The 114808-nt window shown below is 36.6% G+C and overlaps 1 protein-coding gene and 1 long non-coding RNA gene across 2 annotated transcripts; both read right to left on the bottom strand.

Moving 5' to 3' along the window:
* Positions 1–490: 490 nt before the first annotated feature.
* LOC131276554 (uncharacterized) lies at positions 491–4022 on the bottom strand. Its single transcript, XR_009184010.1, has 3 exons — positions 3897–4022; positions 2063–2113; positions 491–653 (listed from the first exon to the last, which is right to left on the bottom strand). It is a non-coding gene; the product is annotated as an uncharacterized lncRNA (long non-coding RNA).
* A 2-nt stretch (positions 4023–4024) lies between these two features.
* Positions 4025–113567, bottom strand: LOC131276532 (A disintegrin and metallopeptidase domain 3-like; the record flags this gene model as incomplete). Its single annotated transcript, XM_058289817.2, has 19 exons — positions 113479–113567; positions 112989–113071; positions 101344–101399; positions 85732–85810; positions 76152–76228; positions 75540–75717; positions 68414–68479; positions 62496–62567; positions 62085–62251; positions 60525–60606; positions 59755–59891; positions 54887–55073; positions 37652–37750; positions 35262–35457; positions 33207–33297; positions 32775–32964; positions 12594–12671; positions 9128–9242; positions 4025–4068 (listed from the first exon to the last, which is right to left on the bottom strand). Coding segments are annotated over exons 1-19 (2055 nt in total), but the record flags the coding sequence as incomplete, so codon positions are not given.
* Positions 113568–114808: the final 1241 nt, after the last annotated feature.

Raw genomic sequence — 114808 nt, 5'->3', positions numbered from 1 at the left:
ATCTTACTCACATAACCTCAGCTGCACTGCAAAGTGAGCAGCAAGCTCAGGCTCCCCGAAGGGCAAGGGTAGATTCCAGAGGTCAGCATATATGGGACCAAAGATGCATCACTTGGACCCAGAACAGGTATTTTCGACCAGGAATTCTGTTTGAGCAGATCTTCTAAGACAGGATAGAGGATGGTGACGATTTGGTGTCTCTTGAGCTGTACATAAGTGCAGATACATTTTCCACTCAATATCCCAAAGCCTGGAAAGGGCGGGTAGGACAGGGGGATCTTGAACTTGTCGAGAGGTGTGGCTGTTGGTTTCCTCTCTTCAGATGAAGAAATTAGCACGGCCGTGGGCATCTGAGGGCAGGCAGCAGCAGAAAACTATGGAACGTTTTCAGTTGGGATGTAACAGCTTCCAGGGTTAAGAAGAGGTAAAGCTGCTTATTTCTAACTAATAGAACATGGCAGGTAGAGGAATCAAAAAACAGAAGCTTGCATACTTTCGCTCATTGCATTTATTTTGGTTTGTGATATTGAAAACTTTAAGCCATAAAAAAAGAGAAAAGTTGTTTTTGTTATTCACAGATCAGGTCAGTTAAATGATGATTTTCTTGGTTATATCCTTTCTCCAACCTATGGCTTTTTGACGTTGCTTAGTTACTGTAGTAAAAGAAATACAAAAAAATAGAAAGGGTAATTTCAATGTTTACTAAAAGCTGCTGCAGGTATAGCAATTCAACAGTATAACTAAGATAACTAAGACACTGACTGCTTTTACAGTCTACGCCTGTACCCCTTGAATCTGTAAACCTGTTTACTTTTCCTTTTATCCTTTTTTTATTTCATAAAAGATCAGGAATAATTTGCGATAACCTTGTTAAAAGGAAATATTTTAAATTTGTGTTTCTACATGTTTCATTTACATAATCTCTGAATATTACGTAGGTAAAGGAAGATCACCAGGAAGGAAACAGAGATGAAATGAACAGTAAGAAATGATGAAAAAGGCAAACATGGTTACATTATCTATGGAGAAAATAGACTTCCAAAATCTACTATCATTTCCAACAGGTGTTCCACATATACTCCCAATAACATGTTCAAAACCAAACTCAATCTTCTCTCCCTTCAACCTCATCACCCCAACACCTAACCAGCTCTTACCCCATTATTCTAAATGCCATTGTCAAAAGGTGCCATGATCCCAGCAGCGATAGTGCCAGGGTTGCATAGTTTCTAAGAGTTTATATTCTGGAATCTGATTGCTCTAAATTAAACTCCAAATCTAATTCTATAAACATGGAAATTATTTCAATTCCCCATGCCTGTTTCCTTATTTCAAAAATAAGGATAACAATATCCATGGACGATTAATGAGTAAGAAATGTAACTGTGGGGAGACAATCTGCATAAGTCTACCAATTAGAACCTGGCACACAGTAAGTAGTTAGGAAACATCATAAGATTTTGAAATAATTACTAAAACAAAAGAAGTAGAAATTTGAAATTATTAGTGAAAGTATCAGTTAAATGAGGGGGACAGAATACATGACTGTTTATGAATATTTTAAAGAAAATACATAAAAGTTTTTAATAATTTCTTATTATTACAATAATGTTGATTAATAAATCTCTGGCTAATATTAACATTAAACATTACAAAATTAATATAAAATCATTAGCATGAATTTATCATATCTGAGTTATCATATGAAATTAACAAACAGAAGTCAGGATAATGACACAAAGGAATAACATCTTTCTCATACTGAGATATTGTTAAAAATAAAAACCAATTTGGGGCTCGAGCAGTTAAGCACCTGCTTCCCTCATGGGAGGTCCCAGGTTCAGTTCCCGCTACCTCCTAAAAACAAAACAAACAACAAGCAAACAAACGAAAAAAAATAACTCAGGCCAGTCGATGTGGCTCAGTGGTTGAGAGCCAACTTCTGCACACGAGGTCAGGGTTCAATCCCTGGCCCCAGTACCTCAAAAAAAAAAAAAAAAAAAAAAAACCATCACCAATTTGATGAATTATATAATTTTGTCAACAGATTCCTTCAATTCACCTTTAGTTGTATGACATGTTGGTATAGCTTTGGCTGTCCTCTGATATAGATCTGTATAAAAGAGATAGCATTGATTTAAGGATAGGAAACATTGTAATAATGAGAATAAACAAGAAAAAAAAAAGCCACAGTTGCGCTAACTATTCAATTAATAAGGTACCAGTATCCACTTTACTTTCCATAGCTCACTCAGAAATCAGATATTCTGTTTCATAATGTTGTTCTAAATTTTAAAGAGCTTAAGCAAATTTTTGGATTTTAGATGAAAAATCCATCCATTATTTTCCTCTATCTTATCTATATGAAGATGGAATCATATCTTAATATCTGACAGCTGAGAGCTGATAATGGTAAAGAAGATAATTTGAATGCAAATCTTCAAATTCCTGGAATTTTATTTCTATAATTATATATCTCTCAAATATCTATGTAAATAAGTAATGATTTGGATTATAATTTTACATGTATTCTTCCTTAATTAGGCATTTACATCCTTCAGCTACATTTAGTTAGTTTGTGGTACTTATACAGTCTCCATTTTCCCATTAGAATTGCTCTTAGACACACTTTGTGAAGAGGAGGGTCCTGGTGCCCACCTTATACTACATGGCTTCAGCCCCTTGGCCACAGATCATATGAGGCTTGAACATGTGATTCAGGAGTTTTAACTCCAGAGCACTGGCTAGATTCAGGTGCATTTGCACAGCTATTTTCTGTTGTCTCTTGAGAATACGAACTAAGAGGCTTGGACTGTGGAGACATTATTGGTATTTTATTCAGAAATAAACGCAGAATAGTAATGAGGTAAGTATGCTTGGCTGTGGGCAAGCAGAAGAAATCATTGTCTGAAGAGAATGGACATAGACAAGAAGAGATGATGAGAATCACAAAGCTTATAAAGTTTGAAAGGAATGACCACAGATCCTGACCATCTGATTCATCATGGTGAACCCTTTTGTTCTTCAGCTCTATTTCAGAAATAAATGGGCAATATCAATTAACTTTAAAGTGAGGAGTATTTTCTGTGTTTTCCTCTTCATTTTTTTTTTTAAAGATTTATTTATTTAATTCCCCCCACCCCCCGGTTTTCTGTTCTCTGTGTCTATTTTGCTGGATCTTGTTTCTTTGTCCGCTTCTGTTGTCGTCAGCGGCACAGGAAGTGTGGGCGGCGCCATTCCTGGGCAGGCTGCACTTTCTTTCGCTGGGCGGCTCTCCTTACGGGCGCACTCCTTGCGCGTGGGGCTCCCCTACGCGGGGACACCCCTGCGTGGCAGGGCGCTCCTTGCCCGCATCAGCACTGCGCGTGGGCCAGCTCCACACGGGTCAAGGAGGCCCGGGGTTTGAACCGCGGACCTCCCATGTGGTAGACGGACGCCCTAACCACTGGGCCAAGTCCACCGCCCCTCTTCATTCTTTGACATCTTCTATTTTCTGACCTTCTACAGATTCGATTCACGAATTTTGTTTATGTCTATTTGTCTATTCACGAATTCATTTACTTAACACAACTGAATGTTAATGCAAGGAAAATGTGGGTTTAGGGGATTTAGAGAGAATATCCTAAAACAATTTAGTCAATGTCAATATGGAATTCTTTGTGAAAGGCACTAAGGATTTAACTGAGCAGCTTTGCTTGCTCTCGGGCTTATAGGAACATGAAGGGTAAATTGCCTGAAATCTGAAATAAATTAGTATATATTGAGACATTGAGACTTACTATTTCTAAACATCAATCCAATCCATGCAAGACTCTGGAGTTGTAATATTCCAAATAACCTTTGGATTTTTCTTTTACTGCATTTTAATACTAAGAATTAAAAATAATGTGACTTACCCTTCACTTACTGTTCCTATTCTGTTCCATAATCCCTTCACTTTATTCCATTTTAGAGCAATAATCCCAGTTAAAATGAGGAAAGGTAGAAAAATGTAGAAACTGATCAAAAGGCCATTGTTTTGAGCAGCATGTCGTCGTCTTGGTCTTACAGGCAAATACAAACCATTTTCTACAAAACATTGAGTATCTTTTAACTTTTTCAAAAATGATACTCAAAGCTTACTAGTAATGTGTATTTTAAAGTTTGTAATTTAAATAATATAATCATGGAATGAATAAAGTTGAATTTAAAAGTGTTTTCCAATTTTCTGTGGCTATACCCCAAAGTTAATTTTGCATTTTATGTCAATTCAAAACACTTATACATATATAACATAGACATAATTCTATTTGTAATATTTATATATAAACTATATATTTCATATTTATTTATGTGATATATTCTGGTCTGTCTACCACATTCCATTCTAAGAACTGTTACTTACAACACATTTTTATTATCTGGTAATGGATTCTTCAGTTTTAAACATAGAGCAAAAAATAAATCTTTTTTTAAAAAGGTTTATTTCATGAAAATTTATTGACATATTTGGTAGCTAATATGATACTGTTCTAATTTTCATTATATTAATATAGTATATTGATTATATTAATTAGAAATACAGATTCCTGTGGGTATTATATGGATTTATACAACTATTAAGAGCTAGAGAGAAAACAAAAATCTGGGAATTTTTGTCCAAATTAAACAGAGGAAAAATATCAGATACTTGAAATAAAAAATTAATAAATTAAGCTATCAGAATTGAAATCAAAATAATCATTTTTATATTAAATCAATTTAATGCCCTCATAAAGATGAGGAATCTGTAACTTTAAAAAACACACACATGCACACATGCTCACCCCATTCTACCTACGGACAATTTTCCTGATCTTAGCACAGAGAATTGCAGATCTAGGCAAAGTGCGGCATTCCCGCTGATTTGAGGAGCTAGAAATCAGGGTTGGGGGTAGCTGAAATGGCTGGAATCCAGAGGGTGGAGCTTTAGTGCAAAAACAACTTCACAGGTTAGTGGCCCCAGAGGTGCAATACTGAAGAAGAAGAAAGCTGAGGACTGGGACTATCCAACATCAAGCTACAATAATCAGGACTGTGTGTTATTGGTAAAATAATAGATATCATTATATCATGGGCCATAAAAAAGTTGCAAGTAATTCAGAACAGCAATTACGGAGAGTATGCTCTCTAAACAAAACAAATTATAAACTACGAATCAATCACAAAAGTACAATAAGAAAAATTTCCCAATATATCCAAATTATGATATTTGTTTTTAAATAGCTAGAGGATCAAGGAAAGAAATCACTCTAGCAGTTAGAAAAATAAGTAGTAAATTACAATTAAAATTCTAGTGTTCGATAAGTGTTTAAGAAGTATTTAAAGTTCAAAATATTTTAAATAAAATTGTTTAACTTCAGTGTTCTTAGTTTCTAAAATAAAAATTAGAAAAAGGAGGGCAAGTTAATCAGAGTAGTGAAGAAAATAATAAGAGATGAAAGAAGAAATTCTTGTAATAGTAAATAGATAACAGAGAAATGAAATAAGCAATAGAAAAAAGTTACCTGTAACAAAACTTGACTCTCTTAAAAGATGTGTTAAATTCATAAATTCATATTAACACACACACACTCATAGAGACAAATGCACCATTTGGGGTAGATGTGGAGAAAGAACAAAAGAAAGGAAAAAAAATACCGATATTAAGAATTAAACAAGGGTAATCACTACCAACCCAACAAATAGCAAGAAGACATAATTTTAAAAAATTTTTAAAGAGAATTTGAATAGTATTATATCTTTCAAGAAATTAGCTCTACTTTTAAAACTTTGTTGCAAAGAAAACTGTAGGTCCATACCAGTTTTACTGATGAATTCTACCATTTTTTAAGGGAGAATTAATACAAAATGTTTCAGATAATAGAGGAAGAGAACTCATTCCCCAAACTGTTTTATGAAACCAGCATTTCCTGTCTCCCAAATATGACAAGGACATTTCAAGGGAAAATTTTACAGATAAATATGTTCTTTGGGTATATTATAAAAAACAGAATATCATAAATTAAATTCAGAGATTTACCAAAGGCATCATATAACCATACCGGATATGGGTCCTACCAGAAATTCAGTGTTGTTTAAACATTCATAAGGCAGTTACTGTAATTCACTACTTTAGCAGGATAAAGAGAAAAAATCATACAGTCATCTCCACAGATGGAAAAAAGAATTTATTACAACATCGGTTTAATAAAAAAGTCCCTCAGAAAATTATGAATAGCATAAAAACCTTCAATCTGATAAAGTTGATCTACAAAAGCAATATGTAATGTCATAATTAATAGTGAAATACTGAACAAGTCACCCTCAATTCTGGGATAAGGCAAACATCCATTTTTACCATTTGTGTTCAACATTTTACAGGAAGTCTAGCTATTGCAATGAGACCAGAAAACAAACAGTAAAGCTAGATAGAAAAATTAGGAAGTGAAACTGTATTTATTTACAAATGACAGGACTGTATCTATAGAGAATCCAAAGTATTAAAACTAATATTTTAATTTACCAAAGCTGCATGACATAAAATTAAATTCATACTAATAAAAATATGGAAAATAAACAAAATATAGTAGCATTAGAAATCTTCAGATATCTAGGAATAAATACAATGGAACTTTTCCTATTCTGCTTTATTGTTACCTAAAAATCATTGCTTGATGAAATTAAAGAACACAAATAAATGTAGGGATATACCATATTCAAAATAGACAATATTTTTAGGAAGTCACTGCTCTCAAATTAATGGATAAATTAAATAGGAGCCCAATAAATTTACTTCTATATAAACAACTGCAAAAGTTTCAAATGCCTCCACAGGTGAATTCTACTAAACCAAAGGAATATGTAACACCACTCTTATACTGCACAGTATTCCAGAGTTCAGGACACAAGCATAACTTTGAGAACAAAACCCAACAAGGATGTTCCAAGAAATTAAAGATCCACATCAATCTTTATATCCACACACGGAAAGGAAAAAGCATTAAAACCAAATGTGATTTGTTCTGGGATTGCAAGGGTACTTTATTAATATTCAAATATTCAGAATATTAGTGAATGCTTGTTACATTATTACATTATGATATTCAAAAATCAATATATTAGTCAAATAAATGGTAAAAGTCACCATTTTGATGGAGGTAGAAAAATTTTATTATAGTCAACATCCACTTACCATTAAAATAAAACTCCTACCAAAGCGAAAAATACAGCAGACATGATATTTAATGATGACTGAAAACTATCTTCCTGAAAACATTTGGGAAATTGACAAAAGTGGCAATAATTGTATCAGTTTTGCAGTATAATACCTGTGTGTGACCTGCAAACTTTTAAGTTATGAGCATTGCTAGATATTCAAATTAAGTATAGTTTGTGACAGTAGAGATTTCTGAGCTAAAACTGATGTTTCTGAACTAAAACAGTATATCTGAATCAGCCTTATATCATTTGCAAGTTGAAGGATGCAATGTAGTCAAGTGAGTCTAGATTTATTCTAAAAATAAACATTAACCTATACTGAACATAGTTTTCCAGATTCAAACTCCCTGACTGTTCCTAATTATCATGATCTAGAAGGTTTAGCCCTTTCATTTCCCATAATTGTGTCTGCTGAATTAACTTTATGCCAGTAATATGAGTTTTATCAAACTTAATTCATCCAATTGCCAGAACCTAGTATTCAATTATTTTTTCACACTTAAATTTTTCTGGCATCAACTACTTCTAAAAAACCCAAAACTTGCAAGAGCAAGGCAACGCATTACACCAATCTTCCAGAAATATATTTTGTACTTAACCTTCACCTTTTTAGCTGCTTTCCTCTGTGCTATTGAATTGACTTGTTAATATATCTGGTTACTTTGATACACAATTGCTTACTAGGCACATTAGCAAATAAAATCGATATCTCCACGCATTGATTGATCATGCAATTCTAATTTTTTAAAAAGGCGTTTAGTAAATACAAATACATTATATTTATTCATGAATTTTTATGGAATTTTCATGGTAGATTTGTTTCTTGTTTCCCTCGTACTGATATGTTTTTCTTTAAAGATGCAACTCAAATATGGACTATCACAATGTGTAATATACGTGGAATAAATGTACTATATAATAAATATAATACACATAAATATAATAAAACTATCACCTTTTCTATAATTTAACCAAAATGAGTTAGAAATTTCTACTTCATAAATAGAAATGTTCTGGATACCAAGGTTAAAAATAAGGGAAGTCCATTTAAAATGTTTACTCCTAGCTTAGAATTAAAAGCATACAACAATTTTTTATTGTCAAAAAATATTTTATTGATCTAGAGATGCACTGTCAGTAGCCACTAGTCACATGTGGCACTTTAAGTCTAAATGCATTAATTAAAATAAAATAGGAACAGAGAGAGTCTACAACTGCAAGCATGATAGTCCCATCCATCTGCCCCATGGGATCTAAGCCCCCTCTCAATTGGAGGTAAACTGGGCATCATCATTCCAGAATCCTCAGGATTGGGGAATGAATAATGGACTAGAGTAGACTTACTGGTATTCTACTATAGACTTACTGTCATTCTTGCAAGGGGAGAACTTTTATCAGTGATGTGGAGGCAGTGGCCACAGGAGGTTCTGAGGGGAGGGAGAGGGAAAAACAGGTGTATTACGGGGGCATTTTCTGGACATTGAAATTGTCCTGAATGACCTTGCAATGGATACAGGCCATTATATGTCTTGCCTTAACCTACAGAATTGTGTGGAAGAGAGTGTAAACTATAATGTAATCTATAATCCACGCTTAGTGGCAATGCTTCAATATGTGTTCATTGATTAAAACACATGCACCACACTTAATGAAGGATGTTGATGTGGGAAAGTGTGGGAGGGGTAGGGAGTGCAGCATATGGGAATCCCCTACACTTTTTATGTAACATTTATGTAATCTAAAAAAATTTGTAATGCATTAATAAAAAAATAATAAAATAAATTTGAAAATTCAGTTCTTACTAGAACTACCCACATGTTATATGCTCAATAGCCACATGAGGCTTGTGGTTACCAAAGTACTATGAAGAAAGAAGGCTCTATTGGAACACACTGATCTAGACACTAACCTGATAATATCCAAAATCCATCATCTATACTTCCTCCTGGTGATGATGGTGTTGACTCACAAGCTGGAGGAGCATATCCAACATCACAATGACAATGATTGAAATTATTGCAAACCTAAAATAAGAATGAAATAAGAAGTAAAGCCATTTGCTATACAACATAACAAGTGCGTTATTTGTGATTTTTAAGCAAAATGAATTCTTAAAATGAATGTTATTTGGTATTTTATGTCATTATTATTTTAATTTAGAAAATGATTTTTAAAATACCAAATAATAAAAAATGTCCAAGCAATATCTTTCAAACATAATAGAAATTGCCATTTCCTGCCTTTCATTCTTGCATTTTTAAATAAACAACATTCTTGAAAATTGAAATGCCTTATACTAGAAAGTTATAGAAATTGTGAAATTATAAAATAGTGGGATTTGTAAAATTTTTATGAATTAAGTTAGATTAAAAAACAGGTGATAGAACAAACTTTCACAAAAAATGAAAAAAAAGGTGGTGCTCACTTAATCAGATACCAATATTTAGATACTAGTCTAGAAATATGTATAAATGTGATATGATAGTTGAATAGAAAGAAGGACCAGTATCAGAAAAGACAATCCAGAATTTTGGCCCCTTATATAAAATTGTCAAATGAATTAAAGGTAAAATAAAAGAAGATCATACAATATTTGTCTTTATGCATCTGGCTTATTTCACTCAATACAATATTGGTAGCACAGCTTTGGGAACAGAATTAACAGCTCTGATATATTAAAAGGGGAATTGTTAGGTTTATACCTGGTAATAGAATTTTGAAATATAAAATAAATTTTTTAAAATCTATGGATTTTAATGGTAAGTTAAACCATGGACTATAGTTAATAGAAAAATTTTATAAATGTCCTTTCATCAGTTGTAGCAAATGTACCTCACCACTGTCAGGGTTTAATAATAGAGCGATATATGGGAATCTGTATTTTATGCATAATTGCTCTGTAAACCTACAACTTTCTAATAAAAAAATAGAAAAATTAAAAAAGAAAGAAATGCTAAAAGGACATATAAGTGATGTGAGGTGAATTTTTAATATGTGACCTCTAGACAGCCTGCATTTTTTTCTTAATTACTGTATAAAATATGAAGGATCAATACTGCAGAAGAAGCTAACAATAAAGTTAAAGCCAAATGTATGTTTCGAAAAACTTAAAATATTTACAAAATTTCTACAACAAGCAGGTAACTTCGCAATGGATGAACAGGAGTTGTCCTGGATGGTGCTTCACGGTCAATTACGGGATATTGTAGATCCCCCCAGAGCCCACTGGATGGAACGTGGGAGAGTGTGGGCTATGATGTGGACCATTGACTATGGGGTGCAGTGATGCTCAGCGATGTACTTACCAGGTGCAATGGATGTGTCATGATGATGGGAGAGAGTGTTGCTGTGGGGGGAGTGGGGGTTGGGGGTGGTGGGGTTGAATGGGACCTCATATTTTTTGAATGTAATATTTTAAAAAATAATAATCATAAAATAAAATAAAGTAAAATAAAAGAAATGCAAGTAGACAATATAACCACAATACATAAGAACTATTTCATTATTTATCAAATAAATATAAATTTTAAATGGATTAGATTGTGGGAAGATGGCATCCAATTAGGCAGGCAAGGTTCAGCTCCCTTGCAAAAAAAAAAAAAAAAGGAGAATGAGCCAAAAGTTGTCCAAGGGACCTGCTTTGGGGGTCAGCAGACCAGGACAGTGCTACACAACTCCCAGGAGGGTGAGGGACAGAGAGAGGAAGAATTTGAAACAACAAACTGTGAATTACTGAAAACTCCCAGGAGCCCACTGAGAGGGGAACAGATGTCTTCCTCCCTGTCAGCTGTTACAGAGGAAAAGGGAGGTGGAGTCAGGAGGGTTTCCTCAGTGAATTCAGCCAGTGGATTCAGCTTTGAATCTCGGCTTTGGCCAGACCAAAACAAAGAAAATGGAGAGAGAGATAACTCCATGGAAAGTGCTCCAATGAGCACCATCTCCTGAGCAGTTTGGAAATTGAGTGGAGAAAATCTGCCCTTCTACTCTGCTCTTCTATTTGAACCCATAATTAGTACTAGAGTTGGTAGGTGTACATCCAAGAGATTTAATCTTTGGGCTGTCCATATGCCAGCTGGGTCTTGAATCGCAATGGAGTTGCAGTTCATTGGTCTCACCCAGGACAACTAACAAGGAGGTAATGATGGACAACTACCATACCAAGGAACTGAAAGAGTCTACAACAGCAAGCAAGGGAGTCCCATCCATCAGCCCTAATGGATCAAAGCCCCCTCTCAATTAGAGGTGAAGAGGACATCACCATCCCAGTATTCTCAGGACTGGGGAATGAACTATGGACTAAAATAGACTTACTGGTATTCTACTATAGACTTGTGATTCTAGCAATGGAAGTAATTAAATCATTGATGTGGAGGCTGTGGCCACTGGAGTTTCCGAAGGCAGGGAGAGGGAAAAATAGTTGTAATATGGGGCATTTTTAGGACTTGGGAATTGTCCTGAATGACATTGCTATGACAGATACAGGCCATTATGTGTCTTGCCATAACCTACAGAATTGGGTGGGAGAGAGTGTAAACTACAACGTAAATTTTAATCCATGCTTAGTGGCAATGCTCCAAAATGTGTTCATCAATTGTAATGAACGTACCATTCTAATGAAGGATGCTGTTACTGTGGAAAACTGTGGGAGGTGTAGGAAGCAGGGCATATGAGAATCCCCTATATTTTTTATGTAATATTTATGTAACCTAAGTATCTTTAAAAAAATAGGTGTAATATGGTAGAATTTTAGGGACATTGAAATTGTCCTGAATGACATTGCAGTGACAGATACAGGCCATTATATATCTTGTCATAACCTACAAAAATGTGTGGGAGAGAGTTTAAACTATAATGGAAACTACAATCCACAATTAGTGGCAATGTTCCAATATGTGTTCTTCAATTGTAACAAATGTACCACACTAATGAAGGACGTTGTTAATGTGGGAAAGTTTGGGAGGGGGAGGGAAGGGGGCATATGGGAATAATCCCCTACACTTTTTATGTAACATTTATGTAATCTAAGTATCTTTTAAATAAATAAATAAATAAAATGAAAATTTTGTTAGACATTTAAAGAATGGTAAAACAGGAAATATAAGGGGGAAAAAAACCTGCCCTTGGGTCTCTCTGTTCTCTGTGTTCTGAGAGAAATATGAATATGGATAAAATTGCATAATTAGAAATATAAACTTATGGGTTCTATAAAAATCTGGTTATACAAAATTTATGTACATATATATAAATACTGGAATCAGATTACCTTAGGTAACTGCTATTTTCCAAAAGAAACAGTCCCATCAAATAATTCTGAACCTCATTTTTATCCTGGAAAATGTTACTTACATTCAAAAGCATAGTTAATGGTTACATACCCCATGTCCACTGCAGTTTGCCGATGGGGAGCAATCTATACGCTGTGGTCTGTTTATACATCTTCCATTTAAACAATACTAAAATGATAAAACAACAACAAAACCAAGTCTGAATCTGGTACAAAACTAATATGCACAAGATAAATACATAGAACATAAACCCGGATTTCAAGAGGTCTACTAATACTAATATAAATGAATTTGAGGTTAATATGAAAATGGTATAGGTTTTTACTTTATAAAATATAAAATTTTGAGAATAATATACTGTTTTTCCCTGAGGGAGTAAAAGTATGTGTTTATTGCTACTAATTGGAATGAGAATGAAACAAGCCAACATGCGCTGACCATTTGTAATGAGCTAGGAGCTGTTTTAATGTATTGTGCTTCTCTAATATATATTTATATTGACCCTTTGGGGGAGTTATTTGTATCTTCATTTTATATTTGATGAAAATTAAAACTACACCACTAGCTGCTGAAGAGCAACTTTTCAATGCAAGAACTACTTTAGTCACAGAATACAATGGTCAATACTAAATACTAATGTTCCCGCTATATTTGTGGGGGTTTTTTTTGTCTTTATATATTTTTTAATATTACATTCAAAAAATATGATGTCCCCATATACCCCCCACCCCCTTCACCCCACTACTCCCCCCATAGCAACATTCTCCATCATCATCACGAGACATTCATTGCATTTGGTGAATACATCTCTGAGCATCGCTGCACATCATGGTCAATGGTCCACATCATAGCCCACACTATCCCACGTTCCATCCAGTGGGCCATGGGAGGACCTATAATGTCCAGTAACCGTCCATGCAGCACCACCCAGGACAACTCCAAGTCCCGCAAACACCCCCACATCTCATCTCTTCCTCCCACTCCCTATCCCCAGCAGCCACCATGGCCACTTTCTCCACACTAATGCGACATTTTCTTCAATTACTAATCACAATAGTTCATGAATAGAATATCAGTAAGTCCACTCTAATCCATATTCTATGCCTCCTTCCTGTGGACCTTGGATTGGTTGTGCCCATTCCACATCTATGTCAAGAGGAGGCTTAGATTCCACATGGATGCTGGATGCAATCCTCCTGCTTTCAGTTGTAGGCACCCTTCGCTCCATGTTGTGGTGGTTGACCTTCTTCAACTACATGTTAGCTGATTGGGGTAAGTCCAATAAACCAGAGTGTAGGAGCTGAAGTCTGTTGAGGCTCAGAACCTGGCTATCATATGGTCAGTCCAGAGATTCATTTCCCCTGGGTATATATTAAACCCCAGCATCAAGTACAATTCTGGTAAAGTAACAGGAAAGGCTTGTGAAAAGAGATCACATCTGAGTCCAGCTCCATCACACAGAAACACCAACTCCAAAGAAGGGCCAACTGACATGGCACTGAACTCCATCTGCCATGACAATAAAACCTGTGGATCTCTATAGCCCTCAGAAGAACCAATACCTTGGGTTTTATCTACTTTATCTGTCTCTGGGACTCTGCTCAGGTGTGCATAAGGGCAACCCATTTGATAACCTCCCAGCTCTTTTTTAGAGACTTACAGCCATATAAACTCATTTGTCCTTTCCATTTCCCCCCTTGGTTTAGGTCAAAAAGCATTTTTAAATCCTGTTATTATATGTAGACAGAGATATTCTGCTGGTCCAAGTTGAACCTTTTATTCAAGGTCATTTTCTAGTTACATCATCCCTCGGCACTAGGGAGGATCATCCCATGGAGTCATGTCCCACGCTGGGGGGAAGGCAACGAATTGAAATGCTGAGTTTGGCTTTGAAACTGGCCACATTTGAGCAACACAAAGGCTCTCAGGAGGTAACTCTTAGGCACATTGCTGCTCTAGGCCTTGTTCTTATTTCAGGTGCACAGACTCACAAGCATAGTCATTAGTATCAGGGGCTCATTGTTGGACCTTCATTCTTTTTTGGTCTTTGCCATTGCACTTGGGGGATTGTTGCTGTTCCTTTAGGGACTGTGATAGAGCTCCCCAGGCTAGGGTCTCAGCACTCCCTCAGTTGTTGTTTTTAATTGTTTCCACTATGAAAATATCCAAACATTTTTGTGTACCCTGGATATATGCCCTGGAGAACTCCCTGCCAACCATGTGTCCCCTGTCAATAACATCCCACACCAGTATTCCTCCGCTGCCATTGTTGAATCTCTCTGTGATCCAAAACTTCCTGAAAAGTGAAGCCCAATATATTGCCAGGTTCCTTTAATAGTAAAATGGAATATAGTGATGAACTTAAAGGTTAGATATAGAAAACATATTAATTTGGAAAAATTCTACATCCTATCTTTTTCTTTTCTTTTTTCTAATTATTAAGCTTATCTTCACAAGAGTTTTAGATCACAGTAACTCATATATACAATATACAGTACTCCCACATATCCAACATAAAACCTTTTCCCTTCCACAGCAATAATCTTTTAACATATTCATACCATATTTACTGAAACTGATGTACAGATATTGAGACAATTGCTTTCAAACAAGGTAACATTTGTGTTTACATTGTGGTTTATATTTTAGACTATACAATTTTCTAAATTTTTAGTTATCTTATGTTTTACATTATGATTTACATTTTAGCCTATCAGCCCCTATATATTTTTGGTGTAATCTTACATGCCTTATATCCATCCTTGGGTACTCTTTTGAAACACTTCTATTACCCACGCAGTTACATTGGTTCCATCTATTCAATACCTATTTCCCCCTCCCCTTAGGGCCCACAGTGGCAGTCAATATTCATTTCTTGAAGAGCCATGTTCAGAGATACTTGCAACAGTGTTGAGGGCTTGACATTCTCAACTGCCCTAATGCCCTGGGAGCCACCATTTCTCTTGAGAGATACAGTTACCTCTATTTGATGGCATCAGTCCTCCCCAGGATGTGGGTATACCTTCACTCTCATTATATGGGTCTCTACCCAATGATATAACCCACTATGGCAAAATGAGCATTCACATATTCCCTAGGAGTCTGCCCTGCATCAGATTATCCCCTTTAAGTATCTTAAACAGGTAACTTTCCTTATTATATTTTTGAAAAGGTTTTCTCAGCATAATACTCTCAACGAACACCTGACAATCTCCTATGTTCATATGTTGCCCCACTCTCCCCCCAATTTCTTGGGCACTATTACCCATCCTCCCATCCCTAGCCCCCCTCAAGCCCACAAAGCCCCACCCAAAGGTAACCCTATGCCCCCATTTTATCCCTTCCTTACACATACTTACCTCCAGCTTATCATAGATTTCACCTATGTAGATGTCAGCTTACATCCTTCCTGTACCCCTCGATTTCCTTTAAGCCTATCATCCAGTCTCTAGCTCTCTGAGGCAGTTTGGTTTACTTATTTCGTATCATTGAGGTCATGTAGTATTTGTCCTTCAATGCCTGGCTTGCTTCACTCAACATAAGGTTCTCAAGATTCATCCATGTTATCACGTGTGTTTGTAGTGTATTTGTTCTTAAAGCCAAGTAGTATTCCATTGTATGTATATACCACATTTTATTTATCCATTCATCTGTTGATGGGCATTTGGGTTGATTCCAACTTTTGGCGATAGTGAACAATGTTGCTATGAACATTGATGTGCATATATCGGTTTGTGTCCTTGTTTTCAGTTCTGCTGGGTATATACCCAGCAGTGGAATTGCTGGGTCATATGGCACATCTATGGTTAGTTTCTTGAGAAACCGCCAAACTGTCCTCCAGAATGGTTGGATCCTTCTGCATTCCCACCAGCAGTGGATGAGTGGTCCCATTCCTCCACATCCTCTTCAGCACTTGGTAGTCTTCTGTTTTTTTCATAGCTGCCAATCTTATGGGAGTAAGATGGTATCTCATTGTAGTTTTGATTTGCATTTCCCTGATAGCTAGAGTTTGGAACATTTTTTTCATGTGCTTATTAGCCATTTGTATTTCTTCTTTGGAGAAGTGTCTGTTTAAACCTTTTTCCCATTTTTTAAATGGGTTGTTTATCTTTTTATTTTCCAGGTATAGGAGTTCTTTATATATGCAAATTGTAAGTCTCCTATCCAATATATGTTTACCAAATATTTTCTCCCATTGTGTAGGCTCAATTTTCACTTTCTTGACAAACTCCTTTAAGGTGCAGAAGGCTTTAATTTTGAGGAGGTCCCATTTATCTATTTGTTCTTTTGCTGCTCGTGCTTTTGGTGTGAAGTTCATGAAGCCATTTCCTATTACAAGGTCTTGTATATGCTTCCCTACACTGCTTTCCAAAGTCTGTATGGTCTTGGCTCTTATATTTACGTCTTTGATCCATCTTGAGTTGATTTTTGTATAAGGTGTGAGGTGGTAATCCTCTTTCATTCTTTTACATATGGATATCCAGTTCTCCAGGCACCATTTGTTGAATAGGCCATTCTCTCCCAGTTGAGAGGGTTGGGTGGCTTTATCTAATATTATATGGCTATATATGAGGATCTATATCAGAACTCTCAATTCAGTTCCATTGGTCTGTGTGTCTCTCCTTATGCCAATACCATGCTGTTTTCACTACTGTAGCTTTTTAGTATGTTTTGAAGTCAGGTAGTGTGATTCTTCCAACTTCATTTTTCTTTTTCAATATGTCTTCGGCTATTCGGGGCCTCTTCCCTTTCCAAATACATTTCATAGTTAGTTTTTCTAGTTCCTTAAAGAATGCTGTGTTGATTTTTATTGGGATTGCATTGAATGTCTGCATCAGTTTTGGTAGGATAGACATCTTAATAATATTTAGTCTTCCTATCCATGAACAGGGAATATTCTCCCATTTATTTAGGTCTTCTCTGATTTCCTTGAACAAACTTGTGTAGTTCTCCGTGTATAAGTTTTTTACATCTTTACATCCTAGGTATTTGATTTTTTAATTTACTATTGTAAATGGTATTTGTTTCTTGATTGCCTCCTGAGCTTGCTCATTATAGGTGTACAGAAATGCGATGGATTTTTGCGCATTGATCTTACAACCTGCGACTTTACTAAACTCATTTATGAGTTCTAGATGCTTTGTTGTAGACCTCTCAGGGTTTTCTATGTATAGGATCATGTCATCTACAAATAATGAGATTTTTACTTCTTCTTTTCCAATTTGAATGCCTTTTATATCTGGTTCTTGCTTCAGTGCTTGAGCAAGTACTTCTAAGACAATGTTAAATAGAAGGGGAGAGAGTGGGCATCCTTGTCTTGTTGCTGAATTTAGAGGGAAGGATTTTAGAGTTCACCATTGTAAACGATGTTGGCTGTGGGCTTTTCATATATACTCTTTATCATGTTCAAAAAATTTCCTTGTATTCCAATCTTTTAGAGTGTTTTTATCAAGAAAGTGTGCTGTATTTTGTCAAATGCTTTTTCTGCATCTATAGATATAAGCATGTGAATTTTTTCCTTCAACCTGTTTATATGGTGTATTACATTGATTGATTTTCTTATGTTGAACCATCCTTGCATACCCAGAATGAATCCCACTTTGTTGTGGTGTATAATTCTTATAATGTGTTGTGGAATACGGTTAGCACGTATTTTGTTGAGGACTTTTGCATGTAGGTTCATTAGCGAAATTGGTCTGTAATTTTCCTTTCTTGTGGTGTCTTTGTTTGGCTTTGGTACTAGGGTAATGTTGGCATCATAGAATAAGTTTGGTAATATTCCTTCTGTTTCGATTTTTTGGAAGAGTTTCAGCAGGATTGGTGTTAGTTCTTTCCGGAATGTTTTGTAGAATTCACCTGTGAAGCCGTCTGGCCCTGGGCTCTTCTTAGTCGGGAGGTTTTTAATGACTGATTCTATCTCTTTACTTGTGATTGGTTTGTTGAGATCATTAATTTCTTCTTTTGTGAATATAGGCTGCTTATGTGTTTCTAGGAATTTGTCCATTTCCTCTGAATTGTCATTTTTGTTGGAATATAGTTTTTCAAAGTATCCTCTTATGATAGTCTTATTTTCTGTGGGGTCAGTGGTGATATCTCCTTTCTCATTTCTTATTTTGTATATTTGCATCTTCTCTCTCCTTTTTCTTTGCTAGTCTCGCTAAGGGTTTGTCAATTTTATTGATCATCTCATAGAAGCAGCTCTTGGTCTTGTTTATCTTTTCAAGTGCTTTCTTATTTTCTATTTCATTTAGTTCTGCTCTTATCTTTGTTACTTCTTTCTTTCTTCTTCCTGTGGGGTTACTTTGTTGTTTTTTTACTAATTCCTCCAAATGAGCAGTTATTTCTTCAATTTTTGCTCTTTCTTCTTTTTTGATGTATGAATTTATGGCTATAAATTTCCTTCTCAGTACTGCTTTTGCTGCATCCCATAAGTTTTGGTATGTTGTGTTATCATTTTCATTAGTTTCAAGGTAGTTTTTAATTTCTTTTGATATTTCCTCTTTGACCCACTGTTTTTCTAAGAGTGTGCTGTTTAATTTCCATATCTTAGTGTGAAATCTGGGTCTCTGGCCCTTGCAGACTTCCAGCTTCACTCCACTGTGGTCAGAGATATTATTTTGTATGATTCCAATCTTTCTGAATTCATTGAGCCTTTCTTTGTGGCCTATCATATGGCCTATCTTGGAGAATGGTCCATGTGCACTTGAGAAAAATGTATATCCTGCTGTATTCGGGTGTAATGACCTATATATGTCTATTAGATCCAGCTCCTCTAATATACTGTTCCAATATTTTGTTTCTTTAGTGATTCTCTTTTGAGATGTTCGTCCAAAGTTGATAGTGGTGTATTAAAATCTCCCACTATAATTGTGGAGGCATCTATTCTTTAACTTAGTTTTTCCAGTGTTTGCCTCACATATTTGGAGGCACCCTTGTTAGGAGCATAAATATTTATGATTGTTTGTTCTTCTTGAGAGATTGTCGCTTTCACTAATATGTAGTATCCTTCTTTGTCTCTCACGATTGTTTTGTATTTAAAGTCTATTTTGTCTAATATTAATGTAACTACTCCTGCCTTTTTTTGGTTATTGTTCGCTTGTAAGATTGTTTTCCAACCATTCACTTTCATCCTCCATGAATCCCTGTGTCTAAGATGTGTTTCTTGTAGACAGCATATAGATGGGTCATATTTCCTTATCCAATGTTCCAGTCTGAATCTTTTGATAGGTGAGTTTAATCCATTGGCATTCAGTGTTATTACTTTCAAGGAATTATTTATGTTAGCCATATTTTGATTGGACTTGTGTTTGTCATATTTTGTTTGTTTTTTTCCTTCTCTTTTTGTCTTTTTTGTTGCTCTTACACTCTCCTCCAACTCTGCCTCTCCTGTTTTTTCCTTTCATCCTGCAGAACTCCCTTTAGTATTTCTTGAAGGGGAGGTTTCTTGTTGGCATACTCTTTCAATTTCTGTTTATCTGTGAATATTTTGAACTCTCCATCATTTTTGAATGCTAGTTTAGCTGGGTAGAGTATTCTTGGTTGGAATTTTTTTCTTTTAGTACCTTGACTATATCATACCACTGCCTTCTTGCCTCCATGGTTTCAGATGAGAAATCAGCACTTAATCTTATGGAGCCTCCCTTGTATGTGATGGTTTTCTTTTCTCTTGCTGCTTTTAGAATTTTCTCTTTGTCTTGAGCATTGGATAATTTGACAAACATATGTCTTGGGATGGGTCTGTTGGGGTTTATGATGTTTGGGGTGCATTGTGCTTCCTGGACATGTACATCCATCTCTCTCAGTAGATTTGGGAAGTTTTCAGCCATTATTTCCTGCAACACCCCTTCTGTCACCTTTCCCTGCTCTTCTCCTTCTGGGATGCCTATAATACATATGTTTGTGCATTTTGCATTGTCATTGAGGTCCCTATGTCCTAGCTGGATTTTTTCTATCTTTTTATTGATCAGTTCTATTATCTGTTTGAGTTCAGATGTACTGTCTTACACGTCACTAATTCTCTCCTCTGCCTCTTCTAATCTGCTGCTATTTGCTGAGAGTGTATTTTTGATTTCTTGAACTGTGGTGTTCATTCCCATCATATCTGTTATCTGTTTGCGTATGTCTGCAATTTCCTCTCCAAGCCTTTTCTTCATTTGTTAAACTCTCCCTTTACTTCATTAAGTTGGTCTCTAATACATGTTTTGAGATCTTTAATTACGTGTTCGATGTTCTGCTCCCCTTCCTGGTTTTTAGTTTGTTCATTGGATTCAGCCATGTTTTCCTGATTATTGGTTTAGTTTGTAGTTTTTTGTTGCTGTCTGGTCATCATTTTATCTTGACAGGTTTCCTTAGCTTCTTTGTCTAGTCTTGGGGATTAATTAGTTGTTGTCCTTGCATAAGTGTTGTGTCTTCTCTCTGTCACTTTGCTCCTCTTACTCTAATTTCTTGTTGCTGGCTAAGTTCACTTTGAAGGAAAATATTAGGGCCTGGGAAAGGAAATTGTGTAAGAAAAGAAAATGTGTAAATTAGTATTGGTAATAAATGTTAACAGAGCAACAATGTGAGATCTGGGAGAATGGATATTAGACTCATGTAAGTTGTGTAGAGTTATAGCAGTAAGTAGAGTACCTATAATGAGATAGTCAACTGAATATGGGGAGGGAATATAGTATGAATTAAAAAGCCAATGTTTTCATGAGAGAGGGAAGAGAAAAGAAAGACAATAATATCAAGAGTGGATAAAAGACAGAAAACAGAACAAAGGTATTAGAAATTAAAAGTTAGACAATTTGGGGGCCAAAGAAAGGGCAGTGGAATGTAAAAGAGACAGTAGATGATGGAGGATAGCAAGATGTGGGGGAAAGGGAATAGTGTAGGTGGCCAAAATCAATTCACACAGAAACGAGGAAATGGAGGATGAAGAAACACAGCAAATGTGAGGTGCTCCCTGCAGCACCTATTGTATAAATAAAATAAAATAAAATAAGAAGAAAAAGAGAGAAAAGAAAAAAAAGAGAAGGAAAAAAGGGGGATGGGCAAAGAAAAGGGGGAGAAACAAGCAAGAAAAAGAAAAGAAGAGAAAAAAAAACCTAAATAAATGAAAAAGGACCTCGGGGGATACAATGAGAGAAAAAACCAGGAGATAATGCAATGTTAGCAACCAAGACAAAAAAAAAAAAAAGGAAAAAGAGAAAAAGAAAACAAAAACCACAAATGCCAAGGGCTAGCACAATCAAGGACCTCAGATGGACTTCAGGGTGTGGTGGATTCAGGGATGGAAAGTCTGTGATACTGCAGACTCAAGAGGTGTGAGACTCTGGAGTGTGGGCCACCAGGGTTTAGGGGACACAGACCTGGGAACCACGCATTCAGTTAACAGGGAGACTGGGAGCAGCACAGCACAACACAGCCTTCAGGGATGCCTGCTGTTGGGCGCCAGCCCTAGTGCGAGGTATCACGCCCACAAACTCTGACCTCTGTGTCAGAAACCCAAAATTCCACCTCTCAGAAGAGTCTCTTCTGTCACTGTCTCACCAAATCGACTTCAGGACACTTCCCGCCCTGCAAGCCCCTGAAACAGCCTGCTGGGTGCGCCACTGCGCTACAAACAATTCAGGGACCACTGCAGATGGGCCGCCAGCCCTAGGGGGAGGGGCTGTAGCCAGAATCTCTGACCTCTGTGTCAGAAACCCAAAATTCCACGTCTCACAAGAATCTCCTCCATCACTGTCTCACCAAATCGACTTCCAAACACCTTCCACCCTGCAAGCCCCCAAATAGCCCACTCAGGGCTTGGGAACTCCCCAGCGCAGCGAAGCCTCCAGGAATCACCACCGCTGGGCTGCCAGCCCCAGGGGGAAGTGTCCTGCGTGCAGCCACGATCTGTGTGAAAGAGACCCAAAATTCTACCTTTTACAAGAATCTTCTCTGTCACCATCCCACTAAATTGACGCCCAGACACCTCCTGCCCTGCAAACACCCAAAACTGTCCGGTCCAGCAGGATTCCAACCCTACTCAGCCACTTCTTTGCAGGAGAAATTATAAGGTGCACTCACTCAGACGCCATCTTGCCCCACCTCCCTTTTGTGGGGTTTTGTTCCCACTTCAATGACAAGATCTCTTATCTTTCACACTCTAATGTTTCCTTGAGCAAGTTAATATCTTCATGCCTCAGTTTATCTACCTGCAAATTTGGGATAGTCATTTTGTATACATATAATATTATATATATAATTTATATAATAGCAATGACTGGCATAGAGTAGTTGCTCATTAAATACAAGCTCATTTTATTATATATTTATTTACTTCATCTTATATATAATGTACACTCCATTTCTCATACTAAATGTTCCTCTATCCAAATTTTTAATTTGAGTGTCTTTGGGGACAGCCACTAAGATGACCTGCTGGCTGTTCTAATGTTACTTGATGCGATTTACAATATATGATGAATTGCTTAAAAGTTATTGCTGTCTATCACCACAGAGAAATAAAGAGAGGACAAATAGTTTGTTTATTAACTGAAAGTACTCTGAAGAAGTCAGCAAGAATTACTGTTGGACTTGCCAGCATTACTTTCTACAAAACTTTTATTCTGCTGTCCCATAAACTTTGTCATCAAGGTAATAAATAATAAGTTAGCCTTATTTCACTGAGTTGGTTTTTAGGGAAAAGTAAGCCAGGAAAAGTTGAGACACATGGTTCTGATGCAATTCCTTGAAGTAAACAGTTCAATGTGCAGCTGCTTCCTCTATAATGGGTAGGAAAAGCAGGGAGCCCCTCTAAAAGTACTTCATCCTGGTCAATGGTTAGAATGGTATCTTGAGAATGAACTAACACATGTGACTTTGCTGTCAGAGCAAGAGAACATGAATAGTGTCCAAGAAGCAGTCTTATTAGGGAGTTCCAAAAAAGTCCCTACTATCACAAAAAAACATATTTCATAAGGGAGAATGTCTGGATTATCTGAGCATATTTTCTTATTCATTTGATGATTAGCTTACCTATTTCTGAACAATTTCAAGACCCCAAAATAATCCTTTTTCATTTTTGAAATAAATGTATGAAGATGCGCTCTTTTCCCCAAGCCCACACGTGTGGATGAGGATCAGTGTGATAAACCATTCCCTTTCCTAAGTCTTATAAATTGTAAATTCAAAGAAGCTTTGTATCACAACCAATAAGGCAACTTGAAGTTTTGGAATAATGTTTATATGCATGTATATATTATTCATTTACTATATTACAATACTCAGTTTATGAGTCTGTAATTTAGAATTTTTATTGCAATTAGTAAGGGGGAGATACACATACCTTTCTTTATGTTAATAAGTAAGAAATAAAATCTCTCTATATATGCACGCAGTATACATGCATATGTGTGTGTATAATGATATAGGTAAAGATACATGTAGACGTAGATATTTATTAAATTTATTTTCTACAAATGACCAACATTTTGTGAAGCTAAGGTAATGAAGTCTGTTTCCCAAACTCTCTAGAAACTGAAAATATAAATTAAAACAAAGTACATCTTTGATGAATTTTTTTGATGAATTTTTTAAATATTCACGAGTTTCTAATCAAATTGAGAATCCCAAAACACAAAATTGCCCCTCCTTCCTAACTAATTACTCTAATTATTTAGAGTATTTAGAAAGAGGCAGCTAGAAAATGAAAAATACAAGAACTTTCTCAGATTTCAAAATAAAATGCAAGCCTGTTGATGGATAAAATGGAGTGAGGAAGCAACCACATATAGCACCATGGCAAAGGAGAGAGACTGACAATGCTCCAAAGCACCACAGGCTCAGGGTCATGGCGAAAAACAGAAAAAACTGTAGGGGAAGGACCTGTGGTTAAAATCTGCAGTTAACAGTGGAAGTCTGTCCACAAAACAATTGACAAAACTAGTCAACTCTCAACATCCACTACCACTCACCTCCTGCTTTCTCTCAATTACAAGAGGGAACCACCACGACACTTTTATCCCAAAGGAGAACATTTAGAAGAGTATTTTGTTGCTTAAAGATACCAACTTACTGTCCTACAAAATTTGGGCTTCTAACATAGTGCCTGTGTTCTAGAATAAGCATCCAGTTATACAATTGCAAGTACTGTGGCCTAAAAGCCAGCTTTCAAATGAAGACAAATCATCTTCACATAAATCCTCTTCACATAAAGAAAGCTCCAAAAAAGACCTTTCATTTAAAATGGTGGCAGAGCAAACATTCATGATAAGCTAAATCTCCTCCTGTAACAGCCAGATAGAGCCAAATAAATTACCCAGATCAAGCATTAAAGGAATCAAAGATCTTTGAATAAAATGAATATAAGAACTGAAACTCCAGGTGCAGAGAGACTTTCCAGAGTGAGATGATGATAACAGGCCTTTTATTTTATTTTTATTTTTTTCTTGAGAGGGTCTGTGGCCAGCTGGGCACGGGCTAATGATCAGACCTGTCCAGGCAAAGAATCGCTGCTTGGAAAAGAGCAATGAGTAAAGCTTTTGGTGGTCATACAGTATTCTGAGGTATAGGAGGAGGCTAGTTAACAAGCATGGAATTTGTCTTGTGTGTCATATGTATGTTTAGTTCCCATTTGGTTTTATTTCTGTTGCTGTCATTCTACTTTTCCTATAGGGGAAGGTGTTATTTCTCTCTCACTGCTTTAAGATATATATTTTTAAAGATTTATTTATTTCTCTCCCCTTCCCCCCACCCACAGTTGTCTGTTCTCTGTGTCCATTTGCTGCGGGTTTTTATTTGTCCACTTCTGTTGCTGTCAGCGGCACGGGAATCTGTTTCTTTTTGTTGCGTCATCTTATTGTGTCAGCTCTCCATGTGTGCGCCACCATTCCTGGGCAGGCTGAACTTTCTTTCACGCTGGGCGGCTCTCCTTATGGGACACACTCCTTGCGCGTGGGGCTCCCCTACACGGGGGCACCCCTGCATGGCAGGGCACTCTTTGCGTGCATCAGCACTGCACGTGGGCCAGCTCCACACGGGTCAAGGAGGCCCGGGGTTTGAACTGCGGACCTCCCATGTGGTGGACAGACACCCTAATCACTGGGCCAAGTCTGCTTCCCATACTTTTAAGATATTTTTGTCTTTACATTTCATAAGTTTGATTAGGAGACCTCCTGCTGTGGATTTCATTATGTTTATCCTTTATGGGGTTCACTCAACTTTTTGAATCTGTAGAGTTATGTTTCTTGCCCAATTTAGAATATTTTCATGCATTTCAAATATTTTCCCACCCTTGCACTCTTTCCCCTCTCCTGCCCAGGATGACAGTATTACAAAATGGTATTTCTTTTGCTGTGTCCCACATACCTGTTTCTCAGTCTGTTTTCTCTCTGTGGTTCAGACTGAGTAATTGCTGTTGTTGCACCTTCAGGTTCACTGAGATTTTGTCCTGTAACCTCCATTCTGCTGTTGAGCCCACCACTAAGTTGTATATTTGGATTATTGTGTTTTCAATTCTAAAATTTCCTTGTGGTTCTTCCTTACGTCTTCCATTTCTGTGGTCAAAATTTCCCATTGGTTCCATCGTTTCAAGCATGCTCATACTTGCTTGCTGAAACATTTTAATGATGATGGCTTTAAAATCTCTGTAGGATAATTCAACGTTGAGGTCACCCTGGTGGCAGTGTTTGTTGAAAGTCTTTTCACAATCAAGTCCAACTTTTCTGGGCTCTGGGCATGAAAAGCAACTTTTGATTGAAAAGTAGACACTTGGGGCATTATGTTATGAAATTCTGGATCTTGTTCAATTGTTTTAGGAGCCCTCCTTTCATAGTGCTTTGGGGGAAATTGGGGATGCAATCTCATTGGCAGTATGTTTGGAAGGAAAGGCTCCATTAATCAATGAGTTGGGATGGGAGGTGGTCCTAGTTCTGCTGGGGAAGGGGGAGGGCAGGCTCTCCTCTCAGCCTCTAGCCATACCACCCTCACTGGGAAGGGCAGGGTTACCTCATTACTGCTGCCCTGTGGCCTTCCTTGACTCCACATGCATTTCACCTCCTGCGCAGCTGGACGTCCGGGTTCTCCACATATTCTCCAATTAGATTAAGGAGAAGCATAGCTCATTACCACCCAGAGGGTCTAGAAACCCTGGCTCCCCACTAGGATTCTCTGATAGCACCCCGCAGGAGCAGGGATGTTAGGACACATTATTAGAACTGGGAAAAGGTGGAAATCTAGACTCCTCACTTGGCCTTTGGCCTCTGTAATGGGAGTGGGGGTGGGGCTGTATTTTCCCTGTCTTGTTTGACTTAAGAGCAGTCATTGTTTAAAAGTATTTTGTCTGGCTAGGCTGCCCCTTTAGCTCAAGAGGGCAGGGCTTCCCTTCAGGACTTTATTCAGCCGGTGCCAAGTGGCATTTCTGAATACTGGCTGCTCCAGATTCCAATTCTGGGAGAGATGAAGCAAAAAGGAAACTGAGGTAACTCACCACTGTGTTGTTCCTTGTATTCTGAGTCCGTAGCTGTTCCACCTTCTTCCCTCCACTTTTCGGTCTTCTTGTGTCTGGTGTACATAAAGTGTCCAAGTTTTTAACTGTACTTAGGGGAACAGGGAAAGAGACTTCCAATCCATCTTTGTAGAATTTGAAGCATCGATTCAGTGATTTTTTTATTTTTATTATTTTTTATTTTTTACACTTCTTTATTAAACTTAATAGATCACAAAGAATGCGACATTAAAAAATATTTCAAAAAACATAAAAAGCATGAGGTTCCCATATAACCCACTCCCCACCCTCCCACCCCATCATTTTTGTAAATTGTATTTTTTTAAGATATATGCATCACCAAAAAAACTGTGTACACCCCACATCCCCACCCTACTCCTCCCACACCAATAACCTCCCCCATCATTGTGGTACACGCATCGCACTCAGTGAACACATTTTGGAGCACTGCTGCACCACATGGATAATAGTTTACCTTGTAGCTCACACTCTCCACCAGTACATTCAGTGCGTTAAGGAAGGATATACAAAGCCCAGTATCTGACCCTGCTATATCACTCAGGATAACCCAAAGTCCCAAAAATGCCCCCACATCACATCTCTTCTTCCCTCTCCCTGCCCTCAGCAACTACTGTGGCTCCACCTCAATGCTACAATTTCTTCCATTACTAAGCACAATAGTTTTATAGTAGAATACCAGTAAGTCCACTCTAATCCATATCCTATTCCTCCATTCCGTGGACCCTGGGATGGTGATGTCCTCTCCACCTCTAGATCAAGAGGGGGCTTAGATTCCACATAAATGATGGATACAATTCCTCTGCTTACAGTTGTAGGCACTCTTGATTCCCTGGTGCAGTGGTTGACCATCTTTACCTCCCTGTTAGCTGACCTGGGTTTGTCCAATGAGCCAGAGGGTAGGAGTTGCAACTCTGCTGAGGCTCAGGTTCCGGCTGGCACATGGGCAGTCCAGGGATTCAAGTCCCCTGAGTATGCACCATCCCTTGCACCAACCATAGTTCAGTCAAAGTGACAGAAGAGGCATGTGTAGAAAAGTCACCTCTGAGTCCAGCTCCATCACACTCAGGAGCACAAATTCCAAAGCAAGCCCTCTGACATGGCACAGAACTCCAAATCCATCTGTCATTACCATATACCCTGCGGATCTCCATTGCCTTCAGGAGAACCAGCACCTAGGGTTTTATCTACTTTGGCTCCCTCTGGGGTCCTGCTGAGTTGCACATAAGCACGACCCCTCTGATGACCTCCCAACTCTTTTTGGAAGACTCTTAGCCATATCAACTCATTTGTCTTTGCCATTTCCCCCTTTTATTCAAAATCAAGCCCTCAGCATTGCTGCAGTTTCTATAAATCCAGTCCCTCAAGTAGTGAAGATTGATTGTCACTGTGGGTCCTGAGGTGAGGGGGCGAGAGGTACAGAATAGAAGGAAGCAGGGCAACTGGGGGGCAATGGAAGTGCTCCACAAGATCATGCAATGGTGGATATAGGACATGTTAACTTACACCGAAAGCATATAAAAGTCTATAAGCTAAAATGTAAATCATAATGTAAAACATAAGGAAACAAAAAATTTAGAAATTTGTACAGTCTAAAGTATAAACCATAATGCAAGCCAAAATGAAACCATGCTTGATAGCTATGTTTCAAAATCTGTACATCAGCTACAGCAAATATACCATGGACATGTGAAAAGATCATTGCTGGGGAAAGGGGAAAAGGATTTGATGTTGAATATTTGGGAGTCCCCTATATTGTGCATGTGAATTACTATGATCTAAAAGTTTTTTGAAGATAAAACTAAAAATTAGAAAGAAAAAAAAAAGAAAGGATGTAGATACTGAGGAAGAAATGAAAGAAAGTACCCTGCCACTGTACATACAGGACAACACCTATTACAGTGATGAAAAGCAAAACGTTAGAAACAAAGCTTTATAATATTTTTCATTTTATTAATACACCAATTTCTTTTTACTTTATTTTAGTATTTCTAAATTATTATGTATTCTATTTCTAAACTTTAAACCCATCACTATATTTCAATTTCCTATTTATTGAATTTGGCAATATATTAGGCTTCATTGTTGAAGAATTTTGGATCACAGAGAGGTTCAAATATGGCAGGGGAGGAACTCTGGTGTGGGATGTTATTGATGGGGGGCATGTGAGTTGGGGGGGTCTCCAAAGCATGAATATAGGGGACATAAAAATGTTCTGATACATGTTGGGTATTTTTATAGTAGTTACAGTTACAAATGTCAACTGAGGGAGTGCTGAGTTCCTAACCACGGGAGCTCTGTCATATTCCCCAATGGAACAACAATAATTCCCCGAAGTGCAACAGCAAAGACCAAGAAGGAAGATGGTCCAATTACGAGCCCTTATACTGATGACTATGCTTATGAGCGTATGTGCCTGAAATATGAACTAGGTCTAGAGCTGCAGGGTGCCTAAGAGTTACCTTCTGAGAGCCTCCATGTTGCTCAAATGTCACCACTCTCTAAGTCAAACACAGCATGTAAATGCATTACCTTCCCCCCAGTGTGGGACATATCTCTTGGGGATGAGCCTTCCTGGTGCCGAGGGATTACTACCAATCACTAACTCATGATGCAACTAGAAAGAGACCTTGAATTAAAGGGTCAACTCAGACCAGCAGAATATTTCAGCCTACATGTTGGATCAAGTATTCAGTGATTTTTAATCAATATTTAGTCGATATTTTAGGCAATATTTTCCTATATAGTTAAGACATACTGTGTCTTATTTAAGAATTCTTTAAGTGTACCTAATGACAAACCTAAATTTTCTTGATAAGGTTTATTAAAACAGTTTGATCTGCAATCCCTTTGAAATGCTTTCTATTTTATTCTCTAAGCCAGTTTAGCTCCCTTTATACCAGCATTGCATTGTCTTAATTACTATAAATTCATAATAAGTCTTGGTAGTTATGTGCATTTCCAGCTGCCATCTTTTTTCTTTAAGACTACCTTGACTAATTTTGTATTTTTGACCCTTTGCATTTTCATATAAATTTTAAATCAATTTCCACTACTACCCCTGGTAGAATTTTGTTTTCAATGCCATTGTACTCACCAATTAATTTGAGGAACATTGGATCTTAAAACATTGAATATGAGTGTGGATTATTGCTCTATTTATATAGGACTTCTTTGATTACTTATTAATGCATTGTAATTTTCAGTGTAGAAGTTTTGAATATATTTTAGAATCTTCCTATGTTTTAGATGCTTTTGGCTATTATTGATACCACAAACTCTTTATGCTACAGCTTCTTCTTAAAAGCTTTATTTTTTAACCATTGTAAAGTTATAATAATTAAGACGCATTATAAAAGCTCAGGGTTGGCCAGTAAGACAACCTAAGCTGAAAAGACAATCTGTGGTTCAGTACAAATCCTCACACGCCTGTGTCAGTGTGATTCAGACAGTGGAAATGCCATGTCCGCTTCATCACCCTACTCTCTTTAAAGCTCTTGCTCTGATTTGTTTCACAAACCATATGTTTTAGTCTGCTACAGCTGTCAAAAACAATTTTAACAATGGGAATGTGTTAACTTACAAGAACACAGCTATGAGGCGGTGAAAATGTTACAAATCAAGGCATCAAAATGATGTCTTCTTCTTGAAGACTGGCTGACAGCAATTCTGCACTTCTCTGTCACATGTCAAGGCACATGGTAGCGTCTGCAGGGTTTTGTTGCTTCCAGCCTCTTGCTTCCATGGTCTTCTCTTTCTTTGTCTGAATATCATTCTCTTTTCAGAGGATTAAGACCCACCCTGAATTGGATGGGTCACGTCTGAAGTTAAGATCCTACTCACCAAAAGATCCTACTTACAATGTGTCCACACCCACAGGAATGGGTTAACCTTAAAGTTACTTAACAGCATGCTTTTCTGGGGTCCATACAGCTTAAAACCATTACACTATAAGACTGCAGATATACTTCTGTGGCACCAAAATTATTTGCAAATATCACTTTAGAAAGAAATATACCATTCCATTTTGGATAGACAAAATTTATTTGACCAAACAATGGAAATTTAATGTCACCTTTCTTCTCTCTTATAACTCATAAGGATTCTACACCACTGTCTATTTCCTAATGTTTAAAAATTTTCTTATTGTTATATTAAAAATGGGTTAAAGCAGGAAGCGGACTTAGCCCAATGGATAGGGCGTCCGCCTACCACATGGGAGGTCCACGGTTCAAACCCAGGGCCTCCTTGACCCGTGTGCAGCTGGCCCATGCACAGTGCTGATGCGCACAAGGAGTGCTGTGCCACACAAAGGTGTCCCCCGCGTAGGGGAACCCCATGCGCAAGGAGTGCGCCCCCTAAGGAGAGCCGCCCAGCGCGAAAGAAAGTGCAGCCTGCCCAAGAATGGTACCGCACACACGGAGAGCTGACAAAACAAGATGACACAACAAAAAGAAATGCAGATTCCTGGTGCCACTGATAAGGATAGAAGCAGTCACAGAAGAATACAGTGAATGGACACAGAGAGCAGACAACTGGGGGAGAGGGGAGAGAAATAAATTTTTTTTTAAATCTTTATAAAAAATGGGTTAAAGGTTATAATATTTATGATGTACTCCTTATACATTTCTGAATTACTCTCTGGGAAGAATGTGCTAATCTATACTTGTCCTAAGATGATAATAAGATACCCCTCTCACTATAAAATATTAACACAATGTTCAAAGCCTATTTGAAAAGACAAAAGCAATAACTGGGTATGTTTTTAGTTTCCTAGGCTCCTCTAGCAAATACCATGAAATGAATTGGCTTAAACAATAAGAATTTATTAGCTTACGCTTGTGAGGCCAGGAAAATGTCCAAATCAAGGCATCATTATGGCAATGCCATTGATCCTTGGCTCCTCTGTCACATGACAAAGCGCACAGAAGCTTCTCTTCCAGGTTTTCTTGATTTCAGCTTCTTGCTTTTGTGGCCTTTTTCTCTTTGTCTGAATTTCATTCTTTTATAAAGAACTCAGGTAATAGGATTAAGACCCATCCTGAAGTAGCCTCATCAAAAGGTCCTACTTACAACAGCTCCACACTAATAGGAATCAATTTAATTTAAGAACTTATTTTTCTGGAGTTCACACAGCTTTAAGCCACCACAGATACTCACTTATTTTTATTTATTCATTACAAGTTATGCAGTCATACGCTCTGTTTCATGAGATTTTTTTTGCATCAGCATATATATATACATACATATACATACATACATATGTATTCATACAATTCATGTGTGTAGACATATAAATCCATTTTAATGCATTTTCTAATATATAATGAAATTCATTTTTTAATTAATGTCTGCATTTAGTCTGTCATATTTATAGCAAACATTTTTTCAGTTTGTTTCAGATGGTCTTTGACAGGATGACATTTTACTTTATAATATAGTTAGTAAAAGTGTTTTCCCAAGTAATTGAGCTATTATTTTTATATTAGAATATCCTTTCCCATTCTGAGATGTTTACTATTCACTTTACATTTTCCTGTCCTTATTTTACATTTCTGGAAAGATTACAACTCTAAATAAATCATTATTGTTATTAATCTATGTGATAACAGTGTATGTTATTTTCAAGTATTCAACTACTGTAGCTTAATTTAGGCACTAGGTTAAAATATGCATAGACATTTTTCATAATTTCAAACAGAGATAAAAGATTAAAGAAAAATAGCTGATGCTTTAATTAATAAAAACATAGTGTATTAAGGAAGGTTTTTATTTACCTTCTCTGACTCACATTGTGTGCCATTGTCCACAAAGGTAGGATCGCTAGCTTTATTATTTAGATCACGTGTGCTATCTAAAGACACACAGACTTGGCCTCCATAATAAGTATATTGAATATCATAGAGAGTTCGTTTTATTATTTCTGCTTTTGACCAATGACAAACTAGTTTTCCACACATGGAGTGCCTGGCAATATGAAGGAGAAAAAAATTACCCATTTGTTATTTGTTATTATTTCAACGTGAATAATAATTCAAAAGGTGAAGATAAATAATGATGACAAAGATATTCAGAACATATAACATCCTATGAAACAGAATATATAAATTCATCCATATCCATTGGTTCATCTCTCATTTGTATTAAGTGACTACTGGTAGTAAACAAACACATGCATTTGGAAAACATATAATTTTGTAAATACATACTCAAGATAGCAACGGTCCCAGTAACAGCTTCCAAAGCGATCCGTGAGAACATTCACTTCTTCATAACATAGAAAACTAGCACCCTTGGCAACTGAAAGAAAAAACAAGTTTGAATTACACATATTAAACAAAATAATTAAAATTAAAAGTGTTAAATTAATATAAAGACACCTAGGTAAGAGAAGTGGGGCAAGGGTCATCCACTGTAAATTTGTGGTATCACTTAAGCTATACAAAGAGAAGAAACATTTACTACAACCTGCCCACATAAGAAGAAGAAACTCGTGGGGCATCTGGTTGACCAAGATGGTGGCATCTTTAGGAGGCTGCAGGGTTCCATTCTACCATAGAATATTTGAACATACAGCAAAAACCAGCGAAGCAAGCTTCCTCAAAACTCCAGAAAATAGTTAACAGGTTGCAGTAACTGAACAAGTACCAAATCAAGAAAATGAAACTTAAAATAGGTAGGAGGTGCTTGTGGCACACTTGTTGGCCCCTTCCCCAAACCCTCTCCCTGCATGGTTTGGAGCTGGCCTACACACCCATTGTGGTTCCCTGATTCTGTCCCAGAGGGAACAGAGTAAACCTATGGGCATACCGAGGAGCCTGTGTGTCAGTGTCAATCTATAATATCAGGAGGCAGCACGAAGTACCGACTCAGAATACTTCCTTCTGGCTCACACTCCCAGAACTGGTCTGGCAGGCAGAAGCAGCTCGCTGACATCTAAAGCAGTGTAAGAAACAATCCAACAGAAGAGATCTAAGAAAAAGGGTTGCTGACTTTATGACATTTAATAGAGCACCCTGGAGTGGGGAAAAGCCCATATCATATGGAATAGAAGAGGCTTTCAGGTTCCTATATATAGGGGAATTCCTAAGGCAAGGCGTGCAAACCTAGGGCAAATCATAGGCTCAGGAAAGACAGAAAGGACTCAGCACTTTTGCTTCAAAAATAGAATTACCATGTGATCCAGTGATCACATTTCCAGGCGTATACCCCAAAGTATTAACAACAAGGACTCAAACAGATTTTTACACACTGATGCTCACAGCAGCTTATGCGTGATTGCCAAAAGATGGAAGGAACCACGTGTCCAACAACAGATGAATAAACAAAATATGGCATATACATACAATGAAATATTATTTGACTGTAGAAAGGAATGAAGCTCTGAAATGTGCTAGAACATGGATGAACTGTGGAGACATCACATTGAGGGAAATAAGAAGATGCAAAAGGGTAAATATTGTATGGTCTCACTTATGTGAAATAATTAGAATATACAAATTCATAGAGTCAGAAAATAGAATACAGGCTATTAGGGGCCAGGATGGGGATAGGGAATGTGGAGTTAATGCTCATTTACAACGGAGTTTCTGTTTGGTGTGATGGGAAAATCTGGTAATGGATAGGGTGAGAGAAGCACAATGTGAATGAAGTTAATGCTACTGAATTGTATATTTGAAAATGGTTGAAATGATAAATTTTAGGTTGCTTATAGTCTTTTAACAGTGTAAAATTCTTTTAAACCTATAGGACTGTACAACACAAACTGTAAACTCTCATGTAAACAATGGACTACAACTTATAATTATAGTGATATTGTTTCATCAATTTCAACAAATGTACTAAATTAATATGAAGTATTAATAACAGGGAAACCTATGAGTGTGAATGTGGTATATAGGAACTCTCTATGCATAATTTTCCCTTAACCCTACTTCTCTAACTAAAAAAAGAGTAGGCAAATTTGTTTTCATACTGCAGAAATAACTGAATAATGACATACTTTTTTGTACTCTTTATCTACTATGCTTTTATTTACTCTTTCTGCCAATGTCTGGAAATTTGACTAATAGCCCCTAATTTTAGCCCTTTAATTGATAAGTCCATTTTAACACTCAGTTTAAAGTTGTTTTTAGTAATGATTGCAATTTAATCTTGTTTCCAAATTTAGATTGACAAAAATAATGCCTTTTATTGTGTCCATAGTGTGGCTCACTAACTTTCTATATTTGAAAGTGAACTCCCAAATAGTACATGATTCTTACATCTTCCAAAAAGCCTTGCACACTGTGTATCTGTATTTCGGCATCTTCCACCATAGCAATAAGCAGTATTATTACGGCATGGTTCTAAATCAGCAGATAATGTATCAGGAACACATATTTCAGATATTCCATTACAGTATTCTGTAAAATCACACAGATCTCTTCTTTTCCTACATACTTTTCCTCTTTCAGATATCTGAGAGAGCAGGAAAAATGCAAATATATATATATATATGTAAAAGGGCAATTCAAAATGTAACAGCATTTCAATAAGAATATTATATCAATAAATATTTCTTTCATCACTATTACATGTTTCAATAAAGTTAAATTATGGATTTACTTAAAATTCTAGTGAAAGTGCTCTTAGTTAAAATGTTATGGTCATCTGAGTACAGCTCTAGGAGATCTAACTTGACAGGGTCAGTAAAGGTTCCCTCCTCTTCCAAGTATAAGATGGACATTGGGAAAGAGAGTCCCTTTGCTCTTCTGAAATACCATACACTAAGGAAATATAAGCCAGGAGCTGTATTTAGCTTTCAATGCCCCATAAGGAAAAAGCTGGTTTGGGAATAAAGTCTACACAGAAGAAAGGAGATCCAACAGATACATAGAGCAGAATCCCTATGTTACTGTTTGAAACAAAGTTTCACCTAGGCATGCCTCTAGATCCACCCTTTAGATTTCACAGAATAGTTTTCTTTGAGCTTCTTAGGTCTTTGTTTTCTTTGCTTGTTCATTCATCATCAAGATACAACTGACCAGTATATAACTGGTCATGTGTGATACCAATTAAAACTTGTTTTAATTTAAAAATAGGATAATCTTGAGCACTGGTTAGAAACATGATAATTACTATTATGTGTTAGCAAAACAGCTCAACTATTATCTTTCACATCTTAGCTCTTGGACTTGACTCTATCTAAGCCAAAAATTTATTAGAAAAATATCAGATTATATCTCAAATTTTTAAGCAAGCTTAGCTGGTAATGGACCTATTTCAATGTAGAGAAGGAAGAAAATTTACTGAAAGAAGCCTGTTACACTTATGGCCAATAATGGAAGACAGCAGAGTGTCAGATCTCTGTGAGCCTTGAAGGTAGTGGGAGCCAAACTCCATGCCATTCCTAAAAATAAAATTAATATTATCTAAGGCAACACACTGACTTTTCATCCCTGAAGCTCTCCCCTGCAACTTGTACCATGAAATTTCATTCTACCAAATGTAACGATTATCTCCATTTTAAAGAACTATCCCTTGCGATGTAGTTAGAGATCTATGGACTGTTTAGAAAAGCCCTATTGCATCAGCCCAATGACTGGGTGAAAAAGACCCAAATGAGAGCTATGGAGAAGGGAAAAGCAATATGGCCTATTGCTAAGGAATAGAAACCCTAGGATGTTGCTGCTACACTAGTGTCCCTTCCAAATAAATGACCATTTCTTTTGCTTACTAACCTATAAAGTGAAAAATAATATGCATAGAACAAAGTAGAAAAATGTTAGGAGTGGTTTTTATCAACAGAGAAAAAATGAACCTGGTAATTAACATTCTCTAATCAGCTTTTTTGTTTGTCTTAAATCTCCGAAAGTGCCTCACAGAAGGTGGGATGCTGAACTAAAACAATCCACAGAAGACAAATCCCATCCAATTCTCCTCTCAGATATGGCTATTGAGGAAAATCCAATGGAAGAACTACCCAAGGGAAATGAGGACGCAATCCATTTCCATTTTCAGTCAAAGCTGTATTTCAGTATTTGTTACTTGCCTCATATTGCTGACTTCTACAGTTTCATTTTTCCCCATTTTTAAATTGCAAATCTGTATTATTGTTGTATTGTTTACCCCAGCAATGAAAGTCAAGTTTGTTTTGTGTAGTTTGTTACCATTTTTGTTATGTTGTTTGATCATGAAGAGTTGCCTTTGGGCATGACCAAGAATAATTCATAGCACCCAAATAATCTTGTACTGTGAACTGAATGGTACTTGGATAGAGAATGAAACTAGATAGTCTAAAGCAAAGCTAAGAAACAGACTAAAAGAAACCTAAGGACATCCTCTGAATTCTGGAACCCGCTGTCTAGGAAACTGGTGTCTGTCTTTTACCATAACAAGAAACTAGTGAACTTGAAAACAAAAGACTACAATAGAAATATCTTCATCGTCTAACCCTGTGTAGAATAACATATATCTTCCAAATATCATGCTCTGCAAAATATTTAAGAACATGGAGTAAACAGTCATACAATTATGAAGTAGACAAAAATTAAAAATGCTCACCCCAAAGTATATAAAGTAAAATATTTGAAAGATATGTAAAAAAGTAAATAAAATGCATAAGGACACCAAAATCCATAAAAGAATACACTGTCACATTTTAAAAGCTTACCAAACAAGAATTTGGCTCACAGCATGGTCCAGAGCCACATTCTGCAGATCCAATCAGACGACACTCTTTAGCATTACAGCATTTTTTATATCGACAATTCTAAAAGCAAACACAATCAAGGTAATTATAGGTATATTCGGTCACAAAATATTTTACTTAATCTCAAAATATACTAAAGGGTATTTCTAAGTTAATTAAATTACTTCATGATTCTTTCATTTCTGTATTTTTTAAAACCACTGATTTAAACTTTGTATTTTCTTTATGGGAAAAAGGATGCTAAAGAAATTGCTCATAATTCCAGGCTCAAAATATCACACTATCATTCAATCATCCTTTCGTGCATAAGTATAGGTAATGCAAAATTTTAGATGTTCCTTTTTTCATTGATTATATCATAAGCATTGCCATATTATCAAGTGTTCTCAAAATATCATTTGGGGAAATATATAATCACTCATAGAAATAACAATATAAGGATTTCTAAAGTATAATCATGTTTTATTATTGTTTATAATATGTCAAAAAGGCTATTTTGGTCATTTTTATTTGCTCAGCTCCCTGATTTTCTAGAAGTAGAAATATTAGGCCATAGAGTATAAAACTTTTAAGTGCTTTTTAAATATGCCCTAAAAGTTAAACAGAGTTAAATTTTCACTGCATGAGTGACTGCCTCACAAGGCTGAGTTTTATATTTAAAAATTGGGAAAAAAGATAGGCAAAAATACCAGTGGTTTTTTTTTTTTTCTGTTTCAATTTTATTATTTTATTAATTATGTACTGAAACTCTTACATATCTGAAAAGTCTAGTTTATTTCTAGGCCCATATTTCTGTTGGGACATTCTTTTCCTTATGTTTTCCTCTTATATGTAGGCACTGCTATTACATTTACAGTATTAGCCTCTAGGCAGTAATATTTGTTATCAGTACTTTTCCCAATTTCTCATGACAACTTAGGTAGTTATTGAAAAGTTTTGATATTAAGAATGAGATCTACTTATCTTTTATTCGTAGTTTCTATTTTTGAGTTAATAGAAAAAACCTTTCATGTAAACATGTAGCTGTATTGTGTTTAAAATTTTCATGTTATTAATATTTTTACATTTATTTTTATTTGATTTGTTTTAAGTAAGATTTGCCTGAGAGGCTCTAACAATGTATCTTTTGGGAAGTGGATGTGGCTCAAGCAATTGGTCTCCTGTCTACCTTGTAGTAGGTCCAAGGTTCAATTCCTGGGGCCTCCTGGTGAAAGCAAACCAGCCCAAATGATGAGCTAGCCCAAGAGGAGATCTGGGCCACATGAACTGCTGGCCTGCACAGAGTGCTGGCCAGCGCAGGAGTGCTGGCCCACACAGGAGTGCTGGCCCACCCAGACTGCTGGCACACATGGAGAACTGGTACAGCAAGATGACGCAACAAAGAGACACACAGAGGAGAGACAATAGGAGACACAGCAGACCAGGGAGCTGAAGTGGTGCAAGAGATTGAGCCCCTCTCTCCCACTCTGGAAGGTCCCAGAATCAGTTCCCGATGCTGCCCAAAGAGAAGACAAGCAGACATAGAAGAACGCAGAACCCATGGATACAGAGAGCAGATGGTAAGCACAAAACAACGAGGGTGGGGAGGGAGAAATAAATAAATAAATCTTAAAAATAAAATGTATCTTTCCCCAGAAAGAGTAGCAAAATTTATCAGTTGCACTTATGAAATAATGATATTTTTTTTGTTTGTGATATCTGACTATCATGTAAAATTATATATAAAATTTGGTATAATATCTTTGATTACATATTATCTGCAAAGATTAAAGTATCACAAACTTTATTATAACATGCTTTGATATTGACATGAGATTTTATTCATTGTTTTCCATTTTCATGTTTCATTATGAAGAAGAGTGCATTAGGCTTCAAAATACAAATATTTCAAGGAAATACTTATATCAAATCATCAAGAGTATTTAGTTAAATGGAAGACTGAGCATATACTTAATATTAATATTGGATAACAGAATTTTATCCAAAAAGATTTTATCCAACAGAAATTCATGCATGACACAAAAGGGAAAATTCAAAAAAAATAGATTCCAAAAGAAAGACTATGGTGGAGATCAAGTTTTGACAGTGTTCAATGTATGATGGAGATCTAAACTTAAAGTTGGGCTTAGAAAAGTCAGTTTTGATGGCATGTAATTTGAGAATGGAATCCCACCATGAGAATAGAAGTAAGAACCTTGTAAAATGGTAAAAGTGATTCATCATTGAGAAATGGGAGGAATCAAAGGAATTCTTTTGCTCATAGATGTCTTAAACTTTATTCAAATATCTCCAGAATTTAATATCTTACAAATTTTCTCTATTTGGGGATGTAATGGTATATTTTAATGAAATACTGAAATGTTTCCCTATTTCTAGAAAATATTAAAAAGCATACTTTTCATACATTCATTGAGATTCCTTCTTGATTTAGACATTTTGCAGATATTTTCCAAAATATTATTCAGTCATTTAAAGTAAGATTAATTAAACTGGCTTCATAGAATTAGTCGGTAACTTTCATGTTTAATTCTATTTCTATTTGCTTGAAGAGAAAACTGCAAGTTGAGATGGAAAACATATGTAGAGAGAGAGAGAGAAAGACGGTGGTGGAGTAAGGAGCTCCTAGAGTCAGCTCCTGCTACAGGACAGTTAGCAAACACCCAGAGCTCTGTAGAGCTAGCTGAAGCACTTGTTTGGGGGCTCCAGGAGACCAGAAGAGCATCCTGCAACATCTTTGAAGGAGTGAAAGGAGGAGACTGTCCATCTGCAAAGAAGACACATAAGTAGAGACTCCACGCCCCAGAGGCTGCTACCCATCCTCCACTGGAGGCACACACCACCTTCGGAGCTATTCCGCGGCTGGAATTGAAAGCTCCACTTCCCAGAAACGGGGGAGGAAGAGACTGTTGGGCACCAATTTCAGCTACTGATGAGTAAATTCAGCCGTCTACAGTGTAATCCTGAGAACAGCTAAAGTTTGAGCCTGTCCAAGTCAGAATGAGGCTGGGAGCCACCATCTTAACTCCTCGCCTGGCACAAGGGGAAGTAGGGTGAACTGAGAATGCCAGCATCGGTGGGGACCAGCTTCTTTCCATCCATATCATATTGCAGCTCTAGCCTAGGCCCCAGTGCCACCTCCAGCAGGGACCTGCGCCAGCCTCTCCGGGAAGTTACTGGCCAAGCCGTGAAGGCTGGTGATTATCTTACTATGGTGGCAGGAGCCATCCCAGGAGCTATTCTGTGGCTGGAATTGGAAGCTCCATTTCCCAGAAACAGGGAGAAGGAGATGGTTGGTTGCCCATTTCAGCTACTGATTGGTAGACTTGGCTGGCTAAGAGATAACCCTGGGAACAGCTGGGGTATGAACCAGCCCAAGTCAGAAAGAGGCCAGTAGCTGCCATTTTTACTCTGCCCACAGCCTGAGGGGAAGCCAGGCTGATTGAAACTCTCAGTGTGGCAGGAAACAGTTTCTTTCATACAGATCAACCTGCAGCCCTAGCCTAGGCTTCAGCCCTGCTTCTAGCAGGGAGGAGGCTGAGGAGTCCTGCACCAACCTATCCAGATAACTGCAGGTAACTTTGGCTGCCATAGACTGAAAATCAGAAGTCTACCAGGGCAACGGCAGTCAACTTGGACCTGCACTGCATAGATTGCTGCCCACACCTGCAGCTCCATCCCTGCCTCAGGCAGGGGAGAAAGGGATGTGAAGCTTCATCAGTCTCTCTGGGAAACTACAATCTAGGCCTGTGCTTGGATTAGTCCACACAGCTGTGACTCTGTCCCTACTCCTGGCAAAGGAAAAAGTTGGGAGAAGCTTCTTTGGTCCCTGGCACAATGAGGGCAGCTTGAGCCTCCACAGATTACAGCACCAACTACATGCTTGGCTTCTACTGCACAACCAGCAAGGAAGAAAGGGCAGGAAGCCCTAAATTAAAGAGAAAAACTGAACCCAGAAAAAATATTCTAGTAAGCCAGATGCCAAGACACCAACAAAAAATTACAATCCCCACCAAGAAACAGCAAGTCATGGCCCAGTTAAAGGACCAAGATAATCCTCCAGATGACATAAAGGAGTTGAGACAACTAATCATAGATGTTCAAACAAATCTCCTTAATAAATTCAGTGAGATGGCTGAAGAGATTAAGATATTGGATGAGATTAAGACATTGGATGAGCACAAAGAAGAATTTGAAAGCATACATAGAAAAATAGCAGGGCTTATGGGAATGAAAGGTGCAATAAATGAAATTTTAAAAATTGGTATCATATAATAGCATATTTGAGGAAGCAGAAGAAAGGATTGCTGAGCTTGAAGAAATGGCCTCTGAGAGTGAACATACAAAAGAAGAAATGAAGAAAAGAATGGAAAAAATTGAACAAGGTCTCAGGGAACAAAAGACAGCAAAAGGCATGCAAACATACATGTCATGGGTGTCCCAGAAGAAGAGCTTTCTGGGGGAGAAGGAATATTTGAAAAAATAATGGTAGAAAATTTCCCAACCCTATTGAGGGACATAGATACCCTGTCCAAGAAGCACAACGGACTTCCATCTGAAAAAATCCAAATAGACCAACTCCAAGACACATACTCATCTGAATGTCAAAGACCAAAGACAAAGAGAGAATTCTGAGAGCAGCAAGAAAAAAGCAATGCATAACATATAAAGGATATCCAATAAGATCAAGTGCTGATTTCTCACCAGAAACCATGGAGGCAAGAAGACAGTGGTCTGATATATTTAAGATACTACAAGAGTAAAACTTCCAGCCAAGAATCTTTTTTTTAAAAGATTTATGTTATTTATTTCTCTCCCCTTCCTCGACCCCATCCCAGCTGTCTGTTCTCTGTGTCCATTCACTGCACGTTCTTCCATTTATCCGCTTCTGTTATTGTCACCGGCACGGGAATTTGTGTTTCTTTTTGTTGCGTCATCCCCCTGTGTGAGCTCTCCGTGTGTGCGGCGCCATTCCTGGGCAGGCTGCACTTTCTTTCACACTGGGCAGCTCTCCTTCCAGGGTGCACTCCTTGCACGTGGGGCCCCCCTATGTGAGGGACACCCCTGCATGGCAGGGCACTCCTTGCGCATATCAGCACTGCGCATGGGCCAGCTCCACACGGGTCAAGGAAGCCCGCGGTTTGAATCACAGAACTCCCATGTGGCAGACGGAAGCCCTAACCACTGGGCCAAGTCTGCTTGCCTCCAGCCAAGAATCTTATATCCAGCAAGACTGTCTTTCAAAAGTGAGGGTGAAATTAGAATTTTCACAGAGAAACAGAAACTGAGAGAACTTCTAAGCAAGAGACCAGATTTTCAGGAAATACTAAATGGTGTGCTAGAGACTGGAAAGAAAAGACAGGAGAGAGGGGCCTGGAAGAGAGTCTAGAAATGAAGATTATATCAATAAAAGTAATTAAAAGTATCAGAAGAGTGGTGAAAATAAAATATGACAGATAAAACTCAAATAGTCAGGAATAAACTTAACCAATGTTGTAAAGCACTTATATTCAGAAAACTGCAACTCAAGGTTAAAACAAATCGAAAAAGCCCTAAATAACTGGAAGAACATTCCATGCTCATGGATTAGAAAACTAAATATCATTAAGATGTCCATTCTACTCAAATTTATATACAGATTGAATGCAATCCTGATAAAAATTCCACTAGCCTTAAAGAAAAAATTGAAAACACGATCATTAAATTTATTTGGAAGTATAAGGTGTCCTTAATATCCAGAAACATCATAAAAATGAAAAGGGAACCCTCATCTCCAGACTTTAAATCATAATACCTACCTATAGTGGTAAAAACAACATGGTACTGGCCTAAAGACAGACACAATAGACCAATGGAACCAAATTTATGATTCAGAAACAGACCCTCACTGGTACGGTCACGTGAGCTCGGGCAGAACAATCCATTCAACAAATGATGCTGAAAGAATTGGACATCCATAGCTGGGAGAAGGAAAGAGGACGCCTATCTCACATCTTATCCAAAAATTAACTCAAAATGGATCAAAAAACTAAAAATAAAAGCAAGAACCACGAAACTTGTAGAAGAAATTATTGGAAAAGTATCTTCAAGACCTGGTGGTAGGTGGTAGATTCTTAAAGGAGATAAGAGGAAGACTGAGTGGACTACTGGTGTTTAATGTATGTAGAAGTTTTAATTAGCTTTACTAGTAAAAGTGTGGAAATGTATAGAGTAGATGGCAACACACAGTGAGTAACAGCTAGTTTGTAAATGGGGATTTGAATGAACATGGTAGTCTAGTTATATAAATACCAATTAACAGAATGCTAGAGAATTATCTAGGAACTGTATAGCACAGTAAACCAAGAGGTGGGTGAGAATTGTGGTTGATGGTACAGATGCAAGAGTGTCCTTTGTTAGCTAGAGCAAATGTGTATCACTACTGCAGGGTGTTGGGAATGTGGAGAAGCATGGGAAAAATACAGCTGGAGTGACCTATGGACTGTGTTAGTAGTAATAATATAATATTCTTGCATCTATGCAAAAGATATATTGGGTTGATACTGAGGCAGTATGGAAAATGTGAGCCAAATGTACACTATGGACATGGCAACAATCAGATGATATTATTTTATCTCTAGCAAAACACACCACATTGGGTGTTGTTTGGGAATTCTGCACATGTGCATGATTGTTTTATAAGTTTACAACTTCTGTCATAAAAAATATATTTAAAAAATAATAATAGGGTGGGTTGGGGGGAAAATATACCAAATGTAAGATAAGGACTATGATTAGTAGTAAGATTTTGACAATATTCTTTAATAATTTGTAACAAACGTCTCACAACAATGCAAGGTGTTGGTGGAGGGTTGATGTATGGGACCCCTGTATGATGTTATGCATGTTTGCTTTGTAGGTTCACAACTTCTACTATACACTTGTTTATGTATGTTCATATATAAATGCTATAAAGATAATAATAATAGGATTGGTTCAGGGAAAAATACTTTGCTTAGTAGTAATATTTTGACAATGCTCTTTAATCATTAGTTAAAAAGGTTTAACAACAATGCAAGTTATTGGTGGTAGAGTGACTTATGAGAGTCCTGTATGATGTTATATATGTTTGTTTTGTAAGTTCACAACTATTATTATACACTTATTGTTTACATATGTTTATGTATGAGTGATATACTTCAATAAATTAAAAAACAAAACAAAAAAATTGAAAGTAATTACTGTAAGGAATGTTATATGGTATGGTATAATCCTTTTTATATCCCATACAAATCATCATTCAATAAACGTTTCTTTAGGGAAAAAATATATGTACTTTATAATAACATTAAAAAACAGAATGCCAGAATGCTTAGGATTAAACTTAAATAATTAAGGTAGCCCAAATAAATGGAGCAATTTCCGAAGTGCATGGGTTGGAAATGTCAGTTGTTTAGATATTCATCTATAGGTGCCAAACAATTCCAATCAATCTCAGCAAAGTTTTAAATGGAAATGCAAAAACTTAAATTGCACCATATATCCTGATACAAAATAAAAAGTAGGAAGACTTATATTCTTATACTTGATCTCTTTGTAAGGAGAGCTGGAATTAGTGTGGGATAGAATATCTGGATCAATGGAACACAAGAGATAAAGATATATGATCCAATGATTTTCAATAAAGGTACCAATGGAATTCAATGGGAAAAGGATAGTTTTCTCAAAAAATGGGGCTAGAAGAATTGGATATCCAGTTCTTACTTGAAGAGAAACACAGAAATTGACATGAAATGGATCACAGATATACTCATAAAATCTAAAAGTATTTATCTTCTAGCAGAACACATAAGAAAAATTCTTCACAATCTTGGGAAAGACATAAGAAGCACAACATGTGAAAGAAAATAATGGATAAACTGGACTTGACCCAATTAAAAACTTACGCTCTTCAAAAGACAACATTAAGAAAATAAAGGAGACATTGAATGTCCAATAAGCACATGAAAACATGCTTACAATAATCTGTCACTAGGTAAATCAAATTAAAACTTCAATGAGATACTGGTACATACTCAAATAACTAAAATAAAAAATACTGACAATATCAAACGTTGGGAAGTATAAGGAACAGGCAGCTCTCTCAAATAGATGGCTGAAACATAAAATGATATCATCATATAGAAAACAGCCTGGAAAATTCTTACGAATTATCAGTAAAATTAACATATGGCCAAACAATTAAACTCCTAAGTATTTATCTAAGAGAAGTGGTAACATATGCCCACACAAAGATCTATACATGAATGTTCCTTGACTACATTTTTCCTAATAGTCCAAATCAGAAACACCCAAATGTTCTTTAATATATGTGTGAAGTCCTTCCAGTGTTCGAAGTATCACTGCACCCAGCACAACCACTAAAAGCTTTTCTGATTTCTCTTTGGTAGAGATTCTCATCCTACACTAAACTTGATCCTCTGTCCAAACTCAGTTTCTAAAACATCCCTTTGAGAAAAGATTGGTTGGTACAGTTCAATTCACATAAAAATAGTTTGATCTTTTCTGGAATTTTAATGTATTATTTGGTGCTTCTACAGCTCTCTGCTTTGTATTCATTTCTATGAAAGGAGGTATTTATCTCTGCAGTAACGTTTTTGTTGTTGTACTTGTGTCATCTTGTCGTGTCAGCTCTCCGTGTGTGTGGAGCCCTTCTTGGGCAGGCTGCACTTTCTTTCGCGCTGGGTGGCTCTCCTTATGGGGCGCACTCCTTGCGCGTGGGGCTCCGCTACGCGGGAACACCCCTGCATGGCAGGGCGCTCCTTGCGCGCATCAGCACTGAGCATGGGCCAGCTCCACACGGGTCAAGGAGGCCCAGGGTTTGAACCGTGGACCTCCCATGTGGTAGGAGGACGTCCTATCCATTGGGCCAAGTCTGCTTCCCTCTGCAGTAACTTTTATAAAGCATTTTTATTGAGATATATCACATGCCACACAATCTATCCAAAGTGTACAATTAATGGTTCTTAGTAAAATTGCAGTATTGTGCATTCATCACCACAAAAAAATTTTAGAACAGTTTCATTCTCCAAAAAGAAAAACTCCACACCCCATAGCCATCACCTCACAGTTCTGCTATCCTTCCCCAACCCTACATAACAACTAATCTAATTCCATCTTTATAAGATGATTTATATTTACGTTTTATATAAACAGAATCATACACTATGTAGTACTTTGCCTCTGGTTTCTTTTACTTAGCATCATGTGGGGTTTTCCCCCCTGATATTAACACCTTGTAACATTAACATACATTTGTTCAGTCACAAAGAAAAAGTCTTACGTATGCAATATTACCCATATTTATATTTCACATGAGGTTTTACTATGCTATACAGCATAGCAACTGAGATTTAGTAACTATATAGTAACAGATAACTTATGGGTGCATCATTTTGATGATGGGGTAGAATTTCCATTTATTGAAATACATAGATTGTAGATATACAATTTAATGAGTTTGACAAATATATACAAGATATATAATAATTCCTATCAACCCAGAAATTTCCTACATTTCTCCTCCAACTGAATCGAATAATTATGTAACCTTCTGATTTCTATCACAACAAATATTTCCCACTATTGAACATCACATCAATGAATCATAGATTATGGTTTCTTTTTTATACAAATCAGTTTTATGGATATATAGTAATAAACATACAATTCACCCAAAGTGTACAATCAATATACACTTTGTACAATCAAAGTGTATAATCACATAGTTGTGTGTCCATCACTTCAATCATTATTAGAGAATTTTAATTATTTCAATAATCATAATAAACAAAAATCAGACAAAAAATTTCCTCGCTTCTCAATCTCTCTATGCTTCCCCCACTGTACATAGCTGTGTTGTTTCTAGCTACTCTACCCAAAGTGCATAATCAATGGATTTTAGTAAAATCACATTGTTGTACATTCATCATCTCAAAATTTTAGAACAGTTTCATTACTCCAAAAAAGAAAATTCTACACAACTTAGCATTCCTCCCTCAGATCTACATAACCACTAATATACTTTCATATTTATAAATTGATTTACATTTACACTTTATATAAATGGAATCATACAATATGTAGTACCCTGTCTGGCCTCCTTTACTTGGAAAAATGTGGGGTTTTTCGTCTAATATTAACATTTTCTACTATTAACTTGCATTTGTCCAGCTTCAAAGAAAAATGGTCTTATATATGCAATTCTACCCATATTCAAATTTCACGTAATATATTTATATTTCACATAATAGATTTAGCTCATAGCAGGGCAATCATAGAGTATTTTGTCGTTTTGTGTCTGGTTTGCTTCACTCAAGATATTGTCCTCCAGGTTCATCCATGTTGTCATATGTTTCACGACTTCATTTCTTCTTACTGCTGCACAATATTCCATCATTTGTGTACACCACAATTCGTATATCCATTCATCACTGAACGGACACCTGGGTTGTTCCCAACTTTTGGCTATCATGAATAACATTACATGAACATGGGTGTGCAGATGTCTATTTGTATCACTGGCTCAGTTCCCCTGGGTATGTACCTAGCAATGCAATTGCTAGGATTCATGGAAAGTCTATATTCAGCTTCTTTTGGAACTGCCTAACAGTCCTCCACAGTGGTTGTACCATTCTACATTCCCACCAACAGTGAATAAGCATTCCTATCTGTCCACATCCTCTCCAACATTTACAGTTTTCAGACTTTGTTATCAGCCAGTCCAATAGTTGTGAAATGATATCTAATTGTAGTTTTCATTGGCATTAGGGATATCCCTAATCTCTAGTGATACTGAACATTCTTTTTGTGTTTCTTCACCATTTGTATTTCTTCTTTGGACAGTTGTCTTTTCAAGTCTTTTGCCCATTTTTTTTATTATACCCCCCCCTTGTGGCTTTTTGTGTGCTGTGTGCTCCCTGTGTCCATTCGCTGTGCATTCTTCTGTGTCTGTATTTATTTTTATTTCCCCTTCCCCTTTGTGGCTTGCTTGCTGTCTGCTCTCTTGTGTCCATTTGCTGCATGCTCTTCTGTGTTTTTGTGTGTCTCCCTATTTTGTTGTTGCTGTTGCGTCACCTTGTTGAGTCAGCTCTCCACGGTGCTCTGTGGCGTCTGTGGGCCAGGCAGCGCTCGGTGACTAGCACCAGGCAGTGCTCGACAGCCTTCACAAGGACGCCCCGGGACACAAACCCAGGACCTTTCATATGGTAGATGGGAATCCAACTGATTGAGCCACAGCCACTTCCCTGCCCATTTATTAATCGGATACTTTGTCTTTTGTTGAGTCGTATGATCTCTTTATATATCATGGATGTTAAACCCTTATCAGATATGTGATTGCCTAATAGTTTCTCCCATTGAGTCGGCTACATTTTCACCCTTCTGACAGAGTCCTTTGAGGTGTAGAAGTGTTGAATTTTGAAGAGGTCCCATTTATCTGTTTTTTTCTTTTGTTGCTCATGCTTTGGGTATAAGTTTTAAGGAACTACTGCCTATCACAAGATCTTGAATATGTTTTCCTACGTATTCTTCTAGGAGTTTTATGGATGTTTTATATTTAAATCCTTGATGCATTTTGAGTTAGTTTTCGCATAAGGTGTGAGATAGTGGTCTTCTTTCTTTCTTTTGGATATGGCTATCCAGTTCTCCCAGGACCATTTGCTGAATAGACTGTTCTGGCCCACCTGGGTGGGCTTAACAGCCTTGTCAAAAATCCCTTCACTGTAGATGTGAGAGTCAATTTCCAAGTTCTCAGTTCGGTTCCATTGGTCAATCTGTCTGTCCCTTATGCCAGTACCATGCTGTTTTTACCACTGTAGCTAAGTAATATGCTTTAAAGTCAGGAAGTCAGAGTTCTCCAACTTTGTTCTTTTTTAAGACATGTTTTTTGCTATTTGGGGCCTCTTACTCTTCCAAATAAATTTGATTATTTGCTTTGCAGTTTCTGCCAAAAAAGCTATGTGATTATTATTGGGATTGCATTGGATCTGTAAATAAGTTTGGGTAGAATTGACATCTTAACAAAACTTAGCCTTCCAATCCATGAACACAGAATGTCCTTCCATTTATTTAAGTATTCTTCATTTTTTTAGAAATATTTTGTAGTTTTCTGAATGCAGGTCTTTTATGTCCTTGGTTAAGTTTATTCCTAAATATTTGATTGTTTTAGTTGCTATTATAAATGGAATTTTTTTTCTGATTTCCTCCTCAGATTGCACATCAGTAGTATATAGAAACACTATTGATTTTTGCATATTAACCTTGAATGCTACTACTTTGCTGAACTAGTCTATTAAGTCGAGTGGCTTTGTTGTGGATTTTTCAGGATTTTCTAAATATAGGGTCATGTCATCAGTGAATAGTGAAAGGTTTACTTCTTCCTTTCCTATTTGGGTGCCTTTTATTTCTTTGTCTTGCCTAATTGCTCTAGTCAGAACTTTTAGTATAATATTGAATAAAAATGGTGACAATGAGCATCCTTGTCTTGTTCCTGATCTCAGTTAGAAAGCTTTCTGTCATTCACCATCAAGTACAAACCTAGGTGTAGGGTTTTCATATATGCACTTTACCATATTGAGAAAGTTTGCTTCTATTTCTATCTTTTGAATATTTTTCTCAAGAAAGGGTGCTGTATTTTATCAGATGCCTTTTCTGCATCAATTGAGAGAATCATGTGATTTTTCTTCTTCAATTTATCAATGTGGTTTGTTACGCTAATTGATTTTCTTGTATTGAAACACCCTTACATACCTGGGATAAAACCTACTTGATCATCACGTATAATTCTTTTAATGTGCTCTGGATTCGGTTTGCAAGTATTTTCTTGGGGATTTTTGCATCTATATTCATTAGAGATATTGGTCTGTATTTTTTGTGTGTGTAGTATTTCTATCTGGTTTTGGTATTAGGGTGATGTTGGCTTCATAATAGTAGTATTCTTTTATGTTCAATTTTTTTGGAAGAGATTGAGCAAGATTGGTATATAAGGTGGCTGCAAAAGAGATTCTCTCCAGGGCTGGAGAACAGAAGGGAAGCAGCTGTCATTCCATAACACAAGCAATTTTGTTGATCTGCTAATTGATGTCACTGGAGTGAAGATTCCTCCTGAATCTTATTTCAGTTTCTTTGACTTCTGGTCAAAGGGTGTGTATGTGTTCAGTTATATGGCAAATGGTCCTATCAAGGTCAGGGGCAACAAGAATGGAAAAGGGTTTCAGTCCATCCTTGTGTGGTGCTGACTCGATGTTCATGGGGTTCCAGCCTGCTTGTGATCTTCCCTTCCTGACTGCTAGCTTGTGGACGTCAAAGAAATAATGACAAAAAGCATTCCAAACTTAGCAAAAGACATGAATCTGCATATCCAAGGAGCCCAGAGAACACCAAATATGACAAACATGAAGAAAAATAGAACCCATCATTTATTGAATGCAAAGAAAAAGATGCAATGTGTTACATATAAGGGAGTCCCAATTACCTGGACCGATGATTTCTCATCAGAACCCATGGAGTTAAGAAGGTGGTAGATGAAAATACTCATAGTTTGAGAGAAAACAACTTCCAAACAAGAATTTTATACCCAATGAGATGTTTTTCTCTAAACTGAGGGAGATATTAAGAAGAAGAAACAAAGTTTGAGGGAGTACATCAACACCATAACTGCCCTACAAGCAATGCTAAAGGGAGTTCTTCAGACTAAAAAGAAAGGACACTAGACAGTGTTCAAAGTAGCCTAAAGGAAAAACGACCAGTGCTAAAGGTAATCATTTCAGTAATTATGAATGCCACTATTGTAGTGTATTAGTAAGTATGTATCTCCACTGAATACTTGCTACAGGTGCTAAAAATGCAAATGCATAAAAAGTAATAATAAAGCTATAGTTTTGGACATATGATATACAAAGATATAAGTGGTAAAATGTATTTTTTAAGAAGAGGGGTATAGAAACAATATATGTGTATGTTACTGAAGTTAAATTATTATCAAACCAAATATGATTTTTATATAGATTTAGGATTTTAAATTTTAACCCCATGGTAACCACAGAGAAAAAAGATTTAATGGGAAGTGGACTAGGCCCAGTGGTTAGGGTGTCCGTCTACCACATGGGAGGTCCATGGTTCAAACCCCTGGCCTCCCTGACCCATGTGGAGCAGGCCCACGCGCAGTGCTGATGCACGCAAGGAGTGTTGTGCCATGCCGCGGTGTCCCCGTGTAAGGGAGCCCCATGCGCAAGGAGTGCGCCCCATAAGGAGAGCCACCCAGTGCGAAAGTTCAGCCTGCCCAGGAATGGCACCACACACACAGAGAGTTGACACAACAAAATGACACAATGAAAAGAAACACAGATTCCTGTGCCGCTGACAACAACAGAAGCGACAAAAAGAACACGCAGCAAATAGACCCAAAGAACAGACAAGGGGGAGGGGGAGGGTGGAGAGAGAAATAAATAAATAAATCTTTAAAAAAAAGATTTAAAAACATAATCAGAGAAAACAGAAAAGGCATTCAATATGGTACAACACATAAATAAAATAATCTAAATATAAAAGTACACATTAAGGGAAGAACTGAGGGGCAAAAAAGGCATAAGACATAGAAAGTCTAAATAGCAAAAAGGCAGAACAAAGGTCCACACAATCAGTAAAGAATTTAAATGTAAATGGATTAAACTCTCCAATCACAAGTTCAGAGATGGGCAGAATGGATAAAAAAGCATAGCCTGAATATATGCTGTCTGCAAGAAACTCACCTTAAATTCAAAGAAATAAGGAGATTGAAAATGAAAGGATAGGAAAAAAATACATGTAAGTAGTAAACAAGAAAGCAGAGAAAGTTACACTAATGTCAGATATGTCATAAACTGTAACAAATGGGACAACTGAACAAGAAGGCATAACAATTATACCTATATATGCACTGAACAGCTGTGCCTCAAAACATATAAAGCAGATACTGACAGGTCTATGTTAATAACCAAAGATTTTAATACACCACTTTCAAAATGAATAGAACATCTAGTCAGAATATAATAAGGAAATAGAAGACTCGAATGATACTCTAAACCAACTAATCTAAAACACATATATAGAATGCTTCACCCAACAACAAGAAACAACACACATTCTTCCCAAGGGTAAATGGATCATCCTCCATGATGGACCATATGTCAGATCACAAATTAGTCTCAATAAATTCAAAAACATTGAAATGACAAAATGTCTATTCTCTGACTACAGTGGAATGAAACTAGAAATCAGTAACAGAGGGGGAATAGAAAACACAGAAATGAGAAAATTAAAGAGGAATTTACAGGAAAAACTAGGAAATATCTTGAAGAGATTGAAAATGAAAATACAACATTCCAAAACTTATGGGATCTAGCCAAGGCAGTGCTGAGAGGGCCATTTATAGCACTAAATCATTACATTTAAAAAGGAAAAAGACTTCGGACAACCAGCAAGATGGTGGCAGAGTAAGGTGCTCCTAGAGTCAGCTCCTGTTACAGGGCAGGTAGTAAACACCCAGAGCTATCTGCAGCTAGCTGAAACACTTGACTGGGGGCTCCAGGAGGTCAGAAGAGCATCCTGCAACATCTTTGAAGGAATGGAAGGAGGAGACTGCCCATCTGCAGAGAAGACTCATAAGTAGAGTGTTCCACGCCCTGGAGGCCAGTGCCCATCCTCCACTGGAGCACAAGCTGCCTCAGAAGCTGTTCTGCGGCTGGAATTGAAAGCTCCACTTCCCAAAAAGGGGGGAGGAAGAGACAGTTGGGCACCAACTTCAGCTACTGATGAGTAAATTCAGTGGGCTAAAGTATAATCCTGAGAACAGTGAAAGTTTGAGCCTGTCAAAGTCAGAAAGAGGCCAGGAGCTGCCATCTTAACTCCACACTTGGCATGAGGGGATGTGGGGTGGACTGGGATCCCAGTGCTGGTGGGGACAGGCTTCTTTCCATCCAGGTCAGATTGCAAGTCTAGCCTAGCCCCCAATGCTACCTCCAGCAGGGAGGAAGCTGCAGGGACCTGCGCCAGCCTCTCCACGAAATTACCAGCCAAGCCATGGAGGCTGGTGATTATCTTACTCTGGTGGCAGAGCCACCCCAGGAGCTATTGTGTGGCTGGAATTGGAAGCTCCATTTCCCAGAAACAGGAGAGGAGGAGATAGTTGGCTGCTGATTTTGGCTACTGAATGGTAGAATCAGCTGGCTAAGATATAACCCTAGGAACAGCTGGGGTGTGAATTTGCCCTGGTCAGAAAGAGGCCAGTGGCCACCATTTTGACTCCACCCCCAGGTGAGGGGAAGCCAGGACCAAAAATTACAGTAATGATAGGAACTGGTTTCTTTCACCCATATTGGCCTGCAGCCCTAAGCTAGGCTTCAGCCTCACCTCTGGCAGAGAGGAAGCTTGTGGGCCCTGCACCAGCCTATCCAAGTAACTGCAGGTACCTTTGGCTGGCACAGATTGTGTCAGAATATTAGGCTATACTTTTATAATGTTCTAAAGGGAAAGCTAATGAAAGTATAATAAAATTTTATAAAATATGTTGTTGAACAAAAATTCTGGATTGCATTTACCAGTTGACTAGAAAAAGAAAGAGGAATAAAGAAGAGTAGGGCAATGCATGTATCATTGTTATGTCCTTCTTAAGTCATTTTCATTTATATTAATGAACCAAGAATTATGATTAATCCAATTCTGTGAAACCAGGTTAAAATAAATGAAGTCCCCACTGATGCAAGACCTGAGAGCAATAGATGGGGAAGTAAACAATAACCATTCAGAAACCTAGTGAATAAATGCAATCATTTTGGAGGAATTCAGGGGACGATTCAAGTGATGATTAGGCTATTGATGCTACTGGTTTTTATCTTGTTAGTTATGAGAGTACAGAAGAGTGGTATCATTTTTAATGACTATATAATGAAGATAATCTTTATGCCAGTCTGAACTTACCCCACATTCAATTCTTTACAAGGTTCAAACCCAGGATGAGTCAGTTGTCTCATGGTCCATATATCCTTGTATTAGATATGCGATACACTAGAGCAGCATTTGAAAAACAAGATCTTCCCCTATTACACTGCATCGATATTTATAATACTAAATGAATAACTAAAAAACAAATATTTTGAAATACTACTAATATTGGTCACTAACCTCTGGTAAGCCACAATCGCATTGCTCTGTACTTTCCAAAATTCCATTGCCACAAATACTTGTGCTTACTTTAGAAACCATTTCTGTAGGTGTTTTAATCTGAAGACATTCAAATGCAGGCTGTGACACTGTACGTTTATATTCATCCATGTTGCAACTGCTAAAAAACTTTACACCATGGGAATGTCTAAAATTAAATTACAGTCCTCAGATAAATGGAATAAAGTCAATATTAATGTAATACACAATAAGGTAATGTAAGTTCTATACTACTTCACTTAGATGAGGCAAAGCAAGAATGTTTTCATTTACTTAATATATGTTCAATTCTGATTCCAATTTACTTTTTAATTTTACTACTACCAAGAAAATAGAAATTAATTTTGCAAATGGAAAAACACCTTGACGAAAGTGGGAAAGGGCAAAGACAAATGAGTTTATATGGCTAAGAGACTTCAAAGTGAGTCGGGAGGTCATCCCAGAGGTTACGCTCAGGCAAGTCTCAGCAGGAGCTCATTGACTACCACAGTAAATATTGACTCACATAGCAGCACTCCTGAGGACTCTGGAGATATCCAGACACGATAGGCAGGGCAGATACTCAGGAGTTTAGTGCCCTGCCAGTGGGCCCTACTTTGGAATTTATGCTTCCCACTGTGACAGAGTTGGACTCAGTTGTGGTTTCCCTACACATGGCTCTTCCACCCCTTCTATTGAACCTACAGTTAGTACTAGAGTTGATAGGTATATGTCCAAGAGACTTAAATCTTTGGGCTTTCCATTTGCCAGTCGAGCCCTGAATCTCAACAGAGTTGCAACACCTACTCTTGAATTCATTGAACTCACCCAGGACAACTAACAAGGAAATGATGATTGACAATGACCATCCCAAGGAACAGAGAGAGTCTGCAACTGCAAGCAAGATAGTCCCATACATCTGCCCCATGGGATCTAAGCCCCCTCTCAATTAGAGGCAGAGTGGGCATCACCATAACAGAATCTTCAGGATAGGGGAATGAACGATGGATTTAAGGAGATTTACTGCTATTCTACTATAGACTTACTGTTATTCTAGCAATGGAAGAACTTTTATCATGGATGTGGAGGTCTTGAGGGATGGGAGAGGGAAAAATAGGTGCAATATGGGGGCATTTTCAGGACATTGAAATTGTCCTGAATGACGCTGCAATGACAGATACAAGTCATTATATATCTTGTCATAACTTACAAAATTGTGTGGGAGAGAGTTTAAACTATAAGGTAAACTATAATCCACACTTAGTGGCAATGCTCCAATGTGTTCATCAATTTTAACAAATGTATCACACTAGTGAAGGATGCTGTTAATGTGGGAAAGTGTGGGAGGGGGAGGGAGTGAGCCTCGCAGGAATCATCTACATTTTTCTTTGTAACATTTATGTTATCTAAGTATCTAAAAAAACGTTTTCCTTGAAGTGTAGGGAAAAAAAAAAAAGAAAGGAATTTCCTTGGGAAACCATAGGTGTTTAGAGAGACATATCTTTTGTTTTATAGAAATCTGTTCCATGTTTCACTATTTTTTAAAACTCCCAGTTGGTCTTACTTCGCAATATTATTTGTTTTTAAATCTTGTAAACAATAAAGGCCTTATATGGTTTGTTTGTATTTAAATCTTACTGTTAATACAGTTGTTTGCCCCCATAGAATGTGCTTGTCCTTAAATCAATAGCAATTTAGTGTGCCTCAATTCTAATTTTCTAGACCAAATATTCTGTAGCCTATATGAATAAGAATATAAGATAATAAGATAAATAAATAAAAGCAATAAGTTCGTTTCTACTAAAATTTGATGTAATACTTCAGTCAGGTTACAACATCTAGCTACCAGAAGAAGTTAAGATGGGGTGGAAAATGTCCTTCTGTGGTAGTCATGCAATTTACATGAGTGACAATGAGTTAAAACACAGAAAGATGCTTAAGCACATAATAAGCCCTATTTAAATGTTTCCAACTATTATTATGTTCATTATTATAAGAAGCATCAATACATTAAGAAAACAGAACATACTGGGAAGTTTATATGGAAAACTGAAGGAAAAAAGACAGTTGATTGTGTTAATGAAAAAATCACGTGTTCTTTGGTAACAAAATTAATCAATTAAAATAATACAGAAGTGTATGAAACATATTAGCTCTAGATTATTTTTATAATTATCAACTTGTATTTTAAGTGTACTGTTTGATGAGTTTTTACTTGATTTTGTAACAAACTCAAACCCACAGAAATAATGGAAATATCATATAAAGAATAAATTTTGATTCCTGACCGAGTTACTAATAACGTGCCAACACATTGCCCTGATAATTCTAAATATTTTTCTGTGTAATCCTTACACAGAAATGAATTCTCCTACATAGGCACAATAGACCCATCAAAATCAATACATTAAAGATTATACATTAACAACTCTAATCCTCAGACTCTTCTCATACTTCCACAAATGTCATTGTATTGGAGTTTTGTAGTGAAAGGATCCAGTTCAGAATAAAGCATTACATATAAATGTCATGCCTCCTTAGTTTACTTGCCTATGTTTTTGTTGACTTGTATGACCTTTAAATGTTTTATGATATTATTTGGTAGTGTTCCTCAATTTAGGTACATGGGATGTTTCTTCATGATGAGATTAAGGTCGCTGTCTTGGATATGCATTCATATCAGTATGGACTCACGCTTTCCTATTTTACCCAACGGGTTATAATCTGTTACTATCAATATTGTTTTTGACACTCAAGTTGCCCCAGATTTGAGCAGTGGGAACCCCTTCGGATAGACTTTTTTTCCCTTTGATAAATTTCCATCATTCTTTGAGCACCTCCTTATTTCCTGAGATAAGATATTCCAGTTTGTATTTTCTTTAAGTGTTGGAATCAGTCATTTTCCCAACATGCACTGGTTCCTGTTAGTAGAGAATAAAACCATGCTCTGGGAGGTACATATAATCACTTTTATCAGATTTCTTAAGACACAGACCAAGGCCATACTACCATCTTAAGAAGTTTCCACAGTGCCATTGCTCTCAGCTGCAATTCACAAAATCCCCACTACATTAGTCTCCTGTTATGGCACAATGTACCTGATCTTCCAGAACTAGTGAAGACAGCCAGGTCTTGGGGCAGATTACTTTACTGATTTCTGGGTTCCCTGGTTTGTAAGGTTTTCAATAATACTTTTGTGTCCCTTCTCCCACCTCCTACACAGTTGTATTATTTTTTTTTGTCAATGGATTAGTCCCACAATTTGTTACACTATATGTTATATACATACACATGTTTGGGGAACATGTAGTATGGTCTTTTGTTGTATGTTTGTGTGTTTTCCTGGTTGTTCTACTTTGTATGAGAATTTGGAGAGGTTATCATGCTGATGATTTTACCTCACTGTTGCCATTTTCTCCCCGTATTTAAAACTCCTTCCTCCCTGTTTCCAAGCCTCCATACTATCTCGTTCTTGTACTACCAGTTTCTTCTGCTCCTTCTCACCCTGTGTTGCTTTTTTCTGCCCTGTTCAACTTGTAAATCTGACAGTTACTCAAAGCTTGCTCTTAAGCCACCTTTTTTTATTCTATAACTTCTAAACAATCTCATCTTTTTACATGTTTTCAACTCCAGTTAAAATATGCTGATGGATCACACATCTTAAATCTCTTGCCTTTTGGGAACCAGATCCATTATTTAACCCATATAAGTAACAACTCTATTTGAATGATGAAGAATACCCTAAATTCAACATATACAAAATGTCTGAAGTTCTTCCCACTTTTAATCTTGCTTAAAATATTGGCCTTTTAACATTTGTTAATAAGATATAATACCCAAAAGCCTAAAAATAATTCTTGACATCTCCCTTTCTTTCATTCCAATAAACTAGTTCATTATAAAAATCCTCATCTCCAAAATATCACTGTTTTTCTCCCCTGATATATTTTACATTCATTTTACAAGATAATCTTTTATTATTCTTACTATATAAACCTATTAAAATACAATTTTCTATATTTATCATGAAATCAAATTCGCATATCATGACTGCTTGTTATGGCTCTTTCCTCCCTTTCCTATATTAATATCATGGACTTCCTCTCCTGACATCATTCTTTAGCCCCATTGTCTTTTACTTAATTTTTCCCTCCCTCAATTGCTTTCCTTCAAATGATCATTGAGTATCTCAAGCTAATTCCCATGCAAGTATCATTTTAAGTGCTGATCCTGAAAAGCTCTTCAACAAGCTCTTTATATGACCAGATTAATTTCTTCTCTTGCAGGTCTCAATATAAGTAGACATACTACCTAAACCACCTTATCAGATACAATTCTTTCTCTCCATATAGTCTTCATAATAGTACCTTACTATTCTTTCTTGGCATCTGTTGCAAGCAATTCTTATTTTGTTTATTCTTATGTCTATTTTATATTTTCTGTCCTTAATGGAATAACATATTTAGGACAAATCTATCTGTTTTCAGGTTTTTGTTATTGTGTGTGTGTTATTGTTGTTGCTTGGTAAGGCCAATTAACACTACACTTGGGACACAGTAGATCCTCATTACAAATTTAAGAAGGAAGGAAGGAAGGAATTTCCACTTAAGACCCTAATTAACTCCAGGTAGTCATCATCAACATCCACTTTCTTTCCATACCATAACATTCAGAACTACTTAGTGCACTTTCCTTCAACAACTTATACTCATGTTTGATAACAAGTTTTATATAAACAAATATATATTTAATAAAAATAATCAAGTTCTTTTGCAAGAGATTATACACCAATGGCTAATATAAATATTTTTCCAAGAGAAGATGTAGATTGGACCAAAGTATCACCTTACATTGCTTCAGGATTCATTATGCAGGTAGTTCCTGGACAGTAACAATTGTAGACATCATCATATGTTAATCCCAGACTAATTCCAAGCAACTGTGCCATAACAACTGAAAATGCCTCTAAAGTTACCGACTTGGCATACTAAGTAGAAAAAAAAAGAGAGAGAAGAGCAGCATTGTTGTCTAACTTACTTTTTCACACCTTCAATCTTCTGAAGCACTTTTGACCATATTACCTAATACAGTTACAAATTTCGGAAAATGATAAATGAAAACTAATTATTTTATTAAGATCTTGGGGAAAAAATGAAATAAATTGTGTTGCTCTTTGTGAGTAACAGTTCTTTTCAAACAAATGGTTTTCAATATAATAAAGTAAGATCAACCCAATCATATATTTTTTAACTTTTTATTGAATTAAATTCCAAAATAATTCAAAAACATTTTCAATATTTGGAACATTGTCTCAATAAATATATTATTTTTCAAGTGAACACTTGGAAAATACAATCAGATTCTAAAGTATTGAATTCACAATTAGCTTCGAACTCAAAAATAATTTTATGAGAGTCAAATTAAATGGAAGACTAGTGTAGTACCATGTGAATGGAACTTCTTTTGTTTTAAAAAAAATTTTGAGTTTCAAACTTTAAATAAGCATTTTATAAATATTTGACAAAATTATGTGAAGGATACACTGCATATAATTTTATTTCTAGAAATAGATGTTAACTCTTAAATGTGATATAATTGCTGAAGAAATAAAAATGCATACCAGAGCAATTCCTGCAGCAAAGTTTGGATTGCATGCCATTCCATGATACGTTGCTCCCACATAATTAGGATGGTCCCTATAACTAAATAATAAAAATATTCTTATGAATGAACATATTTTAAATGATGAATAACTTAATGATCTTTTAAATATTGGATTCCTCAGTAAAGTCATACTTCCTTTAAAACATGGATATTACATATCAGGTCTTATGCTTCCAATCATTTTGCATTTGGGTAATTTTTCTTAGTTTCTATAAAGATAAGTTCTAAAGATTTTAACATTGTATGTTACATACACCAAAGCATAGAAATACCTAATCCTCACCAAATAAATTATCATTGTTGTCATCACTGGAATCAAATAACTGTAAGGTGTAATAATCAGGATATGCTAATGGTCATAATTTGTCCACAGTGAAACCAGAAAGTTGGTGGCGGACTTGGCCCAGTGGTTAGGGCCGCGGTTCAAACCCGGGGCCTCCTTGACCCGTGTGGAGCTGGCCCTTGCGCAGTGCTGATGCACGCAAGGAGTGCCGTGCCACACAGGGGTGTCCCCCACGTAGGGGAGTGCACCCTGTAAGGAGAGCCGCCCAGCGCGAAAGAAAGTGCAGCCTGCCCAGGAATGGCACCGCCCACATGGAGAGCTGACACAGCAAGATGACACAACAAAAAGAAACACAGATTCCTGTGCCGCTGACAACAACAGAAGCGGACGAAGAAGATGCAGAGAACAGACAACCGGGGTGGGGAAGGGGGAAGGGGAGATAAATAAATAAATAAATAAATCTTTAAAAAGGTAAAAAGAAAATTTACAAGAAGTCTTGGATTCAGGAAGAAGGAAAAGGGCAATGGAATATGCAGTAGACTCGCTAGGTAGAAAAGAAACAGGGTGTAGGAAGTATCCTCACTTCTGAATCTCCAAACCTAACCTTAGATTCCACGAGAAATACCAAGAGAGTTATAAATATATTCCTTATTGCTTAAAATCTTTAGGATTGTGTTTTCGTTTTTTGCATCAAAAAAAAAAAAAAAACAAATTAGTGCAACAAAAACCTATTTTTTAAAAACCTTGAAAGATTCAGAGAAAAAAAGTTAAATAGCTCCATTTTAAGTATTTCTGGTGACCATGGGGATAATAAAGTAGTCCATTTCACGTATGAACTATTTTAATGTCTCATGTTGTATTCAACATTATACATTAGCATTGCATTGTTAATTAATATTATGTTTGTTTTGATATTGAAATGATGGTTTCAATTCTTTTTCACAGAGGAAAACTGTTAAGAAAAACACAAATGCCCCATGCTTACCCTGAGGCCCTCTATATGTTCCATACCATTACATTTCCATTTCTTCTCTTTGAGAAGAATGAACTTCCATGATTTAATGTCTCATATTGTTATCAAATTTTTACATTTTGCATTTTACTGCACAGTATATGCACATTCCTCTTTAAGATATCCTTTTATGATACATTTTAAAATTTGCATATAATCTTAATATTTAGAATATCAAATAGTTTGATAACTCCCATAGCGACGTAAAACAAAGTGCTTACATTAAGAAGTATGCCATATCAGAGGACCTTTGAGTCAAAGATTTTTGTTTCCATGACAAAAAACGTTGGAGTATATCATCAGCATTCCCGTCCGTTGAAATCTTATTTTTGTCTGACCAGAACTCCAAATAAGATAGGGTAACAGTCATTTTAAAGTGGGAAAATATCTGAAAACAGAAGATTCATGCTATGTGGTTTGGGGCAATAAGAAATATAATTTTAAAATACCACTTTAAATCTCTATACTTAATGTATTTTAAATTCCCTACATTTTGGAGATCTAGTTTTTGGTGGATGAGACTAGATGGCAGGACTATACGTTTTATAAAAATGCAAATGGTTTTCTATATAGACAATTTTAGTGTATTGATAATAATAATTAATATTTAGAGGTGAAACATAAATACTTACAGTATTGAGAAGACCAAAGATATGGACAACCTTTTCAGTTGCAATTGATATCTCAGAGCCCATATAATCGAACTAAAAGAAAAATTCTGTGTTATATCACTAGTGAAAATTATTAAACTACCATATATAAAATGGATATAAAGCATAACATTTTAAAATGATTCAGTGCTCTGGTGAAGGAATAGAGGCAGAATTAAGATTTATCAAGAATTTACTTAATATGAGGCAGAAATCTAGGGACTTTACGTATTAGTCAATAATATTAAAATGAGATCATTTTTATTATTTTCTTCTTTATAGATATAGGATGGAAGAGTAAGGTTCCAAGATCACATCCTTAGTAAGTGTGAAAATCTCATGATTGAAATAAATTTCTAACTGAGGCCTATTTTATCTATTATAGTATGCTGCTGTTATTTATCATTTTCTCAGTAAGATAACCATATACACTGGCTAAACAATGTGCTTTTCAAAACTAGAGTCTGAGTATTGTAATAGTGAACAATTTCAAGACTATGGCCTTATTCAAGGAAACAAATATTATTATTATTTACTCCAAAATTCTACATGTGCACCAAAAACATGAAAAGTGGCAGCTTGGTATCTTCGATAATGTCCACCAAGCCTGCAGAAGACTGTTGACAGAAAATATAATGGAGTAGATAGAGTTCCTTTAGACAGAGACAAAAGAAATCTTTTCCTTCTGTTCTCTGAGCTCCATATTGCGGGAGATTGGTCACACTTTGCTACTTCTCTGTAAGCTCCTCCAATAAACCATAGTGTATCCTTACAACAGGTAGCACGTGTGCTGTGAATGAAGGTGATTTTTCAAGGCTAAACATATGAAAAGCAAAACGGTGGAATGCAAAAGTATAATTTTGGAAATGAATCCAACTATATCAGTTATCACAAAATATTAACGGGCAAAACTCTATTTCAATAACAAAGCGTACCAAAAAAACCACTAAACTTTACCGCAGGTTAAAATAAAAGCCCTTAAAGTACAAGGTCATTGTTGATAATGGGGGGAGGTATGAGAAAAGTGTGCTAAATATATGCTATGGACCCTGGTTGATGGTAATTGCCTGATGATATTACCTCATAATCTGTAACAAATGTTCCACCACAGCGTGGTGTGTTGGTGAAGGGGTGCTGTATGGGAATTCTACACATGCGTATGATTGTTTTGTAAGTTCACAACCTCTGTAATAATATATTTCAAAAAATAAAACAGTGGGTTTGGGGGAAAAACACACCAACTATAAAATATGGACTATAGTTAGTAGTAATATTTTGACGATATTCTTGCATAGTTTGTACAAAATTTCACAGCAATGCAAGTTGGCGGTGGTGGGTTGATATATGTGACCCTAGTATGATGTTATGCACGTTTATTTTTAAATACACAACTTTTACTATATATTGTTTATGTACGTTCATGTAGGAACTATATACTTAAATAAAATGAAATTTAAAAACCAGTGCAGATGTATTTAGCACTAAGCAAAGTCTTTTGACCCTGGGGTAATGTGTTAGTGATATATAACAGAGTTATTCTGTTTTTAATCCTTTTCTTGTAAAAACCTGAATGCTAATATATCGTGCTATATTTAAATAGCAACTGTTCTACACCTCTGGGAAGTTGAAGGGAAAAAAAATGTGCTGCAAATGTTGGAAAACGGACTTTGGCCCAGTGGTTAGGGCATCCGTCTACCATATGGGAGGTCCGCGGTTCAAACCCCGGGCCTCCTTGACCCGTGTGGAGCTGGCCATGCGCAGCGCTGATGCGCGCAAGGGTGTCCCCCGCGTGGGGTAGCCCCAAGCGCAAGGAGTGCGCCCGTGAGGAAAGCCGCCCAGCGTGAAAAAGAAAGAGCAGCCTGCCCAGGAATGGCGCCGCCCACACTTCCCGTGCCACTGACGACAACAGAAGCAGACAAAGAAACAAGACGCAGCAAATAGACACCAAGAACAGACAACCAGGGGAGGGGGGGAATTAAATAAATAAATCTTTAAAAAATATATATATATATATATAATATATATATAAAAAATTAGCTGCAAATGTTATAAATTATATATTGCTTATCTTGATCATGGTCAAACTGATTATGTTTGCTTCACTTGAAAGAAAGACATATTTTTAAGTTTGGGAAAAAATACGTAAGGTCATAAAATATTGAGTCAAAGGATGAAAAGATAGATCAGGAAAATACTAGACAAAAAGCTCATGTAGTTTTATTAATTTGAGTAATGGTCAAAAGCAAAAAATGCATGGGCATAAGGATTACTACAACAGGTAAATAAAACATTTAATTAATCAGAGCGATGGAAACATTATAAACTTGCTTATAACTAGTTTCACAGCTAGAAAATAGATAAAGCTAAATTTAACAGAATTATATGTTGACCATCACAGTAGGTGATTTTCTTAAACAGTTCTCTTAACAATTGATAGATAAGGTAATTATATATGTAAGGTTGGAAAACCCAAGCAAATGTTGGAAACAATGTATATGTGTAAGAGCTTGTATACAACAGTGAGAGAATGTCTCTTTTCAAAAATAAATGAAAGCTTTCGATAAATTGGCATATACTAGGCTATAAAAGAGTTATTTGAATATAAAACGTGTTGCTTAGATCACATTATGTAACCACAATGCAATTGAGCTAAAGTGAATGTGATAAAAGCTTTTTAAAACCAATGTTATATTTAATCACGTAGTAACTGTTCTGTGATTATATAAGAGAATGGCCATAGTCTTGTGAAAAAACACTGATGTTAAGGTCCACAAAGCAATTTGCATGTTATTCTGAAATTGAGAGAACATAGATGATAATGGGATAAAATATTAATAATAAATAAATCTGGATAAAGAGAAGGGAGATGGTATTTGCATTATCATTCTGCTAACTTTTTTGAGAGTTTGAAATTATTTTCAAATAAAATGTTTAAAATGTCAAGGTGAAATAAAGGTATTATTGGATAAACAAAAGCAGAGAGAATCATCTACAGGCTAAAGAGAAATAGAAACACAAACCTACAAGACAGGATCAGAGCTTTAGAAATGATAAATATAGAGAGAAAAATGAAGATTTTTTTTCTTTTCATAATTTCTTTAGACAAAAATTGACTATTTATTTAAAAAGTAAATTATCTTTCTAATGTACCTGAAATGCCCCATATTACACCGATTCTTCCCTCTCCCTCCCCTCAGAATCTCCCATGACCATTATCTTTAAATCAGTGTTAAAAGTTCTTCTATTACTAGAATAATAATGTCTACCTAAGTTCATAGCGGCAGCCCCCTTATATTTGTTCATTCCTCAGTCTTGAGGATTTGGGGATGATGAGGCCCACTCTGCTGCTGACTGAGAGGGGGCTTAGATCCCATGGGGCAGATGGATGGAACTGTGTTGCTTACAGATGTAGATTCTGTTTTTCGATATAACATTTATGTAATCTAAAGCTTCTTTAAGAATAAAGAAGGGAAGTGGATTTGGCTCAATTGATAGAGCGTCTGCCTACCACATGGGAGGTCCAGGGTTCAAACCCCGGGGCCTCCTGACCCATGTGATGAGCTGGCCCATGCGCAGTGCTGATGCGCACAAGGAGTGTTGTGCCACGCAGGGGTGTCCCCCGCGTAGGGGAGCCCCACGCGCAAGGAGTATGCCCCCTAAGGAAAGCCGCCCCATGCAATAAAAGCACAGCCCACCCAGGAGCGGCACCACACACACAGAGAGCTGATGCAGCAAGATGATGCAACAAAAAGAGACAGATTCCCGGTGCCACTAACAAGAATGCAAACAGACACAGAAGAACACACAGTGAATGGACACAGAGAACAGACAACGGGGCGCGGGGGAGAAGGGGAGAGAAATAAATAATACTTTTTTTAAAAAAAAGGAAAAAAATTCTCTTGAGGTTTATAGCACGTGGGATGTAAAATACACAAAACCACAAAAGATGATAGGGGCTAAATGGAATTTAACTGTTATAAGCCTCTTATATTAATATGAAGTGTAACATTAATTCAAGATTGGTTAGGATAAATAAAGGATGCTAATTGGAATACCAAGAGAAACTACTCAGAGGGAGAAAAAAGGCATAGGGGGAGAAACGCCAATATAAAAGATAAAATGAAATGCTAAAAATAATCCATTAATCCAAAGGAGCAAACAATCAATAGCACAAATAGAACACTAATAACAATGTATTATCCATAGTTATCTGTACTTTCAATAAGCATAAATCGGCTAAACACTGCAATGAAAAAGTAGGTATTAACTAACTAGGGGGGTAAAGAACAACAAATCACAATACCCTGTTTACCAGAAATACACTTTATAAATAAAAACAGAAAGTTTTAATCTAAAATGAGGGAAATACTAATCATAGGATGTCATAGAACACTCTTTTTCTTTCCATGCCCTTTTCATGTAAAATGCCTTTCTTTGATTATATCATTGATGGGGAGACAGTGGCCACGGGAGTTGCTGAAGGCAGGGAGAGGGAAAAGGAGGTGTGATATGGGGGCATTTTCAGGACTTGGAGTTGTCCTGAGTGATATGGCAGGGACAGATGCAGGACATTATACATCCTGCCATAACCCACAGAATGGACTGGGAGAGATAGTGTAACCTTCAACACAAACTATAATCCATGTTGTGTAGCAATGCTCCAAAATGTACTCATCAAATGCAATGAATGTACCACATTAATGAAAGAAGTTGTCAATGTGGGAGGAGCGGGGGGTGTGGGGAGTGGGGTATATGGGAATCTCTTATATTTTTTAATGTAACATTTTGTGTGATCTATGGATCTTTTTTTAAAAAGATAATAAAAAAAGAAGAAATAATAAAATGCCTTTCTTTGTTGTAAGAATGGTAAGAAGATATAAGCTAAGTGGAGTGGGGAAAATTTAATTTTAGTGACCTCAGGGAGGCAGCTGTGGCAGAGCATAATTCCAATTATTGGAATCCTGGTTTTTAGGCCAAATAGTAGTAGTCCTCATGGAACAACATCAAAAGTCTAAATGATCCAAAAAGGGAATCTGCTAGTAAATCCTATTAAATTGGAGTTTAAAATATTAATTGGACATTATATAAACATTAAAATTACATTGAAATAATATTTCATGAATATGTGAGAAAATATTATAAAATAGTTTTTAAAATAGTATGTGAAGGAAAGGTATACATACAATGCATTTTCTTGTCCTAAAATTGTGTGTGCATTTCCTGTATTATTTGTTCATCTATACTTTCCTGAAATTATTTTTTAATTAAATGATTGAAAGATCTAAAGATTTCCTTTTATGGGTAAAATCCACATTAGGATGCTCATGAAAAGATTTTGTACAAAATACTGGTGACAATGTACAAATCAAATTTTGTAAACTTACTGCCCATAAGTCTTTGCTATAATTGTGTTTAAAAAAATCTCCATTGCCAAATGAATATTCTTATGAATGATTCTTCCCACACACAACTTCAAACAAAACACAAGTGATTACAAAACATAAAGTAACATTATAAAAGATAATACTTAATAACAAGACTCTCCAATTGAGTAATAAATGCAATAGCTGGGCTGTTTAAAATGGGCATATGTTTAAGGAAGAGAGTTTTCACCAAGATTTGGGGTGAATACTGAAATAAATGTAGCTAGTTATAATCTAGGAGATTATACTCTAATAAAATCCTTCTGTAAAAAGACATACATTATTGCTAGAATTCTCTGATTTGGAAATCTCTATATAAACATTGCTTCCCCTATGTCAATGTAAAGGTAATTAACATTTCTTTATGTCCTGCTCACTGAGGCACATATTTTTGAACAGAGCAAAGGAAATTTCTATTTCATTTAATACTTGAATTTAAATACAAAAAGATGCAATTAAATTATCAAGTATGCATACCAAGGCCTTATCCATAACGATCAGTATTTTTAAATTTCTTTTCAACAGGTCAACCTCTGAATTCTTCTGTGAAACAAAGGACATGAGTTAAATAAAACATTTTCAAAATTCTTTTTTGTCATTATCACATACATGATCCACACATGCACACACATATGTATGTATACACAGAGAGAGATATATAGAGAATAGATATAGATATATAGAGATACATATGATGTAGTGATAGAGGTAGAGAGAGAGAATGATAGATGAACACTATGTAAATAAGCAGATGGGATTCCAAATGACAGTTTTAGGAGCAAATCAAAAGCTTTTCCTTTAATTTATATTCTTGATAATTAAAGACTCAAAAATTCACTGCAGTGAGAAGAGAATCTTATTTCCTTTCTCTCAAAACCTTCCCGTGTGTCCTCTGGGACCTCTCTTCCAAGTTCCATCAACTTTCTCACAAACGTTGCCTCTAGATTCTTGTTATTTCCATACTTTCAATTTTCTAAATCAACTTTATTGAGGTTTTGTTTACATTCAATAAATAAAGCCATTTTAAGTATACAATTAGAAGAGTTGCAATTAATGTATACATCCATGTATCAATTTCCACAATTACAATAAAGAATGTTAACCATCTCCCTCTTCCAAGGGAAGAGGCTAAAGGCAAACAATGATCTGCTTTCTCTCACTATTAGCTAGAATAGTCCCTTCTAGAATTTCATATAAATGGAATCATAGGGTGTACATTCTTTTATACATGGCTTCTTTCACTCAGCATTCACGTGTGTCATTGTGATTATTAATAGTTGACTCATTTTTATTGCTAAGTAGTGTGCCATTTTAGAGATACATTACAATTTGTTTATACATTCAACTGTTGGTAGTCATTTGGATTATTTACACCTTTTAATTATTATAACCAAAGCTAATATGACTATGTAAGTACAGGCCATTGTTTGGTTTTCTTGGGATATACCTAGAAGTGGAACAACTGAGTCATATGGCAATTGTGGATGTGTAGAGTAGGATGAAATGCCAAATTGCTTTTTAAAGTGGTTTGAATAATTTATATTCTTACCAACAATTAATAAGAGTTCCAGTTGCTTATATTGGATATTATGATTTTTTTCATTTTATCCATCAAGTTGGCTTACATGGCTATCTTATTACTGTTCCCTGGTGATTAATGATATTGAAAAATTTTTATGCTATTATTAGTCGTTAGGTTGGCAACACCCAAATTTCTTACTAGAAATTTTATATTTTTCCTTGATATTTAAATGTGTTTCAATTTAAGTTCTTTCCATAGTGCTGCTTAAGGATCAAGAGTCATTTTTTCCATAGAGATGTCCAGTTGTTCCAGCATCTTCAGTTCAAAAGATGATTCGTTATCTTTTAAATTTATAGGCATGTTTATGGAAAGTCAATCAATCAATCAACAACATGCCGGACTATTTCTGTTCTCTTTGTTCTGTTCTACATATATTGTTCACTGTTATGCCAACACCACACATCCTGATTACTTTAGCTCAATAGCAGAGTTCAGGCTGGCCAAATGTTTTAGGAAGTAATATTTTATTGGAACACAGCCACATCCATTTATCTAGATATTTTATCTGATGCTTTCAGGCTACAAAGGCAAAATTCAGCAGTTGCAATAGAGATCCCATTTCCTGCAAGCCTAAAATATTTACCGTATGGTCCTTTAAGAAAAAATAATGTATATCCTTGGGATGGACAATTTCATGTGTCAATTTGGCTGGGTTACAGTATCCAGTTGTTTGGTCAAGTAACTACCCTGATGGTTACTGTGAGGCTATTTCATGTATGGATCTAAATCATTAGTCAGTTGATTATATCTATGGCTGATATATCCACAATCCTCAAAAGAGGAGTCTCCTTATCTAATCAGTGCAAGGCCTTAAAAGGAGAACTGATGATTTCAGCAGTCAGAAAGAAGAATTTCTATCTCTTCTTCAAACAGCCAGATTCTGGGGAATTCATCAAAACCTTCACTGGAGTTCAAAACTCCTGTTCACAACTCCAGGCTTCTCCTAGGGAATTCAAAGTCACCATCAAGTTTCCAATTTGCACCTTGCCCTTCAGAATTCAGATTGGCAAATCCCCATGTTCTGTTCTGCTGAGCCTATTCCTATTATAAACCTCCTAATATTTAATATTTATATATTTCTCTCTCTCTCTCTCTCTCTCTCTCTCCTGACAGTTCTGTTACTCTTGAAAACTCTGACTAATACACTCAGCCATTTGTTCTTCTTTTTTAAACTGTTTGACTATTCTAGGACATTTGCATTTCCTTATAAATCTGAGAACTAATTTCTACAAAAATGTTTTCTGGAATTTTGAGTGGCATTGCATTGAATATATAGATACATTTGGGGGGGGTGGAATGGACATCTTAATAATGTCAATTCCTGTATATTTACCATTGTATTCTGTGACCTTGCTAAACTCACTTATCAGTCGTGATAGGATGTATGGCTATCCTTTAGGACTTTCTATGTAAATAATTAGGTCATGTATAGAAATGAAATTACCTTTTCCTGTCCAATCAGTATGGCTTTTATTATTATTGTTGTTATTATTCCTATTTCATTATCTAAATATCTTGAGGACAGAAATCCCTGCCTTGTTCCCAAAATTAGGGGTAAAGTATTATGTCAGATGAATTCACTATGTTAGCTCTAGGCTTTTCATAGATAATCACTACTGCATTAAAGAAGATCATTCTATTCCTACTTTTGATCATGAATGGGTGCTGAATTTTGCAAACACTTTCTGTATCTACTGATATGATCCTATGGTTTCTTACATAAAACTTTTAATAGTTTGATTCAATTCCTTTTTGGTTGTACTGATTTAAGTAATTTTGTCACACAGTCCCATCAGCATTATGTTCTCAGAATTCTTGAAAAAGAATGTTTTTCTCTTGCATTAACATTATAATAGGAACTTCACTATTCAAAAATGGTTGGGGTATTGCATATCCTCTATAGGAGTTATAGAAATTAATTCACTGTCCCACAGTCCTGCACTTTGTTTTAGCAATGGCCAAAACCAGTCTGAATCTGTCCACTTTTGTGAGTGACTTGCTTGGTGTCCAAGAAGCCCAAAGGAGGGCCCATTGTTTATTTATAAAGCTCCACATATAAACCACACTACATCTTGGTATTGCCAGTGGGTTTTTCCTAATGTACCTTATTTATTTAATAGACTATTTCCAGAGCAGTTGTAGTTTTACAGAAAAACTGTGCAGAAAGTAGAGAGTTCCCATACAGTCCCTCTCCCAAGTGCCCTCCAACACCTTGCAGTAGTGTGGTGCATCTGCTACTACCGCTGACCCAATATTGACAATTATTAGTAACTAAATCACCTTTGAATTAACCAAAAATGCTAAAATTAAAAGTAATTTAACTAAATTAACTTTTTAATTTCATCAGTAATAAGTAATTAAATTACCTTTAATCTATCTGTGTTTTTATATTTCAAGTGGGTTTCTTACAGACAACCTGCTGTTTGCTTCAAAATCTATAGCTATTTAACCTAATTTTGAGTCTCATGAAGAATACAGTTTGAGAATGACTTCGTATACAGTCTTTTGACTTGGTTGAATCTCACTGTTTGGCAGCTATTCTATGTGAATTTGGTTGTGACAGTGGTTGTCTACTAGTATCGTTGTGGGTAGAATTTTAGGATTAGAGTCTTCTTTCTGTTTGTTTGCTTGCTTTAATTTGGGAAGGGCTTTTCACATTAAGAAAGAAAGAAATAGCTCTAATGAAAAATCCCGATTATGAAGTTCCAGCTGGGTACTGAATTACAGACTGGCAGTAATTTTGCCTCATAATTTTAAGTAATTGTAGCATAGCATTTCAACTTCAAATATTACTGTTTGGAAATGTCACAACATACTATATATTTATCATGTGTAATTGTTACGGGTTGAATTTTGTCCCCTAAGAACATATATGGAAGTCCTAATCTCCTGTCCCTCAGGATGTGAACTTACTTGTAAATAAAGTTGTTGCAGATGAAATTTGGCAAGTGAAAATGAGGACCTACTGGAATAGGGAGGGTCCTTATCCAGTGTGACTGGCATCCTTTAAAAAGACACTATTGAAAGGGAAGATGGTCATGTGACAACAGATGCAGGGACTGAAAGATGCCACTACCGAAAACCAAGAGAATCTGTTTCATAATAGATTCTTCCATAGAGATATCAGAAGGAGTACAATACCTTGACTTCAGATTTCTAGTTTCTAAATCTGTGGAGCAATGCATATCATGTTTCCAGCCACCCAGTTTGTGGTATTTTATTATGGCAGCCTTAGGAAACTAAGATAATGAGAAATGATTAACATGATTTAACATGGATATTCATGTTAAATAATTCTAGAAAATTTTTCTTGGGATTTTTGGTGATTTATTCAACTCCAATTTTCTCCAGTATTCTAACTGGGAGTCCTATGGTATCACCTATATTGCTATTTTAATGTCATCTTCTTATTTCTCAAATGCCCCTGTCATTTCTTTGTTCTATTTTGTTCTTAGGGATTATTTTGTTCATTTGATTTTTATTTCTAGTAGCATATTTTAATTAAAAAGTACTGCTATTTATCTGCTGAATGTTGTGCTTTTAATTGTACCCAGTTGTTATTTTGTGGATGCAATATTTTCTCATGCCTCTCTGAGGATATTATATCCTTTTGCTTTCTTCATCCTCTATAGCCTCAAATATTGTTTTTCATGTCTCTATCATCTACAGTAAATTGTTTCGTCATATGTCTGCTGTCCCTACCTACTAGGAATTGAGCATTAAGTAGCTAATTCCAATATCTGTGACCCTGTTGGGAGCTGATGAGTTGTGGCCTTCACTAAGTGTGGTTTGGCTAGGTTGTTTGTGGGACAACCTACTGCCAATATTGTTAGGTGTTTTCTATTTCTCTGGTTGGATAACCTAGAGCCTTCTCCAGTGCTCTTCTTAGTGAATGTAAAGCTGGTGCCCAATATTGAATATGCAGCATTAACTTAATCACACTAAATTCAGTATGGCATGCCCTCTAAGTTGTGACATAGAATATACCTGTGACTTGTGTCCCCATTTCACAGTCTCCCCAAGGAAAATAACCTTAGATAGTCTGTAAGGTGAGGGCAGAAGCAGTTGATGTGGAGAGGAGGAGAGGCGTTTGGTTTTCTGAATACTGAAACAATTATTTTCACCTAGTTCCTCCTTAGGTTCACTTTCATACCCACTTGCTAAGGTATTTGGACAGACAATTCCAGAACTTGAATGGCGCTGCAATACACATCCAGTTTCCTATAGCCAATCCCAATTTCCAGTTTAGGACTCTGATTTTAGAGGCATCTAAATCTGTTATCCATTTGCTATCTAACTGTTGCTACTGCTTTCCTGTTCTCCTTGTTTATGGACGCTTATGCCATTTTAAAAATCCCTTATTTTTAGTTTAGCTGGGTTTAAGTAAGGGGAAGGGATAAATGTGTGAGTCCAATGTGCTTTTAATCAATAAGCTTTCCACTGTATATTGGTTGGTTTCTGTTCTATTTTTCAATTCTGCTTATAATGCACTTACTTTGTGCTTGTTTTCATAAATGTAAAAAAACATGCTTAATTAAATCTATAGATAAAAGCCTATCAAATTCACAATGATAAGCAATTATTGAGTTACCTATGAAGGATAAAATTCACAAATACATACCAAAACCCAGTTATCTACATTCCCACAGTGACTTTCCAGGTTTCTTCTTAGGTTCTGAAATTCTTATTCTATTTTATTTGATCATTGCATAAAAAATAAAAAATTAAAAAAAAAACTTTCCATGGTTATTTCTGATTACCATGCCATACACACTAGGAATATGGTAAGCAAATATTAAGAGGAGGAGGAGGAGTGGTATTTGTTGAATGTCTTAATTTTTCTACATCCTATTCTAAGTCATTTTAATTTATTAATTTTTTGGTCCTCATAAGTAAATGTGTTTGGTATTATTTTTAGTATTGCTTTTTTACAGATGAATAAATTTAAACACAAAAAGGTTATGAAACTTGCCCAAGTTCTTGTGGCTATGGACTAAGAGTGCTGAGATCCAAACCAAGGCAACAGGGAATATGAGTTGTCTGTATCTCATCTAATCCTTCTATTCTTGCTTATCGATCAGAGGGACATGGCTTCAAGTGGGTGTAATCAGTATTTCCCAAGACATGCCCATCTCTTCAAACCATATATCCCCACCACAGGAGAGTATTCACAGAATCTTTTAATATTTTTTTCAATTTACTATATAATAGTATTTATTTCAATAGCAAGCATCATCTAGAACCAAATCCAATATCATATTGCATCAGGTAGATAGTTTCCAGACCTGGCGTAAAGTTTGGTGTCATGTATTACATTCATGATCACATTTGTAAGTTTCTGAAAGGTCAGATTTGTTTTATCCTGGACTCATTCTAACACCTTTGGCAAGATGAATAAAAGCAAGGTATGGCAGCAGTGAGATGGAATTTATTGTATAACAAATCAAAGATCAGAGTTTTATTATTATTTGTTTGCTTTTCATTAATGTGACATCCAGTTTGGATGAGAATTTGTGGATATATATATGTTTATTTATCCAACTGACAATCAGTAAAACAGTCTAAAGAGGGAAATTGGCATATCTATATACGTTAGTATACATCAAAAACCTTTGAAAATATGCCTACCCTTGGATGCAGTTAGTTATAAAAATGTGTGACTGTTCAAAAAAGTTAATACATTCTTGCAGTTCATGTACTGATTAAAGGAAAATATATGTATTTTTTCAGAATACGACATAATAAAATGTATTTATTTTATGTTTACACGTACAATTTGAAGAACATGTTGCAAGAATTTTGATGACTTTTAAATTATGTTTATAGTTGTTTCATTTTTAAAATATTTTAGGAATAAACATAAAAATATTTTAAATACAAATACCCTATAAGAATAATTTTCAATATAATCAATGTTATTTGAATTTGTTTTTCAAAATTTTCCAAATTTTTGAACGTCCACTATCATTAAGTTTATCAAAAATAATGCAAAATAAAGATGTCAAAAAATTGGTTACTCACTTCTGATTTCACAAGAATCCTGTAGGACTGGTTATCAAATTGAGTCACTGGGTAATTTTCTTGTAAGGGGGAGAAAGCGATTTTATTATTCTTAATTTGATAAAGTATATGCTCATATTGAACAGCAGATTCCAAAGGCTCCATGCCATAAGTGACATTCTCCAACTGCAGTAACCCCCTGAATATTCAAATACAAAAAGAAACACAAAGGCAATTAGTATAGACTTCTTACTGAGAAATGAAAATTAATATTAATTAAAAATATTTTCTATAAATATGCAAGTGGTCTTTGAAGTTGAAACCCACATTTTATGTCTCCTTGTGTCTGCAAGAGCATGAGGTAGTTGTGGTTTTAGTGTGGCAAAAAATTTGAAAACTCTTAATCCTAAAGTTTTTTCTGGGTAAATTTGCTGACTGCAAACCTGGGATAGAGACAAAGAGAATAGAAGACTTCGATAAGAGGAAAAGGGGTGAAGGACTAAAGTATCTGAGAAAGAAAACACATTCAGAGTCTACATTTTCTTTGCCTTGGCTCTACCCTTCAAGAAGTGCTTGAAAATTAAGGGTCACACAAGATCTTCAATCGTGTACATCTTTGGAATAAGCCATTACCTGAGTCCAGAACAGGTGCTAACTGTTACAACTGATTTTGGAATCTCTTCCACATATCCTTGATAAAAGCAATGCCCCTGGAAAAAAGTATGTGATGATACATTTGTAAACGGTTTAAAAATAAAGTATATGTATTTATCTTTACTTCTCAGGTATCATCAAACATTCCAGTTAAGCCATTACATTAATATCAATCAACCGTAATTTCATTTCCTTGTCATCTATCTTGAATCTCTTACTCTTAACCCTCATGCCTTCCAGCCTCCCAATAATTCTTGCTGTATTTTGAATTTCTAACAAATTACTTCCTATCTTCATCTTCTCTTTCTCAGTCACATTTCCTGAATGTGAAGTGTGTAACTGCTGAATCAATGTAATTAATAGCATTCATTTGACTTCAACTATGAATATTCCCTTGTTTTTCCTAAGTTACCCTCAAATACCTTAACAGATATTTCTTCATCTTGATTTCTATTTAATATTTAGCCATAGTGATCATTTTTAGTTTAAACCTCTCCCTCATTGATTTTCATAGCACTAATCTTTCCTAGTTTCTCTTCTTGATTTTCTAGGATTTTCCCCTTCCCTTTAAAGCTGATTGATCCTAGAAGCAGTCTTTTCTTTTTTTTGTTAGTCTTACATAACAAAAATTTGATTGTCATCACATTCTTGCCTATGGATTTGTCTCTATGCTATTCACAAGATGAACATCACCATATATGACCATTCACCTTATCTTAAAACTAGGCATGTCCCTCATCCGCTGATAGCAGCAACCAAGATCTGCCCCCAGTAGCAGAGTCATTAGGCCCCAGGCAGGCTGACCCATCCTATGCCCAATATCTGGTGACAAGAGCATGCCTGATCAATCCACACCAACAGAACTAGCTAATCCTGAGTGAGGAGATCCATAGCCTGCTCCACCTGTACTGACACCAGCAGACCCTATAGCTACCAGCCCTTCACCCAGAGGAAGAAGTGAACCAGGCCTTGACCCTGCACCCAGTCTCAGAGGTTGTTCCATACTTGGCAACTTAGACATGTATCCATTGAGAGAAGAGGATTCTGATGAGATATCCAACCCAGCAGCAAAGTGTGGCCAAGATAGGTGCTTCCCTCACCCAGGGGCACCAGAAAAGATAGAGTGGGAAGTGAACCAACAGCCAGTGGCTGGAGAATAAGGAGGAGAAATGCTCTCCATCTCATAGGTGTTACATCCCCCCACCACAGTTAGCAACACCAAGTGATCTGGGAAGGCGATCTCTCCTTGCACACCACACCAGCAGAGACAGAGTAGGAGCTCCAGCGGAGCCAGATGAAGAAAGCCCAGAAATAACGATGCAGAGCCTATAAAAGCTAAATTGTCATTGGAAATGTAGCCCATGCTAACTCTAAACATAAGCTTGGCAACTACTTTCTAAAATAGGAGGTTTAAATAAAATCAAGAATTTCCTAATGTCATATTGAAAATGTCACAGGTACAATTGAAAATCACTCGTCCTAACAAGAACCAAGAATATCACAATTAGAACGAGAAAACGCAACCGACACCAGTACTGAAATGATTTAGATATTGGAAATATCTGACAAGTATTTTGAAGTAGCCTTAATAAAACTGTTTCAAAAAGCAAATTACAGGAAAGATGGCAAGAGAGTAAGGAGCTCTGAGAGTCAGTTAGTAATCACCCAGAGCTATCTCAAGCACCTGATGTGGTGTCCAGGTGACCAGAAGAGCATCCTGCAAGATCCTTGAAAGAATGGAAGGAGAAGACTGCCCGTCTGCCGTCAAGATTCGTGAGTAGAGCACTCCACACCATGAAGGCTGGTGTCCATTCTCCACTGGCAGCACAAGTCACTTCAGGAGCTATGCTGTGCTGGAGTTGGAAGCCCCATTTCCCAGAAACAGGGGAAGAAGGGATGGTCAGGGATCAACTTCAGCTACTAAAGTATAATTGTAAATTTGGCTGACTAAAGTATAATCCTAAGAGCGGCCAAAGTTTGAACCTGTGCGTGTCAGAGGGAGGTTGGTAGCTGCCATTTTATCTCTGCCCCTGGCATGAGGGGAAGCTGGACTGATTGAAAACCACAGTGATGGTACGGACAGTATCAGTGAGCTTGAACACATGGCCTCTGAAGTGAATATACAAAAGAACAGATAAAGAAAAGAATGGAAAAAAATGAACATGTTCTCAGGGAATTAAATGATGGCAAGACAGGGCTGTGGAATGACAGTGATGTACTAAGAAGCAGAGCTGAATGCTCTTATGAAAACAATGGAGAAAGAGCCAAAACCTGTCCAAGGGACCTGTTTTGGAGGTCAGCAGACACAACTCCGAGGAGGCTGATGGATAGAGAGATAAAGAAGTCAAAAAAGACAAACGTGAGTTACCAAGCCCCCATAGTGGCCAGGAAATGCTCCCCTCCCCCACCTCCAAGATATTAAACTGGGGTAAAACCCCTGGCTCACTGGAGCTGACTGAGAGGGAAACAGTCAGCTGTTTCAAGAGAAAAGGGAGACATGGTTGGGGTGCTTTTCTTCAGTGAATTTGGCCAGCAGAGCCCACTTTGAATCTCTGAGATTCAACACAGAAACACAAAAAAGCCGAGACTGAAACACCTCCATGGAAGGTTGCACTGACTACCACCATCTACTGGTCTGTCTGGAAACTGCATGGACAAAAACTGTTGATGTATCCAAACCCTGGGAGAAAATCTGCACCCTAGTAGTGATTCTCTGGCCCAATTTTGAAAACTTAAGTGAAGCAATTTTAGAGAATGAGAATAACTTGAACCAAATATCAAAGAAGAGCTAGGGGGGGCAACAATAGCCAAGAGAGAGAAATTAGCCATCAGAGTAAATTCACCAACATATTCAGATGCCTAGACATCAGCAAAAAATTACAAGCCATATTAGAAAACAGCAAGAAATGGCCCAGCCAGAAGAACAAACCAAGTAACCTGAAAAGATACAGAATTTAATCATTGATAATGACACAACTCTCCTAAATTATTTCAAAGAATTTAAAGAAAATATGACTAAAGAAGTAAAGGATATTAAGACAACAATGGGAGACATAAAGAACAATTTGAAAGCCTTCAAAGAAAAGTAACAGACCTTATTTGAATGAAAGGCATGATGGATGGGATTTAAAATACATTAGGGGCACACAGCAGGTTTGCATTGCTTGAAGACAGAATTAGTGATTCTGAAGACAGACTATCTGAACTGGAAAAGATAGGAGAACAGAAAGAGAAAAGAATGGAAAAAATAAAATGGAGTCTCAGGGAATTGAATGACAATGAAAAATACACAAACATTCACATTATTCATCTCCCAGAAGGAGAAGAGAATGGAAAAGGGGCAGAAAGAATATCTGAGGAAATAATGACTGAAAACTTCCCAGCCCTTATGAAGGACATAAATATCAACACCCAAGAAGGACAATGCACCCAAAACAGAATAAATCCAAATAGACCTACCCAGAGACAACTACTGTTCAGAGATAATGTGAAGATTCTGAATGCAGCAAGAGATAAGCAAAGCATCAGATACAAAGAAAACTCAATAAGGTTAAGAGCTGACCTCTCATCAGAAACCAAGTAGGAGAGAAGAAAGTGGTATGATGTATTGAAGGTACTGAAAGAGAAAAACTGTCAGCCAGGGATTCTATATCCAGCAAAGCTGCTTTCAAAATGAGGGTGAGTTCAAAGTCTTTACAGACAAACAAGACTGATAGAATATGCTACCAAAAGACCAGATTTTCAAGAGATACTAAAGCAGGACCTCCAGCCTGAAAGTAAAAAACAAGGGTGAGAGATTTGGAGAAGAGTTTAGAAATGAAGATTATTAGAAGGGGTAAATTAAAGGATAAGAAGACAGATGAAAGAAATATATGACAACAGAGAGCTGAAAGACAAAATGGATGAAGCAATCCAAAGTTTTCAAGAAGCCCTTCACCTCTATGCAATGAACCCTGAAATACGGAAAGTAGACCTTTCTTGGGCAAGAACACTCCAGGAGCAGCAGAAGGTGACACAGATGATTAAAAAGAGTGAACCATCGGCATAAGTAGCAGATTTCTCACCAAAGTCAATTCCTGACTCTGACTTTGAAAGTGATGAGATTGTTACTGTTTGTGCAGCTATTGCTGAGAAATAGAAGAAATCTCCAACAAATAAACAATGGCCATTGTGTCTGCTTCTGGAACGGTAGAGACTGTTACTGAGAAGGAAGATGGTACTCCAACACCAGAGGGCTCTGTTTTTATGGAAGCCTGATGAAGGAAAATGCATAACATGAATTGTTTGAATCTGTCTTTTTTGGTTATCATTTAAAGTTTTAGACATAGGGATATTTGTTCTGGAGAAACAAGGCAAAACTCCTGTTTTAAGATAAGTTTTTCAGATGAAGCATATAAATCTAAATGGTAGTATTATTGTATACTCTTTGGACTATACTTAGATAAGTTATGGTTTATACTTAAGATCAAAATTCTGAGAAAAAAACGTTATTGATATATAAATTTAATTTAATCCAAATATATGGATTGATATATTTTTAAAGACACAACTTGATAAACAAGTTTTTCAATAGTAAATAACTTGGTCAGTGCCATTAAAATGTTGACTCATAAAAAAAAATGATGTCAAGAGACATGCAAACATACATGTCTCAGGAGTCCTAGAAGGAGATGAGAAAGGAAAAGGGGCAAAAGGAATATTTGAAGAAATGATGGTAGAAAATTTCCCAACCTATTAAAGGACATAGATGTCCATATTCAAGAAACACAACATACTCTCGTCTGAATAAATCTGAATAGACCACTCTGAGACACTTATTAATCAGAATATAAAATGCCAAAGACAAAAAAAGATTGCTGAGAGCTGTAAGAGAAAAGGGATTCGTCATATACAAGGGATGCCCAATAGATTGTGTTGATTTCTCATCAGAGAATCTGGAGTCAAAAAGGTTGTGTTGTAGTATATTTAAGATACTGAAAGAGAAAAACTACCACAAAAAATGTTATATCTGCAAGATTGTCTTTCAAAAATGAGGAAGAGTTTAGAATAATAACAGATAAACAAAAACTGAGAGAGTCTGTAAGCAAGAGACTGGCTTTGCAGGAAATAAATAAGTGCTACAATCTGAAAAGAAAACACAGGAGAGAGAAGCTTGGAAGAGTCTAGAAATGAAGATTACATAGTAAAATGAGAACACAACATATCAGAACCTATGGCATGGAGGGACAGGAGTACTGAGAGGGAATGTTATAGTCCTTGATGCTTACATTAAAAAAGAAGAAAGAAGTAAAATCAATGACCTAGCTACACATTAGAGGAACTAGAAAAAGAATAGCAAACTATTCCCAAAGCAAACAGAAGGAATGAAATAACAGAGATCAGAACAGATATCAATGAAATTGAGAACAACAACAACAAAAACAATAGAGAGAATTAACAAAACCAAAACTTGTTTGCTTAAAGTGGGTCTTTTTTTTCAAATGGGCATTAAATTTCCTCAGATGAATTTTGTACATTAATTTACATGATCAGATAATTTTTTACCTTTAGTCTCTAAAGGTGGGAAAAATAACATTGATTTCCAAATGTTGAACCAACCTTGCTTTCCTGGTATAAACTCAACTATGTGATTGTATATTATTATTTTAATATTTTGCTAGATTTGATCTGGTGATATTTGGCTTAGAGTTTTATGCCCATACTCATCAGGACATTTGCTATATACTTTTTTTTTTTTAAGGTACCAGGGTCAAGGATTGAACCCAGGGCCTCTTTTGTGGGCAGCTAGCATCCAACCACTGAGGTACATTGGCTCTCCTGAGTTCATTTTTTCATTTGTTTGCTTGTTGTTTTGTTTTTGCTTTTTAGGAGGCACCAGGGACCAAACCTGGGACCTCCCATGTGGAAAGCAGGCACTCAACCACTTGAGCCATATCTGTTCCCCCATATACTTTTATTTATTTGTAATTTCTCTTCAAGATTTTGGCATCAGGATGATGTTGGCATAAAAAAATTTTTTGAAAATTTTCCTTTTGTTTCTTAAAATATTGAACAATTTGGCATGAGACTATCTAATCCTGGAACTACTTGTGTAAAATATGCTACCTAGGAATTCAATTTCTCTAATATATATTTATATTAAGTGATTAAGATTTTCTACTTTTTCTTCCCTCAATTTGGGTAAGTTTTATTTTTCAAGGAAATCATCCATTTACTCTAAATTATAAAATGAATTGCCATGAAATTTTCATAAAACATTTAATAACATTTATTTACTGTATAAGTAAATTATGGTACTTCCTTTAATTCCTAATATATACATATATATATATATTTTTTTTAAGATTTATTTTATTTCTACCCCCCTCCCCCATTGTCTGCTCTCTTGTGTCCATTCGCTGTGTGTTCTTCTGTGTTCACTTGCATTCTCAGCAGCACTGGGAATGTGTGTCTCTTTTTGTTGTGTCATCTTGCAGCATCAGCTCTCCATTTGTGTGGTGCCTCTCCTGAGCAGGCTGTGCTTTTTTCATGCGGGGATGGCTCTCCTTGCAGGTACCCTCTTGCATGTGGGGTTCCCCTACATGGGGGACACCCCTGCATGGCAGAGTACTCCTTGCATGCATCAGCAATGCACATGGGCCAGCTCACCACATGGGCCAGGAGGCCCTGGGTTTGAGCCCCGGATCTCCTATATGGTACGTGGATGCTCTATCAGTTGAACCATACCTGCTTCCCCCTAATATTGATGGAATTTTCCTCTTTTGGGTCTAGAAAAGTCTTGCTAGGGCTTATTAATTTTATTAAACCTTTTAAAGAAATGAATTTTTGCTTATTAACTTATTCTTTTACTTTTTTCTATATCGTTGATTTCTGCTCTTTCCTGCACTATTTCCTTCATTATGGTTGTGCCATTTTCAATTTTCTCCTTCTTTTCCTAGATTTATAAGCACTACAGTTCTTAAAGTACACACATTTTGATATTTTGTGTTTTGATCACCATTCAGTTCAAAACATATTTTTATTTCACTAGAGATTTCTTCTTTGTCCCATGAGTTATATAAAATTTATTGTTTTTAATATCCAAATATCTGTGGGTTCCAAACATCTATTTGTTCTTAATATTTTATTTATTTATTTGGAGGTACTCAACAACTGAGCTACAACCACTCCACAATATATCATTTAATTCCATGATAGTCATGCAACAAATTTTAAGTTTTGCTGAGAATTTTTTAATGATCCCACACATGTTGTGTCTTAGGTGAACATGGAAAATTTGAAAAATTAGGAATATGGCAGGTGTTACATTTACTATCCTGTTCATGTAAATTAGGTCAACTGGTTGATAAGGTTGTTCAAATCTTTTATACACTTATTTTTATCTATTTGTATCAATTACTGTGAAAAATGTAATGTATCTGTGGATCTGTCTTCAAATTCCTCAAATTCAATGATGCCTTCTTTTGCTATTTCCAACCTGCTATTACATCCATTAAGTGGTTCTTTCCTTTCATTTCAGATGTTAGTTTAGAGTTGTTGTTTTTTCAATGTTTTCCATTTTTCTGATCAGACTCTTCACATTTACCTACTCATTATGATTATATTTTCAATTACATCTATGAACATATTTATAGTTTTTAAACAATCATATCAGGGTTATTTCAGGATGTGTGTGTGTGTGTGTGTGTGTGTGTGTGTAGCTCAGATTTTCCTGTTTATTTGCATGATATGGGCTGTACATGTATTCGAGAACTATACAGGCTATGTGTGTGTTCAAGTTTAAATAGTTCCCGAGAGCCCCCAAGTCCCAAGAAACCGAAACTTAAACTTTTCGCATCAAATGTTTCCTTACCCCTCCCCTCCCATGCTCTTTGTATAAAAGCAACCTAAAAGACTGGCTCGGGGCTTGGTTTTTGGACTCATGTCCACGGGCCCGGCTGGCTGTAATAAACTTCCTTCCACGAAGGTCTCGAGTCCTGGCTTTCAATACCTCGATCGTAGAATCCTCCTCAATGCTACATGCACACCTTCTTATTTTTGTTTTTTTGGTTAGTTAGTTGGTTCATGGGAGACTTTGCAGTTTACTTTTAAGGAGTCTCTTCTAGAATTTCTTCCTTTATAAAGTTTTGTGTTTTGGATTAGAGGGTAGTTAATTTAGTTGTGACTACCTGATACAAAATTGAGTTTTAGGTTTTGGTGTGAGGAGAGTGGGTGACAAGAGTAGCCTTTTGGTAAGCCAAAAACATCTTTAAAAAGAAGAACAAGATTGTTAGACTCTCACCTCCTGACTTTAAACTTACGTAGCTACAGTGGTCGCTAAGAAAGATTAAAGTCAGGTACAGATTCCTTAGTAAACTAAGATTAAGGGAAGGTACAGATCACTTAGCTACAGTGGTAAAAAAAACAGCATGGTACTGGTATAAAGACAGACATACTGACCAATAGAACCAAATTGAGAAATAGAATCTCACATCTATGGTCAAGTGATTTCTGACAAGGTTGTCAAGCCCTCCCAACTGGGTCAGGACAGTCTATTCAACAAACGGTGCTGAGAAAACTTCATTGCCATATCCAAAAGAAAGAGAGAGGACCCCTATCTCACATCTTATACAAAAATTAACACAAAATGGATCAAGGACCTAAAAATAAAAGTGGCAACAATAAAACTCCTAGAAGAAAATGTATGAAAACATCTTCAAGATCTTGTGGTAGGCAGTAGTTCCTTAAAACTTATACCCAAAGTATGAACAACAAAAGGAAAAATAGATAAATGGGACCTCCTCAAAATTCAAAACTTTCAATTGAGGACTCTGTCAAAAGGGTGAAAAGACATCCAACTCAATGGGAGAAAATATTTGGAAATCACATATCCAATAAGGCTTTACTATCCATGATATGTAGAGATATTATAACTCAATGATTAAAAGACAAACCACCCGAATAAAACAATGGGCAAAAGTCTTGAATAGACAATTGTCCAAATAAGAAATCAAATAGAAAAAAAAACACATGAAAAAATGTTCAACATCACTAGCAATTAGGGAAATGCAAATCAAAACTACAATGAGATAACCTTTCAGACGTATTAAGACAGCCAATAATAAAAAGTCATAAAACTATAAGTGTTGGAGAAGATGTGGAAAAACAGGAACACTTACACTGTTGGTGGGAATGGAGAATGGTACAGCCACTGTGGAGGACTGTTGGCAGATCCTAAGGAACTTGTCATTTTTTTCTACAATTTAATGCCAACCCTTTTCTCTACAGGTAGGTCCTGTAACATATCAATTAAAGCTTCCTACTTTTTTCTGTCTCCCAAACTCCTATTAATACTTCCAGATATAATTTAAAGTCTTTTTGGATAAGTGATTGCTGAGTTCCAGATTTAAAAAGTAGATTTTTTTGTTCAGTGTACTCCCATAGAAATTGCCACATTGTGTTTGAGTTTATAATGTTTTTTAATAATTTTGTGGAGTACAAAGCAATCTTTTCCTTCCTAAGAAATGGCACTTTAACCACATCAAATTTGTAAATCTATGAAGCAGAAACTAAGACTTACCTTAATATATGAATAATCTTGAAGCAATTTTCCTGATTCGTTGTATGAAAACACCAAGAAATGAGGATCTAAAAATGACCTATTCAACCAAAATAATGATAGTTCATTGTAATAATATCAAGAATAAATTAACTTTCAGAATAATGAAATTAAACAAAATTAACTTTCAAATTTATATCCCAAATATCTAGAAATTAAATGGAAGTATCTCTCTATTATCTAACTTGATTTGAGACAGAAAATTGTGTATATAAGAAAAATTAATAACTACTATAACCAGAAACCAGTAAGTACAGTGCAATGAATTCAAGGTAATCAAACAAAACACATAGCCGAGACTTACAGAGTCAACCATCAATAATTCCTTATCATGGCATAAATATTTCAATTAATATTTGGTAACAAGTAACAATGACTTGATAAAAACTACAAAAAAAAATGTTTCTATATTAGTAAGTTTTCATGATGTTTTGCTCTAGTAAAAACAATTCCAAAAATCTCGGTGCCTTAAAACAACAATGAATTTTCCTTGCTAGTTTAACTGAAGGTTTAACTACATACTGCCTTCCTTCATTCTGAATTCTAGGAAAAGGCATGGCTGCTTCCTATAACATGCCGTCCTTGTAGCAGCAGGAGAAAAGAAATTGAAGTACACAACACTTCTTAATACCTTTGGTCAGAAGAGGGATAGTACAGTCTTCCTCAAATTCATTAGCCACGCTATTTCCATAGGCAAATCTGACATCAACATAGTGGACAAGTATAATCTTCTTACCGGGAGAGGATAGTTACTATTACAGAACAGTTTACCACAATAATTTATTATGGGGATACTGGGATTTTTCAAGGATTTCAAATACCAGGAGGCATTTCAAGGACAGACTAGAAGATGTATTGGAACACTCAGAGTATTCTCTTTAACCACTACTTCTGTCTACATAGCTGCTTCATTTTCTCTCATTGCTGACTACTTTTCCCTTTCCTCAATTCAAATAACAGAACTTGTTGATGTGAGAGCTGCCCAGAGAAAAACTGCTATTTATCAGCCCACATTCCACATGCATTCAAGGTAAAACTCACAATGGTCTGGATAATGAATTCAGACAAAGGACAAAGTCACATTTTAATATCCATAAGCATGCAAATGGAGGTGGTGGAAATGGGAATCCAGAAACATTCTCAGGAAAAAGGAATTACAGTCAGAACATCCAACAGATAGCATGGCAAGCATAATTACAGGGTAACACTCTATGGGAAGGGGACTTGGCCCAATGGATAAGGCATCCGCTTACCACATGGGAGGTCCGTGGTTCAAACCCCGGGCCTCCTTGACCCGTGTGGAGCTGGCCCATGAGCAGTGCTGATGCGCGCAAGGAGTGCAGTGCCACGCAGGGGTGTCCCCCCACGTAGGGGAGCCCCACGTGCAAGGAGTGCACCCTGGAAGGAGAGCTGCCTAGCGTGAAAGAAAGTGCAGCCTGCCCAAGAATGGTGCCACACACATGGAAAGCTGATGCAGCAAGATGACGCAGGAAAAAAAACCACAAATTCCCAGTGCCGCTGATAAGGATAGAAGCCGTCACAGAAGAACACACAGCAAATGGACACAGCGCAGACAACAGGGGAGGAGGGGAGAGAAATAAATAAAAAATAAAGGATAACACTCTAGTTTGCAAGCTTACTTATGGCCCTCAAAAGCCAATACTTTCCTGCTTCTACATAAAAGAACAAAACAATCTGGCTTATGAGTGAAGGAATAAATAAGCAAATGACCACTCAAAGTAAAACAACATCCCACATAAAAAAAAAAATAACATAAAAGAGAAATTTTTAAAAGCTAGCTCATAAGGAAGTATTGATTGAAGAGTGCTATCATATTTACAAGAATAGAATAATAAGCTCTCAAAGAGGACTATTTCAATTTTAAAAATGGACATTCTGAAACTAAATGCTTAGCACTTAAAACTGAATAATTCAATAAAGGTGTCAAAGAAAAATTGGTTACTGAGGACAGAATTAGTGACTTAGGTAAAAAGGAAATAAAATATTGCTAAATATACACCAAAAATTAAAATTTGCAAAGAATTTTAGTAACGCACTCTTTTATAGAAAATAATACCAGAAGACCTAAGAAGAAAACATAATTCTTCAAAGGATAAAAAATTTTGGAAGGAATTAAAAATTAAAGTGATAATAGAGGAAATTTTTTCTTATATAGACATATCCACCTGAATGAATGGAATGACATGTGGTATATCCCACACAGACAAGAGAAACACACACACATACAGAAACTATACTGAAATAACATAAAAATCTAAAGAAAATTAAAATGACTCACAAATTCGGCAAACTGCCAATTACAAGAACAAAAAGAACATTCGTAAATATGCACAGATTCAGAAAGCATGCCATTTATGTATTCCATATGAAAAAATTATCTAAAATTATCTAAAATTATATTGATTGAAAAAATGCCAGATCAGCATAAAAATATTAATATAAGAAAACTTATAAAGAAAGTAGTGATAATGTGAGTGCTCGTTAGACTTGAAAAATACAATACAGCTGTTAAGTAAAGAAACTGAGAGCACAGTATTTACATTTTAAATATAAAAATAATTTTAAAATACTTCAGGTGTATATTAATATCAATCTACAACGTAAAAGACATAAGAGGGAATTCCCAGAAAGCTATAAAAGAAACTAGATATGTAATTGATCATATATCTATTTATAGCAATAAATTCCACAAACAAAAGAAGAAGACGAATAGGCTGGGTAGCATATTTGTACCATATAAAACAGATACATAATGAAGGGGGAAAATAGGTACAATTTAAAGTGCTGTTTTCCTTTATATGATTAAAATCAACAGTGCTACAACTGACTTGAATAAGTTTTCATTAAGATGATTTTTACATTAAAATAAGATTCATGCAGATTCCAATGCTTATCATATATAGTAACTAACATTGTTGGCTCAAATTATGTTTACAGCAATTGTTGAATAGCTTCAAAGTATCGTGTTTGCAATGTGAACATATGTAAATGAGCTCCTTTTCAATAGAAAAAGGCCTTTCTTCTAACTCTTTCATAATATAGTTATGTACGGGGGTACATTTTAGAGGGCTATTTTCCTTTTTATGAGTAAAATTAACATTGCTACAAAAAAACAGAAACAGGGTTAAGTTCCACAATAAACAAAAATTCCTTCAAATTGATTATAAAAAACAAAGAAAGAAAAACAGAAAGATAAGCCATTGATTGAAAATTAAAAGCTCCAAACAAATGAAAACATAAAAACTCAAAACGGAAAAAAAAAAATTGGTTAGGAGAAAAAATTTAAAGAAGATTACAATGGTCAGTAAACATTTGAAACTATATTACATCCTATAAATAACCAGTTAAATTTCATATTAAAACCACAATAAAATAGCATTTCTTATTCATTAATTGACAAAAAATAATGATCGGAGAATATTCACTTTGTTGAGGATATAGAGAAACAGAAAGCTTTTGAATTCCTGATGGGAGTGAAAATTGACACAAAGCCTTTAAAACAAAATATTGGCAATATATATAGCACATCTGAGAATTTTTTTATTTATTTCCCACTGATTTCACTGGTATCCAAGAAGTCATGCCTAAGCATCTCCACAATCCAGTTTTTCTTATTGTTGTTAATAGTAGAAAAAATATATACCAAAACAACCTAAGTCCTCATCACTATAAATATGGGTAGATTAAATAATAAATAAATTATATTTATTCAATGAGTATACATGCACTTAAATAAATTCATCTTACACACATCAATATGAATGTATCTCAAAAAATAATATGTGTAATACTGCAAAACCACAACCACATATAAAAATTATTAAGTGTCCATTGCTTACATGTCTGGAGTCACTGGAGAGTAAGTTAAATGGTTCTGCAATTTTTGGTAGGTCTTGATCAATGGTCTGAGAGCAGAGCCAACTGAATGTTAACTGATCTAACTTGAGAGGAATAAAACACCTTTGCTGTGCCCATGTGTCTCTCTCCTTCCAGCAAGACAGCCCAGGAAGGTTTCTTACAGGAATGACAGAGAAACAAGAGCACAACTGAGAAAAGCAAAAGAGCTTTTTCAAAACTCACACTTGAGAGTTAAGTCCATTAACATCTCACTGCCCAAACTCGTCAACATTCTTTGTAGGGCTCTGTGTTCAAAATTATTAAGAATTTCAAGAAAGCTATAGCAGAGCATTCAACCAATCGCAGGACCCATCTAACCACAGTTTGCCCCATGAGAATGCACACACATGAAATTGGCCTTTCATAGTCACACTCAGATCCAAAGGGTTTGGGGGATGTATATACTCCATCTCTTGATGACAGGAACTTAAAAGTTACATGGCAAAGGGTGAAGACAATATCATATACTGTATTAGGCTGGGTTCTCTAGAGAAACAGAACCAAAAGGAGAGGTCTGTAAATAGTATGAATTTTATAAAATTCTCTCACATGACCACGGGGATGCACAAGTCCAAATTCCACAGGCAGGCTGCAAACCAGGGGCTCCAATGAAGGTCCTTCATGAGTTCCTAGGAGACACTGGCTGTCTGAAGTAGAGACTGGAAATCTCTCTCTGAATACTGAAATCACGTCCCCTTTTGAGACCTTCAATTGATTGGATGAGATGTCACTCACTGCGACAGCAATCTCCTTAGTTGATTGTAGATGTAATCAGCCATCTATGCAATTAACTCACTGGTGATTAAAGTCCATGAAATGCCCTTATATTACAATTAGCTCAGGGCTTGCTTGACCAAACAACTGGGCATCATTACCTGCTGAGGTGACACATGAGCCTATCCATCATACATATCATGATTGTTATTTTCTATTAAAGATGGAGTTAAAATATATATGTAGAGTAAAAAAATGAATACTATAAATCATTAAATAGAACTTGCTGATTGAGGGGGGCTGTACAGATGTGAAATAAGTATGAAATTTAAAACTCACTCCCTCCACTAGAAAAATGAAGGAGCTAAAAAAAGAGATTAGATTTAAGTGGTAACCTGGTACAAAAATGGACATTAAGATAAAATACAGAAGACCCAGAGGAACTGAAAGACTGCAGAGAGTTCAGTTTTTGTAAGCAAAAACATGAACCAGTGACTAGTTCCCATTGCTCAGCCCAATGACAGCAGATATAAAAACAGCTGTGTCTGTAGCAACATGTCCCAGATTCTGGGAGCAACTGGCTGGGGCAAAGGATGACAGAGAAACCTATCTCTAAAACCTGGGGTTGAAGGTCAAGGTCAGTCTCACGGATCCCTGTGGGATCAACATAGAGGCAGTCCCCAGGTTCAGCCTTCTGAGCACTTCCAATCTACCACCTGAATATAAAGAGCTAATGAAGCTCCTTTGACTGTTTTTTGTTGTTGGTGGTGGTATTTGTTTGCTTGTCTTTGTCCTTCTGTGTAGGAGTTTCCTAGTCTGGGTCCAGCATAGTTTCTGGCCTTAGTGTAAGCCTTTTCTGCAGGAGAGGCTTCTAATATCACAACATGTCTGGTGTACTTTTATATTGGTTGGATTTCTTCATTCTCTTTATGTTGTTTAGCCTGATAGATACCTGAAAGCTTGGTACAGATGCTAGCATTGCTTTCTCTCAAAAATAGCATCTTCTGACCTTATACCAGTACCTACTGGGAAATAAAGGGCCAATACACCTCTTTGTGCTGTTTCTTTTTCCTTTTTGGTTGAGTGGTTCTTCTTCCTCATCTTACTCTTCTTTCTCTGTTTTGTATTTTTGGGTCTAGTGGATCACTGAAGGATGGTCAGGGATGATGGCTTCCTACCAGACCATAAAAAGAGACTTGGAAAGGTGGTACATAACTTTTTTCCTCTGGGTTATTTTTCTCTTACTCCTTCTTATTTTCTTTTTTCTTTCTTATTGATCTTCATCTGGTGGACTGAGGAGTGACAGAATTAGATTTTCAGAGTCACCACACCAATCACACAGTGTATATAGTTCTCAAGAAAAAATAATAAAACATACAAGGATGAAGGAAAATATGATTAAGACACATGAAAAAAAGAATTTGATGGAATATATTCTGGAGGAAGCATAATCTCTGGAATTATTTAACAAAGATCTTAGAACAACTTTCATAAACAGGATCAATGAACTAAAGGAAAACATGGACAATCAACTAAAGGAAATCAGGAAAACAATATAAGAACAAAAGGAGAATTTCAATAATAAAATTGAAATTATAAAGAATTCAATGGAAATTCTGGAACTGAAATGTACAATAACTGAAATGAAAATTACAGCAGCAGGGTTCAAGCATAGATTGGAGGAGGCAGAGGAGAGAATTAGTGACCTCAAAGACAAGAATATTGAAAGTGTCTTCATGTGGAGAATTAGAAAGAAAAAAGAATGAACAAAAACTTTAACAGAGCTTAAGAAACCTGTGGGATATGATCAAGTGTACCAATATATGTATCATAGGAGACCCAAAAGGAGAAGAGAGAGATAAAGGCCAGAAAAAATACCAAGAGAAATAATAGCAGAGAACTTCCCAAATTTGATGAAAGATATGAATATATAAATCCAAGACGTTCAATGAATGTCAGGCAGGATGAACCAAAGCAGATCTTCACTGAGACACATTATGTACAAACTGTCAAATCTCAAAGACAAGGACAGAATCTTAAAAACAGCAAGAAAGAAGTGACACACCTCATGTAAATGATCCCTAGTAAGATTAACATCCTATTTCTCCATTAAAAACATTGACACCAGAAGGCTGTCTGAGTTATTTAATGTACTGAAAGAAATAAAAAGACTGTTACCTAAAAATAATATACCTGACAAAGCTGTCCTTCAAAAATGAGGGAGAAATTAGGACATTTCCATTAAAACAACAGCTGAGAGAGTTTGTGACTACTAGAACATACCTTGAACAAATGCCAAAGAAAGTCCTGCATATTGAAAGGAAAAGAATATAGACAGTATCTCAATGCTAGGTGAAGATAAATACGTCTGGTGCAAATAATATTACAGATAAATATAAATACCACTACTATTTCATTTTTCATTTGTAATGCCGTATTTTACTTTTTAAAGACTTCTAAAATTTATATGTATAAAATATTAGTATAAATCTTTCTCACTGGGCACCCAATGCATAAAAATGTAATTTCTGATAAGAACAGCAAAAAAAGAAGGACAGAGAGATATAGCTACTGTGTATGTGTAAGCTGTTGAAGTTAGAATCAACACATAGTGAATTGTCACAGAATTAGGATGCTAAATGTAATACCCATGGTAAGCATAAAGAAAATATTTTAGAAGCCTACACAAGACGGATAAGTGATGCAGACTGGCTTATTATAAAGGGATCATCTAAACAAAAGGGAATGCAGTATTGGAAGGAAAGTGGAAGAAAGACAAGAATTTTTTAAAATAGCGAATGGCAGAAGTAAATCTTGATTATCAATAATTTCCTTAAGGGTAAGTGGATTAAACTCTTCAAAAAAAATGCAGAGATTGGCAGAATGGGTAAAGAAACAAGACCCAACTATATGGTGCTTTCAAGAGACTCATTTTAGATCCATGATAGATAGGTTTAAAGTGAAAGGACAGGAAAAGTATTTCATGCATATAGTAATCAAAAGAGAGCAGAGTCGGCTATATTAATATCAGATGAAATATACTTAAGTAAAAAAACTGTTACAAGAAACAGAGAGGGATATTATAATATTTTCTTAAAGTGTCAATTCAACAAGAACTTTTAACAATTATAAAAACATAAGCATCTAACAGCAGAGCACCAGAATTTACAGAATTGAAGGGAGAAATAGACTGATCTACAATAAGAGCTGAAGATTTCAATAACCCACTTCAAATACTAGATACAATATCTAAACTGAATATCAATATGGAAATAAAAATCTAAATAGCACTATAAACCAACTAGATCTAGCTGAAATATATAGAACACCTCACCCAGCAATAACAACCCATACAAATTCTTTTCAAGTGCACATGGACATTATTTAGAATAAACCTGTTAGGTGACAAGAGAAGTCTGAAAAATTTTTTTAATATTGAAATCATAAAACATAACCTGTCTGTGGAGGTTAATATCTAGAGAGAAAAAAGAAGACACTAAATGTAGTACAATACTCACACACACACACAAAAAAAACATACATATAAAAGTAGGCATTAACCGAAGATTGGAAAGACAAAAAAAGGCAAAGGTTAAACAGCAAAATGGCAGAAGTTCTGAATAGTGACTTTAAAAGTAAATGGATTAAACTCTCCATTCAAAAGAAGTGATTGGTAGAATGCATAAAAAAAGCATAAACCAACTATATTCTGTCTGCAAAAGACTTACTTAAATTCAAAGATACAAATAGGATGAAAATGAAAGAATGGGGAAAATATACTGTGTAAGTAGTAACCAAAAAAGAGCTGGGATAGCTACACTAATATCAGATAAAATAGACTAAGTCAAAAGGGTTATGAAGGACAAAGATGGTCATTATAAAAGTGACAGAAGGTGCATGTGTAGAAAGGTCACATCTGAGTCCAACTCTACCACACTCAGGACATAAATTCCAAAGTAGGGCCCACTGATATGGCCCTGAACACTAGAGCCATCTTCCAATACCATAGAAACCTATGTGTCTCCATAGCCCTCAGGAGCACTAGTACCTGGGATTGTATCTACTTTGGCAGTCTCTGTGATCCTGCTGAGACATGCATAAGCACAACCCCTCTGAAGACCTCCCAACTCTTTTTTGAAGTCTCTTAGCCATATAAACTCATTTGTCTTTTCTATTTCCCCCTTTTATTCAAGGTCAAACAGCAGTTTCTAACACATGATCCTACATGTAGGCTGAGATAGTCTGCTGGTCTGAGTTGACCCTTTTATTCAAGGTCTCTTTCTAGTTGCATCACCAGTTAGTGATTGGTAATAATCCCTCAGCACCAGGGCAGCTCATCCCCAGGAGTCATGTCCAACAATGGGGGGAAGGTAATGCATTTACATGCTGAGTTTGGCTTAGAGAGTGGCCACATTTAAGCAACATGGAGGCTCTTAGGAGGTAACTCTTAGGCACCCTGCAGCTCTAGGTCTAGATCATATTTCAGGCACATGGGTTCATAAGAATAGTCATCAGTATCAAGGGCTCATCATTGGACCATCCTACTTCATTGGTCTTTGCTGTTGCACTTGGGGGATTGTTGCTTGTCCATTGGGGAATGTGATAGAGCTCCCCTGGGTAGGAACTCAGCATTCCCTCAGTTGTCATTTGTAACTATAACTTTTACTGAACCTGTGGTTGATGCTAGGGTTGGTGTGTACTCAAGAGACTTGAATCTCTGGACTGTCCATGTGCCAGCTGGGCCCTGAGCCTCAGCAGAGTTGCAACTCCTATTCTTTGCTTCATTGGACTTACCCAGGTCAGCTAACAGGGAGGTGAAGATGGTCAACCACCACACCAGGGAACCGAGAGTGCCTACAACTGCAAGCAGGAGAATTGCATCCATTATCCATGTGGAATCTAAGCCCCCTCTTGATCTAGAGATGGAGTGGACATCACCATCCCAGGGTCCACAGAATGGAGGAATAAAATATGGATTAGAATGGATTTACTGATATTCTACTATAGAACTATTGTGACTAATGTAATGGAAGAAATTGTAGCATTCATGTGGAGAAAGTGGCCACAGTGGTTGCTGGGAACAAGGAGAGGGAGAAGGGGGTATGAAGTGGGGCATTTTTGGGACTCAGAGTTGTCCTGAATGATATTGAGGGGACAGGCGCTGGACATCGTATATCCTGCCATAACCCACTGCATGTGGTGGGAGAGAATGTAGACTACAATGTAAACTATTATCCTTGTGGGGCAGCAGTGCTGTGGGAGGTGTTCACTGGGTGCAGTGAATGTGCCATGGTGATGGAGGAGGTTGTTGATGTGGGAGGAGTGGGGTGTGTGTGTGTGGGGGTATATAGGAACCTCATATTTTTTAACGTAGCATTTTTTTGTATCTACGCATCCTCAAAAAAACAATTAAAAAACGGTGGGGGTGGGGAGTGGGGTATATGGGAACCTCTTAGTTTTTTAATGTAACATTTTGTGTGATCTATTAACTTTAAAAGAAAAACAATTTTAAAAATTAAATTAAAATTCTAAAAAAGGTAGTCATTATATACAATTTAACAAGAAGATAGAACAATTATCAATATATATGCACCTAATAGCAGATACAGACAAATTTGAAGGGAGGAAGTCAATGGTTCTACATTAATAATAGGAGACTTTAATATATCACTTTCAATAATTGACAGATCAACTCATCAGTAAGGAACAATAGTCTAAACCAAATAGACAACATACATCTATAGAACACTTCACTCAAAAGAAAGCAGAATACACATTTTTCTCAACTGCATATAGATCATTCTCCAGGACAGACCATATGTTAGGTCACCAAACAAGTCCCAATAAATTCAAAAACATTGCAATCATATCATACATGTTCTTTGACCAGAAAGGAAGGAAGCTAGATGAATAATAGGGAGGAAGTGTAAAATTAGCAAATATGTGGAAATTAAGCAACATACTCTTCAACAGCCAATGGGTGAAATGAGGAAGTACAGTAAGGTGAATGAAAATGAAAATACAACATACCAAAAACATCTGAGATCAGCCAAGACAATGCTGAGAGGGAAATATATAGCTCTAATTGTTTACATTCACAGATAAGAACTTCAAATTAGAGATGTAACCTCAAAATGAGAAGAAATAGGAAAAGAGAAAACTAAACCCAAGGTGAGCAGACAAAATGAAATTAAGAGAATCAACAAAATCAAAATTGGGGATATTTAAAAGATCAATACAATTGAGAAACCTTTAGCTGGAAGACAAAGAAAAAGAGAGAGGACACAAATACAGAAAATCAGAAAATGAGAAGCAGGACATTACCACTGTCCCCACTAAAAAGAGTATAACTGGATACTATGAACAACTGTATGCCACTAATATAGATAACCTAGATGAAATGGACAAATACTTAGAAACACACAAATCACCTTCATTGACTCAAGCAGAAATAGAAGATCTCAACAACAACAACAAAAAACCACAATCATAAAGAGATTGAGTCAGTAATCAAAAACAGAAAACCCCAGGACCAGATGGCTTCACAGGAGAATTCCACCAAACATTACAAAAAGACAACTCCATTTCTGCTCAAAATCTTCCAAAAAATTGAGGAGGAAAGAACAATCCCTAATTCATTCTACAATGCTAATATCACCCTCATACCAAGGCCAGATAAAAATAAAAGAAAATAAAACCATAGACCAATATCCCTTATGAACAGAGATGCCAAAATCTTCAACAAAATACTAGCAAACTGAACGCATGAGCATATTAAAAGAATTATACATGATCAAATGAGTTTTACCCCTGGGAAGCAATTTGGTTCAACATAAGAAAATCTCTTAATGTAATACACCATATTAACACAATGGAGGGAAAAAACCACATGATCATCTCAACTGAGACCAAAAAGGCATTTGACAATATCTAGCACCCCTTCTTGATAATAACACTTAGAACTCTAGAAATAGAAGGAAACTTCATCAACATGATAAAGGGCATGTATTCCAATAACCTTCTTTGCAGAAATGGAAAAGCCAATATGCATATCTCAAGAGGATCCCACTGACTGCCAGAGTAAACAGTGCCTCAAGCAGGGGTGCCCCTGAGGGCTCTGGAGGCATCTAGACATTATAAGCAGGGAAAACTACCCCAGGAGATCAGTACCCTATCAGTGGGCCTTACCTCGGTATATATGGTAATTTATCTCCCCAATTGATCATAGCATTTATACATATTATATCATTTATAATTTTCCTACACATGGTTCTTCTGCCCCTTTTATTTGAACCTATAATTAGCACCGTACCCATTGAATATATATATGTCCCAGAGACTTAAATCTTCCAAATGTTCATATGCTGGATGAGCCCCAAATCTGAGCTAATTTGCAGCCAACACCTACTCTCCGGTTCATCAGACTCACCCAGGACAACTAACAAAATGATGATGGTGGACAATGCCCATCCAAAAAAAAACAGAATTTACAACTGCAAGCAAAACAGTTCAAGCCATCTTCCCCATGGCATCTAAGTCCCCTCTTAATCAGAAACAGAGTGGGCAACATCATCCCAAAATGATCAAGATAGAGGAATGAACAAAACATTCAGTAGGAATGCGACAGTGGACTAAAGTAGACTTATTATTCTAATAATGAAGAACTTTGAACATTGACATAAAGGCAGTAGTCACCAGAGTTTCTAAGGGGAGGGAGAGGGAAGAATAGGTGTAACATGGGGTTTTTGGGGGCTACTGGAATTGTTCTGCATGATATTATAACGATGGATACAGGCCATAATACAATTTGTCAAAATCTGTAAAATTGTGTGGTGCTATGTGTAAAGCATAATGTAAACTATAGACCATGCTTAGTAGCAATGCTTCAACATGTGTTCATAAATTGTTAACAATGTACCACACAAATGAAAGATGTTGTTAAGGGGGGAACATGTGGAAGGGAAATGGGGAGCAGTATATGGGAATCCCCTATATTTTCATTGTAACATTTATGTAATCTAAAGCTTCTTTAAAAATAAAAAAATACATCCATCTTGATGAGAGGAATGAAGTGGCAGGAGTTATACTTCCCAATCTTAGTATTTCCTATGAAGACATGGTAATCCAAACAGAATGGTACCAGCACAAGGATGGACATATAGACCAAGGGAATTGAACTGAAAGCTTAGATATCAACCCTCACATTTGTGGCCACTGATTTTCGACAAGGCGGCAAACACCACTCAATTGGGAAAGAATAGTCTCTTCAACAAATGGTGCTGGGAAACAGATCTCCACTTGCAAAAAAAGAAGGACTCCTACCTCATGACCTATACAAATATCAATTCAAAATGGATCAAAGATCTAAATATAAGACCCAAAACTATGAAACTTCTAAAAGATATATAGTCTTCAGGTCCTTGTGTTAGTCAATGGTTTCTTAGACTTTACACCCAGAGCTCAATCAACAAAACATTAATAAAAAATAGATAAATGGAACCTCATCAAAATTAAAACCTTTTGGACCTCAAAAGACTTTATCATGAAAGTAAAGTAATATTCTATACAATGGGAATAAATATTTGGAAACCGTATGGCTGATAAAGGTGGAATATCCAGAATATATTTTAAAAATCCTTTACCTTAACAACGGAAAGAAAATTTTTTAAAAGGGCAAAGACTTGAATACATCTTACTACAAAGAAGGTACATAAATGGTCAGTAACTACATGAAAAGATGCTCAGAATCATTAGTCATTAGGGGAAAGAAAAACAAAACCAAAATGAAGGGGAAGCAGCTGTGGCTCCATCAGTTGGACTCCTGTCTACCATATGGGAGGCCCTGGGTTGGCGTCCCGGGGTCTTCTTGTGAAGGCAGGCTTGCCCGCACACTGCACGGAGCCGCTGGCCCGGGTGCTGCAGAGTGCTGCCTAGCCCACGAATGCCGCAGAGAGCTGACTCAGCAAGGTGACGCAACCAAAAGGGAGACAAGCAAAAACACAGAAGAGCGCACAGCAAATGGACACAGACAGCAGACAGCACACAAAAAGTCACAAGGGAGGGGATAAAAAAACAAAAACAAAATGAGATGCCATTTTACACCCACTAGAATGGTTACTATTTTTTAAAAAAAAGAAAATAACAAGTATTAGAGAGGATGTGGAGAAATAGGAACACTCTTTCATTGCTGGTGGGAATGTAAAATGGTGCATCTTCTGTGAAAAACAGTTCAGTTATTCCTCAGAAAATTATGTATACAATTACCATATGATCTAACAAGCCCGATTCCAGTTATATACCCAAAAGTATTGAAAGCAGGGACTCAAGCAGATATTAACACACCGATGTTCATAACAGCATTATTCACAATAACCAAAAGGTGAAAGCAACCCAAGTGTCCATCAACAGAAGAATGGATAAACAAAATGTGGTATATACATTGAGTGGAATATTATTCAGCTGTAAAAAGGAACGAAGTTCTCATACATGTGACAACATCGATGAACCCTGAAGACCTCAGTGGAATGAAACAGGCCAGATTCAAAAGGACAAATATCATATGAGCTCACTTTTATGCAATAATTAGAATAAGCAAATTCAAAGGACAGTGTGGCAGCTTGAGATTATTTTATGAGTCCCAAAAAGAGAAAGACTATGCTTGTAAACTAATCTGTTCCTCTGGGTGTGATACCCTTTGATTGCATTGAATTCAGTTGAGGAGCCATTGATCCGATTACTTGATGACATTGCTCTAGGGCTTTCTCTTGGACTACATCAGTGAGGCGTCACTCAAGTTGAGTCCCCACCCAGTGCTGGGTCTAATATAAACAGACTCACTCAGACAGACACAGGAAGAGAGCGCTGCCATTTTTGGTCCTGCCATGTAACAGAGAGGAGAGGCTCAAACAGCTGATACCCCGGGGAGAGATGAGCAGTTTGCCTGGTAGCTTACAGCTGAACTTGGGAAGAGAGCAGAGCAGCTGAGACCAATACAGCAGGCACGGAAAGAAACGAGCCCTGTGCCATGAGAGAGAGGACTACAGGATCACGTCAGCCGGAAGCCCCAAGAAACTGGAGCCATGGTGGAGCTCAAGAGGAAAGTGTGAACCCAGAGGGGAAAGCTGAAACCTGGGCAGAGATCGGTGCCACCTTGCTTCACCATGTGGCAAAACACCAGGATCAACAGTCGCTGACTTTATGAGAAAGCATCTCTGATAGTAAGCCTCATTTGGACTTTTCATGACCTTGGAACAGCAAGCTTTTATTCCAAATGAATCCCCTTTATAAAAGCCAACAGATGCAAAGTACCAGAAATTAAAATATGTAATTTGGTGGTGTTAATTATAATATTCCCAATGTTGGACTACCATCACCACCATCCATTACCAAAACTTTTCCATCACCCCAAACAGAAACTCTACCAACTAAGCATTACCTCCTCATTCCGTACACCTGCTATGGTCCTGGAAACCCGTATTCTATTTTCTGACTGTTTCAGTTCGCCACCAAATTACAGATTTTAAAATAAATACAACATGCATGCTCTTCTTATGCTAAATTTAAAGTAGTGGGGATGGTGCTTCAGGGGCAATCACCGGACATTGTAAATCCTCACAGGGCCCACTGGATGGAATGGGGGAGAGTATGGGCCATGATGTGGACCGTTGACCATGAGGTGCAGAGGTGCCCAAAGATGTACTTACCAAATGCAATGGATGTGTCATGATGATGGGAATGAGTGTTGCTGGGGGGGGAGCGGTGGGGTGGGGGTGGTGGGGTTGAATGGGACCTCATATATATATATTTTTTAATGTAATATTATTACAAAGTCAATAAAAAAATTAAAAAAAAAATAAAATCAGTATAGTGCTTATCATTAGAAAAAAAAAGAAGAAAATTTAAGAAACTAATAACTGTGTGAAAAGAAGAATGGAGACTTACTGCTTTTCAAGTTGAAGAGTGTATGTTTTCCCGCTAATTTTGATGACATAAGTTACCTGCAGCAAGGTATTCAGAGAAAGGTAATTATTAAAAAATCCAAATACTTAAAAGAAAAAAGTCAATTTTAATATAAACTATTTTGAAACATATATACTCTTTCATATGGATGGCATCCTGTATGTCTCAAAATTATGTATACATATACAAGTATATTATATCTTCAGTATTGAAAGAATGATAATTATAATTAAATTTAAATAAAATCAAGGATTTCTAAATCTATTTCAAAACTAAGAGCATCAATCATTACCCTTCATTAAATGAAGATTACACTCCGAAATGCACAGTAATCTTTCAAAAAACTTGAATCTTATCACCTTTCTTCTACATTCCAGTTGCCAGCACAAATAAATTGAAACTTAAGTAATGGAACATAGATACTCATTTAAGACTAAGTGAATTATTCTCCCAAACCCCAGCCTTCCTCCTACCCCCAGCTGTTGGCGGTGCTTCTGGGAGTAAGTCAACTTTCTGTTCTCTTTGGGGATTCCCTCAGCTGTAGGGGATCACTTCATGCAACTTTCACAACTTCCGAGGACAGCCCCCATTAAGTGAGAAGCTCAGTCCAACTCCTGATATTTCTGATGGACATCCAAGCTTCACACTTTATTGAGACTCAATTGTCATTTAATGTCTCCTCTCAGTCCTGCTTGCTTCCACATGTGATAATCACAAGGGCATTCCCTAATAAGCTCAAGAGACTGAACCCAACCTGTGAAATCATAAACCATATGCTTTAATTAATCTTAGCACATGGTTGAGTCTGGTAAATGTTCCATGTGCATTTGCAAAGAACATGAACTTTGTCATTCAATGAACTTTTGTACGTCATTTTAAAGCTGCTTTGTTGTGTTTTTCAGTCTTCTGTAACCTTACAGCTGTTTTTAAAGGTGTCTTGGTATCTCCCACAATTATTATGGATGTGTTTCTTTTTTTATTTTATAATATTTTGCCTTATGTATTTTTGAGCTTGTGTAGAGTGCAAACATATTTAATATGGTGATATCTTCCCAATAAATGTGATCCTTTCATCAATAATAAATGCCCTTTTATCTCTAAAAGTACTTTTCCTTAAATTTTGTTAGAATGGTATAGTTGCACCAGCTTGTTTTTGATGTTTTCTTTTTTTCTTTTTAGTTCTGATCCAGTAAGGTTTATTTTGATGTAATATGTAGTTTTTTCTTATTTTATATTCATAAGAAATTGAGACATGCCATTAAGGATAAAATGCAAGTTGTAATTTCCAGTGATTTTTCTAATGTAAAGATGCCCACCAAATCGATGTATTCCATGATGCATTTTATAACTAATTTACCATAAACGGTAGGGGAAGAAAACTGATAAAATATTACTTCTAATATTATCATTCCTTTATTTTATTGCCTGTGAATAAAAATGGGTAATTTTCCTTATAGATTCTGGATATCAGGTAATGGCATGGTTATATACCCAGTTACTTAAGGCAGAAGACTGGGTTTCAATAAATTCTACTCATATCTCACTAAGTATAACAATAAACATAAAAAATATAATTTCTATACACTGTGGCTTAGCACTTCATTAAATGTTAAGACTTGTAAAGTCATAATATACATATGAGTTAAATATGATTTTATTCTTATACCCATTTTATAATTAAAAGAAATTAAAGATACCAAGAAGTTGGATTTATCTCAGTTCAGAAGTGCTAGAAGTGATGTTGACTAGAAAGCATCAGCTTCCCTAAATGCTTTTCAGTTTTCTCACCATTATCATACAGAGTAATGCATTTTTTAGGGCCCAGCTATTCTCTGCCAAGTTTTTTACTTAGTTTCAATAGTTTATGTGTGAAATCTCTCAGACTTCTAATCTAATCCATCATATAATCAGTTTAAAAAAATAGCTTCTCTTATTTTTTAAGCCTTATTTATTTTATATTCCTTTTTCTTGATTTCTATATTGTAAATTACTGAATAAAAATGGAAATAGTGGGCATCCTTTTCTTTTGCTGGCCCTAGAATGGAATGCTCTAAATATTCAAAATATTAAGTATGATATGGTTTTCCTGGTACTGTTTTTGATACTTAGATCCATTTAAATCACATTGAGGCTGTTTCTCAATGTGTGTATATGTGTGTGTGTGTATTAGTGTGGGAATGAGTGTGTGTATTAATGTGGGAGTAATTTTCTAAAATCCACTTTCTGGTTTTATTTTCTCTTCTAGGTTCACTTACTGATTCTTTGCTTAATATGTTAGTGTGGTGAGTTAATTTAATAAATTTTTCTAATATTATAGTACCCTTCCAGACCAGGAAAACTTACTTGATCATAAATGTTTTCCAATAGTTTGCTATTTTTACCTTATTAATATTTTCATATGTGATTAAATATATCTGGAGGATTAGTTAACTTATATTTTATTCTCTGAAAAAATAGACCTATTCTCTTTCCTTAAATATTGTCTAAAATCTTCCAATAAATCCATTTGACTAAGGGATTTTGTGGGCAACATTTTTAGCCTACAAATTCAAACACTTTCATGAATCAAATCATAATCAAACATTGTGAGATTCTCAGACAAAAGAAATGTGTGGGGGGAAAAGAAAACAAACACCAAGATGGCAGACTTAAAATAAGCAATAACCATAACTACAGAAAAGGAATTTGACAAAAATTCAATACCCATGTCCTATGTTCTACAAATGCCAGTTAAACTCAAGATGACAATTAGTATCTCCAGTCTTCTATATCCCCATTGAGTCCCCTCTAATTGCTTTATCATTTACTTCTTTCACTTCTGTAAGTTCTTGCTTTTCTTTTTGAATGTGCTCTTATTAGACACAAATATCTTTAGGATCATTATGCCTTCTTAATGCACTAAGCCTTTTATCTTTACAAGAAGCTCCTCTTTATCCTGGAAACGTCCTTGCCCAGCCATCTACTTTCTCTGATATTACTTTATTCATGCCAGCTTCCTTATGACTAGGATATTAATGAAATTTTCATCATTCTTGTATTTCAACCTATTTCCATCTTTATAGTTTATCATCATATAATCATGCTATCCCTCATAAGCTATGTGTGCATGTGTGTATTCATCTAAGATCTGTTGGATTTCTTCCTGATATTATGGATACCCAGCTTTACTTTTAGTTAGCGTTTTCCCAATATATGTTTATTGCTCTCTCAAACATTTTAAGCTCTCTGGCAATTTAAATTTCTGGTGTAAGAGTTTTCATACACATAATCATTAGGTTTGGTTTTTTGGGATGTGAAAGAAAGGGAGGGAATCAGACAGACCACTTAGTCTCTGAAAATTTGCATCTCATATTTTCCTCAGAGCTTGCATGTAAAACCATATTTAATGTCATAACAATAGCCTTAACTGTATAAATAAATGAAAAGCCCAATGTTGACACTCATGATCCCTTTATGTGTGTATGTGTGTCGGTGTGTGAGCATGAATATCTCTAAAATTCATTTTGTTCAAATTTACTAACGATTACAACTTTAAAAACTGGGGTGACTTTTCACTTGCATCAAAACTCCATAGTCTTGGTGATTGTTTGGCAAGATGGCGTCAGTTTAAGTGGGCACTCACCACCTCTCTTACAAAAAAATGGCTGAGAAGGGGCAAGATCCCGCCTGAGTGAGGTGTTTTGGGAACCCACAGAGCCGGAGGCTCCAGGGCATGTATCTGGAGGAACAGGACAAAGAGATAAAAAGCACAAGGGAAAACCATGCGTTTCTCGGCCGGTGGCTGGAAACTATTAGCAGCTAAGCCCCACCCTCAAGGCAACAAGCCATGGGAACCCCCGATTCCTACCAGCCACCAAGAGAGACAGAGTGTTCACCAGAATTAAGAAGTTCTGGTGAAGGATGGAGAGGGGTTTCCTTTCTGTGGGTTTGGTTACCTGGACCCCCTCTGAACTTAGGGAACATACCTACTGGCAAGAGATGGCCCTGAGGAAGAGGAGAGAGACGAATCTGCTTAGGCAGCCTGATTTACCAGCTGACCTGGAAGAAAGGAACTTGGGCTGGGAGATGGTGGAATCAGGCAGTTGACCGGTCCAGTGCTGAAAACTATTCAAAATTGCAACTCCCCTACAAGAGGTGGGCAGTAGGAAGCTCTTAATAACCTTCCAAGGGCCTATTTAGGGTCCCCTGGGAAGAGTGGGCGGTCCGGAAGAGGGTTGAGAATCATTTCTCCATGGTGAGTTCGGATGCCAGGGTCCCATTTGAATTTCAGAAGGGAACTCAACCTGACCAGGAGAGGCGAGGGGGGATCCGATCACACAAGTTATCCTGTCCAGCTGCCTGGGAGAGAAAGCAGTAAGAACAGAAAGGAGGCAGGGACTGATAAGCACCTAATCAGCAGTAATCTCTCCAACTGCAATGAGTCAACCCTGCCCTCGGGTAAGTGACTGGATAGCTCTCTAGGTAACAGACCCAACGAGAAAACTTAGCTCACTAGAGGAGTCTCTTGGAATATACAAGGTCCCTGGCTCAATTCCAGGCTCTCCTTAGAGTAGTGATCCACCGGGTTATCAAACACCCAGCTAATACTTTAGGACAGGGAACACAGAGACATTAGTTTTGTATTAGCTTCTCTTGGGTCTCTTATTTTTCTTTAAAAAGGTTCCTTTCTTTAATTTTAACTTAGTTCACTTGCTAAAACCCAATTCAAAACCTGCAGAGGGCAGGCAGGCTGTAGGGTAATTGATTGATGAACAAGGGCTGCCTGAGAAGCTCCTCAGGGGCATAAGAGGGAAGGCTGTTTTTCCAAAGTTTTTGTTTGATTGCTTGCTTGAGTATTATTTTGTTCTTTTTTTTTTCTTTTTCCCTCTTTCGCTGCCCCCCCTCCATTTTTTAAGTTAGTTGCTGCTGTCTTGGTTCTTATTTGCTGTGTTTCCTCCTTCCTTTGTTTTCCCTTATTTATATACCAATATCATCTACCTATACTCTTTCTTTTCCTTCCTTCATCTTCCTGTCTTCTGCATTGTTTTTGTTCTTACGTTCCCCCTTTCTTTGTTTAGTCTTCAGTTTTTCTTATTTTTATTTCTATCTCCTCTATTCTGTTTCCTTTTTTAACTTTTTTTCTTATTGTCTTTTCTCTTTCCCTCTCTTGTTATCATGGCCTTTTTAATTCATTCTAGATATTTCTTCTGTTTGGGTTTTTCATTTCATTGTTTATACCCCACTTTCTTATTCTTATTCCTCTGTACTTCTTACATGAGTTAATTACTCATTTTCCTAGGTATTATAGGGTTCCTCTTCTACTTTGTACTATCATTACTACTTTTTCTCTTCTTACCTCATTTCCTTTCTCTTGTCCTAATCTTTCTTTCAGGGAACAAAGACAACAGCAAGGAAATAGAAAAGGAGGAACGGAGTGTTAAAGAGAGAACTTACCCTGCACAAAAAAGTAGCAACTAAATAAAACCCTAGAGTAGATAGAGAAACTAATCAACTGAATAAACCCATCAAAATAAGGAAATGCCGAAACACCAACAAAAAATTATAAAGCATACTAAGAAACAGGAAGACATGACCCAGTCCAATGAGCAAACTAAATACCAGGAAGAGATGCAAACCATTGAACGACTAATCAGAGCTGTCCAAACAAATATCATGAACCAACTTAATGAAGTGAAGGAAGAGATTAACGATATTAAGAAGACACTGGGAGAACATACTGAAGAAATTGTAAACATACATAAAAAGATAATAATATGAAGGTGATGAAAGGCACAATCCAATAAATAAAAAAGCACTGAAAGCACATACAGCAAAGTTGAACAGGCAGAGGAAAGTATTAGTGATGTGGAAGACGATACATTTAAAATGCCTCTACAATTATAATGGGGAACTTTAATACATCATTATCACCATTAGACAGAACATCTCAACAGAAAATCAATAAAGAAACAAAGTCTTTGAATAATACATTAGAAGATCTGGACCTAACAGACATATACAAAACACTACACCCAAATACAGCAGGATATACTTTCTTATCGAGTGCACATGGAGCATTCTCCAACATAGACCACATGCTAGGCCATAGAACAACTCTCAATGAATTCAGAAAGATTGAAATTATGCAAAATAATTTCTCTTATCACAATTGAATGAAGCTGGAAATCAGTTAGGGCTAGAGAACCAGATTAGGCACAAAGATATGGAAGTTAAACAACACACTCTTAGACAAACAGTGGATCATGGAGAAAATTACAAAAGAAATCAGTAACTACCTTGAAACGAATGAAAATGACAACACAACATATCAAAACCTATGGGATGCAATAAAGCTGTATTGGGAGGGTAATTCATAGCCATAAATGCATATACCAGAAAAGAAGAAAGAGCTAAAATTGAAGACCTAACTGCACACCTAGATGAATTAGAAAAACAAAAACAACCACAAAGGAAATAGAAAGAAGGAAATAACAAAGATTAGAGCAGAATTAATGAAATAGAAAATTTTAAAAACTCTAGAATAAATAAACAAAACCAAAAGCTGGTTCTTCGAGTGGATCAATAAAATTTAGTTAAATTTAGCTAAAGATGTAAATGACTTACATACAAGGAACTGCACAACACTGTTAAAGGAAATCAAGGAAGACTTAAATAAATGGAAGAATATTCCCTGTTCATGGATGGGAAGACTAAACATTATTAAGATGTCTATCCTACCCAAACTGATCTACAGATTTAATGCAATCCTGATAAAAATCAACAAAGCATTTTTTACCAAATTGGAAAAAATAACTATGAAATTTATTTGAAAGGGCCAGAGGGCCCAAAGAGCCAAAGACATATAGAAATAGAAAAATGAAATAGGAGGAATCACGCTACCTGATTTTAAAACTTACTACAAAAGTTACAGAGGTCAAAATTGCATGGTATTGGCACAAGGATAGACATACCAACCAATGGAAACAAATTGAGAGTTCTGAAATAGATCCTATCATATACAGTCATCTGATATTCAACAAGGCTGCCAAGCCCACTCAACTGGAGAGAATGGCCTTTTCAATAAATGGTGCTTGGAGAACTGGATATCCATATCCAAAAGAATGAGAGAGGAACACCATCTCACACCTTATACAAAAATCAACTCAGGATGGATCAAATTTTTATATGTAAGAGCTGAGACCATAAAGACCTTGGAAGATAATGTAGGGAAACATCTACAGGACCTTGTAATAGGAAATGGTTTCATGAACTTCACACTCAAAGCACAAGCAGTGAAAGAAAAAAAATAAATTGGACCTCCTTAAAATTAAAACCTTTTGCACCACTTTTTATCAAGAAAGTGAAAAGACAGCCTATCTAATGGGAGAAAATAATTGGTATAACCCTATATCTGATAGAAGCCTAATATCCAGCATTTATAAAGAAATCCTATATTTCAAAAATAAAAAGGAAACCCATTTAAAAATGGGCAAGTGATTTGAACAGACCCTTATCCAAAGAAGAAATACAAATGGCTTAAAAGCACATGAAAAGATGCATTAGGGAAATGCAAATCAAAACTATAATGAGATATCATCATACCCATTAGACTGGTGGCCATTAAAAAAATAGAGGACTACAGGTGTTGGAGAGGATGTGGAGGAATGGGAACCCTCATCCACTGTTGGTGGGAATGTAGAAGGGACAGTTTGGCAGTTCCTCAAAAAACTAAATATAGATCTGCCATATGATCCAGCATTTCCTCTGCTGGGTATATACCCAGAAGAACTGAAAGTTAGGACAAAAACAGATATGTACACATCAATGTTCATAGCAGCATTATTCACTATTGCCAAAAGACGGAATCAACCCAAATGCCCAACAACAGATGAATGGATTAACAAAATGTGGCATATACAGACAATGGAATATTACTCAGCTGTAAGAAGGAATACAGTACTAACACACGGAATAACATGGATGAATCTTGAGGACCTTATGTTGAGTGAAGCAAGCCAGGACAAATATTGTATGACCTCACAGATATGAATTAAGCAAATTGAGCAGACTCAGAGAGCTAGAGTCTGGAAAATAGGTTTACAGGAAATAGAAAGGGAGAAGGTTATGAACCAACATCCATATTGGTGAAATCTATGATAAGGTGGAAGTGACTAGTTGTGTAGTGAAGGAATATGACAGAGGTATAGTGATGCTATTGGGTTGGTTGGTGCAAGTTTAACAAGGGGGTAGTGTGGGGAGGGTGGTTTGGACAGTCCACGGAACTGGGTATGGTTGGGGGAGGGAGCAGGTAAATACTGGGGCTTTGAGGGTACCTGGTTGAAACTACAATGTAGGGGAAGCTCTTTTGACAAAATGGCAAGGGTTACTCGTTGAGGGAGTTGGATGAAGGGGGGGCATTTGGGATAGAGCACACCTGGGGCAGTCTTCTAGTGAATGTGTAAGTGATCGTTTTGTCATGGTGTGTTGTATCACTGGGTGGTGACCCACATAATGAGTGGGGAAGAGTTGGACTCTCATCCTGGGAAGGCCAGATATGTTCTCAAAGAGAGGAGTGGGTGTCTTTCAAGAGCATGGGTGTTTCCTAATAGGGGAGGGGGGTGGGAGGAAGGAATAGAGTAAATGGAAGTGGGGGTATTTAGGGAGCAATGGAAGGGTTCTGCATAATCTTGTAATGATGGATACAGGCCAGTTGAATTTCATCAAAAAATTATTAAAGTGTATGGACTAGAGTGTAGACCATAATGGAAACAATTGACCAAGTCAGTGGTTATGTTTCAATATTTGTACATTAGTTGTAACAAATGTACCATCCACATATAAAAAGGTTATTGATAGGGCAAGGGGGAAAATGGAGAGGATATAGGTTATATGGGAGTCCCCTGTGTTTTGTAGGTGACTTTACTGTGACCTAAAAATCCTTTTGAGATAAAATGGAAAAAAGTAAGACACTGGGGAAGAAAGGGAAAAAATGTTCCTGTACATACATGACAACAGAATATTACAGTGATGAAAGGCACAACATCAAAAAAAATTGTTTTTAATATCTCAATTTTTAAATTTTTTTTAGGTTTAGTTTTTCTAAATTATTATGTATTTTATTTGTTATGTTTAAACCTATCATTATTATTTCATTTTCCTATTCATTGTATTGGCGATATTCTCGGCTTCATTTTTGAGGAAGTTTTTGATGACAGTAAGGTTACAACTGTGGCAGGGGAGGATCATTGGTGTGGGGTGTCAGTGATGGGGGATGCATGAGAAGAAGTTCACCTGGGCATATATATAAGGTACATAAATGTGTTTAAATGTTCATGGGGCATTGTCACAGTGGGTGGAGATTCATACAATAACTGAAAGAATATTGAATTCCCATCCTGGGGAGCTCTGCCACAATCCCTAATGAAACAGCAACAATCTCCCAAGAGCAGGGCAATGACTAGTGAAGAAGGATTGCCCATTGATGGGCCCTGATAGTAACAATTATCCTTATGAGACTTTGCTCTTGAAATTGCAACTTGGGTTAGTGCTGTAGGGTGCCTGTGAGTTACCTCCTGAGAGCCTCCATGATGCTCAAATGTGGCTTCTCTCTAAGCCAAACGCTGCATATAAATGCATTACCTTCCCTCCAGTGTGGGACATTACTCCCGGGGATTAGCCCTCCTGGCACAGAGGGATTATTACCAAACACTAACAAGCAATGCAAGTGGAAAGAGACCTTGACTACAAAAGGGGGAAAAGGTAAGGACAAATGAGTATGTGTGGCTAAAAGTCTTCAAAGTGAGTTGGGAGGTCATGCCAGAGGTAACGCTTACATACATCTTAACAGGATCTCATAGGCAGCAGACTTGGCCCAGTGGTTAGGGTGTCCGTCTACCAAAATGGGAGCTCTGTGGTTCAAACCCCAGGCCTCCTTGACCCATGTGGAGCTGGCCCATGAGCAGTGCTGATGTGCGCAAGGAGTGCCCTGCCACGCAGGGGTGTCCTCCACTTAGGGGAGCCACACACGCAAGAAGTGCACCCTGGAAGGAGAGCCGCCCAGTGAGAAAGAAAGTGCAGCCTGCCCAGGAATGGTGCCGCACACACGGAGAGCTGACACAACAAGATGATGCAACAAAAAGAAACACAGATTCCCATGCCGCTGACAACAATAGAAGCAGACAAAGAAGAACATGAAGCAAAATAGACACAGAGAGCAGACAACTGGGGCAGGGGAGGGGGAAGGGGAGAAAAATAAATAAATAAATAAATCTTTAAAAAAAAAAAACAGGATCTCATAGACTGCCAAAGTAGATACTACCCCAAACAGTGGGCCTCCTGAGGGCTCTGGAGACACCCAGGTCCTATGGTGTGACTTCTCTCCACATAGCTCTTCTGTCCCTTCCATTTGAAACTATAGTTGGTGCTGGAGTTGGTAGGTGTAGATCCAAGAGACTTGAATCTTTGGGCTGTCCATGTGCCACCTGGACCCCTAGCCTCAGCAGAGTTACAACTACTCTCCAGTTCTTTGGACTCTCCCAGAACAACTAACAAGGAGGTGAGGATGGACAACCACCATACCCAGGATCTGAGAGAGTCTACAACTGCAAGCAAGAGAGTTCCATCTATCAGCCATATGGGATTGAGGCACCCCTCTCAATTAGATGTGGAGTGGACATTACCATCCCAGAATCCTCTGATTGGGGAATAAAATACAGACTAGCGTGGACTTACTGGTATTCTACTATAGACTTATTGGTATTCTGGGACTGGAAGAAATTATATCACTAATGTGGATAATGGCCACTGGAGACAGAGAGAGGGAAGAAGAGTTGTAATATGGGGGAATTTTGGGGACTTGGAACTGTCCTGAATGACATTGCAATGGCTGATAACGGTCATTATATATCCTGCCATAACCTACAGAATTGAGTGGGAGAGAGTGTAAACTACAATATAAACTATAATCCATGCTGTGTGGCAATGTTCCCAATGTGTTAATTGCTTGCAATGAATACACCGCACTAATGAAAGAAGTTGTTAATGTGGGGAAGGGGGGGAGGTGGGGAGTGGGCCATATGGGAATCCCCTACATTTTTGTGTGTAACATTTTGTGTAATCTAAGTATCTTTTTAAAAAATAATAAATATTTTTAAAACTCTGTAGTGTCTGTATTTAATTTAAAATATACCTACTCAACTATTTTAATCTGATTAAAAATAAACTTCCATTTTCACAAATGATATATACTATACATACATATATAGGCATCTATGAACATGAAGATGTTTATTTTATATTGTTATTTTTAAATGGTACAAAATAAATTAGTATGATTTCACTTGTAGGAGAATAAATGTTTAAATGTACAGTTTTAAAAATATAAAACCATCCAGTAGACTCTATACATCATTTAAAGTGATAGGAATTTTAAGCTTTTTTTTTTTTTGCATGATAATTTTCATATACTACTTGAGAATTAAAAGAAATAAATACTGGAATATTTGGCTCCCATCATAACACAGCAGCTATGAGCATTGATACATAATTTCGCAAATGATACGTATAAATTTATTTGGGTCATGTACTCCTGTACAAACAAAACAAATCAAACACAAAATATATTAAGAGGAAAGTGATTTGTTAATTACATGCATTTCTGAAACTTCCCCGTTGCTGGCGTTGGCCCGTGTCTTCCGTGGCATTATAATTTGGAGCAGTGGTGTCTGAGCCTCTGTAGGGAGCAAAAGGAATAGGCATATTTTCCAGCATAAAGCAGCTTTCTTGCTCTCCTTTCCCTTATTGTCGCATCTCTCGTCACTCTGTCATCCTCCAATCACACGCATACACCAAAATGACTCCAGACAGAGGCCCCTCTAGAAGCAGGACCGGGGCTCGTCCTCTGTCCAGACATGCACTTTGCGGCCTCTTGCCCGCAGCCCCGGGCAGGGAAAGTGCCCCAGGACCCCACCCAGGCCCCTCCGTCCCCAGCTCCCCGTTGCTCGGCCTCTGGGGCAAGGTCGGGGAAGGGACCTGGGGGACACACGGGTCTGCTCCAAGTTCTCCACCCACGGGGCTCGGCCGCTCGTCATCCTCCCCGGCCCGGGCCGCGCTCCCTGCTCCTCCGAAGCCTCCACGTACCGTGGTCCGCGGTGGTCAGCGGGCCGAGACCTGCGAGGAACAGCAGGAGGATCAGCATTGCGCCGAGGGCGCCGGCCTGGCCACAGGGACCGCTGTTGGGGGCGCAACGGCTGCGGCGCGCGGGCGCGGGGGCTCGGGGAGGGGGGGGGGGGCGGCCATCCCCCGCCCCGCGGGAGCCCCGCGGCCCCCCGGAGGGAGAAGGAGTCCAAGGCCCCAGGGCGCTGCCCCAGCCGGTCCCACGGGAAGGCCCGCGGGCGCTGCGCTTGGGCGCGCACGGGCTTCGGTTTCAAGCTTTAAGTTAGGATCTGAACTGCCCTGCACAGTAGCCTGAGAGCGTGCTTTCTCCGCGTGGGTTAAGCCATTTGCTGGTAACGTCTTGGTAATATTGATTCCCCTCGTCACAGCTTTCTGGCACAGTGGATGAGTTACTGTAGTGAAGAAATACAGGAAAATAGAAATACACTATTTTAGTGGTCATGGCCTATTTTAATCAGATCTGACTTGGGATAGCTGCCTTAAGCCTGAGCCGGAAACATACACAGTGATTTTAAAATCCTGTAAAAAAATAAATAATTCTAAATCAATTCTATTGTAGATAAGTTGGTTTCTTCAAAAACTCTTTGGTTAAGGATACCAAATAAGTTAAATATAAATGTGTGTGTTTCAGTCTCTCGGTATTTTAAATATCAGACCAAGTCACGACTATGAGATGACCCTTGTAGAAACTACAAAAATCCATTTATCCTGTTGTGTATAATTTTGTTTCTTGGGAAAACTTATGGCTAAGGAGACTCAATAAAAGGCTAAATATAAACCTTTTTTTTTTCCTCCTCAGTATGCATTGAAATTCAGTAGAGTTGACTTGGAAAAATCTTATTTTAAGGCTTAACATACAGGTGGGTGATTTGTTTAGCTTCAATTTTGCAAGGAATTTTTGGCCAGACATTCTTAAATTGTCCTTGCACGAAATAATTGTGCTTGGATTCCTTAAATGCAATATTTATATACAAAAGCAAATAACTATTGTATCCGATTAATTTGTAAAAGGAAACAAAAGAAAAATAATATATAAACTGGTATTTTAAAATATTTTTTCATACTTTTACTAAGGCTTTTTTAGTGTTTATCAGAAAATATTTGTGCAAGGAGCAAACAATAATTAAAAGAAAATTTAACCTCAAATAGCAATTCTACATATTTTACTAAAATATTTATATTCTAATCATTTGGGTTTTGTTGGGATGTATTGTATGCCATATTCATTTAATGTATTTGAATATTTCTATATACCTTGAAATATCTATTTAATCTTTTTTGCCAAACCATATGA

This window comes from Dasypus novemcinctus, chromosome 29 (assembly GCF_030445035.2).
Source record: "Dasypus novemcinctus isolate mDasNov1 chromosome 29, mDasNov1.1.hap2, whole genome shotgun sequence".
NCBI classification, from domain to species: Eukaryota; Metazoa; Chordata; class Mammalia; order Cingulata; family Dasypodidae; genus Dasypus; species Dasypus novemcinctus.
Note: the sequence above shows the minus strand (reverse complement) of the source record. Positions and strands in the feature narration are given on the sequence as shown.